This window comes from Lytechinus variegatus, chromosome 1 (assembly GCF_018143015.1).
Source record: "Lytechinus variegatus isolate NC3 chromosome 1, Lvar_3.0, whole genome shotgun sequence".
NCBI lineage: Eukaryota > Metazoa > Echinodermata > Echinoidea > Temnopleuroida > Toxopneustidae > Lytechinus > Lytechinus variegatus.
In genome coordinates, this window is record NC_054740.1 from 91,044,626 (window position 1) to 91,188,804 (window position 144,179).

Below are 144,179 nucleotides of genomic sequence, written 5' to 3' on the forward strand. Positions count from 1 at the left end.
TAAGAAAAAAGTGTGAATAGTCTTTACAAGGTTTCTATTATAATGAGTAATTAACTGAAAATACATTCCTTCTAGAAAACTGCATTTATGTTTACAGTTTTTTTCAGAAGTCAACCAATAAGTGAAAATTTACCAAACCTTAGGAAATTGTAAATTGATTAAATAGGCCTACTGTATCTAGAAAGGGATAGGAATGGTCACTATTCTGAAGGTTAATTTTACAAAGGATCGCTAGTTCGCTACCATAGAAATGATACGTATACTAAATGTAATTCATATTTCTGCAAAGTGCCTGGACGTACATTAATAACTTCACTACCTACGTACAATTTCAATGACAAAAAAATGTTCTGTATGTCTAATGAAAATATGTATTAGCTAGGATGCTAATTGCATGTATGACATACCCATATACATGTATTTCATTGGAGGTACAAACTGTATTTGCCTCATCTAGCAACAAAGGAATTATTCTAGGTTGAATTGGTTTTTGAAATCCAGAGAAACATCCAAGTAAGCTCCTTGCATTTATGTGTTGAAGATGAATATGAATTCATTATCACCAGAAGATGGTCTTCTCTAACCTATTACATCCATGTTGTTTGTGTATTGACTTATTTCATAAACCGGTTGACAACATATAAAGCCTTCAGGCATAAGCAATTTAGGATTCAATACTATGCTTGCCACGAACAAGAAGGAAACAAAGCCAACATGGAGAGCACCAGCTTACCATATTTTGTTATTTAATCTCAAGTCAACCATTGCAGTTATAGCAAAGACTCATCTGCTATTATCAGGCATTAGTCTTGGCTAACATACAAAAAAATATATTATTATTCACCACCACCATTACCGTATATACCATTAAATATGCACTCAGGTAGTTTCTTTTCATTCACTTTAGCTATTCCTAGTAATTGATTAATTTTGATTAAAAAAATTTTGATTAAAAATAAATGGCGCCCTCTATTTGTGAAGCAAGAGAGCAGAAGGCACAGTCATTTGACTCTGTGAGATTGCTTGCTTGCGACTTTAGAGTGGGACCAGAAATTCAGAGAACCATATAGTTGTGTAAAGAGAGTTTCATGATGCTAAACATGGCTCGTTCAGTCGGACCTCAATCCAGCTCAGTAAAATATTGTATGTACAGTGTCAATGGGATGTGAGGGAATAGGATGCCGAAGGAAAAACCATTTATGCTTTGGACTAATCTAAATCTCAACAAAATAGTTCAAAATTACAATCTCCCAAGATTTCTCTAGCTATGGGTAAATCTTTTTGTTAGAAAATTGCTGGATATGATAAGTAGGGTAAGTTATTTGATCATGTCAGGGCAACAAAAATTTGTTGAGCTTTTTCGTTCATTTTTATCAAGCTTAATTTTGTCCAAAAATCAAGAAAATTATAAGTGTAGGACAATAAGTGGGAAATGTCTTTTTGTATTCATCTGATGATATTTCAGGTGACTATTTTTCTGCTTTCATGATAAGAGTTTTCATGCAATGATTATGCCGATGGAATTACTTATGGTAAATGAAGATGTCAACAGCGAAATAGCTCAAACCTGCAAGAAACTACATAACGAAACTACCAAATGGTTGTTCATTAAAGCTTCATTACTGTATATATATGTCACTTAATGTTGTAAGATGGATGTTTTATAATGATATTTTTATTGGAAGTTTTTGTGAATGTTATGACTTCCTCATGATTGCAATATCATGCTGAAAATATATGTATATTTTGTGTTGTATAAGAAGTTATGATCTGTTTTTTAATGTATATCAATATATCAAATATATGATCAAATAGGCTGGAATAGTGGGGAATGAGGCAGAGACTTGTCATTATATGTTTATAGCAGTGTAATTAATTTCTATTGTAAGAACACAATGTAGCCTCTGGAATCTGTAGCCAGTGAGTTCTTTTAAACTGGCTTTTGATTATAATCATCCAGTATAAATCATATGTAATGATATTGCAACACAAAGTTTGCACTTTATAACTGGATTTCTTATAACTTGCACCTTTCTGAGTATAGAATGATATAAGATATCTACACATTAGTCTGATGTTGTAAACCTTTGTTCAAATAAAATAAAATTTGAAAGTAATTTTCACTCTAACAAACATTATTGGTAACTGGGATTGATTAATAATCTTAACATTTAGAGTAAGGTTATGAATTGGTTTGATTTAAGAACTTGTTACCAGGGACTCTTCTTAACTGTCTCTGTTGATCAGGAACACCATTTGTAGAAATAGAAGATGAATGTCCTCCAGTGAGAATTAAAAAAACTTCCACTTCACCATGAAAGTCCTTTTTTAGCTGTCAACAGATGAAAATGAACAAGCTCTCTGGTGTATGATAATAGGCTGTGTATGTAAATGCATTCATATAGAAGCATATTTAGATATTCAAACAAAAATGTTTTTAATCATCCTAATTATTAGATTTGATATGTGCCTGGATGATCACATTAAAACTGTATCACTCTCCAATGGGACAATTATTATGCAATCAATTCAAAACCCAAATCTACTCTGCATCTATTGTACAATGCTAACACTATACACTACTTTGTAATCAAAAGTGCTGGTTTTCTAAAATTGCAGAAATTATATATCATTTGTGTAAGAATGTTGGAAAGAAAAAGCAATTTCTTAAACAACCAAATCATTATTGTTTATTTCATTATTTTTTCTTCTGTGTGAGATCAGAAAATTTAGTGTAAGAAAAGAGAAATTATTGGAAAGGAGTAGAAAGGGAAAAAGAGAAAAGTTAAAGGTAGAAAGAGAGAGAAGCAGAGGAAAGAGAGAGAGAGGGGGCAGAGAGGAAAGGGGGATGGAAAGAAGAGACTGGGCATAGTGGGGATGGAGATAAAGGTTGATAATATATTTCGGGAAATAAAACATGAGTTGTGCAAAGAAATTAAGAAATTGAATGAGTTGAAAGTTTAAATAGAAATGTAAAAGAGAACTACTACTGTGGAGCGTTGTGGCCCAGTGGATTAGTCTTCGGACTTTGAAACAGAGGGTCGTGGGTTCGAATCCCAGCCATGGCGTAATTTCCTTCAGCAAGAAACTTATCCACATTGTGCTGCACTTGATCCAGGTGAGGTGAATGGGTACCCAGTAGGAAGAAATTCCTCAAATTCTTGAGCGCCCGATCAAGGTAGCCGTGCTAAAGCCGGGGTAATAATAGCAGGGCCCACAGGAATTTCGGAACTGAAGTGGCTACCCTGGGTAAATATGCCGCTATTATTATTATTATATTATCAGTAATCATGGTAAAATAAGATGAGGGTTGAAATTAATATTCATTCCCCTAATGATCTGAACGGGGGGGGGGGGGGGGGGCATTTTATGAAAGTTATCAGCACTGATGATTTCAGTGGATCCATTCACCTGATTGGCTTAGAGGCACCTGCCTTTGATTGTTACTATTGTAATTGTCAGAGGAAGACAACTTGTCAGTGCTGACAACTTTTATGAAACAGTCCCCAGGTGCCTGTTTCAAAAAGATCTACTGGTGTAACTTAACTTTTGCTTGGGTTTTTATTTTATACTGGAAAAAAGTATACTGTAAATGCATATATTAACTATAACCATGTTATAATATGGGATTTTGTTGAGAAAATGAATCCTTGTGAATACTTGTTTAAATCTTTCAGCTCTTTCCATTCATTCCTTTTGCTTTTCTATTCTATTATTATTTTTTTGTCACACTCTTCTTCTTTCAGAGTAATTAAGTGCTACCTATTCAAGATTGCAGATGATAAAGATAAACGCACTGGTTGAGTGTGTATGTGTGGAACTTTTCACATACTGTTATTTCATAATAAAACCTATCAATAATGTTGTTGCAGTGAAGGTAGGTGCATATACATTTGCTTTGCTTTTATTTGTTTCAATAGCTTGTTTACGTAGTCCGCCACCACAAGCACTGAGCGCGTGCCGCGAGTATTACGTCATAATTACTTTATTAGATCGGTGAGGAATTAAGCTTGACTAGCACGTGTTTATTGTTTACATTTTCACAATGCGCTAGTTTCGGGTCACGCCGGTCGTCGGTCACTCACACCGGCACCACATCAAATTGCTTAGATATCCAGATCGAATTCCCCGAAAGGGAGTTGAATTCTGGCCATGGCATTGCTGGATTCTAAATTCCAGCCTTGGCTAAATGTTAGGGAACAACTCGAGCACATTTTAAGAACTACAGATCCAGAAGAACACTGCGTTATGGTTCCCTATGGACTCCAGGTAAGTTTAGTACCGTACTGCTACGCAAATCGTGCGTAATGCCTGCCCGAGCTGGTCCGGTGGTGATCATTGAGTTTCTGTAGCGATGATAATTGTGTTGTTGGGAGAATCGAAAGGATTTCATGAAAGTCAAGGGAAGGGGATTGGAAGGTTGAGAGTAACTTTACAACCCAATGTCATAATCGATTTTGAGAGTATGGATACACACTGTAGATCTAGTGTTAGAACATGGAGAACAAAGCTGAAGGCATCACATAGTCACTCATTCAATGAACAAGGTTATGATATAACATAGTCATATCATACTAGTCATAGTTCAGTTCATGACATTTTAAAATGGATCGTGTCCAGACACCCCCCATACTTTGATACTAGATCAAGTAGAAGTACTATACTATAGTATTAGGAACCAGACTATACACTGCATTTTTACAATTTTTATATATATATTTTTATTATTACCATTTACCTGGTAACTCCATTTATATCATGCATATGATGTATAGATTATTATAGACAGCTGGCAGCCGTCTGTTTAGAGGAGTTTTTTAACCTTTTTTTTTTTAAATTTCTCCTCGTACACAGACGGCTCGCTAACGTGCAGCCACCATTAGGGGACTTGCAATGCAAAATCCCCCCGTCGGGGCTCTTCAATTTTTGTCTCTAATGAATAAAAATTTTGACAAATTACATGCCTAAAATGCAAATCAATATTCCCTCTTGACCTTAATTGCCAAAAAAATGGAGAAAAATCAAGTTAAAAAGGAACAAAAACAGTGACTTATCTCGGCTGTCTCGCAAATTCACTTCGCTGTTTTATCCGATGGCCATTGAGTCCCCTGTATAGATTGCGCTAGAACTTCGGTCTCTGTATTTGGTGAGTGAAGCCAACGGAGTTCAGCTGAACAACCAACATAACAGAGACCGAAGCTTTTGGTCTAAGATTATTACATAAGCCTAAGGTTCAGTTCTGGATGTAGCATCTTCTGTTCCTCTGTCCAGCTCCTGGTGACGTCAGAAGAATTGGCGCGGTCCTGGGGAGGAAATTTATAATCAAATTTAAATTCTGCATTACGCCACCAAAAATCAGTCCTTTTTTCTTCATTACGGCGTTGTGGCGTGTGCCTTAGTAATCCAGCTACATCATGTATGTGAGGAAGTTACAAATTGATGCAGAGGTTCGAGATTCGAGCCTTGGTCACGTCTTTCAGATGGTGATGTAAAGGTTGGTCCCAGACGTAAATAATTAATCTGATTGATACACGTCTGACAAAACTCAAAATACACGCACATTAGGGCCTAGCCCTTTTTTGTAAGTAGGCCTACATTTTTCAAGGTACACAATTTTAAAGTAATTGGCCAGCATTCTGAATGAAATTTTAACTCTTGGTAATGGTAAGACATTTGACTAGATGTGTACTCAGTTGTTACATTTCCGAACAAGACTGCAATTCCAGGAATTTTTTTGCAATATTTCATTAATCAATTGGAACTTCCAATTGATTAATGAAATATTGATATTTGGAAGTAATTATTTGTAAATAATTATCTGTAATTATCTGTAAATCCAGAGCAAAAGATTATGTTTTTATCTGCTTAAGTGTCTAGACATCTGACCCCCATCCTGAATAAAATAATAGATACAAGGGGTTTAATTGAAACTTTTAATAGTAGACAGCTGAAATCCAACTAGAGGATTTAAACATATATTTGTTCACTTTTTTGGAGGTTTCTCCTCCAACACAACTAGTCATCTCACAGTTTGAGGGATTGATGCCCCATACGATAGATTATATACTGTTTCTCTTAAAAAAAAACAGAGTTTAGTTTAAATACCGGGGTTGAATAACATTGATTCTTATTTTGTTATGGGATGTTGTTCATTACTAGATTCTGGTTATTTTCAAAACTTTACTCATTTATAAATCTATCTTTCCATGAAAAATGTATTAAAAGCAAAAATGCATAATTGATGTGTGTGTGTGGGGGGGGGGAGGAATTGGTCCCCTGTAGAGAGTGCTAAAACAGAATGGTATAAAGGAAGATGTAGTGAAGCAAGATAGTCCAGTAGAAGAAATGATGAAACAGAGAGACTGAAGTTTTGGTCTAGTAGTTAAGCTAATAAAGATATTCTGCTCTGATGCAAACAATGTTTTTTTTACCATTCATGCATGTAGGCCTAACAGGTAGAACTTGTAGCAGTATGGCTACTGTCCCCAAATTTAAATCTGGGAGGTGCAGGGGATACCTCTTTTAGATCCTAGTTATGAAAGTGTAATCTTGAACGCTGTATGTAATAGTTTATTGAATTTGAAATAAAAATTTATTTATTTATACAGGGCTCCACACTAACCCATTTTTTCTACTGGTCCACCCTATTCATGTCGGACCAGTAGATACCCAGTTTTTCAAATTTTTACTGGTCCGAACCTAAAATCTACTGGTCCCAAAAAATGAAGAAAACATTAAGAAAAGGCGCAAGTTTATTTGTCTAGCCTTTCGTAACCCCCCCCCCCCCATGAAATGAAGGAATGAAGGACAAAAAGAAAGCAAGACAGAAACGAAGAAGGAAAGAAAGAAAGGAAGGAAGGAAGGAAAGAAGGAAAGAAAGAATAAGAGAAAGGAAGAAAGGAAAGGGAAGAAAAGAAAGAAAGAAAGAAAGAATAAAAAAGGAAGGAATGAAGGAAGTTAAAAAAAGAAAAGGTAAAGAAAGGATAGATGTGAAGGAAGGAAAGAAAGAAAAAACTAAAGAAGGAAAGGAATGAAGGAATAAAGAAGGAACAAAAATAAGAAAGAAAGAAAGAAAGGAAGGAAGGAAGGAAGGAAGGAAGGAAGGAAGGAAGGAAGGAAGGAAGGAAGGAAAGAAGGAAAGAAAGAAAGAAAGAAAGAAAGAAAGAAAGAAAGAAAGAAGAAATGAAGCAAGCAATACAGAAAGAAAGAACAAATCCAGAAAGAAGTAAAGGAAAGAAAGAAGCAATAAAAAAAGAAAAGGTTAAAGGAGAGATGGAAAGGACAAAAGAAAGAAAGAGAGGAAGGAAGGATTGAAAGAAGGAAGAAAGGAATTAAGGAAGAAATAAAGGAAAGGTAAAATGATCAATAGAAGGAAAGAAATAAATAAATAAGGGAAGGAAGGAAATACGCAAGCAATAGAATTAAAGAAAGAAAAATATCAAAAAGAAAGAAAGAAAGGAAGAAGGAAGGAACGAAGAAAGGAAGGAAGGAAGAAAGAAAGAAAGGAATGAAGGAATAAAGAAGGAATGAAAATAAGAAAGAAAGGAAGGAAGAAAGGAAGAAGGAAGGAACGAAGGAACAAAGAAAGGAAGGAAGGAAGGAACGAAGAAAGGAAGAACTAAAGAAGGAAAGGAATGAAGGAATAAACTTTGATAAAGAAGGAATGAAAATAAGAAAGAAAGAAAGAAAGAAGGAAGGAAGGAAAGAAAGTGAAAGAAAGAACCGAAGAAGGAAAGGAATGAAGGAATAAAGAAGGAATGAAAATAAGAAAGAAAGGAAAGAAAGAAAGAAAGGAATGTAGGAAGGAAGGAGGAAGGAACGAAGAAAGGAAGGAAGAAGGAAGGAACGAAGAAAGGAAGAAAGAAAGAAAGAAAGAAAGAGAGAAAAAAAAAGAAATAGAGAAAAATATTAAGGATAGAAAGAATGAAAGAACGAATTAAAGAAAAAAAGGGAAAATAAAAAAGAAAGACAGTAACAAAACAAATTAGGGAAGAAACAAAGAAAGATTGAAAAGAAAGAAGGAAAGGAAGATAGGAAGAAAACAGAGGAAGAAAGCTAAAACTATTATCACAAAATAATTTATCAATTTCTTTTTGGCTCAATTAAAATAGCTACGAAAGAAAGTCAGAAAATAAATTTTTCAACACACACATAAATGCATATGTGGGGCTAACTTGTATTCAGACGATATCACCCGAAACCCGATCTGTTTGAACCAAACAAAAGTGAAAATTTATCCTTTTACTGCTTACAAATGACAGAGTTACTCCAATTTTTAAGGAAATATGGACATTATAAGAGCCTTTCATGAGTATGAACCGCGAATTTTGACAGTTCTGTGAGAGATTTCTGCCAGAGTTTAGCCGAGCTTCGTTCGCGCAGCCAGTAAAGAATTTACCACGTGAGTTGTGTGGCTGGCTAGCTACATATGTACATTGTATCTGCTCTAGTAGCAATTACGTGTGATTCATTCTGTGTGTATTCTGTGTGTGAATGACAGAATTTATCGGGGGGAATGGTTTTGCAGTGAATTTGACCATTTCTGGAAAAGTTATTGGCCCAACAATGGTTTTTATTACTGGTCATGTCGGACCCTTAAAATCTTGCTATTTTTGGAAAAATTACTGGCCCGACAATGATATTTTTACTGGTCATGTCGGACCAGTAAATCTTCCTATTTCTGAAAATCTACCGGCCCGACAGCGATTTTTACCGGTCTGGGACCGCCGCTAGTGTCGAGCCCTGATTTTGGTCAATTGAACATTAGTACTATAGCTGTTTAGATCCCAAGATTTTTTCTATTTTATAGCTGGCCCAAACCTTTCATCATCGTCATGTGATCAGATGTATGACGTTCTATCATTGCACCAATGGTAACATATATGTAACTCAAGTAGACACTGGTGTCATCAATGAAGTCTACTTTTGGTGTGTCAGCACTTTGCCTGATGAGGAGGTCAAATGTCAAAGGTAATTTTTTTAATGTGTTGCTTTTTAATTGTCTCTGAAAAAAATGAGATGGTACTAATAGTTTGCTAAAATCATTTTTTGATATGAATACAGAATTTACAAAAGTTTGTGATCATGGTTAAAGAATAAATTGAATGTTATTAATTGTTAACTGAGAGTTTAAAAAAAAGGTTTAAGTGATTGGAATTATGAAATTTTATTGACCATTTTTTTGAAAAAATGAGAAAGGAACAAATGATCAATAATGATCTTAAATAAAAAATTGTTGATTTTTTTTAGAAATATAGTCAGTTTAAATTAGTTCAGGATTCAAAGTTCATGGTTGACAATAGCCTAGTTGACAAGATTGTTTTAAATCACTGGCAATATTATTAATTATTTGCTTTAAGAATATATCATATATGCTTCATAAAATGCCAAAATAAATTTACTCATCCGTCTGTTGAGATCCATACATTGAATTAAATACGTTCTTCAAGTAAGTGACTGGGCTGTTTATTGAATGTCTTTAATCACTAGCCATTGATGTTTATGTGTAGATGCAAATGTATCTCTACATTTTTATTTTCTTTCTTCAATTGCCTTAGAATCAAGATAAACACTCTCATGTCCAGGATTATATTTGTACCACAACATAGGGTGAGTTGCAATGATGGTATGGTACTTGAGTTTGTCACTTTTACTTTCACCGCCATATTTATGCTTGTTGTAAGAAGCAAACTAAAAAGTATGAATCTATAATATTTGTCTTCAATTCTAATTTTTACAAAGATTTGTTCAGGTATCTACAATATTTTATGGAAGTGATTTAAATAATGTATTAATTGATTCCTGAAACTATTGCTAAAAAACAGCTGTTCTTTATTCCTATGATACTAAATATTATCAAATAAAGAATGAATGTAAATGGATCACATATGTACATTGATAATAACTTTTTTTATTTCTTCAGGTATTTGTTGGTTATTCCCCTGATGTGACTCTGCATGTATTTAGTGATCTCAATAATAATTGCATGGAACTCACTCAATCACACTGCTCAGAAACTATACTATGGTAAGTATCTTTCAAGATTCAAGATTAAAGATTTCAATCTGTTTAAGACACAAATAATTTATCAAAATTGAGATGTGATTTCAACAAATAAAATAAGATATTGGTATAGAAAATTCAGATTATGATCAATATGAAGATTGGTCGATTTGTAAAAATAATATACATTTGAATGACCTTTGGTTGAATGGTGAAGAAGAAAAAAGTTTAATTTTTATTGGTTTGCATTTGTCTAATTCTCTTCAATTTCCAGTATGGTATATAATGAAGACATGGATGAACTTGTGACTGGTGGCCGAGGATTTTTACAAGCTTGGAAGATGACCCATGTGGAGGTTAGTCTATGATCTTCTGGGATAACTTTTTGATAACTGTGATTCACACCTCAAAATCTTTTAGTATAACAATCTTTCGGCGTGGATCTGCATGATATACTAAACAGGACCTGATAACTTTTAGGCTAAAGTATCTAAAATTGATTTGAGTACTTTATTAGTGATGTCTTTTGGACATCATTTGCAAACTATTATCTACTTTTAAAAGTTCATCAACTAAAGCAGGTATCAAAGGTTGGCTCCTGGTTGTTTATATATAGGTACAGAAAGGTATCACTGAATAACAAAAAAGAGACTATTTGGAAAGATTTGACAAAAACAAAAGAGATTATCATGGTTACTTTCAAATTGATTGTTCTTTGCATGCAGATCCGTGACCCTCTTGTTCGAGGTCGGCCAATCGAAAGCGAGATTACAGAAGATGACTGGGTTAGAGATGTTCGGGTTGATCGCAAACGTCATCAATTATTTGCTCTTTGTGATGAGGGTATTCACATCATCAATTACATCACAAACAAAGAGGTTTACTGCATCAAGAATTGGCATGCATCTGCTCTTACTTGGTAAATGCACATGGTTTACTTGTCATAGTAGAATTATGTGAAGAAGGAAACTAATAATTTGAACTGGTTATATCACTATGATGCCTTCTTGGTACAATAATGCAGTATTCAAAGCTCTAGTGCCTTTGTCACATCAAATGTCATCATATGTCTCTAAACAGTACAGCATTTACAATTGTTATGAGGAGAAATAACTGCTGTTAAAAATATTCAAAGAAAACCCGGGAGGGATTTGAACCCATGACCCCTGTGTTACTAAACCAATGTTTTAAACCACTTGACCACCAGAGCGCTCTTGTGATCTTGATTCAACATCATCCCATGAATTGAATGAGCGAAAAATATCTTAATGCTTTCTTTAATCCAACATGTTAATCAATATGACATGGAAATTTGATGACCTTGTGTATTAAAATGATGTCATTTTTATTTGGCAGATGCATGTTTTCTGTCCATCCTATTTTTGTGATGATAGAGGTCATGAATATTTACCTTAAAATACACCTTTTTAAAAAAAAATATTAGAATGAAATATGCAATGTAGTTTCAATCTGGCAGTGGAGGAGGCATGACATTGGACTGTTTGGAGTCGAGGATCCATCTTGTTTGGCTCTTTCACTTTTATATCATTTTAAGTGTGGGCCTACATGTATGACAGTTAAAGACCGTTACACGTTCTTTCAAATTTGATACAACTTCTAAAGAGAAGGGATTCAATAAAATTCTAAAGAATGTTTCATATGAATTCATAGAATCCTCACAAAAGTAGAAATGTTAAGTTTTATAAAGGTTAATGTAGGATTACCTTCAGCATCTTTTTCTTTTACGTTAATGAAAACAAATTAGAATCTTGATATAATACCTCACATTTACTTTATGGGTTTCATAATATTAGAAGGCCACAAAGACAAGTTATGTGTTTTATAATTCATAAACCAGGTTTTCTCCAATCATTTAAAAGAGAGAGATATATTACTTTGCTCTGGCAGTGGAGAAGGCATAACTTTTGAGTGTTTGTGCAGTCAAGAATCAATCTAGTTCAGCTCTTTCACTTTTATATCAGTTTAAGAGTGGGCCTACATGTACGATTGTTACATGTTCTTCTTTCAAATTTGATACAACTTCTAAAGAGAAAGGATTCAGTAAGATTCCGTAGAATGCTTCATATGAATTCATAGAATCCTCACAAAAGTAGAAATGTTTTACAAAGGTTAATGTAGGATTACCTTCAGCATCTTTTTCTTTCGCTTTAATGAAAACAAAGTAGAATCTTGATATAGTCCTTCACATTTACTTTATGGGTATCATGCTGTTCCTAGAAGGCCACAAAGAAAAGTTATGTGTTTTATAATTCATAAACCAGGTTTTCTCCAATCATTTAAAAGAGAGAGATGTATTGCTTTGCTCTGATGTCATTTGAACAACTGTGTTAACGTTAGTATTAACATTTCACAATTCCTGGTACAGCAATAACTCTGAATATATTGTCAAAGTAGCAGACATCAATTATTGTTAGGACAGTAGATATATGTTATATTACATCAGGGTGCTGTCTTACACCCACATTAACTACTATTGAAGCTTATAGGTACAGTGTTTCAACAAATAAATGCTAAGACCTCAATACTGTATGCAAATACAGTGAAAACTGAGAAACTATCTGCATATATTTGAAAACTTACTCTAAATGATTTCATTTGCATGAAAATCCCCATGTTCTATCACTTCCCCATATTTCTTCAAAGGAATTCTATACAGGGTACTTAAAGTAAAATCCTTTAATTCTGAAAGGAAACCGGATATCTTTTAAGAACACATATTTTCTTTGTCTTTTAGTTTTGTTTTCTACCGCAAGCTTGAGTACTGCATCACAGCATCTATGGATGGGGCAATTAAGGTCTGGAACGCTGTGGTGTTTAAGGAAGTCCATCAATTCATCGGCCACTATACTAGTGTTACTGGTTAGTTAATTTCATATGATTGAAAGTATTTCCTTTAATATTTACTAGACTTTTTTGTGATAGGCAGAAGTAGACCTTCTTGCATTTAAACTTTACCATGTAGATGATGTCAGTAGTGATAATAGTAATAATGAATGTAACTTGCATCTCATTTGACTTAAGAGAGTCTTGATGCACTTAAAGATATGTGACCAGCCACCCCCAAACCAACATTAAGTTGCCAGGGAAGGTTCTCTGTAAATAGCCAAAGTGATAATTTTGTCTTCAAATAGCAAAAATGAGAAAATAAGCTAATCTGAAAGAGCAATTCTTCTTTGTACTGTAAATTTGAAGTTATAAAGTTAAAAAGGAAACATGCACAAGTTTCTTTGACACCATTTTTTGGGACTGCTATCTCATCTCTGTACAGTTTTATGTAGGTTATCAGCACTAATGTTCTATAACAGTTGCTGTATTAGCAAATACCAGTGCATCTAACTGATTATCAAACCCAAAAATTTCACTGATATTATCATAGCTGAATACCAAATATCTATAGCCCTTGCATCATTTATGTGAAACTTGGAAAAGCAAAATGAAATATTATCTGGAAATATATCATTTAGTGTCGGATTTATCAAACATGAATATCATTGTATCATACTGGTATTTTCCTGTGGAAAAAAATTATGGTGATACAATATACACAACTTATATTTTTTGTATTGATTTTTTTGGGGTCATGCAGGTCTTGTTATTCATCCTGCGGATCCTCTCCTTATATCAAGTTCTAAAGATGGAACATTACGGATCTGGAGGCTGGATACCTTTGAATTGGTTAGTACTCATTGACTGTTCAGTTGCCAATTGTGTGTTGCACGCTGTTAAGTATATATACTATTTATTAGAATGAGGAGAAAGAAAAAAAAGAAAAATGAATGAAAATATCAACTAAACTTGTATGTAATTTGTTAAATAAAAATGACAACAATAACAGTAATGGCAAGTCAATATTCAACACACTGCAGTTTTGAAAAGGTATTTCATGAAATAAGACCCTAAAACACAAAAAGGCATTCAGATGTTTTGATGATTTTGTGATTATGAATAACCGATCAATTAACAATTTTGTTTTTATACAGGTCTGATAAAAATACTTTTTTATATGGATAGCACTGTTGTAACTTATCTTTCGGAATAAAAGGATATTATTTAAAAAAAATTATAATTGATGCTGTTCTTTGATTATTTTCATTCACAGACTCATAGGTTAAATGTAGGGGAGAAAGTATTAGGAATGAAACTGGCAAACTCCAATCAACTTTACTATTACACATTACATGATATTAAAGTGTGGAATTTCAATTTGGTGAGTACTGTATTTACATGCACAGAATCGTAAAAACAATGACCCGTGTTCTGAACTCAGGTTTAAAGTTGTCGTTTAACTGTTAAAAGTCAGTTGGGGCACAATCCCTAACAATTTATTAACTCATTTGACACCCAAATGATGAATTAAGTATTTTGAATTATTTTTTTTCATTATGAAAGCAAAATATTAAAAATAAGAAATATACAAGAGAAACAGAATTTTTGAATTTTTGGCTCCCCATAATTTTATCACAGAGTTAGATCCTGGTCTAAGTTAAACCTGACTTCAGAATACGGGCCTATAAGTTTGAAAGATTATGTAATGGCACTTTCATTCCATTTTAACTGTCAAGCTTCATTTGTAATGTTTTGTAAAAGTTCAATTTCTCATTATGAAATCCATGGATTACTTGGTTTTGATAATGGATGTGGTTATACTTTTCTTCCATAGTTTCATCATCTATTCACACCAGTAAGGTCTTGTGTTCACAAGCTAGCTAGGATTACCAGTCCTTCTTCACCATCTAGAATACTATGTGCAGCTGAGGTGAGTCCAGGGTCAAAGGTCATCCTCAATTATTAGACTTTCATGAAATCAGTAAACATTGATATGAAATTATTCATTTTTTTAAACAAAAAAGTTCATTTATGATTGTTACAGTTTAATTGATGAATAATTGAAGTTTACATGTTCTCATTCAATTGGAGTTTTTAGATAATAATAATTATACTTGCTTATACAGTGCGTCCCACAAAAAACGAAACCGAGATTTCGGCACATCAAAAAATTGATGATTTATCATAACTTAATCACAAATACAATAGACAAATGACCTACCATTTTAAAGCTTAGAATCTCCTCTTTCATCTAAAATTACTTACATTATTTCTCATTTACGCATGAGTGAGCAAAAACAATTTGAAAAGGATATTCCCAAAAGTCACTTGGCGGGCCGTATCTGGGTTTTAAAAAGAAAACCACATTGTTAAAAAGTTCAATATCTGCTCTTTAATTTGATACCTCAATTACAGAAAATGGTCAAGGAATAACAAAGTTCTGGTTGTTTGAAATAAGGCTTGAATTTCAATAATTTCATAAAATGAAGAGGTTTTACAGGCTAGCGTTCAAACTCACTCGACACTCCGTTTTGTTCACGATCAGCCATGCATTAACTCTTTTGTTACCGTGCGATATCTTCTGTGGGAAACTTGTGAAAACACGTTTATTTAATGAAATTATGGAAATACAAGCATTGTTTCGAGGGATCATAACTTTTTTACTTCTTGACCATTTTTTGTGATTAAGGTATCAAATAAAAGAGCAGATATTGAACTTTTTAGTCATGTGACTTTCTTTTTGAAATTTAGATACACCCCGCCAAATAAATTTTTGGCATTCTTTCTTTGAATTGTTTTTGCTCACTCATGCGTGAATGAGGAATAATCTACGTAGTACCAGGTGAAAGAGGAGATTCTAAGCTTTACGTTGGTAGGTCATTTGTCTATTTTATTTATGATTAAGTTATGATAAATCATCACTAAATCTCGGTTTCGTTTTTTCTGGGACGCACTGTATAGCGCTTAATACTTACTTTGTCAGAAGTCTCTAAGCGCTCTACAGTATATGCAGCATAATCACCCTGGCTTTAGCAGTGCAGCTGTTACGCGCGCTGCGTTTCAAGGAATAAATTCCTGCCAGGTACCCATTTACCTCACCTGGGTCGAGTGCAGCACATTGTGGATCAATTTCTTGCTGAAGAAAATTACGCCATGGTTGGGATTCGAACCCTCGACCAGATATACATGTATGATCCCTTTTATTACTGATTAGTTCAGGGATGAACATTCTACTTTTAGAATTTAATTTAATTATATTTTTATATACTATATTGATATTGACTTCTTAGTCTTTACCTTAGCAGAAATTTCATAGTGGATTTCATTTTTCAAAGTTTATAAGCCCTCTCCCCATAACATTGAATTTGATCTCTGTATTGGTCATTGCTTTCATAAATATGATATAACCCCAAACTGGAATATATACCGATTGGTATCCTTATACATGTTTTTTTTTTATAATTCATTTAAATAGGATGGTGGTGTGCGATTGATATCGGCTGTATCAGGGACAGAGCTTACCATCATATATCCTATGCCATCTTACCAGGTGGGTTGGTTAAAAACATTCATGGACTACATCCAGGACTAAGCCTGAGTCATATCGATTATTTTGAAAACCGGTGTTCGACAGCTCTAATTCGATCGAACATCGATGCATCGAATATTGAAGGCGGGGAAAATTTAGTCTTTTGTTTTTGCGTCGATGCGATGCGCTTTGCATATGCACTACGCACTGACGGTATGCGCTGGCGTTGGCCGGGTGAGCGTTGCACAAGCAGATGACAGAGCAAAGTTCGTTTGTATTTTCCATGATCACAAAACACACAAAAAAGGCCGGGGACCAAAGCAGAATTCTTCCCAAAATATCTTCAACAATGATATTTGCAGATGACAACATATAAGTTCAAAATGAAACAATAATAAAGACATGAATCACGCAGAGTCGATCCGAATGATTTTCGGTCGACTAGCATTCGCAGTCCATTCACCAGCCCCGTCCGCAGCTCCGTACACTCACTCTCCCGAAACGACAGGCGTGCTTGGCGTCAGCGCCAGCAAACAAGTGCAATCAACGGAGAGCGCTGTACGTAACTTGCCTGAGATTGTGTAGTTGGATCCAAAATGAGCTCCAAATAAATTTATGGGAATAAATACGTAATTTTCTCTGGATGGTCATTTGAATTGCTATTCAATGCTGATATAACGATTGTGAGGAAAGATTGTGGAATATGAGTTATGACGATGTTCGAGAATTAATCCTGATGACAATCCAGTTTTTTTAGACGCAATTATGAGCATGCGATCAAAATAAATACGAATGTTTCGAATCGAGCCCTAAATTCATCTAAATTATTACGATTTAACAAGATTTTATGGTCATACTAAGAATATTGACGATGTCAGCAAAGTATGTTATGTTCATATGGAAGAAATAATACTGGGATTATTTCTATTGTTATTCCATCTCTGGACGTCTCCTCCAAGCTCCGAGAAAATAAGCACAATGCGCATGCGTGTTTGATGACGTATGACATATTTTCCCATTCATGAAATCAGAGCCCAAAAATGGGCACAAACTAGCTTCAAATTGATGGGAAAAAATATCAAACGCAATTTTCTCTGTTTTGTCATGTTAAATGTTATTATATGGTGATATTACGAACTTGAACAGAGTTTTTGCATGTAGACAATGTTCGAGAATCAATCCTGACGTGATGATTATTTTTTTTAGACAAGTGCACTAGCTCGACTCAAGTCAAGTCGATCGTCATGAGATGTCCGCCATTGAAAATTGAAACGAAATACAAACGTTTCACATCAAGCTCTAAATTCATATTAATGATTAAATGCAAATTATTGTTAAATATTACGATTAAATAATGTTCTATGGTCATGATTTTAATATTGTTCATGAAAGCAAGATTTATTTTACGTTGATCGCGTCAATTTCCGGCCATTTTCTGGTTTGATTAAAGAACAGTACTGCGCATGCACGATCGATGGCCATGACTTCCATTCATGAATTCATCGTGCATAAATTATCTCGGCACGAGCAGACGAGTAAGACTCGAACTATGATCGAAATAAACTTCAAATTAATGGTGAATAGCATCATAATTACTCATTCGGTTTCATTTTGGGGGCAATAGAAATCAAGTAAGTAGTAGTAAAGTTGGACATTACTGATATTTTGATGATTGATTGTGTAAACCAAACGAATCGGCCGGCCGACGTATTTTTTTTTTTTTTTCGATGCACCGATTTTGCAAAATCTGCACCGGTGTTCGATGACATCGATCGAACACCGATTTTAAAATCGATTCGACTCAGGCTTATCCAGGACATGAAATATTTTCATCATGAGGAAGATAATGGATACTGTATTATTAAACTTGTCAGAAGATATTAAACATTCTCTTTAAAACATTAAACAGTTATATAGTCACCGTCAGAGAAAGGGGGGGGGCAGGGGCCCGGGATGTAAAGCTTATTGATTAACGGTGGGGCTGATATATAGCGATTGATGCTACACAACAATCAAGTCTGTCTAAAGATCAATCGTAATTCTGAGCTTTATGTTTCAGGGCCTTTTCGCAATCATATCAGTGATATTTACAGAGAATGAAATTGGTAATTGCTGAGCATAAAACAGTTCCCTGACAGGCCTAACTGTAACTCATATTCATCTCTAGCTGATATGTTTTCAGACTTGCCAAGTAAAAGTTGTTGATGAAGTCCCTTATAGCTTCATTCAAAACACCTGCAGCTAGTATGAAGTTGCAAGTTAATGATGTTAACATAAACCAGAATTTTTAAATGCTGTTTTTTTTTCATCCTAGCCAGGAAGATGCTGATCTGAAAAAAACTTCAAATCAAAGTTTATTAATATAGACAAGCAATGACATCCAGTGAAGGGTCTTTTATGATATTTTCTTTGTAATATTTTTTTCTGTAGGTGCTGACTGATATCGTCTATGACCCCAAGAATTCTCTGATCTTCACTGTTCTTGAGATGGGTGATGTGTTAATCTTTGATAGTTCTACCAATCCATGTCAGGCTAAAGAACTTCTGGTACCCATGATGCCTGAGGAATCGGTTATAAGTCTAGCCTTAGTCAAATTGGTAAGATAATCCCGGAGGTGTGTCATGATCTTCCTTGTGAGTCATTGAATGGTTAACTGAAGTACACAGAAGTCCAGGTAATGACGGTGACGGTGACGACTTTGATGATGATGAGGATGATAATGATGATGATGATGATGATGGTTATGATAGTGATGATGGTGATGGTGATAATGGTGATGGTGATGTTAAGGATGATCATAATGATGATCTCCAACACAACATCAATGCCAAGAAATTTATTACAATTTTATTTTGACAGAAACATCTTATAGTGAGCAGAAAAGGTTTTCTCAGGGTTAAATAAGGTAATTTATCAATATTGTTCATTGTAGTTTCGTTTCCTCTCTTGTTTTGAAAACTGTGTGTGTGTTCCTTCCCAGGATTGTGCTAATGGCTGTGAGGAAACTCCTACTAGTGATTACCTCATCTTTGCTGGTCTAGCTAGCGGTCAGATCTCACTGATAGAATGTCAATCTCACTCTATGAAGTACCCACTGAAAGCTCATGGAGGAGGTGTCCTAGCACTAGAATGTTCCCACGGAGTCTATGGACCAGAGGTGGATAACTATATTGCCAGTGCAGACAGGCTTATTTCTTGTGGTTCAGACAAGGTGAGATGAATGATGATTTGCCCACCAAGCACTAGATTTTTCTTAAATATGATTCTACACGTAAATATATAATGTAGAAGACTATCTAATACCAATTTAGAGTGAAGGATTTATATGCTGATTGTGGTTGTGCAATTTTGATGTAATCTTTATTAAATAGTGCAAAATAAATTAATTTTAATTGAAATTAAATGTGAGGCACAGTTGTTTCTGTATTCTCAAAAGATCCTCTGCTTTGTATGACTGCAATGACTCATGGCTGAACATCAGGTGACTGATCAGGTGACAGAGAGAAATAATAGCAGTGTATGCCTCAAATGTTCAAATTATTAATGCATCATTTTATAATCAATATCATAATTTTTTTTTAAGTCTTAAATGTTAATGTTTATAAACTTGCTGATCATTCAACAATAGAACTCTAGTGGTATCTTGACTCACACAAGATAACACCACAAAAACTGTATAGTAATCTTGGTTAATTATCTATTTCTACAGACCTATACATATAAGACAAGACTCCAGTTTTAACCAAATATGAAAGAACATGATGTAAAATAAGTTTGCAGCACAACACAGTCTGTGAGGGAGAAAATTCAACTAAGTTGTCTTATCATTGAGGGTTGGGGGGGGGCAGTGAATCAGGTTGACAGAATGACATTTAGTATGTTGGATATGTTAATGTCAACACTGTAGATGTAAAACATCTTTTACTGCAATATCAACCCACCTCTCACAAGCTTCTAATCCGTCTATTATTCATCCTTTTCTATGATCATTTTATTCTTTCATCTATTGATCTTTATTTTTCAGCTTGTCAAGATCTGGGAGATAGGAATAGGTAACACTCTTCAAGCTATCAAGCTCTCTTGTCTTAAAGTGGTATGTTTTATTTACACAGTCTGTTTTATTTAACCTTGTGTACTTCTAGCACTTGATTGCATTTCCTATTGTTCTTCTTGCATTCCACATGTTCCTGCAATGCATAACCTGTGCTAATGTTAACAAATTTCCCAATATCACTCTTTCTTATAATCCAATTCTGTATTATAAACCATACATCACACATGCAAACTCTTTTCTCATTAGTGTTGATAAAGACTAACACCTTGAGCAAGTATCATGAGATAAAATAATCACAACATATCAATATTTCATTTAATGATTTATTTGTCAGCAACTTTTCATCTGAAATGATTTTGGCTTTATAATAACCTTTTCAGATGTACTATGTAATCATGCTACACCAGTTTGCTGAAAGTCATATTTTTTTCTTTTGTGAAACTTTCAATTTTTTGCTTTGTTGGTGTCATACTGCTTGTACTTTAAAATACTTCATTTCACTTGAATAACCAAGGTTTCATGCATGAAATTTTCATTGATGAAATTGTTGCTTATTATATTAAATTTCCTTGACACTTTTTGGGGCTGTCCATTCAGGAATGTTTGACATGGTAATTTATATTGATTGAAATGGTAGGCCTACTGTCACTGGTAATTATATCATACATTTGAGATTGATCTTTTGATCTCAAATATGGAAAATGAATGTCATAATTATAGAAGTGTCTTACTCACTGTTTCAATATTTAGAATAACAAATACACCTGTCATAGATATCTTTATTCATAAAATAGGTTTATTCACAAAAGAGGTATATTCACTACTCCTTGATTCAAAATCATAAATATGGCAAATTATTAATACCATTATTCAATAAAAGGAATATACAGTACTACTGCATGCACGATTGTTCCTGATACTTTGGAGAATACTTTGGACCTATATATGTATTCTTGGTTATGTTGTCTCTGAATTTCCAGTCTAGATCAATGGGATCAATTGCATGTCTTGTATGATGGGACTCACTTATTAAATCTCTATCACTGCCCTATATAACTTCATGCATTTCTCTCTACATTCCCTTGAGTTTATATTTATCAATACATTATCATCTTTCTTGCACCTCAACACGTCTCTATCTCTATCCTTACATCTCTCCTTTCATTTCTCCCCTTCTACCTCGCATTTGTCTCTTTATGTGATCTTTCATATTCTGTTCGTCATCTTTTACGCTAATCTATTTTATTTTTTCATCGCTTTAACATTATTTTCCATATTTTCTGTTCTTTTCCTTGAATCCTACGCACGTTTCTTCTCATTTCTAGATAGCATGCACCACTTGTCCTTCCCATTTATCAATGCTAGGCAATATATTGTGCACTGTCTTACCAACATAGTGAGTAGCGTAGAGATAAACTTTAATTTTGTACTTACCACACTCATTGCAATCTGGAATTAATAAATATTTACTAACACATCATTTAAAGGAATCTTGAGAACACTTAATGATAAGGATGTAGTTTTGTTGTATTTGTAGGTGAATAAAGTGCCAGTGAATATGCTCAATTATTATACAACATTCATATAAAAAAAATTGTGAAATGACATTAATCCCATTTTAATCGGTTAGTAGCATTGTAGACCTAATTTCCTATTTATATTTCTATTAATCATTTCATTGATACAGAGCATTTGTGTGTAAATCATGCCTAAATCACCAGTATTATAGAGACCTTATATTTGCATTATTTTTCTTTTTTTTTTCATTGAAATACCGTTCTTTGAAAATTATTTAAAGAATGTTATCATGAGATAATGAACATTAAAAGAATTTCCAATAGGAATTACAATAATACATAATTTCCATACCATAATCTGGAAACATTTTTTATTTTGTTTTCACAATTTCAAAGTACTTCTCAAATTTTTAATTTATATGCTTGCAGAGTAGGATGGTTTGCATGATTGAATGCTATTTTTACTCATGCTTTGTTTATGTTTTAATTCAATGCAGTGTGGTGAATATGTATGAATTATCATGTGACAACGATGGTGAAAGCTTTTCATCACTGAACCTACCAACATCACAGCTACCCCAGTACATCTCTGCAAATAAGATTCCTGGGATCAAACCGCTTAAACATCTTAAAGATCATGATCACACTAAACAGGTAAAGGACTAGGATAAGAAATCAGTTGAAGGAGGAGAATAAGAATGCTAACGATTAAGAATTAAACAATGTCTGGATATTGCCTTAAACAATAGACCTAATAGGGGATATTGCAATATCAGATGCTGACATAACAAATGATGTTATTGTAATGGTGTTTGTGATGATGATGGTGGTGGGTATGTTGATGTTGATGATGATGATGATGGTGATGATGATGGTGATGATGATGATGGTGATGATGATGATGATGATGATGATGGTGATGATGATGATGAAGATGATGATGGTGGTGGTGGTGGTGGGTATGTTGATGTTGATGATGATGGTGATGGGGATGTTGATGATGATATTGATGATGATGATGATGATGATTGTGATGATGGAAATGAGATTTGCAATTTGCAAATGAATAAAGTGATAATTTATTATTTTAGTTAATACATACTGTACAATCAATTGTAATAATTTATATTATACTGTACATGTGTACAAGTTATTTTTATTTTTCTTGACAGATTACTGCATTGTGCAGTTGTCCATCTTTAGGTTTGTTTGCTACAACCAGCGATGATGGGGCTCTCAAGGTAAATTCATAAAAGACCGAGTATGCGTGTGTCTGTGTATAATTGATGGATTTTTTTCACCAGGGGGGTGTTCCACAAAGTGTTAAGTATGACTAAGAGTCGCACATAAAATTTCAATTATGTGTGTTATGAAAATCATGATCTTATCGGTCAGATTATAAGAAGAGAACGCGCACTACCGCATATTGATCAATAAGATTGCGCATTGCATATCATGTATGCGTCGGCAATTTAGTGTGTCTCTAAGTCTTACTTAAATCTTTGTGAAACATCACCCAGTATAAAATACACAAATACAAGTAAATTTCTAACAGGGTCCTTTCCTTACTAACTAGAGAGAGAGAGAGGGAGAGGTGGGGGGATGAGAAAGGGAAAAGATAGATACATGATAGAAATATCGAGATAGTAAAGCAAGAGTTGAGATGAGATAGGGAGAACAGTGGCTGCAAAGGAAAGGTAATATGGGATGAAACAAGGAAAAAAATTGGTATTTTATAGGAGGTTGAAAAACAATAGAGGAGAAACTTGAACCTGATGAACAACTGTATTTTAAATGTTGATATTATATGTATGCAGAAATTAACTACCCAATTACTGATTTAAGTGATGCAGTGTTCAGAATTCTTTTTTTTTTCATTCCTAAATTGTGGTGTTACCTTTCCATGACAGATTTGGGATGTAACCAATACCTTGGTGCGTGAATTGTGGTTTGATGATACACTGCGCAGTGTTTGCTTTGCTAATGCTAGGGGAGATCTTTTGGTAGGGTTTCAAAATCACATAAGGTAAGTCTGACATAGCATCTTAATGCAGTCCATTACATTCATGATTCCTCAATACAATTTTTAATAGCAAGAAACTTGATTGATTTTGCATAAATTTTATGTCTATATCCAGTTTTGCGAAATAAAATATCACCCTGTTTTGAATACATCCAGTTATTGTAGAACTTTTTAGCCTGGTTATAAATCAGACAGTTTATTTGCTGTCCTTGAATTAATTCTACTTCAAATTTTTCATGCATGCAGCATGGCATCAAAAAATTAAAATAATAGATGAAAGATTCTTTCTGTGACAGAAAATAATGTCTTGTCCAGTAGAACAGTAACATTTTCATTCAATAAATCCTTGAGCCCTGAACCTTGAAGGAGTAATCCCTTAAGCAGCTCTTCCAAGCTAAACTGGGATGGGATGTGCTGTGACAGAAGGTGGAGGTGCAGACAATAAATAAGAACAATAATTGCAATGATTAGTCTCATTCATGAGATGTTCAGTCTATAAGTTGAAATTTGATTAAAACTTATAAAGAATTATAAAGTAAGTGTCATCCTTTCAAAATATGAAAATTTTGTCTTACAAGGATTGAAATTCCTATTAATAGAGACTAATTAGTATAATGTGAGATGTTATTAGAAGTGTGTTTCAGACTGTTAATCAAGAAAATAATTATAATAGTAATTATTACAGGGGAGGCAAATGATGAACTGGCAGGAATGTATTCTTAGAAAATAGTGCATAACAGCTGCTCTGCTAAAGCCAGGGTTATTATACTGTATTAATGTAGAGTGCTTATAGATTTACATGTATAAGTACATTTATATGTGAAGACTATAATAAGCAAATATAATCATTAGTAAACTTGATAAGAATCTCTTACCACTATAAACCAATCATTTAAATCAAAGTTTTCCAAGGAATAGTCTAAATAACCCCGGATATGGACATTTGATGATATGTAAATAACCAACCAGTCGGTGATAATGCAAATACCATCAACGAGATAAGCTACAGAATTCATCCTACAAATTGTGTTTGATCTGTCATGAAGAATTCCCCTGAAAGACCCTGTCCTGTGTAGATCCTTGTAGAATTCAAAGTAAACGTGTATATAATTACATTAATGAGGATTGTAAACTTCCATAAATGGGTCCATAGTTTAGGCAGCTATCTCATTCAAAGCTTCATAGACTGTTTTAGCCACTAGGTTCTAAGAAGAACAGTTGCACAGTTCATTCATTCTCGGGACTGATTGTTGGACATTTTGCTCATTCTTGACTGATCGCTAAAGTTTTATTTTATTGTGTGATCATAGAGAAAAGAAGTAAAGGTGATTAAGAACAAAGGAGGAATCTCTCAAGACAAGAATGAATTTATCCAGATTCAGATATGTGGAGGGGTAGTAAGAATAACAGCAAATTTTAGTAATATATTTTTTTTAGGTGGGGGTGGGGCTTGATTTTTTATTCAGGGTATATGTGTAGAGAGACATAAACAGTATCGTATCAATGAATGCTAACAATATGAATCTCGTTATCATCCAGTGTTAGAGGACTTGGACTTGTCGAGTCCATCAACACTGACTAGTGGCCTATGGGGGCAGATGGTTGTTATAAAGAAGAAGGCAACCAACAATGCCCCATGTGCCACTTCAGCTGGGCTCCGTTACACAAAGGTTTGTACTGAATTGCAAATATGAAAGAACTGCACTGATTGGTTCCTGGTCAGTATTTTAAATCAAATGCGCATGTAAGGTTGATATTGATTGGTCAGTTCATTTAGCGATTGATCGCTAATCTTTGTGTTATGGAGCCCAGATGTGTAAATAAAAATGCAAATGTAAAATAGAAAGCTATATTGAACAAGCAAAGTCAGTGAAGCCATCATTGAAATGGGACACAATGTTGGAACTTGGCATTGCTTTCCATTTCTATTTCTGGTGTTAGTATCGCTTTGCTTTTTAAGCAGCTTATTCATCCCTTATAAACTCTATTTTGTTTTCTTTTTTTTCAGTCATGTAAGTATATCTTCATACCTTCCTTTATCTTTCATGGAGCTGCTGGTTGAGAGAGAGTTTGAAGATGAAAGAGTAGAAGAACCTTTCCAGTTTAATCCTGATCTTCCTCTATGGTGAGAGTTACAATCATTATATGTTACCATAAGCAAACCATTCACAAACATCTCAAAATTTGATGAAAATATACTAAGCTGTAAGAATTTGACTGCTCTGTCATGAATCACTCAATTTAAAACACAAAAAGGAATAATTAGGAATGGTAAGTAATTGAGTTTGATTGTGAGCCTGCAAATACATGTAAATCATATTAAAAGTGATTAGTGAGACATATTTTGAGAAATCATTCACTGATTCTTAACTATTAATCTTTAGGAAAGGGACATGGTAAAATCACACTCACCATGTACTCAAAGCAGAATGCACTGTTAAGAATCAAAGTGGTCCCTCTCATGATGATACAACATCAGACGATCCTCACCTCAGTCTAAGTTTTCAAAGGATGATTTTAGCTGTAAAAAGTTCACTTGAATTGTATTATAAATTAGCTATTGTAAGATCCAAATCTCTCATGTCCAAATTTTAAACAAAGCTTTCTACCATCTCAGAATGCAACATCTACTGTCAACATTCCTTTCATTTTATTTTGATCAGGTTCAACTTGAAAACTATTCCAACTTTTCCCACTGACCTTTTGATGAGGCAACATGTTAGGAAGAAGCTACCTCAGCTGAGAAAACAAATCTTAGGGGAGGCTGCATCCCAGATAGAGGAGAAGAGGAAGGCTAAGGAGGATTCCCAAAGTAGTATTGAGATACTAGTAGATGCAGAAAGTATTTTCAAAGTTATAGAAGAGAGTGCCATCCAGCTGGCAGAGAAAAGGGGTGGGTATTTGAAAACAAACATGTCATAAAAACTTTATCTTATAAATGAACATGAATCCTAGTTCAGAATTCTTTCCAGTTCATGGAAGCAGTATTGAAAAAAGGTCTGTAACAAAATTTGCAAAATATGTCAGTTTTCTAGTAGTGTGAGTTTTTGTAGTTACCGGTATTCCCTATCTTTGTGATTTATGATGATAATGTTAACACTCAACAATGTGTACATTTACATTTGTAAATTAATTTTGCAGATTTATTTTTTTTATGTTTCTTAATCATCTCCTTTCATTGTATATATCAAGTGTCAGTAGAAAGGAAAAAGACGGAGCCTACCGAACCAAAGAAAATCAAGTCAAGACAGATTGATGGATCATTAAGTTGCCATGGCAACGGTGACCAGGCTCCTCCCATATCAATATCAGGTTAGTTTTTGTATGATGAAAGATACCATGGAAATGATGAAAGATGGTGGATGAGATAAAAAAAAGATAAAAAACAAAGTAATAGCAATGTGTGTTTATCATTTTTGTGCATCTACTTCATTATATATCAAACAAACCTGACAGACAATAAAAAATTTCAATATGTACTGAAAAAGAATTTAACTAAAATAAGTAGGGGTATGAAGGAAAGAAACCTTTCTTCTAATCAATAGTAGATCAATATCATGGTGGGGTTTAATACAATGCAAGGTTTTATATATCAGATGTAGGGATCATATATGACCTTCACTTATTTTCATTCAAGTTTATTCAAGAAAATAAAACTACCCATAGACATAATTTGAAAGCAGTTACAATCGAGAGAAAATCTTGTGCTAGAAAAGAATCACAGAAAAATAGAAAGTGTATTTATTTGTTAACGCTTCTTGCTTGAGGATTTGAATACTTATGATGAGAATGCAAAATTATTATATTTGAAAATTTTCTCATTTCATTTCATAGTTATCACTCTTGATGTTTCCTCTATTGAACATGTGCAGATGAATCCAGCAAGATTGGTAAATCTTTGAAGCAGGCCAAGACGGATGTCCCACAACAGACAATCAAAGATGACAAAATAAAGGCAAAAGAATCGAAGGTGGATCATGATGTTGCCATGGAGATAAGTGAAGAAAAGGACATGGAGGAAGGAGAAAAGACTGAAGAGATATCATCAAAGGAAGAACCAACAGATGAAATGGTTGATGAGATGATGGAAGGGTTGGTGGAAGAACCTAAGATCAAGCTACCCATTGCTCCTGATGGTATGTATTAGTTAGAATATTTCACTGCCTATTGTTATAAGCTACCAAAATCCTTACATCTGGGTAAGGTTAGCGATTAATCATAAGCTTTATTTTCATGATGGATTGTACAGTACATTGTAGTGTATACAATCAGTCGTAGGAAAATCGATCATTGCTAAGCTTTGTGTTACTGGCCCCTGATTGGCTCACCGCAAATTAGTGAAAATTACTGACAATATGCTTCATGAAATACACCTATGATTTTTTTGTTTTGATAAAGTTCTTTTACATTTCGAGGTAGAAGCTTTGAATCATCTGTATAAAGTCCTGTAAATGTTACTATCATTGTAATTATTATTAGTGTCATTATCTTAACAATAGTAACAGTTTGTATTGGTACATGTATAGTGCCTTTTCCACAAGGTACATTTTCACAAGATGTAATTGTTGTGATTGTGTACAAATGCATTGGATTGGTTTGTCCTGATGACTTTTTCTGTGAAATACAGTATCATATTATGATATTCATAAAATGTATAAAAATATGATTCTTTCTCCAATTTTACATAAATATTTCTATTTGTTCATATCATTAATGTTCTTATTTCCTGTAAAGGTTACATACCAAACTCTGTTATTAGGCAGATAGTGCAGCCTCCTCCACCCCCTCCCCCTCTATCCCCATCAAAGGAATGGAAGATCAAAGATGTAAGTAGCAATTCTTCATCTATTCCATAACTTGTACTTTTTTGTTATTCAGTTACTTATTTCACCTGTTTGATGTCTCAAAATAACTTATAATCTTTCCTTTTAGATCACTGATGCTACACTCTTTTTTTGGTATTTTACTCATTCATTTTATTTGAATTTTTTAAAGAAATTTCCTTTTAAAATCCATTTGAAATCACTGAAAGTATACTGTTTTTGTCTCACCTGCATAGCAGAGTGAGACTATAGGCGCCGCTTTTCCGACGGTGGCGGCGTCAACATCAAATCTTAACCTAAGGTTAAGTTTTTGAAATGACATCATAACTTAGAAAGTATATGGACCTAGTTCATGAAACTTGGCCATAAGGTTAATCAAGTATTACTGAACATCCTATTAGAGTTTCATGTCACATGACCAAGGTCAAAGGTCATTTAGGGTCAATGAACTTAGACCATGTTGGGGAATCAACATCAAAATCTGAACCTGAGGTTAAGTTTTTGAAATGTCATCATAACTTAGAAAATATATGGACCTAGTTCATTAAACTTGGACATAAGGTTTATCAAGTATCACCAAACATCCTGCATGAGTTTCACGTCACATGACCAAGGTCAAAGGTCATTTAGGGTCAATGAACTTTGGCCGATTTGGGGGTATCTGTTGAATTACAATCAAAACTTTAAAAGTTTTTGGATCTGATTCATGAAACTTGGACATAATAGTAATCAAGTATCACTGAACATCCTGTGCGCATTTTAGGTCACATGACCAAGGTCAAAGGTCAATGAACTTTGGCCATAATAGGGTATCTGTTGAATTACCATCATAACTTTGCAAGTTTATTGATCTGACTTTTGAAACTTGGACAGGTATCACTGAATATCCTGTAATCAGGTATCACTGAATATTCTGCAAGTTTCAGGTCACATGATCAAGGTCAAAGGTCATGTGAGGTCAATGAACTTTGGCCACATTGGGGGTGTTTGTTGAATTATCATCCTATCTCTGTAAAGTGTATTGGTCTAGTTCATAAAACGTGGAAATAAGAGTAACCAAGTATCACTGAACATCTTGTGCGAGTTATAGTAGTTTTCTAAGTCAGCACTGCTGCTATGTTGAATCGCGTGATGCAGGTGAGACGGCCAGAGGCATTCCACTTGTTTAAATTATATTTCTTAGTTGAATTATCATATTTTATGGGCCAAATAAATGACATCATGAACAGTGATACAACCACGTGGCCTTAAAGATATCTGCTTGTCAAGTTGCTGTCTGTTTTCAAGCCTAAATTAAGATTTTTATGTGGCAAATTTTTTTTTAGCAATGTTCCTGTTCTTAATATTCATTGATATATCTTTTTATATCTTATTTTTAACCAGTATACAAATACATATCCGATGGCATTGCGAAGGATTGCACGCATGCAGTACCTTTGGGCTTTTCAACTGTTTCAAAGTTAACAAGTGTGTGTGTGTGTTCATTCTAATGCCATAGTAAACTAATTTGTATTAGACATTTTATAAGATTTTTTTGTTAACACGTACATATGTTGGTATCAATAATGCATAAAGCATTTTATTTATTTGATGCAAGAGTGATGTAAGTAAAAATGCCATGGTCAAGGGCCATGCCGGTAATTGAACCCTGGACTTCATGCAGACTTTGTGTAATCGGGCGCCCTAGACCACTTGGCCATGGCACCTCACCTATCACTAAGATAGTGTGGTCAATCCTTGTTATAAACAATCCTCATCTCAAAACTATGATTGGTTAATGGAACTTTTCATTGTGACCAGTCAAATTTTCTTTTAAGGTAAAATAGATTACTGGTTACAGGATCAAGTTCAGTCATTTGATTAAGATTGTATATCACCATTTTATGATTTGTATAATTGTTGTAATGTTATTCCTTTTGTGTTGATAATGTAGGTCCCTGAAGGCCGTGTACACTTTGTTGAAGGTGATCAGTCTGATGTAGAATATGTAAGTTTTCTGGGGGGTTTTAAAAATCTATTACATTGCAGTTACAAGAAACTTAGAAAACTCTGTTTGCAGTCTTTAATTTAAGACTGTGAACATAGAAAAATGATATGAGGCGATATATTAGTTTATATAGACTACTGTTTCAGCTAATAGGCAACTCCATAAAATATTCAACTTTTTTCTAAGTCCAACTTCTAATTTTCCTCCATTCCTAATTCACCTCATCAGCTGCTCATAAGGCAACTCCATAAAATATTCAACTTTTTTCTAAGTCCAACTTCTAATTTTCCTCCATTCTTAATTCACCTCATCAACTGCTGCTCAAGCCATTAAAATTTAAGAACAATGAAACCTCAATATGAACTAGGTAAACAGAGATATATCATTCAGGAAGGCCCCACATATGGGGGGGGGGGCTCAGGCATAAATATTCTGACGACTTGCCATTATATACAACCATCTTTTGAAGATTCAGCATACAAATGCATGCATGCTGTGCCTACTAATAAATACAAATCATGTAGTAATAACTTCTCAGCTGGTCATTCATGAAAAAATTGCATATTTGTTGGGATTATTTGATGTTGCAGGAGGACCATGAACCTTTTACATGGGCTTCTTCAGAGGAGAGCAGTAGACATGAGGTTACCCCGGTGACTTCTCCTAGCCCTCCTACTGAGCAAGCCCTCTATCAACCATTCAAACCAAGAATACGTACGGATGCTGAGACAGAAGAAGCCACAGGGGCTAGCAAAGATAAAAGGAGGCTGAGCCTAAGTAAGTCTTGGGTTTCCGGAAACAAAATACTTGATCGCTAGAGGGTATTCATTTGTCTCGCAATCTACTATGGTCAACAAGGAAATTCATGATCACTCTCGCAAAAAGTGTTCACTGGCTTTCTAGGAAATTCGTGATCACTCTCGCAAATAGTGTTCACTAGCTTACAAGTTCACGAGCTTTCGATTGCCGCTGCAACTCTTTATCAAGTGACACAGATTGTCCGATATCGTACTGTATTTATACTAACCTCCAAGACCGTACGCACAAACGCGAGAACAATAGGTGGGCACTGATCCGTTGTGTGATTGGTCAGGAGTTATGCAAATAAGCCGGGGGTATATGCAAATACGCCGTGGGTCGGCAATATGCAAATGAGACCAAAATTGGCGGGCTCGCTAGTTTCCCGTGGGCGGGGGTTGACTGGCTGAGCGGTCCCTCGATCGGGGCCGGGAACGATCGGGTCGGCGTGCACTGCCAGGTAAGGGGGTATTGTGCTGTCGGATGGTTCGCATCCAGAAATCGGGGATGTCGATCCCGCTGTCTCTGTTGAAATTGTTAGGACAAAGACGTATACTAATAGCCTCCTTAATCCTGCGTGTATACCAATGTCTTTCTTTGGCAATTCAATGTACACCCTCCCCAATCTGGGTGGTGTTGCTTCTCCCAAGCATGTTCTGCCACCGCGGATGTGTCGGTTCGCTGTAACCGAACATCGCGCTTGTGTTCAGAAATGCGTTCAACTATCGGTCGGGCTGTCTCTCCGATGTAAGACCCGTCACATCCCTGGCAAGGAATGTTGTATACTACGCCATCACGTCTGTGATCAGGGATAGGGTCTTTGGGGCGTACAAGCTGTTTGCGTAAGGTGGTGTCCGAGCGGAAAACCGTTCGGATACCGTGACCTTCTAATCGGCGTTTAAGTTGTTGTGAAAGGCCATCTATGTATGGCAAGACTGTACAAGTCTTGAAAACCTTCTGATCCCTTGGTGGTTGTTTTTTCTTGAAAGTATTCTTGATAAAACAGCGTGGGTAGCCGTTACTGTATAAGGCGCCACGTATGTGGGCTCTTTCTTTCGGGAGTTCAGGCGGGTGAGTTATAATACGTGCTGCTCTGTCGAACAGACATTTAATAAGACCCTTCTTGACCGATTTGTCGTGATGAGAATCGTATGGTATGTATTGGTCTGTATGAGTGGGCTTGCAGTAGACAGAGGTGGAAAGTTTCCCGCCCTCGTGTCTTTGGACTAGCGTGTCAAGGAATGCTAATTTCCCTCCTTGTTCAGTCTCCAGAGTGAACTGGATGGACGGTTGCTGGCTGTTCATGTATGCGAGTAGGCTGTCTGCTTCGGAATTATTTACAATTATGAAAGTGTCATCGACGTATCTCTTCCACACCCGCGGGCGGCATGTGGAAGGACACTTGGGCAAAGCGTTCTGTTCAAATCCTTCCATATATAGGTTAGCCACAACCGCTGAGACTGGGCTACCCATTGCTGCTCCTTCTGTTTGCTCATAGAAAGAGCCTCTGTACAGAAAATATGTGGATCTGAGGACGAACTCGAGGAGTTCGACTATTTGTTCAGGCATAAGTGTGGTACGTTCTGATAATGTGGGGTCGAAATGCATACGTTGCAGGGCCGTACTGCATGCGCCCTCTATCGGTATTAGTGAAGAGGGAGACTACATCAAAAGAGATCATGGATTCTTGTTCATTAATTGTCTGCTCCGATGTGAATTCAGCGAATTCACTGGAGTTGGTAACCGTGTGTTCTGAGCAGTTAGTGAGAGGGGACAGGATGTCCGCCAGGTACTTTGATAGGTTATAGGCAAAAGAACCTATGCATGAAACTATTGGTCTGAGAGGTATCCCGGGTTTGTGTATTTTGGGCAACCCGTATATTCTAGGTGGCTGTTTCTGTGTGGGCTTTATCTTTTTGTATGTAGCCTCATCTAGAACTTTGTCTTTCTTTAGTGCCAGTAACCTACTGGTCAGTTTGCGACACATTTGATCTGTGGGGTCTTTCTTTAGCATTTTATACGGACCAGAGCTCAGAAGCTCGGTCATTTTGTCTTCGTAGGAGGTACTATCTAGAATGATTGTGGCACTACCCTTATCCGCAGGAAGGATTGTGATGCTATCATCATTCTTGAGTGTCTTAAGAGCATCACGCATCTCTCTTGTATTCGGTTTTGGAAGACGTGCTCTCTGTAGAATAGAATCTACATCTTTACGTGCGGCATCGGCCGAAACTGGGTCAATAAACTTGACCGCGGTTTCGACCTTAGCTACTATCTCGGTAATGGGCAATTTTTGGGGTGACACGGCAAAGGCGAGGCCTTTCTTAAGCAATTGCTCCTCGGTGGAGGTGATCTGTCTCGAGGATAGGTTAACAACCCATTTATCCTCATTCGCTAATGAGGCGGTGACCTTCTTCGATTTGGGTTGTATCAACTTTTCAAATTTAGCCTGTTGCCTTTTCTTGTATTTAGCGAAAACATTTGCGTAGATATTTTCATTAACCTTCAGAATGTCTGTACTATGTTGGGCTTGCATAGTTTCTTTGATATCGGCTTTCAAAGTTTCGTATTCCGTCTTTGCCGAATCAATCGTGCATCTAGTAAGAAAGATGAAAGATGCGTTCTTTCAGAAAACGGAGGGCGGCCGTTTCTGCTATCTTTCTTGCTCCTTTGGTGTTCATAGGAGGTTTGACCCGCAGGTCTTTGGGAACCACTGACGCTTTAATGCAACGCACAAGAAAGGTCGAGTGGTTGGAAAATCGAGCAATCTTTTTACTACATCGTTCGTATCTTCGAGTCAACTTTAGGGCGGGGCGCCTATATTTCCTAGAAAGCCAGTGAACACTTTTTGCGAGAGTGATCACGAATTTCCTTGTTGACCATAGTAGATTGCGAGACAAATGAATACCCTCTAGCGATTATTTCAATCCGCAATAATGAACCTAGTTAGTAAAATACTTGATGATTGAAAGCATTTTGAAGCCTGCTGTAGTAAAATGTAGTAAAGTTGTAGTGAATGTGATAAATGAGGATCAAACGCATTGATTTTTATGCCAATCAGAAGAATTCTTTGATGATGTAGTACGGGGTTCTCTTATAATTTTACATTTCCAGTGCTCTTAATACAGAGACAGCCCAGCAGACATGTTTTTAGATTGAGAACTTACTGGCCAACTCCCAGTTTTTAATGAGTTAAAACCTTGTTGCATTCTTGGAAACATTCCATGCAAATTATTTAAGGCATATCAATATTCATATAAATGCAAATCAATAGAACAAAGTATAACTGAATATTCAAATATACAAACAAAAGGTATTCAAACTATATGCAAATTATCTTAAAAGCTTGAGTGCATCAACTTAACATTACAATCAGAAGGAGAGAGGTGGAAGGAGAGGGAGAGTGAGAGAGAGAGGGGAGTGAAGAAAGCTGTATGAAGGATGGTGGAGTGAATAAATACAAAAGAACCTTGTGTGAGGAGTGTACAGCAGATGGTGTATAGGAGTGTACTGTACATAAAGAATAGAAAGTTAGGATGAAAAGGGTGAATATAAATGAGGGGTGTTCTATTAGAAAAAGGGGATGATTCATGAATAAGAGTGGAAAGAAATAAAAGTACAAAATCAATCCCTACAATGATAATTATTTGATTTTAACAAAGTTGAATTCAAATGCATGTTTGTGCTACTGGTTTGTGTCCTGCATCCTGTAGGAATATCAAATTCTGATAGAGTTTTGACGACCCTGTGAACAATTCTGTCATTCCCTCTGTCATGATTTGCATCACAAGTGAAACTGTGGTCTAAGTCTTAGAGTAACAATAGTTATCTCATCAGATCATGATCTTGGCAGTGGTATTGATTGTAGACAAAAAGCCAGTTGTGGCATTTGTATTGGATTGTAGGACTGTAGAAATAAGGCATAACATACATGTATATAGAGAATTATTTATTAATAATTATCTTCAGTTGGATCAAGTTATACATTTTTGGTGTGTTCTCATCTTGCTGACACCCCTCATTGATAGTTAGATTTTTCTAAAACTGCCAGAGAACAGTGGAATGCGACTTGGGGCCCCATAACACAAAGGATAGCGATTAATCATACGCTTGATTTCTACGATTGATTGTACGTTGTAGTCAATGCAATCAATCGTATAAAAATGTTCTACGATCATTGCTAAGCTTTGTGTTAGCGGCCCCTGGTGTTATTTCACACAGTGTTTCTATTAAAGTTGCTTCATCATGAAATATTTCTTTCTCATCAGAATTCTCTTCAAACTTCATGTTATGTAATCTGTGAGAAGTGTTTCTTATGAATCTGTAAATGCTTGCTTTTAGTTTATCTGAGCTGCTGCACACCACTTTGATTTGGATTTGTTTTGTAGCAACTGCTAGCTGTGGCAATTGTTGCAATCGCACTGTTTATATAAAGATGTATATGTGTATGTCATTGCACTTGCTTTAAATCTGATTTTAGATTAAAAGAGTTTATTTTTCCCCTAAGGAGAAGGCCTAAACAAGAGACACACCATCTATTGCATATTTTACTTTTTATTATCATTATCATTCTTTAAATATTTTCATTATTTTTTCAGAGGTGGTCGGGAAGCTGGTCTTGAGCCACCCTGGGTTTAGTGAAGATAGAGGAAAAACAGTAAGTTAATATGACTATGATTTAAATTGATTTATTCAGTGTAGAAGCTTCTGAGACATTTGCTCCAGCAACAATTGTTTTGATGGAAAAATCTGCATGTTAAGCCAAGCATAAAACCTAACCTCTAAAACTAAATAAACCCTAATCCTTACTTGTACATTATTCTAAACCAAGAACTCTATTACAGTTATAATTTTAACCCTGTGCCTTCTGAGATATTAAGACAGGAGCAATTGTTGCAGGAACAAATGTCATGTCGCCTTGTAGAAACGTTCATCTAGAATCCAAGTTATAATTCATTTTTAAGTTGCACTTCCTATGTCCACCCTGTCATCTCTGTATCTCTTCTTTTGTAGCTTACAGATAGTCACAAATTGAATAATTGATGATTTAATACTATGATAAAATAAGGCCTTTGATTATCTGCATTAAGGCCATAGGTTGTCTGAAACCTATCTCTTTGGATGTAATATAAATGAATGCAAATATGAATATCACTTTGATAAGCATTGATAAGTTGTGTGTTTGCAATATGATCTAAAAGTAAATGAAATTTGGAAGACCCTTATTGATTTTTGAGGATTGTTATTTCATTGCAAGGTGTCGGCCAAGAAGACCAAGCGGATAGGAAGAGGTATCAACAAGGAAGCAGGATCTCTCAAAAAATATAAAAGGGTAAATGATTCTAAAATAGTTTATATCAACTTATGGAACTTCTTTCATATACTTTATGAAGATTAGTCACAGAACTATTAGCCAAATGAAATTGAAGAAGAATTTGAATTTGTATCATGTTTGATAATGTGGTAGAAATGATGTCGACGATAGATCAGCAAAGAATAAACAAATGAGCTAATTATTTGGAATTGTCAGACATTTTTCATGAATTATGTTGTGAGAAGGATCTGCGGTACCAAAAGATTCATCATTCTTTTCATAGACTATAGGATTTCACAAATTTTCTGTTTACAAGGGTCCCACAGTCATGGAAAATCCTGGAAAAAATTTTGGTCATGGAAAGTTAGCGAAATTTGGAAAATTTGTGAAAAGTCATGGTATTGCATTTACCTCTCGCCTATGCCAGCTTTCCAGTTTGTCGTGTCCCGCAGCTTTCATACTCTGTGATCATACCCTGATATAATTGGTGTTCATGATTTCCATTTTTCGTGACATCCCAAATTCTACATAACTCGCGGGAAGTCATGGAATTCTGTTTTCAAATTTCTGTGGGAACTCTTGTTTATTTTGTTGCAAGAATTAACTCATGGAGATAATAATCAGTGTGATACCAGTTATGTCTTTCAACCAAATATTGTGAGTCTATAGTTTGTTTTCATTTGATTGTAGAATAGGTCTATTAAAGGGGAAATTCACCCTGAAGAAAAGTTTTTGTAAAAATACCAGAAAAAATTATTGAAAATATTGGTGAAGGTTTGAGGAAAATCCATTAAAGATTAAGGTTATTGGAATTTGAAGTTTTGGATTCGTGACATCATAAATGAGCAGCTGCCCCATGTTATTTGATAAAAAATGTATAAATTTCAATATTTTAATGGTTCGTGGTGCATTTTTTTTTTTCTTGTAAGGAACGGGTGTAAAATGATTTGTGTATTGATATACTGAATGTATAGTAAAAGCCATTTTCAATTTCTTGAGAAAAGGACATTTCATTGATTTTTTACCATGCAATTTGTAGGAAAGCTGCTGGCATATGAAGTCAAAAATCAAATAATTGAAATTCTAATAACTTTTTTGCTGATATGGTTTACGGTACACAATGTGGAGTGTTATAGAAACAGTGGATAGAAGAAGAGAAGAAATGGATAGGCGAGAGAGTGAAAATTTGAGAGTAATCTTTCTTGAATGTAGTCCTGAAAAGGACTGTAAACCAGAAAAGATTGATGAGTTGAAAACAGCTTGAGTAGTAGGATGGATGAGGAGATGCTGGCTTGAGTCGGCGAGTAGAGATGATGAGTAGAAGCTACTCATCTTCTATCCACTGTTTCTATATCACTCCACATGGTGTACCATAAACCACATCAGTGATTGTACATGCCACCATACAAACCTTCAAACAACAATAACTTTTTGTTCTTTGATGGATTATTCTCAAATCTTCGGCAATATTTTTCATTATTTTTCTGCTATTTTTACAATAAACTTTTTGTCTGGGTGAACTTCCCCTTTAGTTGCAGTTCTTATCAATTCTTGTGTACATGCATATTATATATTAACAAATGAAAGTAATTATACATAAAACAATATTGATTCATCAATATAATTAAGTAATATAGAAACAATATGGGCATATATATATAAGTGATGAAAATCGGATCGCAGTGAAGTAATTGTGAACATAGCAACATTGATGGCTTTCTTGAATAGTAAATATATATCACCTGTAATATTAATACTAGAGAATAAAATGTGTGTATTATTTTAAAGATTAGAAAAAAATCATAAATGTCTTAACCTGATTTATTTTTGTGGCAGCGTGGTACATTGGCAGGTATCAGTCAAGATGAAGAAGAGTTTGAGGAAGCGGAGGAGGATGAATGTGAGAAAGATCCGGTAGATTTACTCCTTCAGAAGATCAATGATTACTACTGGTATCCTAAGGGACTCAAGATGGACGTATACACCACGGTCAAAACACTCTGTGAGTTATACAGCATAAAAATGATCTTGTGTTTGTGAGTATGCAACAATGCATGTATGTAATCATCGTACAATGAGATAGGTAGAATTAGTTATTAGGATCATAAGTGGTTCAGGGGGTGTTTGTATGGGTGCAATGGAACCCTCCTGTGAACCCCTAGCTTTGTTGCTCACTCATAGGATACGTTCATATCTTGCCATGCCATGTAAACAAAGAAAGTAGAATTTGCCTTGGTAAACATGGTCAAACTTCTTTAAGGCTAATTCCATTCCATTCATCAACACTTCATCTAACAAGTCCAATAACAGTTTGGTCCAATGATCACTTTGTCTAATCACCATTTCATCTCATAACCAGTTGGTCTAATATCCATTTTATTTTCATTCATTTTGCCCAATCAACACTTAGTCCAAATAGACCAAATGGTATATGGACTAAATGGCTATTGGACCAACTGGTTATTGGATGAAATGGTGGGTGGACCTGTAGATTATGCCAAAGTGATATCTCTTATCATTGTTTTATAATTGTGTACATATCTCATTGACATTTGACCCCTGTGATTAAACACAAGGTTTCTTAACGTGATAATATCAGACTGGGTTTTTTTCAACGTCTTAACAAAAAGATTAAGATAAAGCACATTTTCTACACATATGGTATGTGGTATGCATGTTTGAGCATGGACCTACTAGGTATGTGGCATATATGCATTTGATACCAAGCCAGTAGATTAAGATGTTAAGAATATAATCATAGGTTCTGTTATGTAGGTGATAAGTCTATCACTATCAGTTTTACCTTTTGATCAAATGTTGTCATAGAAAGATAATAGTTCGGGAGAACTCGTTTGGTTGATAGCACAGCAGTTTTAGTAATGAGGTATAAACTTATAATTTTTTCTGCTTAACTCTGGCATAGTTATCATCATTGTGTAGGGAGAATAATGACCATTTATAAAATATTCCTTTCAGCATCATGGCTTTTCTTCTTACAGCTTTGATATAGGTAACTACAACTGTGATGTTGTTTAGTTTCTCTGATACAATATTTGAAATAAAATTGTCGTCACAGTTCAGTTCAATTGTCCTTGTGTATGTTATGGAGAGAACTCCAGTGGTTATATTCATTTATGATAATGGCAACAATAATAATAAGCAAATTGATATTGCCATCTACCTGGAAGTGATCTATTCTGAATTAATAGCTATTAGCCTGGCTTTAGCTTGAGTTGATCAGTTCCTTCTGCTTTTGTGAGTTTTGTCATATGAATCATCACCTTGTGATTGTTATCATTTTTCTTTGTTTTTTAGTAACCCTGTTGGAAGAATCATCCAGTGACCACTACCAGACTATATGTGATTTACTTCTTGAGCTGAATGGGTAAGCTTAAGTATGCCTCATAAAGTTTGACGTAGTTGGTTTAAGATTCAGAATAATCAAACTACAGTGAAACCCAACAATAATGACGACCCAAGGGATACAAGAAAAAGTACTTCCTGCGTTATGATCATTTTGTGGGTAGAATAATCGTTTTTTATTCTGGTGGGGGTTCATTAATGATATATATTTTTTTAGCATTACCAAAGGAATACAAAAAAAAAGTCATTGTGTTCAGGTTATGGTATTACAGTACCATCCCACAACATACATGATATGACTGGATTTGTGATGATAATGCAGGACTCTTTTTCTCTGTGAAAACTAATGTACATGTAGCCTAGAGCAGTCTATTTGAAATTTTGTATTGCCGATGATTATAAATCATATTCTTCCTTTATGTACTAGACACAAAATAAATGGTGTGAACTGCAAAATTATGATTGGAAGGTGAAATTCATGAAGAATAATGAGCCTGATAGACTAGTTAGAATAAATGATGGTGGGCAAGGTGAGCTGGTAAATTGCTAATTCGTCTGTTGCTAACTCGTCCACCCACCACATGGTCTACCTTCAATTAGTCTAATGCCATTCCGTCCATCAACATTTCGTCTAACAGCCATTTGGTCCATTAAGTATTTGGTCCAAACATCACTTCTTCTATATTACCATTTCGTGTCATAACCAGTTGGTCTAATATCTATTTCATTTTCATTTTGCACAATTAACATTTAGTCCCATTAGACCAAATGGTATATAGACTAAATGGCTATTGGACCAACTAGTTATCAGACTGAATTTCATTAACTAAATAAATGTAGACAATGTGGTGAGTGGACAAACTGATGGTAGACCAAATAATAAAAGACGAATTGGAAATAAACCGGTGAACTGACATGGTAACTCTTCACCCAAGTGTTCACAAAGCCATGTTTTACTTTTTGATTGATTTCAACTGTGGATTTTTTATGACTTAAATTCCCTGCTGCATCTAGTCTTGTGAACTTTGGAGGACCATTGTTGGATTCTCTTGTGAGGAGATACGTACGAGACCTGAAAAGCTCCAACAATGATAGACGTAGGAGTGCCATCCATACTCTGAGAGGCCTTGGAGATAAAAGACCAGCAGTTATACTTGGTATCCTCAATGCTATGGCTGATAATGAGGTCAGAGATCACCCTTATACTTTTAGAAGTATTTGTTAATATTGAAGTTTGAATGTTTATGATGAATTCTGTGTAGGTTCAGGGTGTGAAAGCTTTTTTTCGGGGGGGGGGGGGGGGCTAGTCAACAATTAATTTGGGTATTTGTTTTCACATAGATAAAAAGGAGAAAAGTTTGAATCATTGCAAAATTTTAAACCCTGTAGTGTAGTGTAGAGTGAAATATTTATATAATATTAGATAGCCAAGACAGATAGCCAAGCGCGATTGGTCAATTGCGCGTCATGTGATATGATCGAAATCCATGTATTTTCCCAGCCGGTCCACCTTCGATGAATATATTGACTAACCGGTCCATGAATATATTTTTTACGTGTATGGCGCCCTCTTGTGGATTAGATGTTACCATGCATTATCGGCCTGCCTTGGACGTGGACTGGGCTCGAACTTAGATTTAGATCTAGGGGTAGGCCTAAACAAAGTTGATTTGAATAGAAAAGGGTCATTCACTGCGTTAGACTAACGTTACTTAGATATATATAGATCAAGATCTAATGTTAGATCTATACCAGTTCAATCAATCACTTTGAATATCATAAACATGCTGCACGCATCGTTAGGCCTAACTTTATCTTCATCATTAGAGGCTATCTAATATAACAGATATTGACTGATGGGATGTGTAAAAACACATTCTTTGGACCACCTAAAGGATTAATATTTTCCCTCAGCGCTGCGCACTTTGGGAAAATATAACCCCTCGGGAAAATACAAATCCGGCGGTCCAAAGAATGTTTATATTACACACCCCATTAGTCAATATCTGTATAATATTGACTGGCCTTGAGGGAGATACCAAATATATTTCCCAAACTAGTCTCATATTGCCCCGAGTCGAAGACGAGGGCAATATGGGTCTAGTGAGGGAAATATTTTTTGGATCTCCCGAAAGTAACGCCAGTCAATATTATTATTATTACCTGTTCAACTCTTCCTAGTACATTAAATTAACATATTGATAGATTATATAACTAAATTGTTGGACTTACCTTGGTCAAGCCTCTAGTGTCAATTCTTGTCATGACTGCAATGTATTTCCTTTTTATGATCTCCACAAATAGTGTTGAAAATGTTTCCACAAAGGCTGGTAAATATGCACCTACATGTACATGTATGTCTATTTACAAGCTTGCAACAACAAACTGTTAATAGCAATGGCAAGCTGAAAGAAGAGCTAGTCAATATTTTTATCATCATCCAAATCAGATATCTAGAGCAAAAATCATGATAATGGGGATTTTTCTTTTAAAAATAGAGTTCTATTGTGTCAGGTTAATATCGGTCTAGGCTCTGCACTTTACCATTATGACGTACTTACAAGCGCTCGGATCCAGCGGTGTCTTTATTATGACGTATATTGTTGGTGCGCGGATCCTTATGAAGCGTATCTCTTTATACGCATCCACTAATGCGCTGGGGATTGATGAGCTCGGAACCTCGGAATACTGATATTATGGACCGCTAATTATTGTACGTAGGTGCAATAGGAAAATTACTCTTTTCGGGGAGGAGGGGTGTACGAATATTATGGTCACTCGTCATTCAGCTGATCGATGACCGAGCCATTGTGACGTAGTTTATGTTGAGTTAATCAGTTAGACAGACAAAATACGCGTTTATATCATGTCTCCAAAATGCCTCATTCAGGTAATAATATTTCTTATTTAGGAGACAGTATCATTTATTTGCTATTAATATTTTAATCGCTATTATCAGCTTCAAATGATCAGTTGATTCAGTGGTTCAAATTTCAGTTTTAAATTTACGTGAATTATTTTGATTTCTTACACTCAGAGTTCCATACAGAAAGAAGCAGCAGAGGCTCTAGCTAATCTAGCTGGGATCTCAAGTAAGAATGCGATGGAGGATTATCTGGCAAATATAGGTATCATGCAACTGCAAACAATGGTATGTAACATCAAATATTCAGATCAATTTTAAAATATATTCAGCTTTTGTTTCTTTTACTGTGAACATACTGCGTTTTTATGCCGCCATATTCTTCCTTTTCCGTTACCCATCTTTTTTTGTTGGATTTCTTCTGTTAAATCACTTTCTTGTTTATCTTTTGTTCATCATTACTTTTACATAGACATTCATATACACATTTTTGTTTACTTCGTTCCTTTTTTAAAGGTAGATTCTTTCTTCCGCTCTACTCGATTACATCGTTGCCACTCTGTTATGTCTTGTGAATACCTCACCTGAGAAGATTGCCTTTCACTGGTTTCTACTTCCTTCACATTTCACTTTGTATTCATTCAGACCATGAACACAATTGTATACATATTCCTTTGTTTTTTAGTCATTAACTAGTTGTATTTCATTGTTCTGAATTCTCTGTATGATGTGGAATGAAATACGATGAAATAATTGTTTGTATCGCAGGATCCATTAGATGACCTTGCTAGGCGATTCCGACGCGAGGCCAGACAAGGAGAGACCAGACTACATACCGCTGCTACACATCTCCTAGAACGCAGACAGTCTTCACAATCTCACTTTCCTTCATCTTATAGTCCAGAGAGGGTTGAGGATTGGCTACGGACCTACCTTGGCGACAAAGATCTTTATCAGTACAAGGTAAACCCTTCAAAGTAAACTCAACTTTAGGATGTTCATAATTTAAAACAAATCAAAGTCAATAATGACCTTTCTTGTATATTTGTCTCATGATAGGGGAGAAGTAATGTATAGTTCAACCATGTACAGATTTAATGCCAATTTTTCATGAAAATTCCAGAGGGAAAAAAATTATAAGCAAGGTTTGGCAGGGTGTATTATATTTAATTCAAACAATTTTAACATTTTATACAAAAACTCTTGATATTGATTAGTCCCTTTTCTGCTCTAAACAACTCTTGAAAGTAGCAGTTCACTCCTGTTCTGTAGAATTAACAAAAATGAAATTGTAGTACTCATCCTCCTTCTTTGATTTAATTTCTTTTGCTATTCTTCTTTCAAGTCAAAGCTATTCTAATATAACACTCTAGTTTTTCTTAATATTTAGAAGCATTTAAAGGGAAATTTCATTGTCTCTCAATTTTTGTGTTTATTGAATTCACCTTGTCATCAGGCTGGATTCAGGGAGAAATTGCTGAAATGCTGAGATTAGTAATGTATTGGAAGAATTTCAAAAGTAAAAGTAATTTGTAATTTTCAAAATCTATTTATCTCTATGTATTTTAGATGTATGCATGTATTTTTTTTCTATAAGCAGGACTGTAATTAAGATAATACTGTTGGCAATTTGACAAATAAAAGCTGGTTAAAAACAGAGACTTAAAGAATCCATTGTCAGGAATGATTTGTAGATTTAGAGACCATGTTAAAAGGTTGTATAATCCTGCAACTATTTTGTGTTTTGGAAATGTGCATATCTGAACAGGATTTTCCCCTCTATTTTTCTTTTTGAAGTTGAGATTGTTGAGTAAGATTCTCTCTCTATATATAATTCTATGTATTGTGTGATATTTTTCGTTTGTCTTTCTTTTTATCCCAGCCAAAAGGTTTAAAGATTCAAGCACCTATCCACAAGAAAAAGCGCAGAATGTCACTCACACACAGAGTGCACAGGCCCACAGCAACTGGGGAGATAATAGCCTTGGCAGAAGAAGAATTAAGTGATGAAGCTTTGAGTGGTTACGAAAGTGAAGAAGGAGATGAGGAGGAGGATGAGGAGAAAGATGAAGAAAAAGATGAAAGTATAGAAGATGAATGGGAGGAGAAGCTTGTAGAGATGGAGAGCTTTGCAAGACATCCTGAAGAAGAGCTTCTATCAAAACCTGTGAAACTGAACAAACACCAAGCCATGATGAAAGCTAAAGAGATGGCTGCTGAGAGGGAGAAAGCAATCATGGAGAAAAAAGCTAAAGAAAAGATGAGGAAACATATGGAGGAGTATGAAGAAGCCATGAAGAAGAAACGCCAAAAGCTAAAGCATCTACTACCTTATCATGCGCAGTACTACAAATATTACTCTAAACCACAGAATGTGGGTGGGAATGTGTACCAGGGAGCAAGACGAGATATCAAAGCAGTACTGAAGTCTCAATCTTCTGTTCAGAGGACTGAAACAACCACAAGCATTGTGGCAGAAAGATCCAGCCATGATTCACGAATATCTGTAGGGGTACAAGAGGAGGCGTCATATCAATCTGTGGTATCTGAAACAGAACAAACCTCTTTTCAAACAAACCTTCGACAAATGGTGCATCTTCCAATAGAGGAAGAAGAAGAGGAGGTCACCACTCCAGAACAATCTCTCAGATCTCAATCTCTCAGAAAGCCAGTCATTCAGCCAATTTCAAGAGAAAAGAGCAAGAAAGAAATTGAGAAAAGGAGCTTTGGGAAAGGGATTCATTTTTACAAGGACAGGAGGCGATTGGAGGATGATGAGATGATCGCCAAGGGTTGGGGTACGCCATTTCGACCCAGGTTCAACACCCCTGTGGAACCCACAGGAGACTCTGGTCTTGGAGAAAGCTTGTTGACTGGTACAGGGACAGGTACTAGTGATACATTCAGTGAATCTGTAATTGGTACAAAAACTGGTGGCAGCGGTGGGATTCAATCAAGACAAGATGAGAGTAGCAGACCAAAGTCAAACCTCACCATGGCTAATGTTAGAAGACATGAACTCCTTAGTGCACACAAAGATGACAGAGACTCACAGATTGTGGTAAGTCTCACTCTCAAGTTAATGATTAGTGTGATTTTCAAATTTTGAAGTATAGAAGAGTTTTCATTTTGTTACATTATTCTATCAGATTATCAGTCTTCTCAGTGTGATTATACCTATTACTCAAGTTGTTTATTTAGAAGATCATGATCATGGCTCAAATGTTAAAGTAGCATGAAGGCCCTTGCCTTGTTATGCCCGGTTGACACTTGCACGCATTGTGGTGCCCACATTGCCCCGCAATGATGCGTGCCAGTGCAGGACACTTTATGGCACGACTTGGCTATATCAGTTCTCGCAATGTCCTGACACGTTCACGACATGTTTGCGCATTGTTTGCACATAGTTCGCGCATAGTTCATGCAGTGTTCGCATATTTCACGCACTGTCCCGACGTTCTTTCAGCAAATATTCTCGACACCCTATTCTATGACGTATCTTGTGCAAATTTTATTATTCAACGTTCTTGTGTTGACACCCTGTACGTTCGTTGATAAGGACGACTCACACTGATCACGTGGTCCGCACTCACAATTTTGCGCATATCATTCGTGAACTATGCGTGAAGTATGCTTGACCTATGCGCAAAGTATGCGCGACCCTGTCGTTAACTAGTCATGAACTGCGTTCCACTACCCTGGGGGTGTGCCTACTATTATTTGCGCCACAAAGTTTCTATTTCGATGCCACGCAGTGGCACGACTAGGTCGCGCATAGGTTGCGCATAGTTCATGAATTTGTAATGCGTGCCACAATTTTCATCATGTTGAAAATTTTGGCATGCATTTCACGAACCGGCACGCACTGCCACGCACCTATCTGCAAGCTGGCACGCATAGCTCGCTCATTGGTCTGCATGAGTGCGTGCCCATGTGCAAACTATGTGGGAACCACAATGCATGCAAGTGTCAACCGGGCATTAGACTTTGTTCTTTCATATTTTGTATACATCATTGCATCATTAAACATGTTAACTGCATCCTAATCTGTGTCAATGTTAAACTAAAGTCAACCTGTACTTGCTCAGATATTAGTGCTTTGTTTCCTCTTATCTTCAGCCAAAAGAAAATTGGCGGGACTTCTTTCACCTTCCGATGATCAAAGACAAGCGAAGGCACCATGACTTACTTCAAGAGCTCCAAAGGGGCAATAGAAGAGTTTATGAGAAAATACCTAAGAAACCAACAAAGATCAAGTATGTTCCTTCAGGAGTCCCTCTAACTCCAGGCATTAGTAACCAAAGGGTACTGCATGACATCACAGTGGGGTCAAAGGGCAAAGGTCAAGGCATTGGAGGACGAGGAGATATCCTTGAGGGTCCATCCTTGGGGTGAGTAATGTTGTGATTGTACATTATTATTGGTTTTTCAAAGAAGTTATATAGAGTCAGTTCTGTTTTGATGTTTGGATGATTCTGGATGAGAATATAGAATTCCATTTCACACAATTGATTCAGTCTGTTTGAAACCCTAGAAAATAATTCAACAACATCTGTTGTCTGTCAGATCTAACATCTTACTTTGGTTTTGATTTGCTGAGATGCACAGATGTCTGACTGTCACTATGTTAAATTTTTAGTACCATTTACTTTGTCAAATAAATGCCACAATGTCCTTTAATGAAACACTTGCCAGATTAAAAGACCTAAGATTCTAATTAAATAATCACAATTATTACAGGAGATTCTATTAAAGATAAATGAAGTAATTAGAAGAATATATAATTCACACCGTACATATATCTAATATGTTTTGCTTTTGCCCTTCCAAAACATTTTGATTTTCACGACCTTAGAAAGCGAGGCATCACAGGGTATGGCGCGCTGCAGATGACCTGGTCTAATATGGTTCCACAATACTCTGCCCAACAAAGACAAGAAGGTCATTGTGTTACCATGGGAACCAGGAAACATGACTTGTCTCTCGGTGCATCTGAGAGGAAGAGAGAGGAATGGAAGAAATATGATGTTGACACGAAGATATGGCTTAGAACACAAATGCTATATCCATCTCTTTTTGCTCTGCAGGAGATAGATTTCATCAAGAGAAGGTGAGGAATATTCCATGGCAATGTGGCAGTGGAACATTTTCTTATTTCAGGACAGTGATTGGTTGAAAGTAAAGACATGAAAAGTTCTTTTTGATTAATACTTGTTCATGTAAATATAAATGATACTGATTATACATGCATTATGCAAGTGCTCAAGGTACTAACTTATTAAGAGCAAATACATGTATTGTATTACTTTTTATCAGTACAAGCAATATCAATCATACATTTTTTTAATATTGGCTAAAAACAATTCATATTTTTTAAAAGCAATTTCCAGTCCGAGATGCTGCATTACACATGTATTGCATAACTTCAGAGCCACAAACCTAGATGTCATGATCTTAATCTCAAAAGATGAGCAAGATTCTTTGCAAGAAATTCATGAAATATCCTGCATACCCCTTCATGAGTTGTAGAGAGATTGCACAAAAATATCTTGGGGACCCTGGCCACTTGGGGGTTTAGCTTGTCTCAGATCTTTTTGTCATAAACTATTCGTACTGATCTTTACTTTGCTATGCCCCTTGTTATATCTCAAGGCTTAATCCACTTTTGAGATGACCTCTGGTTGTATATTCAATTTCTGCAAAAAATAAATTGTAGATTAGACAGTTTCTATCCCTAATAGTTCAGATTTATACACATTTAAAAAAGTTATAAATGACCAAAATATTTGTAAATCAAGTTTTACATGAAGTGGGGTAATGTATGAAAACTCCTTTCCTCAATGTCTATGAGACGGAATAATGTAAGGTCAGAAGTCTGTTTTACTCAATCTTATTTTTTGTAGGCTCAGTGAACCTCATCCTAACAAGAAGGGGAATCTATTTCAATGGGAAACACCTTTGCCTATGGTGTCTTTCGAACCAACAGAAAAGGAAACTGAGAAGCCAAAGAGACCATGTCGCCTTTGTGATCAGGTAATACAAGAATACCTTTATTACCTTTGCATTTTATATTTTTAGGGACTGATTGGAGAGAATTTAGACAGAAAGATGGGGTCAAATTAAAAGCACTATGAGAACTGGGAGTAAAAATAATGCATTTAAATAAAAAAAATTGTGTCACACATCTATATACATGTGGAATTCTATTTTTCTGATACTGAATGAAAATATTTTTTCTCTTCTTTATAAAATTAATTTTTTCATGTGACATACATGCATATACCTTTGGAAATCATGATTTTGTTACAATTACACACTTTGGAGAATTGATTCTTGGGCTAATTCCGATCTGTGTAATATCTACCTTGTCTCATTCCTGTTAGTATCATACCTTACTCTTCAATACAATTTTTTCTACAAGTTATTGTTACCAGTTCTAAGAACAATTAACATATTTTTAAATTTCCAGATTATACAAAATTTTGTCATTACATGCAATTAAATTCAGCCCAAATTATGTGAGGATATGTTGAAATGGCAATTAGATCTATAAGCTGTGGCAAATATAGCCAGGTGAACACAATACTATTTCCGGGGAGCGTTTCATGAAGGGACTTTGTCAGACAAGTTCTGTTTTATCCGACAATTACCATAGTAACAGTACCTCTCAGCAAATCAGAATCAAGGAAAGATGTCAGATCTGACAACTTGTCAGACAAAAATGTTGATTAAATGCTCCCCAGGTCCCATATTGTTTTAAACAATACTTAGCCTCTCAAAACTATTGGCCCGAATTCACAAAGGTGGTTTTAAAATCATCGTTTATGCAGATTTCCTGTATGAATCACAATACTGCGTATATGTTCAATGCTGATGTGCGCTTTTTGTCACACTGCGCCAAATTAACGCCTGTTGCCATGGTTAAGTATGCTATTTTATTCATGAGTCCACTGTTTGAAGAGTAGACTCTTAATTTATGAATTGACTCATCATTAGTCCACTGTTTTGAATTAATGCAAATAGTGGACTCATGAATGAAATAGCGTACTTAACCATGGCAACAGGCGTCAATTTGGTGCACTGTGATGTAAGTGCGCATTAGCAGAGGAAATTTTTTAATATATGCGGTAAATAAGTGTAATTTATACAGGAAATCTGCATAAAATATGAGTTCAACCGATGGTTTTAAAAACCACCTTTTTTTAATTAAGGTATTGTGTCTCATCCAGCTCGATCTGTGTCTGCCTATAAGCACAGCCATTGCGATGCTAGATGATCTTGGTTGTTGACTAAATGGTTAAATACAAAGTATCTATAAACCTTTTATCATTGTCAATTATTCATGGTATAGGAGGACCGTCATAAATTTGGTCCTAGCCTTCCATCAATCATCCAATCAGAGAACGGGGAAGACGTTCCTATCGTCCCTCGGAACTCTATAGCATCAACCTGTGACCCATGGACTCTACCAAGGATTAAAATTCACAAGAAACATGCAATGGATGGTGTGATGACTGGACAACAAACCCTCAAAGAAATATCTACAGAGTCTTAGCAGACATACCTTGACATGGCTTCCTAAAACCTGGATGCTTCAATGTTTCATCCTGTATTCGTGAACTAAGCCCTGATTAGGATTATGAAGATATAGTCAAGGCAATAGACTTGCAGCTGATCATAGAATAATGCTGACAGCTATTTCAGCTGGACATTTATTCCTAAGAATTCATTTATGTGTCTGAATAACAACAGGTATATCATTATGTACTGTTACCTAAATTAATTATTGATGATTGAAGATTATTGGAGGGGTGATCTTTTGATTCCAACTGAACCAATCATATTTCAGAAAGTATTCACATGATTGCAACTTGTTAATTCACAACTTCAAAGTTCCCTGATTTGATTGATTGATTGCCAATTATGAAATTCAAATTTCTAGAATGATATAAACATCTAATAAAAAAATGGAAATAAAATGGAGAGTGTAGTATGCAGTAGCAACAAAAATTACACATTGATATACATGTATCATGAAAGTGTGAAAGTCTCAATTTCTTTGTGTTCCAAGCCGCTGCCATTCTACAGGATCTTTAAGGTGCCATCAAAATGACAAGTTGGCGAAAAATGTCATCATGCCCTGTCGGCCTTAAAAGATGAATGTCAACTTAGTATATATATATTTCTGAATGAAAGTGAAAGTCTGGTGAAACTTGCATGGGTCTTGACAGTGAAATAGGGATTTTAACTCAACATTGCCATTCCTTGAGGCCTAACAGGCTAAAAATAACTTGATTACCTCATTTTTAACGTGTGAACTTCAAAAGTCCAAAGAAAAAATTAGCCCATGAACCTACATTATTTTTCATTTTTTTAATGTAGGTACCAAAGTTTGATGATGATTGCATGGATTTCATTTCAACTGTGGAACATCAACATGGCAAAACAAAATATTTCCCCATCTTGATGCCACTTTAAATCTTCCATTCATGAAATAAATTTAATTGGTGCTTGGTCATGAATATGATAGACATCCTAAATTATACATTATATTAGTGCAATCAAGTGCTACTGTTTAGTTAATTTGGCTCATGTTTGTTATATACCGGTGTTAATATATTGTGGATTTGCTGGAACTCAACTTTACAATAGAGTATGAAAGTGTGATGTCATCATATTTTTATTTCTATTTTTATGCATTTATGCTTTTTTACGACTGTATTTTAGTAGCACTGTGTGAAATACATATTTTGGTAGTGCATTATGAAACCTCTCACCAAATATGATTGAATAGGTTCTCTGTGGCCAATGGTAAGGACACATGAATATCTTATCTCTATTGAAATCAGTGTAAATAGGTTTATTCTCTGGGACCATTAACCAAACCCCATCAACTTTGCATGGGCTGGGATATTTTTCATCATGCTCCATCAAGACATGTTATCCTAATACATTAAAATGTGATGCTGCTACTCTTGTATTCGAGTGACAAATTGCAAAGGGGGAAAAACTTAGTTTTATAGTACAGTTACGGGATATTCATTTGGTTTCACAATATGGTACATTTACCTTCAGTGCTTGTTCAAAATATCAATAAAAGAGCTTAAAAATGGCAATGATATTAACTTTTGTTAAGTGTATTTCGATATTCTAAAAGCACCTTTATCCCCCAGCCCCCTTGTTTTGTTAATCTACCCCTGATTAAATCAGTCCTTCCCCCTCCTGTCTTTTTTGTCTGACCTCTCCCGAATCTTCCATCTTCACTCTTCCTATCTCATCCTTTCTGTCTCACTCTTGTTGTATACATGTTATTCCACTGCTCCCTCCTTCTTTCATATCTTCTCTCCCCCCCCCCCTCTTCATTTATCTCTGACTTATGAAATTTTGGCTGAAAACCAATAATTTTGATATGTGGGACAGTCTATTAATATCACTTGGAAAAATTCGAACATTTTATGGAATTCTGTTTTTCTCATTTTGAGATCATTACAACTGGCCTTTATCTTTAATCTGATAGCAATTCTGTGAAAAGCTGCCCTACCCTCATTCCAATCAAATGAATCACTTTATAGCTATTGTAAATTAGTGTGAACAGCATACAAAAATGAACAAATACATGTATATAGAAGGCAAGGCACCATTAATTTTAATCAAGTTCAAGACACATGATCATAAAGTTTTGAAAGCAAGAATAGAAATTACATAAATCATACTACATGTTCTTATAATATGATTCATAGACATACATAATATCTTTACTTCAATACACTCTATTGAAGTAAAGATCTATAACTAAACTTATGAAAATTGCATATTTTAATGGCTGAAGAACAAAAGGTGGATGGCTTGATTTGCAGACCTGGTTTAAGTCATATGGGTGAAAGTTTCCATAGGAATTTAAAAAAACCAGCAGAGGTTAGCCAAGCTTGGCTCAATGTGGGGCAACAGTGTCAGGTCAGGGAAAGTGAGATGATGACTTCCAATTTACCATAATTTTTAGTTTCCAGTGGCATGACATATTGTAATGCCACTGGAAACTAACTTTATGGCAAAGTTATTATCTCACCTTCCCTGGTCTAACACTGTTGGCCGAGACTGAGCTATGCTTGGCCAAAGAATTTATGTCTGGTATAAAGAGTTTGCTTATTCCCAAAGAAGTCTCTATTACAGGTACATGACAATTGTGGAATCATCACAATTCATTCCTTTTTTTTTTACACTGTAGCTTGATTCCAAAATCCCATTTTTCATAGATTCATATATCTCCTTTCTCTTTTTTTGTGGTAATATGAGCCCTTATTATGAATTATGAAAAGAGTACTGAAAAACAGAAACATGATAAAATGGCATGAAAAACTTTCCACCTTTGGTATGCATAGGATAGAATAAAATCCTGAATATCAGAGTAGTACTATGTATATAAAATAATTAAAATAATTTGCTTCACAAATTCTCAAACTATTGGTCCATAAATCACTCTCCAAACAAGTAACAATATCAACCCAAAGAAGATTACATATATAGTCAAGAGTCTAGAGAACCTTGGCTGAAATGTATTCAACAGATATACAATGCATATATGTATGTATTCTTTATTATTATTTTACATTGATGATAGATTAATAAAGTGGATGTCACACTTTGATGATGTAGCCAGTGTATACAACACTCTAAGCAGGGACGTGTCCCTGCTTAGAGTGTGCCCAGCCGTTTTCTTTTTTGATCCCATACCGTACCAAGTATTCCATTCTTGATAATAACAACACTATCAACTATCAATTCAAACACTACATGAAGAATCATTTGGGTCGTTAATAACAGGCAATTCTTGATATAAAAAAGGGATTAAGGAAATGGCTTGTCATGGCCTATGTATGTTGGCATATACTAGCTAGTCCAGTATGACACCCTAATTTTTCTTAATAAACTGATTGTCATGCTATGATTTCCTTCTTGCTATATCTACTTTGAATATAATACCCTGGACACACACACACCCTCTACATCATAAATATATATATACCCAGGGGGTATGGGGGGAGGGCACTTCCATTGACAAGTGGATATCATGCGTGTCAAAAGAGATGCGTAAAAAGGATCTCTTTTTGAAGAGTAATAAGGGTGTCAAAAACACCAAAATACTGAAAAAAGGTATTTTGCAAGGAAAGCTGTGTTTACGGTCCAATTTGAGAGGGTATAAAAAGACTAACATGCTTTGTAAAGAATGTACTTTTTGCCCCAACACTATGTTTAGTGTCCGATTTGCATTGAGGGAGGTGTAGGGGGTGGGGCGTTACCAAACCCAAGGTAAAGTAGACGTATGTGATCATGTCCATGACAACAATTAAAATCTTGCTGTATTTGTTTAGGGGGTCAAATTAAGGAAATACTTGTCAAGGGTATATTTTTAGAACATTGCAAATACTTGTTTAGGGTGCTTTCCGACACCCCATGGACGCGCATGGTATCCAATCATCAATGGAAGTGTCCCCCCCCCCCCCTCTCTACCGGGGTTGAATATGATACTATTACATTAGGCACTTTCCTGTACTAAACAAGTAAGAACTTGTAGGATTGGTCTCTTCTTGTTTGAATATTTAAAAGCTTATCATTTTTTTACAAGAACGTAGAAATGTATTATAATCATATATTCATAATATAAAGTAACAGGTCTTTGGCAAAATCATACATACCGGTACAAGCATGTTTTTTGTGTGATAATCAAGACGTTTATTTGTACTCTCATAGCCTCGATTTCTTTTCTGCCATCAATACTGGAGCCCCCTTTAATTAAATTTATTATCAATAACAATGCTGCAAAGTTATGTGCTCTTTTAATAACTAATCAAGTTCCACCATTTGGGTGGCCTGGTGGCCTATAAATGATAGCACGTAACAAGCTAAATGAATCAGGGTTATCAGATGACCATTTTTTTGGTTAAAACCCACTGTGATATTCGTCAAGTGTGTCATTCCACAAGTTTACACCAAGTAGACCATGTTTTATACTGCCTGTACTTGATCTGCCCATGAACAGTGTGAGGGGGGTTGGGGATGTATCCATCTGAAACTCAAATTAATGTGGTTGTATCACACATGCAGTGAAACATATATGTGTTATTGAATTGAATTAATAAGAAACTATTAGTGTTAAAAGAAGGCTGAAATGAGCCTCTGACTTCATATGAGGATAACTACGGCTCCCAATTTCATGACCAAACCTAGAATGATCAGACGCCTTAAGAGTGTTCATGTTTGGCTTGGTCAAACCATGCCATTAAATGACAGACATCCAAAAGATGGAGGTAGTAAGCATAAAGTTCATAAACTGAGCTTGGTGATAGCACAACAACTTAATATAAGATTAACTCGTAATGTAAAAATATTCAAGGCAGTAATTTTTTATTTTTATTCATTTACCCAACAATCACTTTGATCAGAGTGACTTATCCTCTGTACATTTGTAATTCTTCTTTTTTTAATAAAAAGAACCTTACCCTGCCTATGCATAAGTTTTGATATACTGATAGACAATGCATTGATACATTGACTTTTTTGGAATGTTTCTTGGCAAAATATACATGTAAAACTAATAAAAGCACTAGAAACTTATTAATTCAACAAATGAAATATAATAACCAAAGATCACAAATTACTTATACATCAATATTTCATCACAATGGAATTTCTAATATGAGCAGTACTATCACACATGGAATTTACAAGTATTCTTACTTGTTACTGTAAACATTGAAAAATCGTGATTTTATATGAAAGTGGCATATTGCATAAATGAAATTTACAGTTTTGAAGAAAATCTTTCAAGACATACAAGACTGATAATTTACAACATTTAGAACATTAGATAAAAATAAAAAAAATTATACATGATGATACCATTTATGTCATCATCATCATAAAAATTTTATTCATTATACATGATTTTCTTTTCAAGTTTAAAATTTGTGAATTCACGGATCTATTTGAATTCATCAAACCCCATTGGTTCATTCTATAAAGGCACAGCTATTTATTTGTTTGGTAAGCTCAATGAAAGAATGAAATTATTTATTATTTGAATATTGCATTTCTTTGAGCTTTCCTTCGGTTGTTTTCCTTTTACTAATTTTGAATGCTTTCTTTGTTAATATTTAATACCTTCTTGGTTCATCTTCGAAGCTATGTTCTTTCCTATGACTAGCCCTGCGAGCATTGATGGTTGACAGTCTTTCATAGGCTTCCTGTATCTCCATAAAACGAATTGAAGCTTCTTCCTTCTTCTCACCTTTGTGTTTGTCAGGATGCCATTTACGCACTAGTTTACGATATCGCTGAGTGATCTCTTCTTGGGTTGCTCCTTCCTCTAACTCTAAGGTCTGAAAATATTTGAATTCAAAGTCAACTAAACGTTTATGCTGATCTTCAATCAATATGACATGCATGCATCTAATAAGTTCTCTTCAAGACAGGAAATTCATGCGAGTATACTTCCACAATTTTATAGCTTTTTCATTCAGTTATTACATATTACATGTAGGTCACAATGCAAAAATTAACAATCTGTCGTGTTTCAGATTTTTTCACGTAATTCACATGAATGGAACCACCGCAAAACATTTAGCTTTATACAGTGTACCATAAACTTTTAGCAAAACCACTGGACCTGGATATGATGATCATTTCAAAATGTGGATTTAGAAGTACACTATCTACACACAATTTATTTTATGATTGTTTGAAAATGGTGATACAACCAACAATCCTGCATGCATACTATTGTTAAAATCAGTTCTATCCTTTTTTATTTCTAATTGGGGAACCAAAACTTCCTGTACTTAAACATCAACAAATAATATATTTAGAAGATACATACCTGAAAATGAATGTGGTATATAATGTAACTCGCTAAGCAATTGAAATTGCATTCAAAATATTAGGTTAATGTAGCGTACATGTAAGTACATGTGTACTTATTTTTAGCTCAGTAAGCATAATGTGCATATTTCTATATCAGGAGAGCATTTCATGAAAATGTTTTTTTTTTAATCCTACAGTCCTGTTTTATCAGACAATTGTCATAGTAATGGTGCTTCTCAGCCAAACAGAAGCAAGGAAAGATGTCAGATCTGACAACTTGTCAAATGAAAATATTGATGAAAACACTCCCCAGCTCTACTGTCAGGGTTAGAAATGCCTATGAATTTAGTTCTGAAGATCTTGATCATATAATTGGTAGTAAAGATATACTGCAAGCAACATGCTCTTACTCCAACTTAAAATCCTCTACATTATTATCAATTCTGATTTTAAAAGCCCAAGGAGCTTACCTTATGAGCCGCAGCTTCTCCTTCTGGATCCAAGGCTTCAACAAACTCATTATAAGCCTCCTTCCAACCTCGCTCCTGAATCAACTTCCAGATTTGTCCAATCACCTCCTTGAAGTCCTTCCAGGCAGGTGACTCAAAGAAATGTGTGAGGGCATCCTTCACATAGATGGTCTCTCCTTCGGCAGTGGTCACAGACATGTTGTAATATATAGCACAGCCCCAAGCAGTACACACTAAAGCTCCTATAAATGGTATATCAAAAATAGCGATGGGTTATTCTTGTAAAATTGATATTTACAATACAAAAATCATTTACTCCAACAACATATTTTGCTAAGTATTCTTATTGTTAGACTAATATCAACAACATGAATCATTTCAACAAATGAAACAACTTTAACTCAAAGGAAAAATGATCTACAGATCACGGCACTCATAATTCAAGGATCACCACGTAAATCAATCAAATCAGTCTGTTTTAAAATGATCCCCTTATGTTCAATTTCACATTTGACAGTGGATAGCATAAAGATTCACACATCGTCAAATTGACCTTCTGATCTGGATTGAAAATCACAGAAAGAGTGAAAACTACAAATGAATTTGGTGATCAACTTACCAGCTAATCCTAAGATAACTATCCTTTCACATATGCCTTCTGTTTTCCATCTTTCTGGTGTCCGCCTATAGGCAACACTCTTCCTGAAGTAAACAGCACTGCATATTGATAGATACACTATATTATTGGGGTCAGCATACAGAAGAATACCTGGTATATATGCTCCAATAAGAGCATTTTTCAACGACCCTTCCTCTCTGCCAATGTTTCCAACTAAATGCACTCCTAGGGCTACGGCAAATGGGGCAAGAAGAGGTCGCAGGATGGGGAAAACATCTGCGACATCGTTAGGTACTGCAGAGGTTGCAAGCAATCCAAAGAATGCGCTGACAAAGAGTTGACCCGCAAATCTGGATATACTAAAAGATGGATACCTGCCCCTTCTTAAGAGCTCTGTGTAGTATTCAACGTAAGATGGTTCATCGTTTGCTGTATCAACATAACGCCCGATACAGAAGAGATCTCGGAGCCATCCAAGTCCAAAGAATCCACCTAATGTGCACCACCAAACAAATGCATGTCTGTCCCTTCCAAGGTAGAAATGATGAAGTCCAAACCAACCACCTACTAACCATAAGAAGTAGGCAATACTTCTCTTCTTTGCCATGGTCTCTGTTCTATTGGCAAATGTTGCTCTTAGAGTAGCACTTCATCCCCTTGAAGAAAATGAGCTCTTGGTGCCAGATACCTGTATTTCCAAATAAATAAAAAAAAATCCATTGCATTGGGCTCAACTACAGAATACTCCAATCACTAACCAGTTCTCAATAATAAGAAATGAAAAATTACAATGAAATTTTGTTTTCAAATATTATCCTCCATGTACATCCATACATGCATTTCAATTTCATAATCACTCTAATTTTCATTTGTTGACATCCCTTTATATTAATTAGGTTAAAGTCAGATTGGATTTGGCAATTGGAAGTATCAAAAGATTGGCGCTAATGGCATTTAGTTTTAATGCAGTTTTGCACTAGCTGACTTTAAGCACATTTCCCTACCAGTATTCAAATTGTTCGTAAATATCTATCAATCACATTTCAAGGTTGACAATCTGCCCATGGTTGTTCTGGATTTCACGATCAGGAACGGCTTTATTTGGGCTCCGATCTTGAAGTCATCGTTCAAATTCTCAGACATGATAATTATTGATATTGATAGATCTAGATCAGACTGAAAAATCTGCTGTTTCCCATGAGTTTTTAAACAATTCCTGATGTTTATAATCATCCTGCTAGGGGATGACGAGGAGCAAAAAAAGTCTCAGCAGAGCATATCCCTGACAGAAATAGATCGACTTGTTTTCTAGATCTACATTATGGGAGCCAGATGGCTAGATTAGACCTCTTGTTCACTGCATGCTGCAACCACCCTGCCTGTGGGGAATGTATGTTCATGCAGTACACAGCATACACTCAAAAAGTTCACTATCACTAATGTCCTTACAGTTGCAATTTACTTTTCATTAAACTAGATCATTTTTGTATTCATTCACCAGATTGCTCAAAAACTTGAATTTTGGGCATATTGTGTACGCCTTTTAGTGGTGGAAAGTAAAATTGCAAGAAAATTGTCATTTTCCACCCCTATGTTTAATTTAGAAAAAATACTTTAAAAACTTCAAGTTAGACTTACATGTAAGTTCTACTTAACACTTTGTACACTGAATTAATTTTTTTTGGGGGGGGATAATAATGACAATTGTTTCCATGATATTTTCTTTAATTCAGGATTTCCATATTGCACCCACTCACACTGGTGAGAGGTAAGTATTAGTATACTAACCTCGCACCAAGAACTGCATTTGGCAGTGGATTTCTAACTAGTGAGTCGCGCTTGCTACAACACCCCTTCTGGCATCCACAACACACAACTTTTATGGCTTGATTTTTTTATGTGCGCGGTGGCATGTAATGAACCCTTGAGTGTATTGCACCATTATTTACCACTCACACTAGTGGGAGGTTAGTATTAGTATACAGTAAAACATAAAAATGAACCATTTTTACATATTTCATTGTTGAATCAAAATAATGACAAATTACAGTTTTTCTGTTTTGAATCTCGAAAATAGAGTCAATATTTTTTGTTTGCTTTTTCTGTTTTGAAATCAGAAAAACAAATTATCTAACAGTACCTTGATTCGTTAGGCCCTAAGACTAAGTAACGTTAGTAGGCCTTACACTTTTATTAATAGTAGGCTAATAACGGTAGGTCCGTCCTAAGATTAGGTACGTTAAATCTCTGTGCGCTTGCTATTGTGAAACTCCCAAAAGCGCATTTTTGTTTTGTACCAGGGCTGATGTTGTGACGGGAGGGCTAACCTTACAAAAACTTTCGCTGTTCTTGTATTTGAATGTCAATATGAACACAAAAGGTATCGGCTAAGACTTCAGACTACCAACTACTGTGCGCAAAAAAATTACCGGAAGTTGTTCTACACGAGCCAGTAAAACACTGGAAATTTTAATCATTGGAATCGTGATTATATTTCATGAAAGTGATAAATTTATTTCAATGATATGAAAATTGATTTTGATTAATACTTTACACATTGGAAAATTTTGATGTATCGTTGAAAAATACTTTTTTTAATCTTCGCCATGTTAGTACTAGTGATATGCAACTGTTTTTTCTCATCAAAATATAATGGCATGCTATCATATTTTGATGAAGAAAATATTTCCTATATACTATTATTAATGAAATTTAGCATCAAAATCTTGTCACTTTATTGGTCAGAAGTGATGAGATTTTGATGCTGAATTTCATTAATAAAATATAGATCTAGATCTATACCAAGTGGTTGTGTGTACGGACAGGTTGGGTATCCGGAAACATGACTTTACTCTCAATTTTGAAAAGTTTAGAAGCAAATGTCTTTGGTTTTTTAAACACAGAATGTAAGAAAATTTTATAGAGAACAAATATTGATGGTGATAAGCACTACTCAACCCATTATAACCTTGTTCATTGAATGAGTGACTCAACCTATATTTTGGCTTATTCTTGAGATAAAAATGCAAGGCTTCATTTTTTATAGGTGCCCGGACACCACCCATGGTTTCAAATCATCTTGTGTGTGAAGGATTCATATGCACCTGGTACACGCAAAACTTTCACACCTTTTTAGCTCAAATAACTATGACTTTACATCATAGCTACGGATTCTAATTGTGCTGTGACACTTACCAAACCATATGGATCGTTTGTTGACTTCTCTTTGCTGTTTTTTTAATAAAATAAAAGCATTTTTTCGTGATCTTCACGTAGATGCCTCTGGATCAACGTGGATATCAATTTTTGCCTAAAGAGGGAGCGCGATATTATTCACAATTCACTTTCAAACTTGGTTCTTAAGTGCCTACCGTTTGTTTACGGTATACCGTACCTTTGTTTACAGTTTTGCAAGCTAGCTGCATTCTAGGCGATCAGCATTATTTTCTTGCTCGTTCAATCCACTTTCATCATCATCTTGTCAAAAGATGGCGTACTTTACCAATAAGTATATACATGAGATGCAACCTGTTGATTTTTGGTACAATTTCCTATTATGCGCTGACGACTTGAATCGAGAATGTTCGATAGGAAAAATTGCTTTTCGATTGTTGTTTGCGTACTTTCCACCGCAGTATCAAGGATAACTAAGGACGGATTGAACGGTTGACATTTGGAGGTAAGCGATAAAAACAGTTTTATAAATATTTCCTCTTTAGAATGGAGTTAAAATAGGAATGTTCAAATGCAAGAGTCATAGTGGAGAAATATTGAAAGGACTTTGGCATGTTTCATTCCCTCACATTCGTGTGATGAATGAAAATGTCAAAGTCCACTATGAAATCACATGCGTTGTGCGAGGTTAGTATTACTAACCTCGCATGTTGTGTGAATGCCCGGACACCCAACCCCCCATCCTACAGTGTAGGCCTACCATGGTTTTTTTTAGTTATTCTACAAATAATGGCAATACTGTCACAAACACAACATTTAATGTCCTACAATTTCCGTTACCAAAAGCATTGTTTTGCGATTTTTCAAATGCTGTAATTTCTTCAATAACCATCAGATTTGAATAATTAAAAGACTACTGCACTTGTCTTTCCTAGACATTTCAGTTGATACCAAATTTGTCAAGATTTAATCAGATGAAAGTTACAATTTTCATTTCACATAGGATCTAGATTCTACCTAAAGCTAGAGTTAAACTTAGTCTCACCATATCACTGGGAAAATAATGGCGTTGTTTGGTCACACAAGGCTGGCAGGGATGTGCTCTGTATAGGCAAGCTCAATTCCAATTTTCTAGCTTTTGAAACTTCTATAAACATTACTTGAATTCAATAGCGTTCTTAGAGTTGCAAGTCGACTCTACAATACATAAATCGAAGCGCATGGGACCGAAGTATCTTTCTGAGTAATACAAGTACACATGTCAGCTGTGCATTGGTGCGGGGTCAAAGGTTCAGCAGAAGACAATGGACGGGGGAGGGGCCAACTGGATATCGGCGCTGAATTAATGGGGGTATCTCTGTGTGGGGGCTCCTTTAACTTCTCGGTTACTTTAGATTCAGAATCAGATTTATTTCCAACAGAAATGACATAAATATTGAAACAAATAATTTTCATACATTGTAACAAATATTTGCGATACAAATCATTGTCATTATAATAATATTCAAAAACATCAATGATAGTAAAGATACTATACAAAATATTTTGTAGACAAATTATAATATATAAGTTAAATAGAAAAAAAGGTATCTGTGGAAATGGGAGATTCACTCAAAAGCATAGCTTTTATAATGTGAACCTCCCTCAAGGAAGAGAAAAGAGAAGAGAGAGAGGGAGAGAGAGAGAGAAAGAAAGAAATTAAGAAAGAAAGAAAGAAAGAAAGAAAGAAAGAGGGGGAGACGCGGGTTACTATTTGCCTACGGAGACTAATAGATTAAAAAGAACAAGATAACCCACAAAGCAAGACAAAACTAATAAGTAGTAAAATACCACGAAGAAAAAAAAAACAGGACGACAAAGGAGCCTTCAATTAGTTGCTAGGCTACAAATATTTTTGACGGAATTCCTGAATTATTATGTTTATTGTTGTTAAACAAAACCATATCCTTTAAAAAAAAGTGGTAGAAACAGACTGGAAAAGGGGAAAATTTCATGTATATGACTTTGTCTTTTGAATTAATTTACTCTCCGCAACAAAGCACATATGGGGTGAACCGTTGACTTACCACCCGTAATCATTTATAGGCCTATGTTATTTATCCCGGTTTATAATGTAAACTAAGAGGAGCCAGAAGAAAGCAATGAGAATTGAAATTCGAAATAGAGTATAAAAGGGACATTTAGAACAACCAAGAATCTTCAACATGGCTCATATCAGGAAAATCTTTGAAGAAAAAAATAATGTCAGCTCGAGCTTCGGGGACTTCAACATTGATCTAGTACTTACAAAAACATTCCTTTAAAAATACAGCTAACAAACATGTACTTAAAACTTCAGTCTTATACCCCGGCATATAGATGTGGGGCTTTCGCTTTGGGGACACGGACAAAATTCACGACTTAGAAAGATAAGAAAGGAAAAGAAAAGAAAAAGGGTGAAATGTCAAAATCTATCACAATATTCTATTTTGCCATTTTTACATTAAAAAGGTCAAAACTTTAATTGGCTCATTCTCCTCACCCTCTCGTTGCGTTTTTCCTTTACGCCATGTCTGGCCCCATCATTTTTAGACTCGCCAAGCCACTGTCCCATCCCCCACCCACCCACAAGAAAACTTCAAAGAGAACAAAATTTGTGTGTGACACTCATCCCCCCAACCACGAACACAGATCGACATCCATTTCTTAAATATATTATACTTGAAGCCAATTATCTAAAAACTCTGAGAGGAAAAAAGAAACATGGTCATAATACCACTTTATTTACATCAGGCAGTACTGCCTTCATGATCAAGACTTTCAAGATCATTTTGGATCCCTGGTTATCAACATAATTATTCTTGTCAAATGTTTCATCAAAAAATGATGTTCGAACTTATATTATTGGGAATGATAACACGTACCACCTCCACCTGAAATATTAGGAGGACCTAATATATGATATCCCCATCCCTACCCCCCCCCCCGAGATAGACACTCATGATTAGAGATATTATTTTCTGATTGGTTTTCATCATCAGTCTCAGACTAAATACGATATGATCTCCATTGAATATGACTTTGAGCATTCGGTCGATTATAAGAAAAGCTCTTCCTCGTTCTTGTGTTATCCCAAATAAAGATTGTTACTATGTCTGGATATATTTGAAACTTCACCAATTCAGCAACAACAAACAAATGTGCATGGGTTTCGATTATGAAATTTTCGGAAATGATAAATCAGAATGAGTGTACCGATGTTTATAATAACGATAAACATGTAGACTTTTCTTACAATGACTTTATACAATCGTATGTGCGCTTGGACACTAGGTACCTCACTTTTATCCATTTCCATGGTTATTTTAAACCTATGAATTATAATCGAACTATCAAATCCGACCAATGATTTGTCATCGGAGGTAAAGTTTTACATGTACATGTATACTTTACCCCTTCCACAGCGACTTTTTTTCCTCCCGCTATTTCTACCCCTCACCTCCCATCTCCCTCATTCGCTAACGTGCTTTGTGACATCCTTATATATTTACTGGAGATTAACACACCTTTCAACTATACTGTATTGAAAAAGGAAAGAAGAGAAAGGAGAAACAAACTCTACTACTACTTCTACTACTATACTACTACTACTACTACTACTACTAGGCCTACTACTACTACTACTACTACTACTATACTACTACTTCTACTACTATTATTAAACATAGTTGCAGCATCAACAGTGTATAGTGTTAGCAACAGTAGTATATACTTTATTGGAATTCTTGTTTGCCAGCACTATTCTGCCACACTGAGGAGAAGGGATTTTATACATGTATAGTGACATGAAATATTTTTTTCTTCCAAGTCTTTCCCTCATCATAATTATGTTATTTTCTGGTTTTCCTCCTCTTATTTTTCTTCTTCTTTTTTTCTCCTCTCTTTTCCCTCTCAGTGTTTTCTTTTTACCCCCTTTTCCCCCTTTTTTTTACTCCGCCAATAACCAATAGGGGGCGGCCTGGATCCACCTATGTCTCTACGCCTCTTTTGTTTGTTTGCTTCTGTATTTAGAATATGCCCTGTCACGGATGAATTGTCTATTATATTCAGAAAGCTGACTCATTATTATGGATTAGTAATTCATGTCTTCGACCATCATTTTAATGCTCATTTCCCGAAACCACGTCGTATAACCATGGACCTATCACAAAAAGGTCCATGGTATAACTTCCCGATATCCGACCACTCAACATACCATTTCCTTTTTAAGTTCATGCCGTCATTTGCGATCATTTCTTTTAAGCCTTAGAAATGTAAAGAATCGATCAAAGACGATGGAATTATAAAAAAAAAATGACAGACGTTCATGGACTGGCCTTTTATTAACCTTGTTTTGGAGCATTTGCATTATTCATGAATAATGAAAAACATATAATCATATATTTATAAATAATGGAATGTCGAACTATTATTATTTACAAATAATGAATTATGACTTGGAATAATAATAATTAGAAATGTTATTTTATATAATAGTAGTTATTTACAAATAAAATATAAATAATATATAAATAATTGTTATTATTTAATAAATGATGTAAATGATGATTGTATAACAAATAATTGTTCTATATAATATTGTTACGAACGGCGCCTCAAACATTTGACATTACCATACCTTTGAAAAGCTTTAATTGTGAAATTTGGATGCAATTATTTACGATTGGCACTGTCTTGACCTATTGAAAGACAATATTGTTTGGAAGCTAATTCACTGTGAAGTCATAATGCGATGTGAATGTTGGGAAATGTAGAGAGATTACCTGATGGGCATATTTTATGATACCATGTCAATCTTATCATCAGAATATTGCATTTTGGGGAGGGATTCCAGAACAGTTGGAGCTCATAACTCAAGCCGAGATACTCTTCAAGGTGGGTGTGGTATACTGCTTTAAAATGGGTTCTTTCTGGCGAGAAGCGTTCGATATCCATGTTTGTTGACTCATATTATAAGGGGAATATTTTTTTCAAACAAAGAACGTCTCTGGCAGTCTCGCCTGCATTGCGCAATTCCATATAGCAGCAGTGCTGACTTTGAAAACAGCTATTAAATAGGGCCTAGTTATTCAGAAAAGAAAGCACTTATATGATAATAGAATACTTTGTCCATTGACCCAAAATTACCCTTGACCATGATCATGTGACCTAAGACATGTGTAAAACAATCATTCATACTTGATTGCCCTTATATGCTTTATGAACTACATGTGCATCCATACACTTTCTAAGTTATGATGCAAATTCAACAAATACCCCCAACACGGCAAAAGTTCATTCACCCTAAATGACCTTCAATTTCAGCACAAGATATTTAGGGATACGTGGATACTCTTATGTCCCGAGTTTCATGAACTAGATCTATAAACTTGTTATGATGCAAATTCAACAAATACCCCAACACGGCAAAAGTTCATTCACCCTAAATGACCTTCAATTTCAGCACAAGATATTTAGGGATACATGGATACTCTTATGTCCCGAGTTTCATGAACTAGATCTATAAACTTTAAAGTTATGATGACAATTCCACAAATACCCCCAACATTATCAAAGTTCGTTGACCCTAAATTACCTTTGACAAGATATTCAGGGATACATGGTTAATTTCATGTCCCGAATTTCATGAACCAGGTCCATATACTTTAGAAGTTATGACGACATTTCAAAAACTTAACTTTGGTTAAGATTTCGATATTTATCCCCCCAACATGGTATAAGTTCATTGAGCTAAATGACCTTTGACCTTGATCATGTGACCTGAAACTCAGGCAGGATGTTTACTTGATTAATCTTAATTTATGTCCAAGATTCATAAACTAGGTTCATATACTTTCTAAGTTATGATGACATTTCAAAAATTTAACCTTGGTTAAGATTTCAATGTTGACGACGCCGCCGCCGACGTCGCCGCCGGAAAAGCGGCGCCTATTGTCTCGCTCTGCTATGCAGGCGAGACAAAAACCTCTATAAACATACCCTTTTTTAACGTTTAAAGAGAAACAGAGAAATATCGAATTAACTTGAATACGTTAGAGATGCATTCTGTCACGCGATGCATTGCAACACTCCTCGTCTCCCTCAAATCTCCGATCAGACTTGAAAGTAACGTTTGACCTGGAATTGCAAATTTTTGTTATAGATATTTTTTTTTAAAAGGTAAGTGACTATAGAGAAGACTTTTCCCCTGCAAAATTGATTTTTTTCTGCTTACAGGTACTCTTCATACTTTGAAAGATTCCAGTGAGAGAGGGAAGTGGTTATATAATAGACAGAAACAGATATCACAAACGGCACAGAGGGGGGGGTCTATAGGCTTGTTATAATGCGCACAATCAAAAGGGCTGAAATAGATCAACAGAACTATTCTGATCAACTTCCCGCTTTGATGACATCGTTTACTGGTTATATCGTCATCAAAAGACCGGAACATAACCAGTTTATCTCTGGCAATAAGCACAAAACAGCAGGAACATAGATCTCTATATACCATGTATGCCGACAATGAAGTTATAGTGTTTTGTATCTCTGTCATATTGCATATATTCATTAAGCGATAATTTTCTTCGCCTCCAGACGACTTTGGAAGAGTTAACACGAGATATATGGATGATAGTCCATTGGCAGAGTTGTCTTTGGTATACAAATGGATATACTGTGGAAACTTAATCTGAAATAAAGAAGAGAAAAACCTTACAATAAACTTCATTTGAGAACAATAATTTTGGTGCAAACTCGTGAATGTTTACAACAAACTTCCAATTATGAAATCATTTTGTTTATTGTTTGTGATGATTTTTGAAACGAATTTATGGCTTTCTTCGGACGGATACTTTATTTCAGGTTGTAAGTATAAATGAACCTTTTCATTTTCTCAATTTCGGGGGGGGGGGGGGCTCTGCACCGAGTCGAGGCAAATGCACAATGAAGTTCCTTGTTGTCTCTCTTATTACGTAACTCATTTACTCTGATGTATTTCCTTGTAAAGCAGAGTGAATAAAACATACTGATACGAGATAGAAATAAGGAAGAAAAACCGTGGCCATTTAATAGTCAAACATAAATTGGTAATATTGCGAAGAGGTTTATTTTTTTCACACCCTTTTGTGTGTATTCTTAGTTTTTATGAATGACCTATATAAACCTTTTTAGTTCTGTGATATGCATACATGTAGAAGAAAATTGAAAATGTTTCAGATACACAGAATTATAACATCAATTTGCTGAATAAAGCTTGTGACACTTTTAGGAAATTTACCCTTAAAATAAAAGAAGTTCCTGCAGCAGACTCTCGGGAACACCTGTAATCTTACCAAATTGCGTAATCTTACAGAAAATTGGTAGGCTATTTGGTGTATTTAATCTTACAAATTTCCATAAATAAAACGCCCTTTCCCCCTTTTTAAACAGACATGTTCTGTTAAATTGCAGACAAGGTCCTGTTCTATGAATTTACAGAATGATTCTGTTATTGCTTTCTGCAAAATCTTTTTTTTTCCTGTAAATTCACGGTTTTTTAACAGTGTACGTGCATGGAAAGATTGCAATGTGATGATCATGAATACGAAACTATCAGTAAAAACAAACTCTAAAAATAAATCATTCAAGTTGAGTCGATCAGTATAACGTATAGTCATATATTTTACTACATGTATATTGACCCACAATGTGCTGCACCGAACCCAGGTGAGGTGAATATGTACAGGGTTGATAATTCATCAAAGAGGTTTGTGCACCAGAATAGGGAGTCGGTGTAATATCATCTCGAGCACCTATAACAAGGTGGATGTGCGCGCGCTATTCTCGTCAGGATCGAAAGATTGTATTCTAGTATAAACATGACTAGAATTAATATACACTGCAAAAACTAAGGTATTGATTTAACACCAGCCCATACTCTATATATGTCCACAACAGAGAAGTCTTAAACAACATCAGCTTCGTTCAGACACCAGATAGGTGTTTATACAACACCAATTAGTATTAAAACAGCATCGGTTTGATTCCAAACTGGTGTTGTTTCAATACTTTTCTGGTGTGGACATAATATATATAGATTCCGGGTCGGTGTGTAATCAACACCGGAGTTTTTGCAGTGCAGTGAAACATACTGAAATAACAGTTGAACCCAGCTGGCCCTTAGTGTTCAATCCGATGTTCGATCTGACCATGGAGCTGTATAGCTTTATGATCTGACACTCTTCCACATACATTTTGACAAATCCCTATAGGGTCATCACTCATCACTTTGCCACATTCCCTTTTTTTGGGGGGGGAGGGGGTGGGGAGGATAGGTGGGTAGTTTTTTGTTATTATTATGGTTGTTATTTTGTCTTTTTTGTGTAACTAACTTGCGTTTATGTGATTTGCAATCACCTAACAATCATTTGTAAATTTTGTGATTTATTTCAATTTGTTATAATAAAAACAGAAAAAAGAAAATATGTAGGGTCATCACAAAACTTATTTGCCCACACTTCCCGGAGATGACATTTTGTGGTTTCCGCACCTGTATTACGCAGTGTCCCAGTGTGGCCCTCCTTCAATATGACCTCCAGCGTATACAGGTTGTGTTATGGACTTAACTATTACATAGCTGTGCTAATTGTATACACTGTAAAAAAAATATTGCAAATATTGATTGAGTAAATTTTTCACCACCACGAGGTTAGGCAGTATTTTTATCCAATGCGGGAAGCATGTTGTCCAGTAAGGTTGGAAAATATGCAGCAATAAAATTTTCATCACACTGGATAATTAAAAATGCCAAATGTCCGACCCAATGTTGGTTGGACACATAATTACCTTCATGGAGCACCCAATATTTTTAGAGTGTACCTAGCTAAACGTTTGTGTGATGTTAAGGTCATTTATCTATTTCCTTCTACCATCAGTTAACCTTGTGAATGGGAGCTCTACTCACGAAGGACATATTGAAGTCCAGGTCAAAGAAGAAATTGATGACGAAGATGACGAGATCAAATATGGAGTCTTATCGGACATTGGCTGGACAATTGACACGGCAGACCGGGTTTGTCAGAATGTAGGCTTTCCCAATGCTATTTTTGCCCCTGGTCATTCGAGATTTGGCAAAGGGCAACACTCGAAAGTTTTCGAAATTGGAGATCCCCCAAACAGAGGTAATTATGCTAATTTATTTGATAAAACACTTATTCTGAGCAAATGACTCCTATGTGACCTAAAACGGCCGTCCTATATTGTTGAACAGATGGGGGGGGGGAGACTCTTCATCCATTCATCCACCTAAATGGTAAATAATATTGAAATCAATTACATTGGCCGACATGGTTCACAAATTTAGACTCAAGCCATTACACAATGACTTCAATTGGGCTATTGTGTATAAGGACATAATCTTCATTGGGCCCCCATTGACCGATTCCCACCAGATTTGGGCCGTGAGTGTATTGTTCCACCGAAATGTGGTATAAAGAAATGCGGATATGCCAAAAATTAAAAATCATATGACGTCATACTTCGGTACTCTATTTACATTTGGAAAAAAACAACAACTCACTTCCACGTTTTATTGTGATTGTTTTGCGCAGTTACACTGGTTTGTGTATATGAGGGAGACAGTGATGTGGACAGCGGAGAATCTGTAGCTGACTGCAGCCAGTTGAACATACAGACCGCAGGTGTTACATGTAATAGTAAGTATGAAAAGTAAGATGATGGTATATATCGATATAACCCCTTCTCCTAGAGTGTACATCCTCGTTTCCTGAAAAATAACGCTTACTTTTCCTCGATTGTTTCACCCCTCGTATATTCATTCATGATTCGGAAACATGTTTTATGCACGAAGGTTAAGTAATCAATCAGATTAGGCAAGCAAGATGACAATGTTTTGTTGGAAATTATGGTTAAAAGTGCCACCCAGATGTTCACTCATCTCATCATGTCTACATCTCTTAGGGAAATGGATAAGATGTCAAGATCTCGGATCTCGTCATTTCTACATCTTGAAGCCATCTGATCATCTCTCCCACAAGATGTAGACATGACGAGATCCGAGATCTTGTCATCTGACTATCTCTCCCACGGGATGTAGACATGACGAGATCCGAGATTTTGCCATCTTATCCTTTTCCCAATGTAGACATGACGTGATGATTATAAAATGAACATTTGGGTGGCACTTTTAAGCTTCCATACTTAAGAGACGAAGTAAACGATCATGACTACAAAACGGTTGGAACTACGGGGTTGGAACAGGCAACAAATGCGACAACAAAGGTGAAATAAGCATTATACTTGTACATTGCCGCACTCGCTCATATACCTATTAAGCATTTTTTTTATTCAGTAAGTGATATAGATAAGCCAATATAAAGCATTTACTTTATCTAACGTAATTTGATGACGAAATGTTATAACGGCTTTGAAATTAGAGTAATCAAATTCTGTAACGTTTTATCACATATTTGGAAACAATGATGATCAGATTATCAATCTTTACCTTTGGTCAGGCATAAACATTAAGCTATATACACGATGGTTATTTTGAAAAATCTTTTTGTGAGTGTGATTGATATTAAAAACTGTGCTCGAAAAATCTAAATCGACAAACTTTCGACATGAAGTATTCATAGCAGTAAATCACTCTGTCTAAATTCATAGTACTTCTGAATAAGTTATATTAGGTCTGTGTTATTATTTCTATGATATTTTTCTGTTTCCATTTGGAACAAATGATTTTCATTCTCAGGGACAGTGTTAAACTATTTACACTCTGAAAAATTAACCCAATATTTGGGGAAATTTGAACATGCATTTTGTTATACCAAATATTTTGTAAATTCTACGCAATGTTGGGTTGAAATTTACCCTTCAAGCATTCACTCTGCCCAATATTGGGGGAAAATTACCCAGCAAACATGAATGTTCCCTTTCTTCCCAAAATTGGGTAAAATCTTTGTTTTTAGAGCGCATACTTTTTGAAATTCGGCGACTTTTTAATTTTTATATCTTACATTCAGAACCCAAATGTTTTCGAATTCCCGGTCGCGAACGAGGTCAAGTCACAATAATAGAAGAAAATGAAATAAGAACCAACGAAGATTGTCTGCTGCTATGTCAGGGAGGAGGAACTCTCTTTGCTGCACAGAGAGACGAAATGTGTTTCTGCTTCAATGACTCTTCTGTTTTAGATGATGCAGATGATGGTTGCAACAGGCCGTGCACTGATAATGATAAACAGCTATGTGGTGGGGGACGAGATGTCTTTACAGTTTTTAATGGTAAGAACCACGTTATGTATCTGTCATGTACCATGATTTAATTTATATTTTATTATTGATTTCAATTTTATGTTTCGTTTATAGAATTTATACAAACATGTTTATCGAACTTGTTTCTTCATCGTTGGTATACATTCATAATGTATGGCAGGACCTGGTGGGTGTTCCATAAAGCTGTTCGTAAGTTAAGAGCGACTTTAAGAATGACTGGTGATCCTTTCTTGTGGAAAATGGTATATTCATTGGCGATGGTTAAGCGCGTAAGAAAGGTTCACCAGTCGTTCATAAAGTCGCTCTTAACTTACGAACATCTTTATGAAACAGCACCCAGGTTTTACAAAACTAACTTGCCCCTATTCTTAAAATAAATTGCAATGAATCTCTGAAAAATGATAAAACGTGCATTCTTTCGAATGATCATTACAATATCACAATTATTTATATAGTGGAATTTCTAAAGATCGAGCGCATTGAACCCCTGTCACAAACAATTAGTTAGTAGCCATCACGTGTGTTTCATTACAGAACATAACAATTTGGTAAAGTATAAGGTCAATGCGTTTATTCATTTATTTAAAAAGTGTTTTATAATTTGTTATATTCATTTCCTCAGTATCAGCAGGATTCTGCCCCGAGATCTCTGGCGTCAATCTGAACGTGTATGGAAGGTACCGATTTGGTGACATAGTGAGGGCGAATTGTAGTGGTGGCAAACAGCTGATGGGCGATGCTGTCTTGCAATGTGTGGGCGGTCCTGATGTATTTCAATGGAATGGTACCATTCCGACATGTGTAGGTATGAAGCAAATTCATCCTTTTCTTTTAAAAATTTTCAATTAACGAAATTTTCATGCATGAGGTTTATCTTAAAATCTTGAATGTGGCGCATGAACGAAACTCATGTCTTTGTCTTTTTTTTGCTTAAGCCTTAGGCTTACGATGTGCCTGTTTTCAACGAATAGTTTTGAAAATAAACTGGAAGAAATATAATATATGTTTCATGATACATGACTAGTTCAGACAAGGATCACGATCATACAGATTTTTTTTTTAAAGAAGAAGAGCAAAGTAATAAGGCGTAGAGTATATGAAATTTTCTTTTAGAGTCGGGATATATAACAAAAGGGTAATTTAAATGTCTAAGTAGAATGAAAATCGGCGAGTATGTGGGGTTAAATTCAATTAGATGAATATTTAAAAGGAACAGATATATCGTTTTCATTCACGCATGATCAGGGGTGGATCTAAGAAAAAAATGCAAAAAACATCACCACAAGCAGGAAGCATTTTTTGTTGTTGTTATATATAAAAAAAACCCATAACAAGGAATCCTCAATACAGGGGCACGTGCCCCTTTCCCTCCGATCTGCCCCTGGGCATATAAAAAAATATATATACATTTTATCTATCATCAGATGGTACCACAATAGGACCAATAGTTACCTTTTCTCCAATAACTCGGCCTTTAGGGATGAGTACAACACTCCAACCAACAGGTACAAGAGGTGAAAAAGTGACAGGTAAAACAATGTATGATTACAAATCAAAATAGGATGACGTAGTTTATTAGGGTGACGGTGAATATAAATAATCACCTAAATCAAATGAATATGAACATAAACCTTTATCTTTTGATCGAGAAATGGATTCCCAAGGCTTGAATATGCCCTTCTGATTGGCATCACTGCCACTCTCATTGGTATTTATGCTCTGAAAACGCCCAACAGAAAAAAATCTTTGCCATAAAAATGTCAAAATGTAAGGCCTGCGTTTCTTCTCGCGAATAATAATTCTTTAACTACTCTTCCCTTTTTCATTAATACCAGCATTTATGTCAACATCCTTTGTGCTTTTATAACTATTGTCAACTTATCTGGTAACTTTGTTAACACGATCTAAATATCGACACGTGCGGCCGATAAAAACCCTCTTCCCAAAATCGACTTTAGTTTGTTTTGTTATAAAAATTATAAATAGAACTCTTCTTTTCCATTCTATAGATATTTCACCAACCATGTCAACGGTAAGCGGTATGGGGATGGGAGCTAGATCGGACTCCAAATCTTTAGCTGGTAAGAGAATGATTGTGTAATATTTGATCTACACCATATACTGTCACGTACTGTCACGTATGGGAGGGGATGATAATGTGGAATCTCTAAGGAAACCCAAATTGATTACTTATTTATTTTTGATACGTCAAAGCAATCGAAGGATGATTGCCCAAATGTTTGAAAAGAAGTTGAACGATGAGGTGATACTATGTCGGACTGCTGATTATGGCTGGTTTGCTAACATAATTATTGATGGAAAACTGATCTTTGAATATAATTATTGAAGGCATTAATCATGTTATTTATATTAGAGTAAAATATGACACCGTAATGGAAACTTTTTGGTATAATCACATTACCCTGCCAGTCAATGAGCCAACCGTCAATTAATCAGTATGGAAAATTTGGTTCTAGGATATCAAAACAAAATATCAATATAATAACTTATTAGATTGATAAAGAAACGATCATGTTCAAAAGAGTGTTGCCTTTAATGTGAAGTATGGTCATGTAATATGAAAAACACGAACAAAATGAAAATATTAAAAAGTAATAAACATATCTTGAAAGGTTAAGGCGTATCAAATAACTTGTTTCTTTTCCCTTGTTAATTCTAGTTCCAATAACTGTGTCTGTTATCAGTGTGGTGATTATAGCAGTTCTTGCTACATCCATATTCTTCTACTTCAACAGAATGAGGAAGAAAGAGTAAGTATTGTAACACCCCGTCCCCAAAGAAAAAAACGTGTACAATTCCTGGAAATATCATAATGAATTCGCTTACATTGCCTGCTGAATAATGTTTAAACAAATTTCAAATGCTTGTATTCATTTTCCATTCAGGTCTACATCATTTTATTCATGTCTTTTATCCCTGAAAAGTAATTTCAGTAAGACCATCATCTAAAAACAAGAATAATTTGTCCCTATCTAATTTTAAATTTCTGTAGATCTGATATGAAACCAGAACCGACGCGTCGAGAATCGGAGTTCAACAACAAGAGTTATAGTATGCACAAAATTCCCAACAACGATGGGCCAAGTTACTATGAAGTTAAACCAAATACACTTGCACCATACACAATAGGTACTGATGGTCTCATAAACAATGTTCTATACAAGCCAGCCGATGATGTCCGAAGAGATACGAATGAACATGAACCTGATAAGGGCTCTTCGCAAAATCCATCTCAGTACGGACTGATTGACAATATTTTGTACAAACCAGCCGATAATATCCGAAGAGACCCGAATCTACAAAAACATAATCAGATTTCACCAAATGACACACCTCACTATGGACTCATAGACAATGTTCTTTACAAACCAGTAGAAAACGCGGGAAACACACAAGTTCATAACTTTCGTCAATCTCCGAACGGCAACGATCTTCCACCGAATGATTCCGAGTATGCTTACCCAGAAGGAGAAACATCTCGAGGCTTTCATCAAGAAGGAGAAATGATTGATAACATACTCTACAAACCAGCTGATAACCAAACGAGACAACCTGATTTTGCTTCAAGAAAATACTATGAAATCAAACCAGGATTTACTCCTGACGGTTACGAAGGAGCTGATCCTCTATTTTCAGGGAACATTGTCACGGACGGACCAAGGTATCATGACATCGAACCCCAGTCAGAACCCACTCCGTCACGTACCAAATTCACTGGATACGACTCTGTACACGGCATCGACGACGATGCTTCAGAGATTACGACCTCAGATCGTAGTGGCCAGCGACTTGTAGTTCGCTCAGATGACCTATCATCAGCGAGTCATGAATACGTCGATAACGATGGGGACTTCGCATCAAAGAATCCTTCTACAGATGGTGCTACTTCTCCCTTTGAGAAGAACAAACCCTTTCCTAGCTATGCCACTGTACAGAAGAAGTCATAAACCATCTCAAAGTCTGCGCTAGTGGACTAGAAGCCTTGCAAAGTAATGCTTTACTCTTCGTTAAATAATGTACGTTTCACAATATGATAATGTTAATACTATTAACAATGATAATATTGAATTTATTAAATTCATAAAGACAATAAGCTAATCACTCCTTTTGCTGCTTCTTCTCATTGTTTTCTCAACTATTACGTCACTCAATCCATGGTATTATTCAAAGACAATACGACTTTTCATGTTAACTACAAGATAAAGACTAACCTTTGGGAATTTGAAATTTCAACTATTGTTTTCGTCTACATACACAATATGCTATGTGTGATATATCTTGAAAGATACTCGGAGGAAACAAAGCATTGAATATTATCAATCAAGTAAATGTTTTGCCCTGCATGCTAAACGATTTGCCAACTTGGGATTTAGGTAGATTTAAGTCGTTTCTTGTTTAAAATTCATAGATTTTTTTATTCATTAGCTATTTATTTAGAGTTTTTTCTATTGTGTCAACTTTCATTTAAATCATATTTTATAATCAAATTTTATATTCGCCTGTCATCCAAATAACAATCATCGGATATATTTTTATTACAAAGGTTTGCTTATGTGTCAGTGGTGAATATAGACTGCAAACTTGTTCCAGAGAAAGTTGATATTGTAAGGACCGGTTATTGGAATAACTTGTATGTGATAAGCAAACATAAATGAAATATATATCAAAAGACATAGGCCTATAGCTAATATTGACCAAATTGTAGAGTGGTCGGAAAATGCATATTAAGGTGTTGAAATCCCTCTAAAGAAAATATGTGCTATGTATTCATAACACTACAAAGAACGTCTGTGTAAAATTATTGTCAAACTGTTTGTTGCTTAAAGGCAAGCAAAGGTCATATAACAAAAATTTAAAGAAACTTTTAGTCCCCATCATGGAGAAGGGTGGGGGCGGGAGCTTTCATTTGCAACTGCGGCCAACCAGTTCCGGCAATTTCAGAAACTACATAATAAAATTTGCATCCATAACTAACCCGATATATTTGGAAAGCTACCTTTTTACAGTTTTACGATGATAATATTCACAGAGTATTACAAAAATACGTCGACGACCCCCATGTGATGTTTCACGAAGAGCGACCTTGGGGTTTTCACTTCATTCGTAAAAGATCCTAGAAAATCGTCAAAACGTGTTCATAAAAATGCGGACATCCCGAATATAATCATACCGCGTCGTAATATTTTCATATCAGGTGTAGATCAAGAAAATAATTAAAGTCGGTATTCCTTAAATCAGTTTTTATCCACCCTTCAATGCCAATTTCAGAAAGGGGGCGGGGGTAGGGGTGAAAAGATTACCCCTTTATTCCCATCACCTTGGTCAAGTCCGAGTAAGAAATTTTTAGATCGTTTGCTACACTATAATTCCGTTGATGCACATTTCGAAATTGTTCTGTCGTTCTTGTCGCGAATGTAGTAAAAACAATAAAACCTGCCTTCAAAAAATTATTTTGGCGTTTATTGAGAAATTAAAGTTTTAAATAATAGAAATGTATATTTTGCCTTATTTATTTATTCCTGTTATTTATTATGATCTTCTCAGTTGTCTTCAATTTTGTGTTCCTTAACTATAATATTCCAAATAAATGCTTAATATTGTTTTTTGAACTTCTATTTCATGTCATACATGCAGATGAAAAAAAGTTTTTGTAGGATAGAGAACAAAGTTTAATAATGAAAAGCGAGGGAGAAGAAGAGAATTCATATAAAGAGAGGGAGAGAGAAAGGGCCAAAAGAGAGAAAAGCTTAAGAACGAAAAGCACTTTTTAAAAGAGAGGGGATAAAGAGTGAAGAGAGAGAGGGGGGGGGGTAGATGTAGGTATCAGTTGATATTATGAATAATGTAGGATTTGTATAGCGCACGTATCCACCTTGTTAGGTGCTCAAAGCGCTCCTATATTACCCCGGCGGTGCTCACAGCTTCTTGCGGAATGACTTCCAACCGGTGCCCATTTACCTCCCCTGGGTTGAGTGCAGCACAAGTGGGTAAATCTTTTGCTGAAGGAAAACGCCATGGCTTGGAATCGAACCAACATTCCTTCTCCTCCTCCTCTTCTTCTTCTTATTCTCCTTCTTCTCCTCCTCCTCTTCCTCCTTTTCCTTCTCCTTCATTTTGTTTTATTTTTCCCCTTTTTCCCCATCGCAGACGCTTCACCCTCTATCGCCCCCTGGATCCGCCTCTGCAGAGGAGAAAGAAAAAAAAGATAAGCGCATTATCTCGTTGGTTTTCCTTGAATGAAATCTTCTTTGAATTTTGGACAATCCGCATTAGTCAATGATCAAAAGTGCTGTATATTCATACAAGGAAATGTTCGTATTGATTCACTACACAGAAACAATTCGTCATAAATTGACGTGTTTCTGAAGCACATGCATATATCTCGTCGGTTTTAGTGAGCAGAGAATGCATTAGTGGGCGAAATTATTACTGAGTAACATTAATTAGAAGCCTACTTGTTCGGAAATTATAACCATGAAGTCATCATATTGCGTGTCGATGATGTTTCTGTTATCAAGTTATTTTGCCCGGTCAGATTGCTATATCCTTTCATCATGTAAGTATCAATTACGATCATTATTTCTTAAAATCAGTTTTGATATGAGGTGAAGTCTTAGAGAATCATGGAATGCATTTCTACAACTCAAAATATTCAAGCGTTGAAAAGAAAAAAAATCAATTATTTAATTTGATGTCTTTTAAACAATGTGTCGACCATGGGTTGAAGGGGGCGATCTCTAACTATTGGGAATATTGGGGAGCATACAAATCGATTTCCCCTCCCAATAATGAAGAAAGCATAATATGTAATGCAAATACATGTTTAAAAGAGCATGGGAAAGCTTTATAAAACCATTACACTTGGCATATGAAAATGCATAATTATAAACATACTAAAGTTCACAATTTTGGTGTACGCGCGAAAAATTCTGTATTACAATTTTGCGTGCCGAAGATTTTGGACATTTCAATTTTGCAAGAAATCTAAATTTTTGGTCTCAACCCTTTAATCCTTTTCTCAATCATCTTAACTTTGACACAATGTCATAATGAATTAAATATGTTAAATTTGTTAAATTAATCAGCTGGTATAACAATTCAAGAATATTTTTCCCACAGCGCATTCACTAATACTCATTAACAGAATTATATACTTAGATCCTAAATATAGAGAAAGCTTTAGCCTACATTGTCTCTGCATTTCCTTGTCCGATAGTGAGAGGAAATGACCTCCTTGATAACATGATTAATCCTACTATGATCAGTAGAAGTTACAAAACAAAATATTCTGATTCAAATAGAGGATATTATTGCATAGGTATATATTGAACAACATTTCACTCCAAAGTAATTAAATATCTAGCCATTATTAATCAGCGGATCATTCCCTTGATCATAATTATTATCAAACATTATCGATAACGAAAAAAAAAAATTCACAGTACCTTACCCATGGTTTTACGTTGTTTAAAACATGGACCTAGAGTATAGTAGGGTCATGTTTAAATCAAACAGAAATATGAAATGTCCGTTGTGATTGTCACTTCGAAACTTTGATTTGGAGCTCCTTTCTGATACAAAATTGCATTTTAAGAACCCTTTTCGATTATTTTTGTCACTACGTAGTTCACTTGGTCAACAGTGGTTCGCCAAACGAAGGTCGTGTGGAGGTGACAGTAATAGACGAAGATGGTGACGAAGAGTTAAGAGGTGTTGTAGTATCTAATGACAGGTGGACAATCGATGAAGCTAACTGGGTTTGTGAAGAGCTTGGATATCGCCATGCAGTATTTCTACCTGATGATAGCAGATTTGAGAGAGGCCTACAATCAAATATATTCAGCATTGACAACAGGACGTTAGGTAACATCATGTAGATGATTTAACACATCTAAATAGTATTTTCCTGATAAAATAGAGAGAGAATGTTCTTCTCCTGCGGGACCGGGGTATGAATCAGATAGATAATGTCTACCACATTTACTCTTACCATGCTTACAAGGGAGATGACCCGCATTATGACTGAAATGTATATATTAAGTAGTATACGTAATTATGGTCCAGGACCAACCTCTCTCGGGCGTACCACTTTTCCATCTTTCTGGATAAGATCCCTATACCGGGAAGGGAGGGGGTCGGGGTACGTTGCCCAACTGGTCACCATTATAATGTCTATTGATATCCATGAATTTCAAGGCTTAATCAGAATTTAAGGTCTGTAAGGAATTTTACCCGTAATCAGTAAAATGACTTACTTTAGAATTATCTAAGGTCAGAAGATTACATTAAAACTGAGTCAAGAAATTAGAAAAATATATATATAAATATATTTGAAAAGACAATATTGATTGGCTCTATTTTCGTGGAACGTCAAAATTGATCTTGAAAGAACCAAAGAAAGGAGCCTGGACAATTGTACTATTGTGGTCATAATGATGTTCACTACAAGGTAAGTAAGTTCACAACCTCACAATGTCCCAAAAGGAGTCAGATTGATAATTATGTTTAGGTCGTGTAAGCCCCATGCAACAAATCACCTATTATTGTCTTGTTCTTTTCATCCAAATAGCACATTACAAAACTATTGCAAGTTAATAGGTACATAAAACATCCATCATCATGAAAACTTGATTTGCATATCAATTATTATCTCATTCATCGAGACATTCATTTTACAAATTTATTTTTCAATGTTTGTTGTTTTTTTAGTAGTTCCTGATTGTGATTCAGATGGCTTGGGCAACTGTAGCGAAATTGAAGCAGCTGGCGTTGTGTGCCAAAGTAGGTATAATTTCAAAGTTTGAAATTTAGCATTAATTATTGTGATTCCATTCTCATGGATGGTCATGCATTAAGACAACGGCAACTGGTAACTGACTTATTCCAGAAATATGAATTAAAGATTATTATTGACATGAAATTGGCAATTTCATTTCTCAAGAGATTCAAAATTTGGAAGAAAAGGAGTGGGGAACGCAGTAGCACTCGTCCTCTTGTCAAGATTTGACCAATACGTTGATGTTGTGGAGCGTTGTGGCCCAGTGGATTAGTCTTCGGACTTTGAAATAGAGGGTCGTGGGTTCGAATCCCAGCCATGGCGTAATTTCCTTCAGCAAGAAATTCGTCCACGTTGTGCTGCACTCGACCCAGGTGAGGTAAGTGGGTACCTGGCAGGAATTTATTCCTTGAAATGCCACCGCGCTGTAAAAGGCTGCGGGGCTAAAGCCAGGGTAATAATATCCAATGGAGCGCATAGGAACGCATTTGGCAGTGATATGCGCTATATAAGCATGTTGGTATTATTATTATTATGTGTTTTAATATATCGCACGCAACTGGGAATTTAAGTGTGCCTCTAAGTCATGCTTAACTCTTTAATATACCGCACGTAACAGGGAATTTAAGCGTGATTCTAAGTAATACTTAACTCTTTAATATACCGCACGTAACTAGACATTTAAGTGCAACTCTAAGTCATACTTAACTCTTTGTGAAACACCCCCTGGTACTTGTTTCATAAAGCTGTTTGTAAGTTACGAGCGACTGGTGATCCCTTATTTCTAAATAAACACGACTGCAATAAGTTGGTGTGCATAATTTACCTCAAGTTGCTCGTAACTTAATACTGATAATAATAATACCGACATGATTATATAGCACATATCACTGCCAAGTGCGTCCCTATGTGCTTAATTTAATATTATTACCATGGCTTTGGCCCCACAGCCTTTTACAGCGCGGTGGCATTTTAAGGAATAAATTCCTGTCAGATACCCATTTACCTCACCTGGGTCGAGTGCATCACAATGTGGATAGATTTCTTGCAGAAGGAAATTAGGCCATGGCTGGGATTCGAACCCACGACCCTCTGTTTCAAAGTGCGAAGACTAATCCACTGGACCACAATGTTACTTATTACGAACAGCTTAATGAACTTTGTTTATGAAGCACCCACCAACAATGACAGTTTTGTTCTCATATTACCATATCTTCGGATTTCGAATTTAAATAACGATGCCGTTTTCCATCTCATCTTCTGCAGAACCTGGATATTTAGGTTGCTTCCTGATTCGCTCTTCTGCATTGCCAAACATCAATATATCAGAGACAAGTCAAGTATTAACCAATGAACAATGTCTTGATATATGTATGGATCTATCGGCCCCATTCGCTGCTCAAAGGGGTGATACCTGCTACTGCTTGAACAACTTCTCGATTTCATCCAAAGAGCGTGTCTGTAACACAAGATGCATCGGGAATCCAGAACAGTTTTGCGGAAGACAACAGAGGGATTCATATATTGTATTCAATGGTAAGCATGTACATATTAGATTTATTTGTATGAAGGAAAAATGGAAAATTGCTTTTAACCCATAAATTGAATAAATTTCGAAAGTGCTTGGAATGGTTGATGCGATTTTTTTACATTCATCTGGAAAGAAATGAAATGTAAATCCGTAACATAACCAGCCAATGTTCCCCTAGATTCCTTGCGTCAATTAGAACGTCGTTAAGGAAGGTACTGTTTCTGTGACTTAGTGAGGGCGAATTGTATCGTTAGAAGACAATTAAGATGTATTAACAATTTTGACGTATTCTCATTCTGATAAATAGAGAAACTGTCTCGATTCGGCAACAGAGGATTCATTATCAGATTTACAGACAGATCGTCAATGGTAATACCGTCGCTGATGATACTGCTTCCTACTAAGATTTTCTATTTTATACTTTTTCTCCAGTATCTGTAGGATTCTGCCCCGAGATCTCTGGCGCCAATCTAAACGTGTATGGAAGGTACCGATTTGGTGACATAGTGAGGGCGAATTGTAGTGGTGGCAAACAGCTGATGGGCGATGATGCCTTGCAATGTGTTGGAGGACCTGATATATTTCAATGGAATGGTACCATTCCGACATGTGTAGGTATGAAACCATCTTCTTTTCCCGAAATCCTGAGTCATGGGATTTGTGTGTTTTTCGTCCAAATAAGCATTATTCTCGAAACATAACTTTGTAGAAAAGGAAGTATCGTATTGGGTAAACAGTTGAAACTTGTCTCAGGTTGAAACCTTTTGACGTTCTCAAACCCATTTTTGTCCCCCTGGCAAACATTATGCTGGGGGTACTGGTAAATTTGACAAGCAAAAAAAAGTTTTTCACTACAAAACGGTGGCCATTTTCAATCCAATTTGACGCACCTATCAGAATTGCAGGGGATGCTTCATCTGGAAAATAAAACACAAGCGGCACCCCCTGGGAAAATCTTGGGTGCGCTTCAGCACCCCGTTTTCCAGGGCCATAGATATTACTCTAATTATTCTAACGTGATAAAGATGTCCGAATGTTTCGATGAAAAATATCAGGGAAATGTATTAAGTTAAGATATTGATTTATGTATCCATATCTAATACTGTGCATTATGTAAACATTGCATACAGATATGATTACGATTCAACCAAGAATGACAAGTGACCCTTCAACAGATCAGACAAGAAGGACATTGACACCTCACCTTCATACAGGTAAATCGATAATACAAACATTCTGTAGAAAAAATAAAAATCATCATGAACTGCTTTTTCCATTTATCCTTCATTAATGATAAATCTGTTTTGATAGAGTAGACTTCAAACCTAAAGTCATTGCTCACATTTTACGCCTGATTATTCGAAAGCCATTTTATTTTTCTTCTTTTTTTTTTGGGGGGGGGAGATAGGTATGGAGCCTTACAAAATGATATGAATCGTCATAGCTATCATTTATCAGCATCTTGCTCTAATCATATCTTAAAAGTGGTCTTGATAATTGGTAGATTACGTTTCTATTACTACATTACTTCGATTTTACTATTTTTCATAATATTTATCTACTTTATATTTCAGATACCACGAGCTTGAATACTGTTACGTTTACCATGGTCATTGACTCTGGCTCATCATCTATGATTGGTAAGACTCAAAAGTATTCATTGCCTTTGTATAAGAGTTCAATAGATTTTCTTTATCTTTGTTTAATAATCATAACGAATATTAAAACTGTTATAGTATCACGGAATGTTTCTTTCTATCATTTGGAGGCCCTTCACAGAGTTGGATTGTAACGCGACAGAAAATGATTAGATGATATGTAAATCAGGTTTCCTTGAACGCATTTGATTCCGAATCACCAGGCTGAAAATAATATGATTTGAGCAGATAAAAAAAACTCAGACACACAAAATACTGAAAATTTGATCAAAATAGGACAAGGAATAACAAAGTTGTGCCATTTTAAAGATCTGCATTATTCCGGTGAAGCAGTTCAAGGCATGTCTTCATGAATATGAGTGATGGATATCATCGACTGACTTACCAAGTTGTGCGTATCACTGTTTTGTGAAAAATAAGCGAAACTTTAAAATTTCATCACATTTTTATTCTACATCTGATCTTGATGAAATTTTAAGCACTTTACTAGTTTGATCTTTCTCTATTTATTCAAATAGCATTTCCTGGGGTGGACTAGACCTTTAATGACCCTTTCTCTTGACCAGCGGGTCCCAGGAACTTCTTCCAAGTGCATCCATTAAGAGATGATAATACATTGGTCAATATATTCTATATATTCTTAAATATCTAGAAAACATTCGAATTAACCAACAATCTGGATCATTAGACAATTATCATTCCATCTTATTTCCCCCTATAATCCTATATGTCAGTTCTGGTAGTAGCACCCGCGGTGACCGTTGTAAGCATTGTGGTCCTGCTGGCAGCCTGTTTAACAATATACTTCATCAACAAGAGAAGAAAGCAGTAAGTGTCTACACCTATATTCAATTTTGACGGAGAATATTATGCAATTCAAACAAATATATATTCATTTAGTAATAACAATATTCATATTGGTGATCACTGTGCAAAGGCCCAGCTTTCGATGTCCGTGGAGGATCAGAATTGTTATATTGTACTTCAACATTGATTATAGTAATTCAGTGGCGTTATGGACCAAAGAAATTGAGAGGGTCAGGCATGGATATAGAAAGGCAATAAACAAAAAAACTGCGAGCAAGCGTAACAAGGTAGCAAAAATTTGATATTTGTTAATACCAATTAAAAAAAAGATTTTGATATTATGTTCAGGAAAAAGTAAATTTGATCCCTATTTCATTCTATTTTACTTTTCTTTACCTTTTCACTAAGCTTTATTTCATTTTTTTTTTTGGAGGGAGGGGTAGGGTGCATGGTCCCAACCCCCATATGTACGCCAGTATAGAAGTTGACACAAATCATCAACTGCAGTCTTCATTAATGTTTGAATAAGTCACTAAGGGATACTCTTTCTTTTCTGTTTTTATTCAGATCTGCAATAAAGAAAGATGACACAATAAGCTATAAAGCCAAATCAGATGTCTTGGTTCATAATACGAAGAGCGCTCCAATCAACGAAGATCCAAGTTACTACGAAGTTGTAGAGAATGCTGCTCCTAAAAGCAGTGATCTCAATGATGGTGTTACGGTTTTGTACGAATCGGCCGATGATGTCCGAACGGAGCCACATCAATACGAGCTCGAATCGCCGATTGATACCCCTCATCACGGACTCATAGACAATGTCCTTTATAAGCCATCATGGAGAGAAGGAGACTCAAGTATGAACAACTATGAGGTCTTCGAAATGGAATCACATTCCAAAGATGGAACATCACACGATCAACATGCATCCCCTAAATCCCAACAGATGAAGATTGATCTAACATCGAATAAACACGAGAATTACTTCTCAACCGATAACAAGCTTTGCGATGAACCAGAACGTTCAAATAGAACTGATAATGGTCTTTATAACCGTACAGATAAATTGAACTTACAAACAGATTCTATATCTCCAAACTATTATGAAATAAAATCAGATCCCATCGGTAGACATTACTCAGAAGTAAGCAGTCCTCTTGCGGACACTTGCCCGACATATCACGATATCCAGCCTCAACCTGCCAGTTCATCCCTGATCGAAACTCCTGGTGACCCCAGTCATGATGTCAGTAAGGAAGATACAATTTCTTCAATACCCGAGTATGCAACAGTCAACAAAACTGCTAGATCGGAAAAACCATCTGACAAAAGTTCAGAAGCTAATGAGCAAAATTGTACATGGTCACGCAACGATTCAGAAATAGTGGGATAGATTTAGGTATTCTCTTTCGGGATAAGTAAGAACTACCACGTTCTTGCCAACGGATAATTATTTGGTCAGTTTTAACATTTCTTTGGAGGTCATATTGGTATACATAGGCGGATCCAGCTTTTGGCGAAAGGGGGGGGCGCACTGCCGAGCGGCGCACATATTTTTGCACTTCACCGGCGCCATAAAAGAAAATGTTGAAAAAGAAAAAGGGGTAATGCCTGACCCTGTCAAAACACGCACACACACACACATGCATATATATATATATATGACTCATATCATATAGATATATATGACTCATGAGATAGAGACACATATTTCACCGACAAATTAATGCGAGCGCGAAGCGCGAGCTGAAATTTTTAAAGTATACTGACCTGAAAACAGGAAAAAGGTGCCTGTTTAGGACTGTTTGTAGTAACTCATGAGGAGGATACATATCTCACTACACAGATAATGCGAGTGCCGAGGGCGAGCTGAAATTTACTTATATTCTGACCAGAAAGCTTGATATTCTAAGCATTCTTGGTACCAATGATTAAGATGGGTATCTAAAAAAAATGCGAGCGCGAAGCGCGAGCTTAAAATTGTGATTTTTCGATCTGTAAACATTACAGTTTAATGTACGTTTTAATAAAGAACAAGATTATATCCAACAAAAGATTATTGCAAATCGAAGCGGGAGTTCTTTTGAGGTTCAGAACTAAAAACGGGACATTCTATTCACCTATTTAATCATGAAAAGTATGGAGTTTTGCTACAGAAGTGATGCGAGCGCGAAGCGCGAGCTGAAAATTTTTATGTTCCAATCTGAAAAGCGGATAATTTGAGCACGATTTTTAATAAAGAACAAGTTGTGTAGCTCAATCTCGTTTGCTGATTTCTGTGTAACATTACCATCTTATTGTTTTTGCACATGCGGAATTATTGGGGGAGGGCAAAACGATCATTCTTGACCGCGGCGCCGATCTAGATTTGGTTAGCAATAGGCCCTTCTTCATTATTCTACCGGCGCTTATTTATTGAAATCAGGGGACGCTGATCATTCTTGACCGGCGCCGATTTAAATTTAGGCGGCGCCGGTTAAGACAAAGGCAGCGCCGATTTGTCTTGACCGGCGCCGATTTAAACAAGTAGTACTGATTATTTTTACCGACGTTACGTAAGATTCAGGCAGCGGCAATCCATAATCGACTGGCGCCGATCTAGAACCAGGAGGCCTCGATTATTCTTGACTGGCGCTGATTTTTAACCAGGTGGTGCTGATTATTCTTGACCAGCCCCGATTTAGATATAGGTGGCGCTGATTATCCTTGATCGGCGCCGGTTAAGAACTCAGGCAGCGCCGAGTTTTCTTTACCGGCGCCGATTTATAACCAGATGACGCCGATTGTTCTTGTCCAGCGTCGATTTAGATTTAGGTGGCGCTAATTATCCTTGATCGGCCCCGGTAAAGACTCTGGCAGTGCCGATTTTTCTTGACTGGCGCCGATTTATAACTAAATAGCGCTGATTAGTCTTGTCCGGCGCCGATTTAGATTAAGGTGGCGCTGATTATTCTTGATTGGCGCCAGTTATATGCAGGCAGCGCACTGCTACCGGCGAAGTTGTTGGGTAAAGGGTAGTTAAAAGAAAAAATATGGAAGATGATGTGATTACGCTTTGCTGGGGATAGTCTTTCCTTTACTGTTGCTAATGTTATATCAGTGTATAATTTTTTTTTAAGCAGCGCCTTTTCCCTTTCTTTCCTTTATTTTTAATTTTTCAAGCGGCGCCTTTTCTTTCTTTTACTTTTTTTATTTTTTTATTTTGAGCGGCGCCGAAGGCGCCGCTCAAATATTAGGGGGGGGGCGCGCGCACCCTGCGCACCCCCCTGGATCCGCCGATGGTATAGTTGCTAGCCTGGACCTAGCATATATCATGTTTGCCGGAACAATGCACCTTAACATGAATCCATTGAAAATTCCACATCATCTGCTTCATCGGAATCAAGTTTGAAAGTTTTATCCCGAATCCAAATTTCATTATTTCTAAAACAAAGCTAAGAACTGGTATATAGACTTAATGCAGTTTGACATCATTTGACACCATCAGTTCGTAATTTCTGAATATTTTGTGTAATCACCTATTTCGTTCTATTATTCCAGATGTGTAAAAAATGTTTATTATAATGTTAAACTGTATCATTTATTGTCAAAATCTACTTATTTTATCCACACATCCTATGAAAACGTGTCTTTATTACGAATCCATGACAATATAAACAAAAACATATTGTCATAATAAATATGATTATGATTATGGGTCATGTGTTATGATAATGGCTTTGTCAACGAGATCTTCAATCTTTAGAGCGAGTTGAATACAACATTAACGCAAATGGTATATACGTGGATAAAATGAAAAGTATACTTTGTAAAGGCGGTAAAAACAATTCACACCCATACAAATCTAACATGGTAGACCGGGGATGGTCACAGAGATGCTACAGTTAAGAAGACAGAAACAGCCGTAGGGGAAATGTGACTGCGCCATTAGTTTGACATGGATTCCAAGAAAAACAAGAAAATAAAAAGAAAAACGTGGACTGAAGAAAAAAAGAGGAGGAAGGAAGAGAAAGAAGACAATTTGTCGATTTCGTATGACATGAATTTTATATTGTAAACTTTCAACGTGGTACTGCCATCTACAGTTGTTTCCAAGATAACTGTTCGGATTGGGCCAATGATATTCAGATCAGTGGGTTGGTCATATAGAATATGGAATCTTACATGGAAGACAATGTCTTTGTTATCGTTCGATTAATTTTCTATAGAAACGTAAGAAATAAAATAGTTTTGGACGGCATGAATGTTGTAAAAAATGAAACTGGTAGAGAAAGTTACCGAAATATTTTATATATATCTGCCTGTGAGCTGATTGTTATTATCTTTGGTGAAAACTAAATATAGTATTTTCCAGGAAAAGAGAAACCAGGATTCCCATGGTTTTTATTTCTTTAAAGAAAAATAACTTATGATATTTCATTTACATCATCATACAGTTAAATTATTCCTCTATATTTTGATACCTAAGAAACACTTCACGCATTAATGAACAAGACGAGTTTGAAATTTTAATGTCAAAACCAGGTTGCGCAGAAAAGTTGAACAAGATAGGATCGTGATGCGATGACTGTGCCTATTCGACGATTGGCTCATTAGCATTTCTTTTTGTATTCCTTGTTAAGTTTCTCTCACTGATCCCTGAAATGAGAGTGGATTCAGATTCACACGTGAGTTTCTGCGCAAATAATTTCTGACATGCCTCAATGTTTATAGTTTTTAATCTGCCATGCGCGAACGATTTGCCAAGGTGTTGGTCATATCAAAGATGAGATTCCACTCTTACCATAAAAATATCAAATTTGTAGTAAAAACATTCTAAAATATGTCTCTGAAAACGTGTTTCCTTTTTTGTGGGACGCACTGTACGCACAATAAAACATTTTCAACGATCGGTACGGTTTGCTCGTATGGTATCAAGATGTCGCATGTTTTATGATTAAATTAGTTGATCAAAATAATTCCTCCGTCACTTCATCATACAAAGTACAGAAAGGTTTGATGAAATTACCTTTGCATGTATTCAACCCATGTGTGATGAAAGATCGATTGGATTGAGAGGGAGGTGGTACTTTCTCCTGCTCCAACGTTTACCCCAAGCAGGACGCGAGTCCATGCACCTAAGATGGGCACACTTTATACTTGATTCAAAATATCCCCTCCCCCTCCCCCTGCATGACATGAGTGTAATTGGATGGGGGTCATTGGGTACTGATGGAGAGGGGGCTTAGATTGTCTGGCGTAAAATATAGAAACATTAACTAGCTAAAAAGTAGAAACTTTAACTAGCTAATGTTTTTAATTTAAATAAAGATAAAAGGGAATAATGAATATAAAGCGACATCTCATAATCATAGAGTATTGTAATAAAGGGAACATATCAGAACGGTATCTCAGTATATTGATTGTTGTAGGCCTACTTAATATTGAACATTTTACCTTATAAATTTGAACTTTTTTTCGGCAAGGTTGCTTTCAGCTTAGATGCTTCGAGACGGTGATATGTTATTTTAATAAGAATTTGTCTTGAGAAGTAATAAAATATTTTTATTCACTGAAAGACTTACCCGCATAAACATTGTCATATTTCATTGAATTTTATTTGCTTATAAATAATAATTACCCACATGCAAACATATGCGTTGTACTAAACGGTTCTTAATTGTTTTAACTGCCAATACTCGACATTCTGTACTAATCTTTGGATGACGAGAGACCTGTTAAGCTGGGCTACAATATAGAATAACATTACGTCACTCATTCAGCAGCCTGGATATCAAAAGCCCATATACAAAATCCCCCCGCCCCCCCAAAAAAAGTATTTCACGTATCATTAAAATTGTATTTCATGTGCTCATTGTTGATTTCTGTTTAAATTCATGATGTGAGGTAGATTTATAATGAAAAATCTGGAAAGGAGTTTACTTCCATTAACAGAGAAAATAAAATTTTGACATATAACCTTTGTTAATTGACCGACAAAGCAGGCGTTTTTATGCACTTTTATCGACTTTTCATTAGCTGTCATCAATGAATGCAGGGAACTCAAACACGTTCCATGAATAGCTTTGGTTGACTTCTATTGTCATGATAATAAGGCTGTTAGTCATACAACCAAACCAACAATAGAAATGACAAGCCCTGATGAATACCTTGAATACTATACTGACACGAAAAACAAGCTCAAGTTAGCCTTGGGTGGGTATGTGATGGGAAGAAAACAACAAGACAGATCTCTTCGGTAAAATTATGACAGAGAAAGCGAGGGGAGAGAGAAAGAGAGGAAGAATGGGGGGGGGGGTCACTCATGAAGAGAGAGAGAGAGAGAGAGGGGGGGGGTCATAAAGAGAGAGGAGGGACATACAGACAGACAGACATAAAGAGAGGGAGAGAGAGAGGGGGGGGAGAAGAAAGGAGCGTCACCTTTGACCCATCATGCGCTAGTATAGTTATAGTTCACAAGTTTCTATTCACCTGGGTATACCAGGATCTACTCATATAATATGACGAAAGAAAGGAAAAATTTATTATTTCTTTCAAGAAGAGGGGAGAGGTAAAACGTGTTTCATGTTACTTTGGTTTCCCTCAAATGCTAGCTTAAACTCGAAGGAATGAGAATACCAGTAGGCCTTCTGGCAGTCGGTTATTTGTGCACCATAACGCGCTTTTTTCTTAATATTGTATGGTGGTGAAAAACGTACCTGTAACAACATTTATCTCAGACTTATGCTCCGATTTTAGCTCGATGAACACATCTTCACCCTAGGATTGACCATCTTTCATATAAGCTTAACGGGGAATCACCCTTTCTGTTATCATTCTAAGACCCAGCCATTTGCAATCTACTCTGTTTGTTCCATTCACCGCTGATAATGACGTCGTGAGACTTCTATAGTCTAGTCCAAAGGTGTGCGTCGTTTCAGGACTAACCGAACACACAGCGGTGGCGACAGTTTGAATAAACGTTCTCACGAAATAGAATAAAAGAAACTCACTGAGGGAGATATTAGCGGATAAAGAGGAGACGAGTAGATAATACAACATGAATAATACCATTTTGGATCTCGCCCAATAGACCGTAAATGCGGAACAACCTTTCTGAAAAAAAAGAGAGGGATGTGTTTCTCATGTCGTTGTAAGGGACGCCATTTCGTACAGTTATACGACAAACTATACATGTGGGATATATTGGTATTATTTTAGCGGAGTTGACGCTTTACTTTATTCTCAGAACTGGAATTGTTCAGTATCAGCAATCATCGAAGTTTGAGAATAACTTGTTGAATGCGAAGTAGGGGTGTAGCTGCCAGTGGGGCGTGTACTATACTTTCTGGAGACGATCGATCTAGGGTCTAAGCAAGCCTTCACAGGTATGATTGTTATTTGAAATGTTTAATCAGTAAAAATCTCACTTCTGTAAATCTACAAAAGATGAAACATTTGATATGATGAATGTAAAACAATCATTGCATCAACGCTAAAAGCTGTGCCATGATTCCCCGTGACTAATGGGGATCCAATGGCATAGAGTTATTTGTTGATAATTTGATTGCTCTGTATAGCGTTATCATAATCATATTCTACACAGTGTACTATTGGTCGTAAGATGGTCTAATTTTAAACTCTCAAGCATCATATATAGAAGTGTTCCAATAGCCTGTAAATATATGTTAATACCTTAATACTATATATTACTATTATTGTTATTCTTATTATTATTATCATTATTATTTTTATTATTTATTATTATTATTATTAGTAGTAGTAGTAGCAGTAGTAGTAGTAGTAGTAGTATCATTAGTATTAGTAGTATTAGTAGTAGTAGTAGTAGTAGTAGTATCATTAGTAGTAGTAGTAGTAGTAGTAGTAGTAGTAGTAGTAGTAGTAGTAGTAGTAGTAGTAGTAGTAGTAGTAGTAGTAGTAGTAGTAGTAGTAGTAGTAGTAGTATTAGTATAGTAGTAGTATTAGTAGTAGTATTAGTATTAGTAGTAGTAGTAGTAGTAGTAGTAGTAGTAGTAGTAGTAGTAGTAGTAGTAGTAGTAGTAGTAATAGTAGTAGTAGTAGTAGTAGTACTAGTAGTAGCAGTAGTAGTAGTAGTAGTAGTAGTAGTAGTAGTAGTAGAAGTAGTAGTAGTAGTAGTAGTACTAGTAGTAGTAGTAGTAGTAGTAGTAGTAGTAGTAGTAGTAGTAGTAGTAGTAGTAGTAGTAGTAGTAGTAGTAGTAGTAGTAGTAGTAGTAGTAGTAGTAGTAGTAGTAGTAGTAGTAGTAGTAGTAGTAGTAGTAGTAGTAGTAGTAGTAGTAGTAGTAGTAGTAGTAGTAGTAGTAGTAGTAGTAGTAGTAGTAGTAGTAGTAGTAGTATGCTGATATCCTTACCTAACTGTAAGATGGAACAGGCCTATCGTATTATAATGAACCACACCAATTCTTGCGTACCGGTGGGGAAAAAGGGGTCTCCCAACCCGACCCAAAATACGCAACAATTCATATATATTTTTAATTTAGAAACAAATTGTGAATTACTTTGAATGCAGTCTATGCCAAAATCAAATTGATTATTATAGGCAAATTTGAAAATATCATTTGCTTCACTCGATTGTATTTTTTTAATAGTGCACTTTATCAGAGCCGAATCCGTCAAATTTTGCATCAGTTCACCGCTGCATGCCAATATTTTTTTTCCTTCCGTTTTTCATATCGGATGGGGGCGTAACATTTATTAAACATTCCTGTGACTAAAACCCTTGGGATTCTAACTTATAGTGAAAAATCCCTTGTCTGTTTATAAAAGTACACACAATGACTTTGTAAGAAAAAAAAGGAGAAAGATTTTGATTGTATTCGAATGTATACCGAGAGGAGTTATGTCAATATTAGCTTAGTTTCTTCACGAAAGTCCAAAGCAAAGAGAACATAGGGGACTCTATATGCCTGTAAGAGGAAGCGATTATTTTTCTTCATTCGCTCATTTTCTGTCCATGTAATGTAATGTAGAAAAAAAAATATTGTTACAATCAACTATCTATACACACTGATACTACTATATCTGGTCAAGTCTATGGATTTTTATAACCATTTACCTGCAACTAGTTATTCTTTAATGAAAATTGCATATCAACTTTACTCCCTGTAAAACATGCAGGATAAGTTTCTTAATTTGCATTTACATGTGATACTTATGTGATACCTCTACCGCGATATAAAAATGACAATGTTAAACACAACGTTTGTTGTCACCTACAAAGTATGATATTAATGTGACTATTCGGGTAGACACACTTGTTTATATAAATAAAAAGATAACTACAACAATAGGCAGACATTTTATGTTTTTACATTGGTTTGGTTGAAGTATCTTACTTTGAAAGTTTGAGCAACAAACTTCCTGTGTTGTTTGCTAAAACCCTTCATTAGAACCCTGAAAGCATATGAAAGGGTAATACAGGATACCATCATTTCAAATGAATCCGTTGTAATTTTGATGGCTTCGAGATAATAAAAATGTCTCTTGGAGTTTTGGTGACCCTGCTTAACAATGGATGGAGAAGCTGAAGGTAAATAATCAATGCGTCTTTAAAAACTAGCAATCATTATGGCAGACTCACACAAAAAACGGTCGAATCCTAGTGGTGAGTATGGTCAACCGTCTATTAAACAGTATATGAAAACAAAATCAATAATTCGTTTTCTGACAGTGCTTGCGAGATATAGATTTACTTTTTATTTCGTGTGATTCAGTCCTTAGTTTCATATTCATCTATCATTTTCATCACTTTTTTAAGAGCACATGGGCATTGGAATGAGTGAGATTATAGAGTTGATAAAATAGAAGAATCTAATGGTGGATCTATATAATCATTGACCACCCCCTCCCTCCAAAAGGCAAACATCTGTTATTGTTCGCTTCTCACATGAAAAAAAAGGGAAATTATATGACCCCATTTATACTGATAGCATTTTTTGTCCTTGTAATACTTTCGGAGAAGATATTATTGTGATTTTTTGGCAACGAGAGCCCATTTTTCCATGGGCTACCCCCTAAAAATCCAAGAAGAGTAGAATCATTTTCTGTGCCCACTCCCCCTTTTTTAGGAAATTATCTATCTGCCTCTAAAGGTATATCATGGTGAACCTTAACTGCTCAGAAGTCTGAAACTTAAAAAAACATCATATTCCTACATGTAAGCGAGGGGCAATATCTTACAGTATGTTCCTTACCTAGTGTAAACATTATTTTAATAACATGAATTGAATGTAGTATAGCGATTCGATGAATTCAAAGTACGTTTCATTGACTCGGTTCCGCACTTCCTTATGAAAATTAACCATTTAATTTTACGGACCATTGCACAAACCAAACTCTATATAAAGATGTTTTCTTTAGTTTCAGTTTTATAACACATTCGAGGTTGCAAAGAAGGACGGGCCAAAATAAAAGAGCGATGGTGTAGTTATATTCCTGCCCGGACCTTTGATATGTGAATGATCTACTGGTAAAATAACACTGATTATTGTAATAGGCCTACACAATTGAATCATGATTATTGTATTCCTCTAGCGACATGAGAGGGCTACTTACCAAATTACTTAGCTAGCACTTATATCTCTTTCACAGCTAAAACGCAAATGACGGATAAGGTAGAAAGTCGGATTTCTCCACCTTAAAAAAAGTTTTTCCAGAAGGAATCTTGGTCATTTTAAGGGATGAATTTAACCTTTACGCCCTATATTGCTATTTAAATGCACTATCTGTACAAGTGCCTAGCCATAGACAAATTAACAAGAAATTGCAAGAACTTCAATAGCCTTACAAGATGATGGGGTTGTATGGAGTTTGAGATGTTAATACCTAAAATGTTGTCCTTCAGAGTATTGAATCATGTTGATCTTTATTTTTATATATCTTAGAAATCCCATCCCCGCATTTTTTACGATAACAATCATTGATCGATTATCGGAAAAGGTCTCAACATCACGCGTTCTGATCACATGCCAAACAAACAAATTACACTGTTTAAATGTAAAATATAACTAAAAATGAGTTTTTTCATGTATCATTATTTTAAACTGATTCACGTACAAAGCATATTCACCATGACTCATTGTATTATCCATAATATTTGTTTTTAACATGGCTTTAAAATATCATCAAAAACATGTTTTGAGTCACTTCAAATAGAAAATAAAATCTTTAGATTTAGTTCTGTTCTTGTTTTCAGTCCTGTGTGTGATTCAATTTTTATTTCATTTCATTATTTTCGAGAATGAATCAGCCTCTATATGTGCACGGGATGGTCTTTTGTAAAAGTTTTTCATTCAGATATTGGCGTTTTACTCTTGGTTAGTAAACTGTGACTAAGTACATTGGTTTGTCATTGTTTGTTTGTTTGTATAAAATAAAATAATTCTGCTCGTCAATAACGACGAAACATGTACATTCTTTCCTTCAACTTTTCCAAACCATTTTGCTTTATATCAGTTCCTATAATGATATTTATATAATGATATAATAATATCGCTGCGATTCTGTATTGAGGTAACGGTTGTAGGAATTTTGTGTTCCTTGAAACGTTGAGAGGTCGGAATGGGGACGCATATGAAACGGCTTTCCATTGGAGTATACACGTCCTGCACTCTGGATACGTCAATCATTATCACGACATATAATACATCATCACAAATAACATGTCTATCTAGTTAATAATCCTGACCATAATACATCAACCATAAACTAATGTGGTTTCATCCGTCAAGATCATTTCCTCATGGTTTGAATTCATATTAAATCACAGTTTTATTTTTAGAGTAATATATTATGGGCACATGATATGACGCCTTCAATTATATACTTTTCTATAGGAAGGATTCCAACCAATCGAAGTATACCAATGGGCAAAGAAGGGGCGGGGTGGGGGTGGGCTAGAATGATATAACGTATATGACTGTGAATAAGGGAGGGGCGGGGGGCGTGTGCCTGTACATGACTGTGTTCCTATTTATGGGTGGCGCCATTGTATTTTGATAGGGAGGCAAAAACAGTGTTACACGACCTACACTTCTCTTTCTGATATTCTACTTTTTTTCTTCCTTTTTTCTCCTCTTGTCCCACCCCTGCACCTGTAGCACTGTCCCGTCATTTGATCACCTTCATTATATTCTACTTAATGTTTATTATCTTTATTCATCTAGTTCCCACTGTAATAATTCGCGCCACGACTGAAACGGTGGTCTTACTCGTAAAGTATTCGTAGTGATCGTATCAGATTAGTCGTGGCATCGTACTGATCGTAGAAAAAAATTGAACGGTTAGCAAATTCGCGATCAGCTTCTAAGGAACAATCGTCGTTTGTAACGCGGATCACAAGACAGTGAAAATGAGGATCAATAAACATGTATCTATTAATTCTCCTTTCTTTCTGCCCTTTCCTCTTTCTTCCTTTCCCCTTTCTTTTTCTCCTGCTTCCTATTTTGTTTTTCAATTCTTAGTTTTACGCATATTTTCTTCCATTTCCTTGTTTCATCCTGTGTCTTTCAGGGAGTTGTTAAAACATGAAAGTGGTGTGTTTGTGTTTAATAGTGACTGATACATACTGTGTTATCTCGTGGATTGCATTATATCCTTCTAAAGTATTGTGTATGCAACCTAAATACTGTTCACCTAATATCAAATTAATGCATATTTGAAGAAAATTCATGTATTTTATTCATACATCTTCTACACGTTCGTGGTGTTACAAGGATTAAAACATACGATGACGACTTTTTAGCTTATGAAGTTAGCGATAATATAGAAAACGAAATAAAGTTTCACAACATTGAGTGGGATCTATGAATGTCTCTGAATAACTTAGCGACATCACATGAAGTTAGGAAAAATGAATTACTATAACAGAAAGTTGAATTCGAATTACCCCAAAACATCGTGAAAATAAGTTAAATCCTCATTTTAACCTTTAGCCTATTATAAGAGTCATGGCTGTCATCGAATATATCTTCGGATGATACATCATTTAAATCACTGGCGTACATATTGAAGGGGGGCCTTCCGCCTCAAAATAAAGGGAAAAAATCACAACCAACTTAACGCGATGTGTCATATCTAGCCTCCTTTGACTTTTGGGCTATACGCCACTGATATAAATATAACGGTTTCATCTTGTTTTCGCAAAATCCATTCAAATCTTAAACACTCTGATATGCAAATACATGACTATTCCTCATGGAATTTACATCTTGGGTATAATAGCTCGTTTAAGGATTAATTTGAATAGAGTACACGGTAAGAATGTGAAGCCCGGGGAAATTCCTTTCTGCTTCAATTACATCTTACAATCAAAATCTCCACAGAACAAGATAATCCTATCAAAAAGGGAGACGCTCAAAACCGATGAAAATAGTTGTCTAAAAAGAATATTCAACGAATCCTGCTCGAGTAACCAATTTACAAGAGAATATGCCTAGGTCTATGTTCTGTAACAGTTTAATCAGATTGAAGATATATTTGGGAAATGTGACTGCGTTTAACTCCCAGTTCGAGATCAGATTACACGATTTTTAACAATGTAAGAGGAATTTTCCTGTCATTATCGCGGAAATATGGCACTCGTGCATGCTTCATAACAACTGCACTGCAATTGTTTTTTTTTTCGATATTACGATTATCTTGTAACATTTTGTATTCAGGGTCGACTTTTCTACGGTGCTTTGTTCCCAATTTGCAATTTGTGCACTTTGTTTCATGTCATACTCATTGTTTCTTTTATACATAAAGAGGGACAGAGTGTTGTCAAAGTGTTCAAATGCATTTTTAACAATTTTTCCTTTTCCCTATTTTTTTTCTGAACAGACCCGAATTAGACGCTCCGTTTCAATTTCAGCGTTGATCAACTTTCAACACCTTTATGGAGTTCAGTCATGACGCCCTCTATATGAAACACCTGATCAGGTAATCGTGTGTATTGTTATCCTGCTTCTAGACGATAAGGGGGAGGGGCTAGACCCCAGCCTGTCTTAATTTCCAGGGATACATAATCATGTGTTTGGATGGAACAGTTATTTTAGTAATACGAAAATTAACTAAGCAATTATTAATTTCCTTACCACTGCTAATGCTTGCAATTCACCACTTATTGTAAATTTCATACGTACATGATGCAATAATCACTTTTTATATACATCAAACATAAGTATTCCTTAAAGGACAAGTCCACCCCAACAAAAACTAGATTTGAATAAAACAGAAAAATTCAACAAGCATAATACTGAAAATTCCATCAAAATCGGATGTAAAATGAGAAAGTTATGGCATTTTAAAGTTTCGCTTATTTTCAACAAAATAGTTATATGAACGAGCCAGTTACATCCAAATGAGAGAGTTGATGACATTACTCACTCACTATTTCTTTTGTATTTTATTATATGAAATATGAAATATTTTTATTTCCTCGTCATTGCCATGTGAAATGAAGTTTCATTCCTCCCTGAACACGTGGAATTCCATTATTTTAACATTTTGTGCTTCAGGCAAGGAGGTCCTAATCGTCAAATTCGTAAAAATTGAAATATTGTATAATTCAAACAATAAAAAACAAAAGAAATAGTGAGTGAGTGACATCATCGACTCTCTCATTTGGATGTAACTGGCTCGTTCATATAACTATTTTGTTGAAAATAAGCGAAGTTTTGAAATGTCATAACTTTCTTATTTTACATCCGATTTTGATGAAATTTTCAGCATTGTGCTTGTCTGATTTTTCTCTATTGATTCAAATCAACATTTTTCTGAGGTGGACTTGACCTTTAAATTTAGAACGATGCTACATCATTGAATATGATGATAAGTATAAATAAGCGCAAGTAGACTTGTCTTTGTTAATCAGATTTGACAAGAATGATCAAAACCTCGATCTGTTTCCGGTTCCAGTTTTAAATTGTCTGGTTTGGATTGCGGTTTATTTATCTGAATCCAAGTAAAAGCTGGTCAATTATTTTCCCTCGCTCTCTAGTTGCTTTTTTCCCTGCCTTGTCCCCTCCTCCAACTCCCCACTCTCCCTCTCTCTGTTTACATTTATAACCATCTGTACATCCTTTTCTTCCTGGTCTCATTACCCCCCCCCCCCTCTCTCTCTCTCCCTCCACTCTCCCCCTGTATGTAGGATGTTGAATAATCATCTCATTCACCTTCACTCTTATCATCATATCTTTCAGTTAGAACCCTTTTTTATCGAATTATGAATTATATTTTAGGTCTACAAAATACAAAAAGAAAGAAAATTAAAACGATTGATCTAGATATAAATAAATAGATATGACACGGTCACACAAGTACCATTAAGAACGGCTACGTAAGCCGTATATGTGATTTTTTTTAAACTGAACCAGATTTCTAAGAACTCAAGAATGCTGTTTAAGATCAGTGTTCGCAGTCCGTTCGCAGCCGTTCGTAAGTTCGATTCGCAACTCGGTCGATGGTCTTGTCCAAGATATTTTAAACGTCGTACGAAATCCTTTATTAGTAAGGCTACCTTACAAACGTCATAATGTAAGAACATCGTAAGAACGATGTATGATCGAGGGTCAATTGGGTCAATTAAATTATTACGATGATCGTTAAAAAGCATTTTATTAGTTGTTCATAGAGGGCTCTTACGGAGTTTGTAAGAAGACATTACAAACGGAGATTCGTAAGGCGCTCTTGACGACTCTTGACGTTTGTAAGGTGTTCCCCAGGAACTCGTAAGGCGTAGGTTCACAATTTGAGCAACTGTTGAGTAAAATCTTCTCACGAATAACCAAGAGTACCGTGGGTTGCACGCACGACCAGAAATTGTAAGATGGTCGTAAGTTTGACGAAAGAATATCTCGAGGCATTCTTACGAAAACGTACGAATTCTAAGGCTATTGTATGACCTGACCAAAAAATAATTTCTTTTCGAGAAAATGTCTAAGGTGTTCGTAAGAATTTATGTCCATCTACGAATCTCTATAACTCCAGATTTCGTACGAACAGTGAGATTCGTACGAGCGCATGGTTCATACGAACATTTTTACCGTAGCTTAAAACTTCATCTTATTTTTCTTTTTTTATTTTTATTCAGGGCACCGTAATATTGTGTGATGATTATCACTCATTATCATATCTGTCAACGACTCGGCTGTCATCGATGTCAACTAACCAATCACCAACTCAACCAGCTGTGACGACATCTTCGACGAATATGGATGGATCTTCGGTTAACACAGGTAATAAGGAATTCAATGCAGCGGAGGAGATTATGATTGCCTTACTGTTTGAAATGAAATAATAAATATCGAACCCGAAGTTAGAGTGTGGCCATGATTAAATAAATAGTTTTCTAACAGACGCATATCTATATCTGGTTTGATAAACTGAATCAGTCACAAAAAGTGCGTGTCCATTAAATGTGGCGCGGATTCTTTAGTAATGTCCTTGTCAGACGAAAAACAAGGCGAAACTTGGCACCTTCTACAACCATGGTGACGTAAGTGCCGGGGCACTGGATGTTGGTTAATAAAGAAGTGCGCCATCTAGTGGAATAAAGGGAGTATGTTACTTTTTAAAGAGTTATGTCACATCTATTTTAAAAGATATAAGTTGAATTCAGTTCCAGTCTTTTTTGTCTATTTAAAGTGTTCTATGCGTCAAGAAAACGTACATGTGTTTTTTTTATTCCCCTTTTTTGTCTTCACTTCACTCTAAAAAAAGATTGACTCAATATAGGGTGAAATGGGAACATGCATGTTGGTTGGGTAAAAGATATATATATATATATACCCAATATTTTGTAAATTTTACACAATGTTGCTTTGAGATAGCCCAATACGGGATAAAATGATACCCAGAAGACATGCATGTTCCCTTCCCACCCAGTATTGGGTAAAATTTTACTCACTGTTTTTAGAGTGTTGATAGCAATTTTCCCATGTGTCTTGTGATTTAAAGTGTAAAATGACAATTTCTTAATAGTTTATGATGACTTACAATTTTCCAGAGAAGCAATCATTGCGTGATAATGTCTTAAAAACACATTAAAAGTTATTTTGATTTTCTGAGGAAATAGCCTTTTATAAAAAAAAATCACATTGCATTTTAATGGGGAGCTGCCTGAATGTGGCGTCACAAAATGAAACTTAAAAACTCATCTCATACTCTTGTTATTCCTTTATGAAGTGTCTCCTTACTTTCACACATTTCTCTTATCATTTTGTTGTGTTCGTTTCTGCCCCACTCTCTGTATATGTCTTCTGAATTACGCAAATTCTCGCCCCCCCCCCTTTCTCACTCCGAGATCTTGTTTGCAGTTTGCTTATCAGAGAGAATAGTATACCGCCATCTGTTACGTTGTTATATGATGTCTCCCCTCATTCTCAGTATTCTCACGAAAGATTTATGAGATTTAGTATCAACTTTCTCCTATTAGCAAATAATAAATCAAATGACAAATTATGATTTATACAATCTTTTGTCATTAGTGTAAGATTTTGCCACAAATCTACTAGAATTTATTTTCTGATTGTCGTATTCACACACTACATGATAAACCGAAATTATTTACTAATGCCTATATTTTCCATCAGCTTTTTGTTTGATAGGGTGATTTCGTAGTTACCTGCCTACCCATTCCTTATATCTGAAATCTACTGTAGGAATAATAGACTTTGAAAACAGTATATGTGCCTCACCATAGGGACATTCAGTATCTTTTTAAATTAAAAATGAAACATTTATCGTCCAGAAACCAAGTAGCGTGTCATTTGAAGGAATATCATTTTATCACTTTCAACATTTTTTTTTCTGATAGAACTTATACCACTGTGATAAGGTTTATCATATGATTTTTGTTGTTGAGTGTAATGTGGTTATTATCATTTGTGTATAATTATTCAAACATGTTTGGTTTTGTTTTAGGTGCCATAATTGGAGCTGTTGTAGCAGTTGTTGTAGCCATTGTTGTTGTGGGCCTTGTAGTGTACTTCTGGTGCTATTTCAAAAGAAAGAAGCAAAGGTAAGCATATTAGGTGGTTACGCTTTATTGAGGAAGTTAGCAAGGTGTGTTAGTGTCCACTCGATAAAGTACTGAATATTAAAGCTCAATCTGTCCCACTTCTTTTTTGGGTAGTCATAAACCTGTTATTTTTTTTTAATTTGCATGTTAGAGGTTTTGTGATTCCTGTTTTAATTTGAATCATAGGCGGCAATTTCGTGAGATGTTTGTTCCGTCATGGACCTACTACAGCAGTAGTAGGTCCGTGGTTCCGTCGTCCCTCTCCCATAGATTGCTGTACAAAATTCGAGAATCGAGAGGGGGGACGGGGCACGTCCCGGTCCACCCCCATGGGATTACCGTCAACATGATTGAATGCAATTCAAACCTCAAAGAGAATTCAGCAAGAGTTTGTCAACTTTTCATGATTGGAATGCATGCTTTGGCAGCATTTAACAATTTCTTCTTTTTTTTACTTGCTGTCCGTGTCATTAACTCCTTAAAATATGAAAATGATACATTTTAATCAGATAATTCTATAGCTAAAATACATTGTCTGAAGCAATGATTCTTTCCTACATCGATAGATAACTTATAATTTGCAATGGGCATAATGTTTGTTATGAATATAGATTATTTTCTGAATCAGAAGAGGATCCTTACGCTTCTCTATTTCTCCTTTTCTCAATGTTTTCTCCTTTTTTAATATATATTTTAGTCATAGTTTTCCGGAAAGTCATCCGATTGGAGACCAAGCTCCCACTTTCCGTGTCCTCTCTACGTGGGAAGAAGCGATAACCAACCAAGAAAAACAAAAGGATGCTCCAGAATACACTCCCGTGCAGATGGATTACTCCACACCAGACTTAATAGCTGGGACTAATGATAGTGAAGTCATTCAGAATAATCAATATGAACGATTACGAAATACAAAAATCACGTCAGAAACTTCGAAAATGCCGACGATTGCCGAGGACGTCAATGAACGCCCGCTGTCGGTAGGATTCGATAATCCAGGATTTGATATAGGATTGGACGAAATATTTGAAACACCATTATTTAACGGGCCAATTAAGTTGGGTCGGGAATTGAGTAGAGAAGAGGAGAGTGATAATGAAAGAAACTTAAGTCAATCTCCAACTGATCTTGGACAGAATTTTTCGATAATTGCGACTGATCCTCCGGATGATCCTCCTTACGATCCCCCTGACGAAACAACGATCGAAAGTCATAATAAAGAAGACGATCGTGTATCAACAAAAGAGAGTGAATCATCCGATGATGTGAATGTTGATACTGAAGATGTGTCAGAAAAGACTGAAGAGGTGAATGATACTAATTCGGAGGATATTGATGATAGCCACGATAACCCTGGTTTTGAAATGGAAGAGGATATCAATGCTACCAGTACATCTCCAGAATCACCAACAGAGTTTGATACCGAAAACGATATCGATGCTACCGATATGCCATCAGAATCACCAGCATCGTCATCGGACGTCGATAATCATGATAATTGTACTTGAACATAGGTGCAATAAGATTAGCTGGAGATCAAAGCAATTTAAGAGGATGAGGATGGTGTAAATGCCATGACTGCCATTACGAAATGTGTGGAAAAGTCAACAGTAATGATTAGTTTTCAGAGGCATACGGAATCACTGACAGCAAGTAATAAAAAGCCAGGAAACCTTTCATGAAGCAGTTTGCGAGTGATTTTCATGGACAACTGTTATAAGCCACTGAAATACTGTCATTCGATTGGCTAAGAGCAAATCTATTGGTGAAAACAATTGATAACTATTGCTTCATGACTTTGTATCTGAATTTCTCTTTGATAATACATTGGTTATGTCTTTGGAAATAACGCAATGTCTTTGGTTTCATCAACAGTTCTGTCCGACTATAATTGTCAGATCTAAAAAGTTTCCTCGATTTTGATTTGATAAGAAGCTCTGTTTCTATGGCAACTGTCTGATAAAACAGACTTGATTGGATGAAATGTCCCATATGTCATCCTGGGGGAAACGCTGACATGGCGTCGTCTGTGTGACGTCTGTGCAGGATGAGACCCCTCCCTTAAGCCCCCACCCTTCTCATTTCTTCCTGATAATTATTGATCAGACCCCTCCCTAAAGCCCCCACCCTTCTCATTTCTTCCTGATAATTATTGATCAGACCCCTCCCCAAAGCCCCCACCCTTCTCATTTCTTCCTGATAATTATTGACCAGACCCCTCCCCAAAGCCCCCACCCTTCTCACTTCTTCCTGATAATTTTCCACTGCAATGGCCTACACTTCAATAGTGAGTAGTGAAACGTAAATTCATGATGCATTATTGTTATCAACTGACTGAAAACATTGATGTGAAAATGGTTGGGTCAAATGAGATGAACGAAAAATTGCATTTTTATCGTCCCGTTGAGTGAAATAATTATCATAAAAAATTGCATAATGTTTTATTAAGTCAGTCTATTGAAAAGCAAGGATGTATATAGGGCGACGGGATAAAACAGATCGTCAGGCATTTTGGCTCTTCTGTCTCATGAATCAACCCAGAAGTTAATGAGTTGTGCTCCGATAACCAAATCTCATAAACATCGAATACGAGCAATGTCATCAATGTTTAGATTTCATTCCTAAATAAATCAATAAGTTTCCATTTCAGTTGAGATCTCATTAGACCAGGTGGGTGCTTTATAAAGCTTTTCGTAAGTTAAGAGGGACTTAAAGAACTACTGGTGATCTTTTTTTTGGTAAATGACATTCACCATTAAATGTTCATTGGTGATTATTTAGCATATAAGAAAGATTCACCAGTCGTTCTTAAAGTTGCTGTTAACTTACGAACAGCTTTAAGAAACGGCCCCAGGTTGATAAGTTTTTCATCGATTTATGTGTTTCTAAAAACATCAATTACACATTTTAATGCACTAAAAACACAGTACTATTTTACTACTTCGAAATTGCGTTAAATGGTCATATAATGATATAACAGATATTGAAGCCATAATGTTTTTTTATGCCATCCCGTTGAAATGTGTAATTTATAGAAATAAAATAAGGTATCTTCTGAACAATTAATTAGCCGTACGCGGGGGGGGTAGGGGCTTCCCTGGCATCTAATTTTCTTGTTTAAACTTTTACAAAATTTCCTCCAAAATTATCTCGTTCGCTTCATTTCGTTATTTCATTCATTCTAGAATTTTTGAGGCAGTTTGGGAAACAAAATAGTCCAGGTTACGGCGATGAGAAAGAAATATTACGTTAGGTAATGGCTTTGTATTTATACTGTTTTATTTATGTGAAATTAGGTGTAGGCGAATTGATATACACATTATCATTGAGATGTATAATTTCATTTAATGCATTGTTTTTATGAATAAATTCTATACAGATGATCTATGATTAATAAAGAGGATATAAAAAAGAACTGTTGTTTTATTGTTTCGAATGTCTTCATGACTTACAAATTTGTTATTCTGTGGCAGTACTTGTGCGTGTCTCTGTCTGTATGTCTGTCCGTAAGCCCCCTCTCTTTCTTTCTCTCTCTCTCTTTTGATTATTGTATCCCTCTATCAGCATCACAAAGGCTTTTCTTCCCAATGAACCGTATTCACACTTATTGTAAGGTTGCAAGAATTTATTCATTGACAAAGATCAACAGTAATAGGTTAAACGATAGATGAGTGTGTTTTCTTTCATGGTGGTAATGGTAGTGGTGGTGACGGCAGTGGTTGTAGTGGTGGTGTTGGTGGTAACGGTGGTGGAGGTGGTAGGGGTGGTGGCGTTGGTAGTGGTAGTAGTGGCGGTGTTGGTGGTAACGGTGGTGGAGGTGGTAGGGGTGATGATGGTGGTGGCGATGGTGGTGGCGATGGTAAAGTGGCGGTGATGGCGGTTATGGTATTGGTGGTGGTGGCAATTGTGGTTGGTGGTGGTGGTGTTGGTAGTGGCGGTGATGGTGGTGTTGGTAGTGGCGGTGATGGTGGTGTTGGTAGTGGTGGTGTTGGTAGTGGCGGTGATGGTGGTGTTGGTAGTGGCGGTGATGGTGGTGTTGGTAGTGGCGGTGATGGTGGTGTTGGTAGTGGCGGTGATGGTGGTGTTGGTAGTGGCGGTGATGGTGGTGTTGGTAGTGGCGGTGGTGATCGTGCTGATGCTCATGTCATGGGGTGGCTGATGAGAATAGAGATGTAACGACCGTGTTTTCAAAACAAGACATGTATGACGTTTAAAAAAAACACAATATTTTGTGACATGATAGTAGTTTTAACATCTTAACGTGAAATGAATCATGATGAATGTCTTTCTCTCTCACTTTTATCATGTTAATATATACTTGTCATACAGCCTTGAAAGAGAGGATTGATTTTCTATTTTAGTTTTGATAATCCGAATGTTATGATCCCAGAAAAGGATCACACAAAGTATATACAATGCATTCGAATATCAATTCAATTAAGAATATTCTCGATCTACAACCTATATAACACTGACTGACAAGAAAACATTATTCATGAACAATATTCAGAATATTCAATAAGTAATCATTCCATTTATAAGAGGAAGCAAAGGAAAATCTTTCTATTTACATACTATATTACAAGATGAATAAAACAGAATTAATAATCTTTATTAAATCTACACATTATATCAACTATATATTACACACTACTCTTAAAAGGATAATACAAACACAGATAAGGTGGCGCTAGATAAATATTGTGTGCTTCTACATTATTTCAGCAATGGCAATAATTATTCTTGTACAATATTCAAGACAATACATTAGAATTTGAAAAGTATACTGATTACTAAGATTTTATCTCTTTGAAATATCAATGTCAGCAATTTCAAATAAATGATATAAACAATAATTTCTTCGTTATGAATTTAATCAATGTAATCTACATATATATTATTTTACATTAATATGATTAAATGCCCTCATTAAATTCGTTATTTAACCTTACATTACTAAACTCCGTATTTTTAGAGTCACTTCTATATCATATTTATCCTTTGTAATAATTAAAAAATGGTTCGAATTCTTCTTTCTTATGATCATCTATATTACAATGCAGGGACTCGTCTGATATGAATATGTCCAAAAAATTACTTGAAAGAAATCATTGCACTTTTAACATATGTCTTATCAAACACATTTTGTGTATCCTGGATACAAACACAATTTCAAGTGATCAAATTGGTTTTGTTCCCATATAAAAATGTAACCACTTTTTTAGTTTTGCTACAGTAGAATAGATCGTTAGAGAATGTTAAAATTAAACTCCAAGAGAGTCAGGATTTTTTTTTTTTCATCATGAATTTGATGCAGAGAGTGGATTGGGATGGGGGAGGGGTAACCAGTTAGAAGGCATATAACCCAGTCAAAGATGGGTGCAAACCTTTAACATGCGTGTGAATACAACCGCATAATTTGTGTTTTGCCTCTAGAATGACCATCAAGACAATTAGGTTCTCCTTTTCAAAGATTCGCCTTAGGGTAATGGCAATGTACTTGGCAGAGGAAATCAATTATCAAAGATCAAGAAGTTTGAAGTGGTTGACTCACAGTGAACCAGAGAATAAATGGATAGGAAGTGTGTGAGGGAGAGGGGAGGAGAACGGGGGCGTGGCAGGGGGAGGGGGGCAATGGAGAATGGGGTCAGATCAGGTGGGTTTAAGGCCGAGTGACAATATAGGGCGTTAAAATCCATATAGAATTTGAAATAATTTATATGAAATCTCAATATCCCACCGGCTGATAGGACTGATTATGATTCAGAATGATTTAAGACACTGGATTTTATTTTTAGTGACTGTATGATTACAGGTTGAGAGCGAGAGTTTCTAAAATATTATATGTAAACAAAATAAAAATAAACACTGGGCTGATACCTATCCCCATCTCGATCTGAGAATGAAATTACCCTTTTCTACAATTTCTTTATTGTCCTATGAATATTTCAAACTACGCATTCTCCAAATAAGTTTTGCCTATAAGTTTCGATGTTTAACGCATCGATTGTAATTTCCAAAATTCATTCAGATGAAGTTGTGTTTTAATTGTAATATATAAAATGTAATCAGGGGTAATGGTAGGAACAGAACAGCCACACTCCTAATCATAAATGTGCAATCTTTCTTATCCAATCAACATTTCACGCTACAGGGATACTCTTATAGGGATGCGATAACATGCATACTATGACACTGTCACATAATTATGAGTATGGTCATTTTGCCTCCGAAGAAGATTCTGCTAGGATCGAAAGCTTAGGCCCCTTTTGACTCTCATAATTATGAGTACAATCAAATGCATCAGTGGATTAATGTCTTAATAGGTTCCACCTTCATACCTTAGAATATTACCCAATGTCGTAGCTGAACATATTATCTTTCGTCGTTTTTAGGGTATTGACTAATCACAACACATAATTTCAAATTCACGAGCTTGGTCTATGGAAAGCTTCACTAAGCCCATCACAGACTGGTGGTTTGTAATAGCTTTAGTCTTAGAGTAAACATTTGAACGTATTTGAACATATGAGTTGAAAGATACAATGATCGACTTTAATTTAAACGGTCAAGTTTCTTTTAAATATATAAATCATACGGAAAATAAAAATTATCAAAACCAACTGGTAAATAAACGATCACTGATATAAAAAAAACATTGTAGACAAAGGCGTTGGTCTTCAGTATCTAAATTATGTTTAAGTAAAATTACATTGTAATGACAAAAAAAAAATATTTAACGAAACGGGAGTGTCAGTATACATCTTTTAGATAAAATTATAGTTGATAAAAAGATTATTACTTTGCGCTAAATCATGCATGTTTCAAATTACAGTATTTGAGTGAGCACATGTTTTTAAAAAGATCATTTATTCTGTAAAATGCAACTACTAATCATGAATATAAAATATGTGTGATGCAAATGTAATGTAATAGTAATGTAATGTTTCCTGGCGTTGGAAGAAGTGATGAACTACATGTATATATGGTGTGATGGGGTCGCCCTTCATCTTTGAGAAAAAAAAGGGAGCGTCGTGAACCACGGTGGCATTTGGGAAAACAGGCATAGACTGGTTGGTCTCAGAACTAAATTTGACAAACAAAATAGACGAGAGAAAAAAAGAGATAACAGTATTTGATTTACTTTTGTTTAAAAAAAATAATGATAAAGATAATGCAAGAAGAAAGAATAGAATACGAATGAAATGTGAAAATTGAAGAACAGAAGTATAAACAAGACGTGAGATAAAAGAAGAGTAGAAAATTATTAAATAATAAGAAAATTATTATATAAAATATAATCGTGATTTTTTTTCCGAATTAAAGTAGCAATAGTACATAAATAGACTTCAGTGGTAAAATAGCAAAGTGAATCAATACTTTCTTCAGAATAACATCATAATTTTTTCCTAAATCAATGACATTATCACCATAATATCATTAGTAGTAATTACTATTTACAAGAATATTGCATGATGGGTAAATGACAATTAAACGGTAAATTTTGACATCCTTAAAACATACCAACGTAGCATATTCAATATCATGTAATTAACAAAACATAAAAAAGTTCATTCAAAGAAGCCGCAATTCTGTTCATATTCATATTATAAAGTTAATGAAATAAGTTCTCAAGTTGACAAAGATTCACCCTTGAATATTCACTTTCTAATGAAAGCAGGTTTAAAGGTACATAATTTAAGTACAACCTTATAAATTTAGTAATTTCGCTAATTTGATTTCACCAGTTTTCATTTATACAGCATACACTATTCGGGTTGAAACTCGGAGCTATAGCTATTTATGATCATATCAAAATGTAATCGAGGCTATTTTCTGATTAATCCTGCATGACTTTACTCCTAACATCACTTATCCTATATTAGATTCAACAAATTAACATTCAACCCCTCATCAATTATTGTTAATGTGATTAAAATGTTTTATCAGATTTCCGTCTCCATCATTGTAATTAAACATGACACTCTCAGTTCTAGCCACTGAAATACTGTATAATGAGTTTATCCCCCTGATTAGTATACCATCAATAACCTAATACAGACTGGACCTCTACAAAATCATCAAATTGGCAATGACAAATGGCTTGTCAAAAGGTTCTCCCTTTCCAGCTTCATTAAGGATGTCATATCTACTCTAGATCGCACATGTAATATCATTAAATACGATATCATTATATGAAATAATTACGATCATAATTCATCACTGCCTTTATATCAGAGAGATTGCAATCGTTTTATTAGAGTGGTCAATCACATTACTGGAAATGCATTATCATGATTATTGAAGTAAAATATTTATTTGAACTCGGTTGGTCACAAAGCGGACGTATAACTCTGAAAACGGGAAAGAGGAAGGGGGGACAATGAAAATTGGATCCCATTGTGAAAACTTTCTAAAACAAAAAGAAGAAGGTGGCAGAACGTACTGCTCGTATGAAGTAAAACAATGTTGGCATTTTATATTGCATTGTCGTCTTTGCCTTTGCTTTTTTTTCATGGGAAACCATTTTAAATCAAATTAAAAGTTAAAAAGTTTCTTATTTCTCGGGGGAAAATTAGGTCATCAACATCTTGATCAGATGGGGTTTCATCATGACATTTCAAATAATTAATTATTAATAATTAATATGTCCTCTGCTGTATGTACTGTATATATTTCCTTCTTATTCACAATACAACCCACTTAACAATTTATTGCTTTAAGCGTTCATGATTTTACGTACTAAATTCCTATATAATCTCGACGTGTCTTTTTTTCTGATTGGACACTTACCTCAAGAAAAAGAAAATGCGGGAGATTGAAAGGCTTCATACTTCATTTGTGAAGGTGTCGTCAAAAATAGTGCCTCTGATGAAATTCCTGTTGAAGGAATTTGAAAACAAGTTGAAACAATGAAAGTGAAAATGGACTGTATTTAATGTCCTCAAGCTATGATACAAAAGTGATCTAGTATTCATGAAGAATCATCTGAATGTACATTGAGATAATATCATAAGATCTGTCTATGCTTTAGTCTTTCAACAAAATAAGATCCTTCTTTCGTGAATAAAACATATCATCTGTTCTTCAACATTTCTAGTTAAATATTTACATTAAAATGTACATCATCCTTCTTATCCTCAGATTTATTTTATAAACTAGATTTTACAAATCTCTTCACTGTCCTCATTATTGTAAACCAATAGAGGGAATGAGATGGGGAAATGGAAAATGAGCAAAATAGGGCACAGACTCGAGAGAGAATATGTCAAAACAATTTAATTATATTGAAACATAAAATCATCACTGAAGGGATACTGTATTAAATAAAATATCACAATGCCACTACTACAAATTGAAACATGTGCTTTATCTTATGACAACCAAACAAAATAAAAAAATAATTATTAACAACAAACAAAGGAACGCAATACCATAGCTATGATTGCTTCCATGAAATAAAAGAAAATCAATGAAACTGTCTTTCATTGTAACTAAAGCATATTTTTCTTTATGATGTCACACTCGTCACGTTTTCTTTCTCGCTTTCTACTGTTTAAATCATAAAGAGGGTTTATTTTTCCGGCATAGTTTTATATCAGTGTTGATCGAGATGCAGCTATCACAAAATCGATGTCATGCATATTTCAGTTGAATTGACGGAATATAAAATAAATGGAAACATGACTGCCTGACGGCTGGAATTAATGGAAAATTGGAATGTGAGAGATTTCTTGATGCTCTAAAAGAAATCACGAAATGCTGCCGGAAGAAATGTTACTAAACATTCCAGCGGAACAATGTAAGGTAAAGAGAATAATGCTTTTGACAATAATGGCAATAGTTGATTATATATCCGAAAATAAGAAAGCACCTTTACTTTGATTTCAAGGACAAGGACGCTGACGTAGCCTTGGGGCATACAGTAAAATCATTATCACGAGACTACAGAAATTATAGATGAAGCGTTAAACAAAATTACTAGGAATGTTTAAAAAACAAATGTCAGAGGGAAAAGGAAAGTCATGGCCCCAATAACTAGAAGGCAACGGAGAGCTTTGTCGTAGTTACGACACCCATACTTTCCATTCAGAAATAAAGTGACATAACAAGTCTTACCCCCATCAAGGTGCCATGAGCCTAATTACATGAGGAGGGCTCAAGATATTCGTTCGACCCAACCCATTCGAATTTTTTTCAATTTGATGTTGCTGATTGACAAAATGTATGAATATGATTCAAAATCTAACACTGATTCTAGAAATGGTAACTACTGAACTTCCTTCGCCCGAATTGGGAAGATACATAAGTGACTTGGAACTATTTTTTTGACTGGCGGACTAATTAGGGCTATTTTACTGTTTTAGTCGATGAATTTGATCCATTCATAGTTATCTTCATAAATGGCGATTTATTTTTAAAATGAGCTGGCTACGGTACCCTTTCCTGGTCAGATATGGAATGCCAGATATATATCCTATCCAATGGTAGTAAACAATACATTCCAACCTCTAATTTCACATTTATTTTTTATGAATTTTTCAAAAGTGCCATTTTAACACACAAGTCTATGGGGAATGTTTTACGCGCGTGACACCTCAATATAATCTGGCATCGTTCGTAATTATGAAGCACCAAGATAAGTATCACACTAGGGGAAAATGATCGCTGAAGTTTTTTTCGTTTTTAATTACATTTTTGGTTGCATAATCTATCTCACAAAAATTTCGGTATTAGTACTGGCTATACTTTACCCCCACGCACTTCCAATTTCTTTCCGCAGCCCTTGCATATACACGTTGTTTGACAACTTAAGGCGACCACACACCTTACGATTGGTCTGATGTGACTCAATTTTGGAATAAAACGTATTAGAATTTGATGCTAATATTGAGACTTGGAATATCTTACTGTGTAATGTTCGAAATCATCATATGAATACCTATGTTCAAATCTGTGACTATATGCTATCATCCTTCTTAGAATAAAAGCGAATTTAATATCTAGTCGTAATGACGACATAGCAGTCGTACGATTGGCTACGATTTGAATTTAATTTGGCCTTTACTCCAAAATAAAGGCTTGCAATCTTTTAAAATGGTTACATTAGTATTCTTTCAGTTAATTTTAACCTCAAATAAAATGATTTGTTCCATTCACATTTTCAGAAAATGATCAAAATGCGATTTGTTCCAAAATCGGATCGCGAACAGTCGTAAGGCGTGTGGTGGCCTACAGCATATAATGTACCTGTTTGAGATGATCCAATCTCTTAGCCAATTATCAATGGTATTCTCCGCCGCTTCCACATCGTCAATACCACCATATCTTTTAACCTGTGTGTTCTTCAGTGAGTCGTACAGCCTTGGTGATCTAGATAATTATAAACATCAGAAATATCTTTATCATTTCTAAAGTAATTTTCACCTGAGATATCAGGAAGAATGTGTTATGTAAGTCGTGTTTTTATTCAACAGTTAAATACGTTCTTAAGGTTTATGCATCATTCATTGATGGTAAATGGAATAAATAAATAATAATGTTCAAAATGTGATGATTGTACATTTAATACTTTGAATTTTCGTATTGCTAAAAACTGAGAGGATGTCCCTTATCACATTCAACCTAAGACCTCGGGTTACAGATCACTCAAAGGTGACATGGAAAAGGACGATATCATTTTTGGATTAGTTGGATCGAGCAGAATACGTTTCACGTTTCCCCAAAATATCATAAACTGTACACCATCCTCGTCATGTTCAGTACATAGCGACCAATGTATATAGGCCCCTGTACATGAAATAATTTATGTGAAGCTCTTACCTGGCTGTGTATCGAGCGTTTCTGCCTTTTGCGATTCTCCAGTAATTTGTAGCATCTGAGAATGAAACTAAGGCAATGAGTAGAACAGCTAGAGCCACTGTTGTTGTTTTATGATACATGTTGGCAAGTTAGTTGGAGATAGTCTGTTTTCAGACGATGTGATTTAAACGTCTCAAATGGTCGGAGAGCCCTGTGAATTGAATATAAATACAAAAAAATATAACAACATGGTCAATTAAGGACGTGACAGTTTTCAACATTCAACCATATCGTCTACCATTTCGTACAGTGACTGACATAAGACTTATATCTGCGGAATTTCAAGTTATGCCGAATGTAGATTACATAATTATCTTCTTATTAACATCATATTTTGAGATATCTATAGTTCTTAAAACACATAATAATTATAATTTAATATGCTGCAGAGCAGATTTCCCGCTGCTGTGATTAATCAGGTTTGTGTTTATTTACTTATTTATGTATCTATTCATGTTTTCTATTTAAAAAAAAACAGGGTAGTCCCTTTCAAGTCAGAGGCCTGCTTTACAAGGAGGTCATGCTATTATTCACAATTCAAACATTATAAAATCACAATTAAAATACACAATACAAAAAGACAAAAACAATGGGGTATATGGTAAAACAGAAGAAAAACAAAACAGAAGAAAAATTAATAAGGTTGCTTGGAATTTACAGACGTTTCGTTTAAAGATAGGAAGTGAAGCAGAGCACTTAATGGGTACTGGTAACAAGTTAAATAGTTTTCCTGCTTTATAGAAGAACGACTGTTTTTTTGCACTTCAAAGAAGAAAGTGATTTTCATTGAATTTCAGTACCTTTACAATCATGACAGTGGAAAGAATAACAGAGTTTATCCCAAATAATTACATATGCGAATAAAATCATGGATATAGTCATGATACATCGAGCTTATATACTTTGACACGAAGCTTTTCCATTGGTCAGTATTATACAATCAGTGTTGATAGAAAAAGAGCATCAAACTGAATGATTATTATCTACCTTTCATTCAGAATACATGTTTTGCTAATTGGTATAAGATTATTATTGCGATATGAGTTTACTGCGTAGTGAATTAAGCCTATATAATCCAAAGACTACGCTGCTGAGAATGTTGCATTTTTGTGTAATGCATCTAGCTAGAAATAGGTATTTGGGGACTCGAGGTGGGACTACTATAAGGTTGATTTTTTTTTACGTTTAGCTTCCAAGTAAACCCTTCCTCGTTTGCAGATTCCTGACAGACATCACACATCTTTTATTCACAGGACTTAGCTTTAGGATGAAAAGAGTCTGATACTGCACCCCTTTTCGAATAAAAAAAATAAACCTGATCAAAATAAAGATGTCTGGTGCAGATAGTAACTAATCCCATCATTGACATTTACATCCAAGAACATGGCGCCTTATGAGCTAAATTGGCTTCCCCCTCTGTGACAGAGATATGCCTCTGAAGTGACTGAAGTACTATAGATGTTGTTTCATGAACATGAGAGGTTCTCTAACTTCCCAATTTGGTTTGACATAAGCCTTGCCTCATGAGTTCAAGCTTGAATGATTGGTACGAACATTAATCTGGAGAGTGAATCTAATACCATAGGTTTCCGCCGGATGCGCAATGATACTCATCAGTTAGATGGGAAAGGGGATTTAGCAAATAAACCAGATAATGAGTTTGGGGAACTAGTGGGTCACTTTCATTCATCACATCCGGATTTCAGGAGGAGGTTTATACGTCTTGCTCAAAGAACGTTCATCAGACAACACGCGCACACAATAGATACGCAGTTTAATTGTTCTTTATTCAAAACGCGCTTGAATTATCCAGTTTCATATCAGAATATCAAAAAATGTCTTCTCGCGATTCGCGCTTGTATTATTAATGTAGGAAGATACCCAATTAGTTATCATTTTCGTGGTTAACGAAACATGAATAGTGTGTCCCATTTATAGGTCCGATCTCATTTTTTTCTCCCGCTTCGCGCTCGCATTAAATGTTTAGTTATAAACCTACCCTCTTTATGTTTCCAAAAACTGCTTACAATATCAAATTTTTAGATCAAAGTTTTTAAACTCGCGCTACGCGCTCGCATTATTTGATTATTAAAATATATATCGGTTTTATGGGTAACTGCAAACAGTCCGTAGGTCTTTTATCCAATCATGCCAGAATGTACTAAAAATCTTGCTCGCGATTCGCGCTCGCAGTGATTATTTAGTTACATAGACATCTTGTTCACGATCACAATCAGAATGTTCAAAATATTTTTAGGACAAAATACATGAAGTTTCCTTTAAAAAAATAGCTCGCACTTGTCAACTAGGGCTTATCTATGAGATTATTATTTATTTATGTTTTGTGAGAATAAAGCTAAGATGTGACTTTACTACCCCTTCTATGAAAGAAATAAAAACCAACTTTCAGCGGCCGGTCGGGGAAAATATGGGTAAAAAATACCCCCCCCCCTTATTGGCGAAGGCTGGAGCCGCCCCTGAGTATGAAGAGATAAAGCGATTACATTCCTAGGAAAGGAGTAGCTCACCCACAGCAATCCTAAACCTTGTAATATTTTTTTTCCTGTCGATCACTTACAAAATTATTTTTATGAAAAAATGACATTATAAGCTTCGAAAAGATAGAAGAATTAGTGTTGTTTACCAAACTGTAAATACTACCGCCATTTTCAGTGAATTTATACTGTTTATTAAACAAGAGCACAATATTAATAAATAGGCCATTGAATTTACATGAAGGTCAGATGAATTGCATGATTTTGTCAAATCCCTCAAGGCTTCGAACTAATTCATCTTCATGAAGAATGCAAGAAAACACTTCAGTCACTGACTGACCCATTCGTGAACCGAAGCAAAAGATTGAGTCATACTTTCTTTATACAACATAATTAATATTGACATTTCACTTTGACTTGGATGAAATATCGTTTTAAAATGAGTATGATTTTTTGTTTATGTACAAACTAAATCTCTTTAATATTCTTTGAGATTCTCTTGTGAAAAGATTTGATATGATTGTCAAGTTAAGATCAATATACCTATGATGTCTTTATCTCTTTTGAGAAGAAAGGGGTATGAAAGTGAAAGCCTTTCTTGCTCTATATATAAGCGGTATAAATTAGATCTAGCAAGCAAAATTGGCCATATAAAAAATGTAGGCTAATATAATGCATGTTTCTATCTACCTCTTATAATGTAAAATTGAGTTCTTAATGGCTTATCGGGGGAAAATGCATTCATATCTACTGTAGATAATCGGCTAACGGGGCGAAACACAGCTTATATTTGACTGATCACGTGATTCCCGAAAGGTGAACGTACCAAGAAACGAGAGGTGCTTAAGGATCGATATTGATATCGATATCTATAAAAGAGTCGCATGCCGTCACGAATCCCCTACATGACATTCGACTTGTCATCTCATATTAAGATATATATGATACTATTCGTGCTTCAGACTTGTGACGAATGGATGTTGACAAGTGCACTATAACTATGGACGGTTATCAGGTGCAGGTATTGGCGGTAGAACTTTCTATTTCGATCGATTTTGGTTCTTAAAGGCATGTATTAAAGGTCGGGCCGATCATAGGGTATTATTAAAGGGTTGGTTACTAAAATAATGTGCTACCTCGTTAAATATTTCGTACCATCTTGTAAATCTATTTTATACTTTAAAGTGGACTATACCAGGGGCGGATCCAGGATTTCCCAAAGGGAGGGGAGGTGACATATTTTTTAGGAAAATTTTGACAAGAAAAAAAAAGAAGTTTTAAACAAAATATAAGAATATTTCGTAAACGAATAAATTTTAAAAGCAAAAAAAAAAACAATTACAATAATACAAAAAAAAAATCTTAACTTTCAGGGGGCACACTTCAGATTTAACGGCAGTGGGCCAGTGGGCTATATTAACAGTAACAGCCCTCAGTATTGCATTTTCAACTGATGAGTCTTCCCTAATTAAATAAAAGTGGTGGTGAATGAAATTAAATGAATTAGTAAATTGAATCAATAACTTAAATGACTAGGTAATACAAAATAAAAGAGTTTGGGTTTATTTTCATCAACAAGTGGTCTATTGTCCTCTTTCTCAATTATACTTTTATCTGGTTGAAATTATCACATTTTCTCTGAAGCGAGAAATAAATGTAACCCGAATCCATGATTCGTGTTTGGCCACGGTTTAAATTGTTCTTCTTGTTATTATTCTAAAGGAGTTTCAAATCGTCTTTTTACAACATTGTGTTTCAATGTTGAAGTGAAATATTGGATATTACCTTTAATGTATGGAAGGGAAGGAAACCATGTCGATTAGTTTAGAGGCAAGTTGGGCAACGAAAGAGGAAATCGGTTCCTTTTAATAGCACATGCATCACCTCTAATTGATATAAATAGTTAGAATTTAAGTGAGTGAGCTTCGAGCCAATACTGCTGGCTAAAGGAAGCTTTTATACAGGGAGAAAAACCAGTATCTTCTTCCTATCTCTTATTTCATCGTTTCCGTACATTATCTCCATGGGAAATACTAGGAGTGTTCGGGAAGGTAAAATGCATCTTAGGAGAAACGTGATTTTGAAATCGAAAAGGGGGATTTTAATCTGTGCCTCGTTTCCTTTAGAATCACGAACATGGTAAATTCTGTCATTGTGGTTTATAGATTTTATGTTCTCTTTGTTTTATAGCGTTTTTTCCCTAAAGTTTTTGCTGTACCTTGGGCCCGTTGCATAAAACTTTTTGACCTGAGAAAACTCAGGCTGTTTTTTTACCGGAGTTTTTGCCCTGTGTTAGAGTGAATGGCAGAAATCAGACTAACCTTATTTTTCAGTTTTTACCAGAGTTTTCTCATGCAGGTAAAAACTTTTATGCAACAGGCCTCTGATCTTTTTTAATACTTTTTCAATGAAATGTTCGTTTATTTTTTATGATTTTAGCATCCTTATAGTTACTTTTACTTTGTCAAAGAGTTATTTTTCTTACTTGCTAAAAATAGCCTTGCAGCCTAACAGGTTTTCAATCACCTTATTGAATAAAGAAAGCAACAAAACCATGAAAACGTAACATAATGGAAACATTACTATTATGGTAGTTAATTACCCTAATCTTCTGTTCCTAAATTACCCTAAAGTTCTGTATAAAACGGACCTTTTATAGAATATATTCTAAATCAGACATTTTCAGATAGAAGTAGTAATCAGATTTAATATCATGGGTAAATTGATGATGGGCATTAATAGACGAGTGAGTCCATTATGCTATTGTAAAATGTATTTGAAAATGCTTTTTCATTACAATACTCGACATGTACATTAATGTAATTGGTACAAAGACACCGATTGGAGATAATAGCTTCACCTAAAGACATAACCGTACACATTATACATGTGTAAACAATCAGAGAGAGAGAGAGAGAGTGTGTGTGTGTGTGTGTGAGGGAGAGAGAGAGAGATAGGGGGGGGGGGGGATAAAGAGAGAATTGGAGAAGGGTTAGCTTTACTTCTTTACTTTAATTAAAGACACATTATAATTATTACGTTATGTTGCCGATGAGAATATCCACGAAAAGTAAATATATGGACCGAGTTTATAAAGGTCAGGACATTTTACACGAACGCCCAGAAGGACAAGGCTAAAACATCGTCCATGGCTACGATTCTCATCAACTATACAATGATTAGTGATGGTCGCTTTCGTGGTAAAAAAATAATTAGTTGACTTCAGCCCCACTTTCATAACATCTTTACTTCTCTCCTAAAAACAACTCAAAAGGAATTATGTATATAGCTATGATAATTGTTAAATAAATACATCTAATCACCTTCAAGCGCAATCATCAATGTCACCAAAGGGTAAATTACTTTAGAATGTATTGTTAAAATTTAGACCACAATGTTAATCATAATACAAATGCATTTGACGCCACCTTAAGTGGTCTGCTGTCATGACTACGTTGGTGTTGATTTGTGTTCGCAAAGTGTTCTTGAAAATCAACCTGTCCTTATGCAGCTACCAATCAGTAGTAAGTAGATACTGGTGATTGACAGATAGCTTCGTGGTTGGAGTCACAAACTAGATCGATCTTAATGACTAAGGAGGATAACCAGAGATACTTTCCCATGAACCACCATTACTTCATTCATTGTGATGAACACTAGTGGGGGCGGTTATAACTAAGATCTGCTTCTATACAAAGAATGATATTTTTAAAAGGTCAATGAATGAAGTGTACTTTGGTTTACACCGAATGTGTGCCATATAGTGTAACCTTTCAATTGTGACGTTGCGGTTATTTTAACAAATAAATGCACGCTCTTTACTACATTCTTTATATAGGATGTATTTATTTATTAAAGGATATATTTATTCATTCATTCATTAAAAGTGATGAAAAAATATCTGCAATGGTGAAATGACCTTTCTCAGTTGAAGGCATATCAAACAAAATTCTTCAAACATGTTTAAAAGCATTTTTTGTTTGTTTGCTAAGCGCTCTAACCAGCTAGCCGACAGTGACGTTCTGTCATATTACATGGATTATTAAAAATATATTTTCATCCCTGAAATGTACTTTACCTGTCGGTATTCGTCTGATCGTGAAAGATTGATTGCATCAAAGTAATTCATTCTAATTGCATATCATTTCTCCATGAATTAGTCTATGTATAGTGCATTCACACACAGTTATAAAATTATGCATAATTCATTGGCGGAAACGACCTTTTAAAACCTCGACACACATAGTCATACACCTTCGTGTGTTACTGTGGCTTAATGGTAAGGCCATTATCTATGTATTATTCCTTTATATTTCAGTTTCGTTTCAATGTTTGTTCTTCGTCCTCAATTTTACCTCAAATAGATTTTAAGTTGCAGGGAATAATAGTGAGTCGTTTTATGACGTTTGTTCTGTTTAATGCTTTCTGATATGTAGAGACAGAGTTGTTGGCTTCATGCATGAGCCTTTTATTTTCCCTCTTTCATCCAAATTTATTATGTTTAGTTTTTGTTATAAGACTGGTGCTTATTTTGGATTTGTCACTCTCCTTGGCTGTCAGTCCTTCTTACCTTCGGGCTCCTGTATTATATTATCTAATCTTTACTTTGTCATGAATGTGACGTCGTTTAATCTTCTTGAATATCGTATGGCAGCTCGTATAAGCTGTTAAGCGATATCAATTAGTTCCATCTGGATCCTATTACACACCGTAACAGGTGTATGGCCCCAATGACTCCTTTAAAAGGTCAAAACCACCACAGCAAAATTTGATTTTGATAAATAGAAAAAAAATCAACCATGTATAATGATGAAAATTTCATGAAAATTGGACGTAACAATTAAGAAAATGGCTTATTTTTATTTAAAAAATAGTCGTTAAACGCGGATGATTTAAAAATCAGAGCGCCTATGATGCCACGAAGAAACCTCTTCTTTGAATCGCAATGGGTTACAGGAAATGACAGTTTCACATGTTCAGGGAGGAATAAAACAATGTTTTACATATAGAGAAGATGAAATTAATATATTCCTCATATTTAGTGGATGGCGTCTTTGATTTTCTTATCTGCGTATCAACCAATATAATGTGCATATCGTTTTGCAAAATTAATTGTAATTTCATAATTGTCATGAATTTCTTGGTCTGACATTCTACTTTTGATAAGGTTATCAGTGGATACTTTAGTTGATTTTTTTTCTATTCTTATTCCAGACAACTTATGTTGAGATGTATTTAGTCTCTAAGGTTCATAAATAAACAGACGAGTGAAAATGACGAGGAAGGCCTAGCAATGCCACTTGGAATGACATTAAATAAAATTCATCTTTTCTGAGTACGAAATCACATAGATTAACACATCAATGAACCATCAACATTCACTGTAACTAAAAATGTGAATATTATCACTTTACCTACATTTGCTCAAAACACACGACTAGTCTGCATATATTAGAAATGATATACATTGTATTGCGTCATACAAGGCAAAAGAAAAAGACGATAAAAAGGTAAGAGATGGGGAAATGGAAAGAGAAATTGTAAAAAAAATTATTTTATCATAAACTAATTTATGATAGGAATACTTTCAGCAAATATACAGTATAATTGATGTTTACTTTGCTTTCAGCAAGTGTAACGGACTAGTCCTTTATTATTTCCATATTCCGATGATAGTAGCTCAACAAAATTTATAATGTAACAGGTTTTTACAAATAACGAGAAATCTTTTAAACGCAGAACAAAGAAATATAAGATATTTAAAGTTAAAAAAAAATAAAACAAAGAAGAGCAATGAATCGAAGACAGAAATATCGCTAATAGTCAGGGGCCTTAGGCCCGAAATTTGAAGTTTTGGGGACAGAGTTTACAAAAGCACCAAACTTTCCTTATGTTACTATTAGGTCAATAGCTTTATTTTTTCCCACAGAACATGGTGCTGAAAATTGCATCTTCATGCAAAAATATGCTAATTTATGTAAATTTATTTATGCATGAAAGCCATATGCCAATAGGAATTAATTAATAAAAGTTAATAAAAAGAAACCAAACTTTAGGAAAATGTCTATCAGGTCAATAGCTTTAATTTTTCCCAAAGAACATGGTGCTGAAAATTGCATCTTCATGCAAAAATATGCTAATTTATGTAAATTAGCAGTAATTAATGAAAGCCATATGCCAATAGGAATTAATTAATAAAAGTTAATAAAAAGAAACCAAACTTTAGGAAAATGTCTATCAGGTCAATAGCTTTAATTTTTCCCACAGAACATGGTGCTGAAAATTGCATCTTCATGCAAAAATATGCTAATTTATGTAAATTTATTTATGCATGAAAGCCATATGCCAATAGGAATTAATTAATAAAAGTTAATAAAAAGAAACCATTCTTTAGGAAAATGTCTATCAGGTCAATAGCTTTAATTTTTCCCACAGAACATGGTGCTGAAAATTGCATCTTCATGCAAAAATATGCTAATTTATGTAAATTAGCAGTAATTAATGAAAGCCATATGCCAATAGGAATTAATTAATAAAAGTTAATAAAAAGAAACCAAACTTTAGGAAAATGTCTATCAGGTCAATAGCTTTAATTTTTCCCACAGAACATGGTGCTGAAAATTGCATCTTCATGCAAAAATATGCTAATTTATGTAAATTTATTTATGCATGAAAGCCATATGCCAATAGGAATTAATTAATAAAAGTTAATAAAAAGAAACCAAACTTTAGGGAAATGTCTATCAGGTCAATAGCTTTAATTTTTCCCACAGAACATGGTGCTGAAAATTGCATCTTCATGCAAAAATATGCTAATTTATGTAAATTTATTTATGCATGAAAGCCATATGCCAATAGGAATTAATTAATAAAAGTTAATAAAAAGAAACCAAACTTTAGGAAAATGTCTATCAGGTCAATAGCTTTAATTTTCCCCACAGAACATGGTGCTGAAAATTGCATCTTCATGCAAAAATATGCTAATTTATGTAAATTTATTTATGCATGAAAGCCATATGCCAATAGGAATTAATTAATAAAAGTTAATAAAAAGAAACCAAACTTTAGGAAAATGTCTATCAGGTCAATAGCTTTAATTTTTCCCACAGAACATGGTGCTGAAAATTGCATCTTCATGCAAAAATATGCTAATTTATGTAAATTTATTTATGCATGAAAGCCATATGCCAATAGGAATTAATTAATAAAAGTTAATAAAAAGAAACCAAACTTTAGGAAAATGTCTATCAGGTCAATAGCTTTAATTTTTCCCACAGAACATGGTGCTGAAAATTGCATCTTCATGCAAAAATATGCTAATTTATGTAAATTTATTTATGCATGAAAGCCATATGCCAATAGGAATTAATTAATAAAAGTTAATAAAAAGAAACCAAACTTTAGAAAAATGTCTATCAGGTCAATAGCTTTAATTTTTCCCACAGAACATGGTGCTGAAAATTGCATCTTCATGCAAAAATATGCTAATTTATGTAAATTAGCAGTAATTAATGAAAGCCATATGCCAATAGGAATTAATTAATAAAAGTTAATAAAAAGAAACCAAACTTTAGGAAAATGTCTATCAGGTCAATAGCTTTAATTTTTCCCACAGAACATGGTGCTGAAAATTGCATCTTCATGCAAAAATATGCTAATTTATGTAAATTTATTTATGCATGAAAGCCATATGCCAATAGGAATTAATTAATAAAAGTTAATAAAAAGAAACCAAACTTTAGGAAAATGTCTATCAGGTCAATAGCTTTAATTTTTCCCACAGAACATGGTGCTGAAAATTGCATCTTCATGCAAAAATATGCTAATTTATGTAAATTTATTTATGCATGAAAGCCATATGCCAATAGGAATTAATTAATAAAAGTTAATAAAAAGAAACCAAACTTTAGAAAAATGTCTATCAGGTCAATAGCTTTAATTTTTCCCACAGAACATGGTGCTGAAAATTGCATCTTCATGCAAAAATATGCTAATTTATGTAAATTTATTTATGCATGAAAGCCATATGCCAATAGGAATTAATTAATAAAAGTTAATAAAAAGAAACCAAACTTTAGGAAAATGTCTATCAGGTCAATAGCTTTAATTTTTCCCACAGAACATGGTGCTGAAAATTGCATCTTCATGCAAAAATATGCTAATTTATGTAAATTAGCAGTAATTAATGAAAGCCATATGCCAATAGGAATTAATTAATAAAAGTTAATAAAAAGAAACCAAACTTTAGGAAAATGTCTATCAGGTCAATAGCTTTAATTTTTCCCACAGAACATGGTGCTGAAAATTGCATCTTCATGCAAAAATATGCTAATTTATGTAAATTTATCTATGCATGAAAGCCATATGCCAATAGGAATTAATTAATAAAAGTTAATAAAAAGAAACCAAACTTTAGGAAAATTTCTATCAGGTCAATAGCTTTAATTTTTCCCACAGAACATGGTGCTGAAAATTGCATCTTCATGCAAAAATATGCTAATTTATGAAAATTAGCAGTAATTAATGAAAGCCATATGCCAATAGGAATTAATTAATAAAAGTTAATAAAAAGAAACCAAACTTTAGGAAAATGTCTATCAGGTCAATAGCTTTAATTTTTCCCACAGAACATGGTGCTGAAAATTGCATCTTCATGCAAAAATATGCTAATTTATGTAAATTTATTTATGCATGAAAGCCATATGCCAATAGGAATTAATTAATAAAAGTTAATAAAAAGAAACCAAACTTTAGAAAAATGTCTATCAGGTCAATAGCTTTAATTTTTCCCACAGAACATGGTGCTGAAAATTGCATCTTCATGCAAAAATATGCTAATTTATGTAAATTAGCAGTAATTAATGAAAGCCATATGCCAATAGGAATTAATTAATAAAAGTTAATAAAAAGAAACCAAACTTTAGGAAAATGTCTATCAGGTCAATAGCTTTAATTTTTCCCACAGAACATGGTGCTGAAAATTGCATCTTCATGCAAAAATATGCTAATTTATGTAAATTAGCAGTAATTGATGAAAGCCATATGCCAATAGGAATTAATTAATAAAAGTTAATAAAAAGAAACCAAACTTTAGGAAAATGTCTATCAGGTCAATAGCTTTAATTTTTCCCACAGAACATGGTGCTGAAAATTGCATCTTCATGCAAAAATATGCTAATTTATGTAAATTTATTTATGCATGAAAGCCATATGCCAATAGGAATTAATTAATAAAAGTTAATAAAAAGAAACCAAACTTTAGGAAAATGTCTATCAGGTCAATAGCTTTAATTTTTCCCACAGAACATGGTGCTGAAAATTGCATCTTCATGCAAAAATATGCTAATTTATGTAAATTAGCAGTAATTAATGAAAGCCATATGCCAATAGGAATTAATTAATAAAAGTTAATAAAAAGAAACCAAACTTTAGGAAAATGTCTATCAGGTCAATAGCTTTAATTTTTCCCACAGAACATGGTGCTGAAAATTGCATCTTCATGCAAAAATATGCTAATTTATGTAAATTAGCAGTAATTAATGAAAGCCATATGCCAGGTCAATAGCTTTAATTTTTCCCACAGAACATGGTGTTGAAAATTGCATCTTCATGCAAAAATATGCTAATTTATGTAAATTAGCAGTAATTAATGAAAGCCATATGCCAATAGGAATTAATTAATAAAAGTTAATAAAAAGAAACCAAACTTTAGGAAAATGTCTATCAGGTCAATAGCTTTAATTTTTCCCACAGAACATGGTGCTGAAAATTGCATCTTCATGCAAAAATATGCTAATTTATGTAAATTAGCAGTAATTAATGAAAGCCATATGCCAATAGGAATTAATTAATAAAAGTTAATAAAAAGAAACCAAACTTTAGGAAAATGTCTATCAGGTCAATAGCTTTAATTTTTCCCACAGAACATGGTGCTGAAAATTGCATCTTCATGCAAAAATATGCTAATTTATGTAAATTTATTTATGCATGAAAGCCATATGCCAATAGGAATTAATAAAAGTTAATAAAAAGAAACCAAACTTTAGGAAAATTTCTATAAGGTCAATAGCTTTAATTTTTCCCACAGAACATGGTGCTGAAAATTGCATCTTCATGCAAAAATATGCTAATTTATGTAAATTAGCAGTAATTAATGAAAGCCATATGCCAATAGGAATTAATTAATAAAAGTTAATAAAAAGAAACCAAACTTTAGGAAAATGTCTATCAGGTCAATAGCTTTAATTTTTCCCACAGAACATGGTGCTGAAAATTGCATCTTCATGCAAAAATATGCTAATTTATGTAAATGTATTTATGCATGAAAGCCATATGCCAATAGGAATTAATTAATAAAAGTTAATAAAAAGAAACCAAACTTTAGGAAAATGTCTATCAGGTCAATAGCTTTAATTTTTCCCACAGAACATGGTGCTGAAAATTGCATCTTCATGCAAAAATATGCTAATTTATTTATGCATGAAAGCCATATGCCAATAGGAATTAATTAATAAAAGTTAATAAAAAGAAACCAAACTTTAGGAAAATGTCTATCAGGTCAATAGCTTTAATTTTTCCCACAGAACATGGTGCTGAAAATTGCATCTTCATGCAAAAATATGCTAATTTATGTAAATTTATCTATGCATGAAAGCCATATGCCAATAGGAATTAATTAATAAAAGTTAATAAAAAGAAACCAAACTTTAGGAAAATGTCTATCAGGTCAATAGCTTTAATTTTTCCCACAGAACATGGTGCTGAAAATTGCATCTTCATGCAAAAATATGCTAATTTATTTATGCATGAAAGGGCTACATTCACAGCCCATATGCCAATAGGAATTAATTAATAAAAGTTAATAAAAAGAAACCAAACTTTAGGAAAATGTCTATAAGGTCAATAGCTTTAATTTTTCCCACAGAACATGGTGTTGAAAATTGCATCTTCATGCAAAAATATGCTAATTTATGTTAATTAGCAGTAATTATGCATGAAGCCATAATGCCAATAGGATTTGATTAATAAAAGTAAATAAAGAGATACCAAAATTTAAGAAAGTCTCTTTTAGGTCAATAGCTTTAAATTTCCTTATCAAACATGATATTGAAAATTGTGTCTTCATGCAAAAATATGTTAATTTATGTAAATTGGAAGTTGATTTATGCATGAATAGTAAAAATTAGTAAAAAGGAATAAAAGGAAACCAAACTTAAAGAAATCTCTATCAGATCGATAGCGTTATTTTTTCTTATCAAACGTGCTATTGAAAATCCCGTCTTCATACAAAATATGCTAATTCATGTAAATTAGCAATTATTTTATATGTATAAATTAGTCCCATTCCAATGGGTATAAACAGTGGAAAAGGGGCCAAACTTTTGAAGTACCTTTATTAGCTCAAAAGTTTCAATTTTACCAGCAAAACATGCTATTGAAAATCCTATTTCCATGCAAAAGTGTGTTATATTATGTAAATTAAAAATAATATATGTATGAAGCTGTATTCTAATGATTAAACAAATATTACATAAAGCATAAAGCCGTATGCCAACCCAAACAGTAGCAAAAATCGAGACAGAGCAGGCAAGAATCGAGTCAGAGCAGCCAGAATCGAGTCGAATCAGTAGCCCGAATCCTCTGATTATTGCCAAATGACGATGTGAATAACGACCCTAATCGAACGACTCTGCCCGAATTCGCCAAGTACGCCACCGAATTTCCCGAAAATGCGCCAGATTCTTTCGAAATGGGCTTACCGATTCGGCAGCTATTCGGATGCCATTTTTTCTGATTTCTGGTCAATTCGTCTCGTCTATTTTCTTCTTTGTATTCGAGTAATTATTCGTACGATATGGGGAGGCAAGAGTCGGACCTTTACTCTACGACTGATACGAATAGGTCTTAATCTTCCCAGAGTACCCCCAAATGCCTCCCAAAATCCAACCGAATTCCATCGGAATACATCCCGATGTGGCCCGAATGTAATTTGTCGTAGCCACATTCGGGAGTATTTTGGAGGTATTCGGCTGGTTTTGACCATTTTCATAACGAGCCGAATTCCTCCAAGAATATCTCCTAATCCCTCCTGAACTTTCCTGCATTCGGGGAGAACAGAGTGCTCCAAAGTCCATCCTTATGTGTATTCGGATGGATTTGCTGATTTGGTTCCGGTTTAACCCATGTTTTAAGTAGGCAATCCATTTCTAGATGACAAACCAGAATAGGATGCAACTGTGGTAAACAGTCTCTGCAAACATTCAGATGATAACCAAAGTACAGTCGCAAGAATACATTACGTCAGTCCTGGTTTAAGCTAGGTTTACACCAAAATCTAATTCTCCCGAATAAATTCGGACTGATTCTGCCTGATTCACATGGATTAGGGAAGTTCCCCCAAATAGAGAAGAATGGGTCCTGAATATGTCGCGATTCAGCGTAGAATCGCCAGGAATTGACCAAATCAATTTTGGCCATCCCCCCAAAAAGCAGAATGCCAACACGAATAGTGCAAGACAGTGGTTCGGGACAGTTATGTCCAGAAATAAAACAAATCGTCCGAATCTGTCCAGACTCCAAATGCCTCCCCGAATCCAACCGAATGACACCCGAATACATCTCAAATGTGGCCCGAATGAAATTTGTTTTGGTCACATTCGGGAATATTCTGGAGGGTATTCGGCTGGTTTTGAACATTTCAAAATGAGCTGAATTTCTCAACGAACGTTCCCGAATTTTCTCGCATTTACGAAGGCAAAACAGAATATTTCTGAAACCACCAAAATATGTGTATATGGATGGATTCGCAGCTGATTCGGTTCCGTTCTAACCCTAGCTTTAAGCAAAGGGTTACACCAAAACCAAATTCGGATCAATTCTGCTCAAAATGGCCTGGATTCAATACTTATTCATCTCGGATTCGGGGAGCTCCCGGAATCGATTCGGAAGGATCCGGGACTATTCTGTTCTCCCTCAACATCGGGAACATTCGTGGAGGGATTCAGCTTGTCTTGAAATGTTTAAAACCAGCCGAATATCCTCCAAAATACTCCCGAATGTAGCCATGACACATTTTATTCGAGCCACATTCGGGATGTATTCGGATGGAATTCGGTTGAATTAAATTTGGGGAGGCATTTGGACAATTATTTTAGGAAGTCAGTAGCTCTGATTCGGGAACTATTCCAGACCGAATTGACTCTGATTCGGTCTAAAATTGATTGGGAGAATTTGGTTTTGGTGTTACTTAGTTTTAGAGATAGAGATCAATTCATTAGCCAATAAAGAAAAATCACTGAAATTATTCAGGTCACCATCAAGGGACGACAGAAAAAGAAAAAGGATCAGGTCTCTTTGCTCAAATCTGATGTGTCCTTGTTCTAAAAAAAATGTACATTGTTGTCAGAGGGCAGACTTGGACAGCTTTTTCTGACATGAGAATCATCCATATACCCTCCTATTTCTGACAGGGGAAAACTCTACTTGGGAAAGAAATCTGACCTCTTGATATGCTTTGTAAAGAAAGATGAAATACTGTTTATCTTTTCCATATGATTTCGGGGGTTTTTTTTATTGTGAAAGGGGTATGCACAAGATTTATAATTTGCATAAATTTGCATTTTAAACATGATACCCTCCTCTGGTTGCATGGAAAGTCACCATAATGAATGAATTGTGTTACAGTGTCTCATATGCATGGTGTTGTGCTCGTCCCTCGGTTCAAAACCTCAAAATATGATAGTTGATGAATTTTACACATATTTGCATAAATTTTGCATAAATTTGCATTAATTAACATTGAAAATTGATTCTTATTCTGGAACTGTATAGAATCAATCTAGATTTGATGCCCCATCAAAATAAATCCAAAATACCCCCCCCCAAAAAAAAAGAAATAGGCTTCTATAGAAATGTTTAAGTCTGTACTATACACATACAGTAATTTACGGTGAATAGTGTGATTTTGCATAATTTTGCATAAATTAGCACTATGAAATATGATTCCAGTCATTGATATCGAGGCATCCTATCAAGAATTAATGCTTTTGATACCGGTGACACATATGGAAAAAAAATGTGATTTTGACAATTCTATATGTCGACATATGATAAAATATGTGTTTTTACATATCATTTGCATAAAATTTGCATAAATTAACCTTAAGAATTGATTGATATTCACCAATGTTTTAAAAATCGACCTGCATTTGAATATTTAGCAAAAGAAGACCCAAATACACAAAAATTGGGCATTCAAAAATTATTTTTAGTGAGAAATGGCGAATTATGAGTTTTTTGCATAAAATTTGCATAAATTAGCGTTTAAAAATAGGGTGCCCTTCACCGATTTGGGGGCACCCTATCTAGAATTAATGCTTTTGATACCAGGAACCCACATGCAAAAAATGGCGCTTTTGTAAATCCTGTCCCCAAAATTTTGCTAAGGCCCCTGACTATAAAGAACGGAACTATTCGCATGAAAGTTGTCTAATGTTCAGGATAACTTTAGAGCAACCAATGCGCGAAACCTGAAAGCCTTAATTTTCCCGAAACTGGTACAATCCCTGGTATTTACATTAACTAAGTATTTGCCCTACATCTTCATTGATTTGATCGAGTTTTATTTCTTCTACCTACAAATCTGGTCGTTAAGCTACTGAAATGGGTTATTTACCCTCCGGTAGAATTCTAATCTTTGACATTTTGCCTCTACCTGTTCAGACATTATGTAAACAGGGAATCAATAAAAGCAAGAAGTTGATATCATTCAGACGAGGGGAGTTTCCTTCCATTACCACTTTCTTCTACCAATGACTCTACAAATCAGGAGCTGCGAAAAGGGAGCTCAGGGACTTAGACCCCTGTTACATCTGAGAGATTCCCTACCTCGGGCCGGCCCGGGGCCTGCCTCGGGTCGGAAAGAAATCAGATGTAAACATCCCAAACCTACCTCGGGCCACCTTTTAGCGAACCTACCCGAGACCACATCCAGAGGTAGTCTCGGGTAGGTATCGGGCCGGCCCCGGTCCACCGATTCGTAGATGTAAACACACACAAGCTTTCGAACCTATCTCGGTCCGTTCGCCAGCTGTCAAATTACGTCATATAGTGCGTGCTATCCCCTCCCCAGCCCCGTCGTTCTTCGAATGTTTTTGCGGCATGCGACATGTGAATCGTTGATAAAGTCTTTGATTTGAGTGAAAAGAAGCATTTTAAACGTATCCTTTTCAAGTCGATCATATCTTCAACGACTGCTGGGATCATCAGCATTCTTTCAGAATCTCGGGTAACTTCAATTAGCGCGCGCGAATTATTCGGAGCCTAGATCGAGAGCGCCTTTTAAAGGTGTCAGCAATCGGATGCCGCTCGAAACAGTACAGATAGGGCGATAGGGGAGGGAATGAACACTGTGATGTAAACAGACCACATTTCGGACTCGGTCCGTTCGCGAAGCTAATCCACCAATAATCCAGTCAAGGTTGCAAGTGGACTCGGTCGGGTCTCGGGTAGGAAACTTTCAGATGTAACAGGGGTCTTATATAGCCTACGTTCAGTTAACATGCACACAAATAACATAACCATGGTTTGTCCCGATCCCAATTTGTAAAATTGTTCCGCGATCACTTGAACGCAAAGACAAACTTGCGAGAAATCAAGACTTGAATTCGATCACAACCCTCATATTTCACATTTAAAAAGCGTCTCCAAAATGTATAAAATGTATATTCAAATGAAAGAAATAATAAAAAGCCACAAATTATCCATAAAATATGAATAATATCCTGTTCTTTTTCTTAGATCAATATGTAAATTCTCATTATCGTTGAGAATAACGAGTTTAAAAAAATAGGCCTAGTCAATGGATATCAAACCTACGTGAAAATTTCATCTCACATAAGAGTGATAAAAAGACAGAGAGAGACAGAGAAACATTCATATCTAGATCTTACCACAGATTTAACACTCACTTATTTTGTAAAGCCACTGTTTGCACTTTTACTCTCAAATTCAATTCAATACGATCAGGAAAGAAACATTTCCGTTTCGTTTGTTTTAAAGTAGTTACAGTATGGCTTTTATGGTGAATGCAATTACAATAACTTTGAATTTCTTTCTGTATGAATTTTGTGTAATTTAAAGTGCTTTCCCTTTGAAACTTAACTTTTTATATAGTTTAACAAATTGAATTATGTAAATTTTATTTGAATTCGTGAAATTTTTAGTTAATCTGGTTCAAGTGTCGACTCTTGTTAATGTTAATTATGAAAACAAGTTGTATTTTCGACTTACTATTTATGATATTCTACCGCAGAGAATTATCAAGATTGCATCAGATAATTTTGTAACAAAACTCTTTGCCTTACTTTAATGAAAAAAAGGTATTTACTAAAAATAGAAGTGATTTTGGTTACAATCTTACTTTTCACCATACCTAATTGATTTCCAGGAGATACTGCCTATGGTGTGAAACACACGCAGCAACCCCTGGCAAATAAGGGAGGGTCCCTAGGAAGAATCACTATTTTACTTTACTGAATTTGTAACGATTTCCGCCTTTTATTCCTTTCTTTAAGAGATGTTTCCATTCCTCTTCATTCAAATAAACATTTATTTCATTCCATCTCTATCAAAATATCAATTTTTCACAATAAATTATACAAAATTATTTGTCACAAAGATATAAATAGTCAACATATTATTTGTTACAGAAGAAGCAGTAGTTCCCTGAAACAAAAAAGCTTGTAAGGAGATACGCCTGTAACACAAATACAAATACACAATACGGTAGGAAAAAGGCTAGGAAAGGGCTTAAAGAAAGAGAAGGAAATGGAACGAGAGAGGGAGAAGAGGATGAAGAAAAAGAAGAAAAAAAGAGGAGAGAGGGGAAATGATGATAAGAAAATAAAAAAATTAAGAGAGAAAATTCGTTTAAGAATAGTGTTTCTTAATACTGATCAATGGGCGCAGTATGGTCTAGTGGTTCTAACTCTTGCCTTTCAAACAGAGGGTTGTGGGTTCGAATCATAGCCATGGCGTGTTTTCCTTCAGCAAGAAATTTATCCACACTGTGCTGCACTCGACCCAGGTGAAGTGAATGGGTACCCGGCAGGAATAATTCATTGAATGCTTCAGCGCCTAGACAGCCCAGCTGAAGCCGGGGTAATAATAGCAGGGCCCGCTGGGAGAACAGTTTTCGAAATTGAAGTGGCTACCCTGGGTAAACATACCGTTATTCTTGTTATTATTATCAACCATTGATCATTGACGGTTGGAATATTACGTAAAATAATCATAATTATTAGCCCCTAGCTTAGTGTGAGTGGTCTTAAACCATCAATAAACTTTGTTCTAGTATCACATCTTACTCTACCTATTTGAGCAATATATACACCTGGGGAGTTTCATAAATCTCATAAGTTAGGAGTGACTTCAAGAACTACTGTTGATCCTTTGTTGTGGTACATACTATTCACCATTACAATGTCAATTGGTGATTATTTAGCGCGTAAGAAAGGTTCACCAGTCGTTCTTAAAGTCGCTTTTAATTTATGAATAGCACTATGTACATGAAACGGCCTCGATGTGAATCTGTGTTAGATATGAATGTATTACGCTTTTGCAGGGGATTTTGATTGTATTAATTTCGTAAACCGCATTGCCAATTTTCACTCTAATAAACCCGTAATACTAAAAAAAAATATTCATGTAAATATTTGTCGTTTTCTTCCACGATGGTTAAAAGCCATTATAGGCCTGTCATAACCTTTGTGATTGTTTTAAGTCCTTTTAAAGGGGTGGTTCATTAAAATATATAACTTTTGCTTATCTTTACATACATCACACAACTATGCACAAAGAATATTATCAATATTTATAAAATTTTCGATAGACACGTGTAATATCACAATCGATTAACAGGCTTGATCAGTCCAGGAGATGTATGGTCAAAACGTCAAATGAATCAACATGAAATGTACCTGATATTCTATTACCGTGTTTACACAGTGACAAGGCTCGGGGGTTCGACACGCGAGCCGTGCTCAACACGGCAATTTTATGCTGTGTAAACGCGATCAGTGTGATCCGCGAGCCGTGTCGAACACGGCTTTTTCGATCCGCCAAAATCGTAGGTTTCAACCCGCGAGCCGAGTCAGACTCGGCAATTTTTTCGTGTGTAAACAGAAAGCCGTGTCGAACTCTCTTGACCTAGGTCACTGCGCGCGCTTTCACTTTTGGCATTGTTGTTCGCACGGACAAGATTCGATTCCGGCGGTGAATTTCTCGCATTTGATTTGCGACGTCATAATTCTTCTTCCGTTCGAGATCCGCGAGCCGTGTTGAACTCGCCTTTTTATATGTACGTATAAACGCGATCTCTGATCCCTTCTTCGCAGTGTTCAACCCGGCTCGCGGATTCAACACGCGAGCCGAGTCAATGTGTAAACACGGTAAATATTGACTAGAGTTCAACGATTTGGCCACAATGATGCCGATAATAATAATAACAATAAAGAAAACTTTTCAATTATAGCTTTCTCAGTGAATTCGCTATTCCATAATGTAAATCTGGATTTTTCGCATTTACTATATGGAGAAACTCTCTACCACGCATTAATTCCTTTGGAAATACAAGTCCAATCACAATAGATAGCTGTGAGGCTGTGGTCGAAAGTTCGTGGACTGGGATAGCATCGGAATCTCTTGATTCTAGACAACGACATATTGTTCTTCTGGTGCAAATCTTCGTATGATCTGCTGTCCCTGTCCACCAACATTCGACAAAAGCCTCTCAGCTGTCCATTGTGATTTTATTCACATTTTCAAAGGAATCGATGTGTTGTAGAGTTTATCCGTATAGTAAATACGGAAACTCCATATTGCCCCATTAAGACGGTTGTTTTGAAATATATACATATTGACTGCCAAATGTTATTTTATGCTAAAGAAAGAGGTTCTGCTTATGTACCCCTTCCGCCTCTCTTTCTTTTCCGTTGATTCCTCTCTTTTGTTTTCCCCTCATTTTCTCCATGCGGTCTGATGTTACCAATATGTCGCTGAAACGAGTAAAGATATAACTAAGTCGCCTTTACTCTTTTGAAGCTGTGCTTTTGTATCCTTATTTTGAAATAACTGTAAAAAACCCCGAAAATCAAACATTCAAATAATCTTACCAAACTGTAGCGTATTGTATTTTCTTCTATCGAAACTAAATATTTCCTTAATCGGGTGTCTTTGATCTTCGCAAAATCACAAGAAACGTTTTTGAGGGGTAGGCCTGAAGGTCTGATGGTGCGGAAACTGTGACATCTGTTTCACACTCTTAAACTATTAATGTTGCTTTGACATGTCTCTTTGCTCAGCGTGACGATCTCCATGTTTACAGAAACCCCTCTCATCAGGCAACATAAGCTTGAAATGCATATTTTGTTTGTTTATACAGAATTCCAAATGCTGACGTGAATAAGTAATTGCCTATAACATTCTAGAAGAATGCGAAAGTAAGCGTGGAATGTCTCATAATACACAACACTGATACTGTTGATACACAATGTGGTCTATTACGTAACCGAATTAACCTCTATGTAATCGGACTGAAAATTTCGAGGCGTAAATTGTTGAAAAAAAGGATTGAGAGCAATGATGCAATTGAAGAGCAACAAGAAGTATACAGATAGGGTGGTGATTCACATACGCCGAAAATAAACTGGCGCCGGCGTCGGAGACCTCTCGACTTATGTGTATCACGGGTTATGACTGACACCGGCTCGGACTGAATCCACCCTTGGATGTGGTTGAAGGCGGCGTCACGCCGGCTTCAATCCTGCAATTGGTATGTATCACCCCCAACTGAACTCAGGTCGGCTTGACCACTGAACGATACATAGCTAACAATATTTACATCTTATGGGCCGAATTAAGAATAATGGAAATGTTTATGTGAAAAGTCAGGTGACTCGATTCACGCGAATAAGTGACGTGAGGTCGGCTTATTGTGTAGACACAAGATTCCGAGCCGGCTTCAGTCCACTTTTAGCGTATGCATCACCACCCGAATTTCAAGCGTATAGGCGGCTTCAAAGCAGCCGTCGGGGGTGGCCTCAAACCTGACGCATGTGTATCTGGGGCCTTATGAATCTGAAAGCTAATTTGATCTAAATTTGACAGCTGTTAAGCCGAATGTGAGAAGGGAAAACTTTTATGCCCATGTTTTAATTTCTCAATATTTAGAGCCAAACCAAAAGAACCAGTAAAGTCCAATAGTCCATTCTACCTTAATATTAGTAAGCTAATGTAGGATTTTCATCAGACCAGAAGTTATAAAATACTTGTATAATTTTGTAGCGCGCTGACAAAACAAAATCACATCCTTAGTCTTTCAAGGTTACAAGTTCTCTTTCAAGTGGCAGAAGCCTTCTTTTCCCCTGGCTATTCATACGTTTTCTCAGTGCCATGACTTCCAAGGTCACAAAATCTTGTAACTTACTTATCCTTCATAATCATAATCTTTTTCTTCAGAGATTTAATTTCTGCCTCTTCTGTCAAGGCCTTAGCAATCGAACTCCATCAAAGTACAATGTATTCACCTTTTTTTTACAGAAGGATCACTTGACGATTTGCCTCAATCATCCTTTAAAATTGATATATTAAATCACCCTTTCATTCTACTAAATGAATTGTCTTCGTCATCATTCTTATCATCTCCCCCCCCCTCTCTCTCTCACTCTCACTCACTCACTCAATCTCACTCCCCAGCTCTCTCCATCAGCCTTATCTTCACATATTAACCTTTCTTTCCTGTTTATTGAGCTAAGTGAAAACTGGCTTACAGCTATTCCGCTTCCTTGCATGTTCAATGAACAGAAATTCAATGGAATCATGTTGAAGTTTGGCGCTCATTTTCTTTTGTTACTACGAGGCAATTGACCTCCTCCTCACTTCACACGCAATCGATCTTCCCCGTACCTTTCACCCCTGTCACACTACAGGCAAGAAGGAGCAATGTGGTTAGGATTAAAATGTATTACCTTCTTCTGCATATTCTAAATTCATTTTTAACATTCCAACTAACTTAAAAGATAGATTTAAATGTTCCGGATTCATTGGTGAGTCTTTCCCGAAAGTTTTGATCATATTATCTATAATGTTTTTTGGAAGTGGAAAATATCCAACAGCAGACGAGAATCTTGTGTCTGTGCTCTCAGTGTATTTGTTTAATTGTTTCCCAGTATGTCATGTTTTCTACAGCATGTCAATTTTAATTGCAATCGATGGACAAACAGGGTTTATTTAGAAACATGCACAGACATCTTCAATACACAGCTTTACTATTAGAAAGTCTGTTTGTGTTCAATGAGTTCTTTCCAAATGTCATCCATTAAAAAGAAAAATAGTGATCTTCCTTCTGCCACAGTTCAGGATTATTCCAAGTGATTCCGAATTAATATACCGGGACCGAAGCAAATAGTTCCGTAATTCACGTGGATGCGTAGTTGATTTAAAAGATGTCCAACACTCTTTTTCGGTTGAATTTGCTTTCTTTCTATAGTAAGTTTGGACAGGATCAAGTGCTGTTATAGTGATGAAAATTTATCTTTGATAGCAGATTACACGAGTTACAGAGACAGACTGCCTATAGTGATGGTACTGGAAATATTAAACAGGCGGAAGGATAACATAGTCGACAACCATAATGTCTGAATAAATGTATGAATAAGTGAATAATGAACGAAGTGATGAATCATATGGAAGGGGTTCTGCCCCTTATTCCTGCCTTCCCCAGTTAACAGTGTTTATATATTCGAGTCACAGCAAACGTTATCATTCTTTAGTACAAAAGTGTATCGCACTAGCACTCTCTCGAAAAATAAGCGTTGTCATGTGCACTATATAATTCATAGGCGAATAGGAATGAAGGGAAAAGGGAAAATACATTAAAGGACAAGTCCATCCCAACAAAATGTTGATTTTAAAAAAGGAGAAAAATCCAACAAGCAAAACATTTAAAATTTCATCAAAATCGGATGAAAAATAAGAAAGTTATGACATTTTTCAGTTTTCTTTATTTCACAAAACAGTTACATGCATATCCCGGTCGGTATCCAAATTGGCAGACTGATGACGTCACCCACTCACTATATCTTTTGTTTTTTTATTATAAGAAAAATTCTAACTTTCTCCTCGTCAAGTGAAACAAAGTTTTATTTCTCACTGAAGATGTGGAATTACCATTATTTTAACAGCTTATGGTTAAGTTAAGTTGGTCCTTATTGTCAAATCTTTAAAAATTGAAATAATGTATTATTCAAACAATAAAAAGCAAAAGAAATAGTGAGTGATGGACATCATTGACTTTCTCATTTGCATATCGCTGAGTTTTGCATTGATCTGTTTTGTGAAAAATAAGCGAAACTTGAAAATGTCATTACTTTCTTATCTTACATCCAATTTCGATGAAATTTGCAGCGTTATGTTTGTTTGATTTTTCTCTATCGATTCAAATCAAATATATTCTGGGGTGGACTTTGCCTTTTAATGCGCTCAATAAAAAAATGCGTCCTTCCGTGAAAGATGCCTGAATTTAGTCTTATGTTTTGAAGTTCGTTGTCATTTTCCAAGGAGAATATCCTTGATTTATTTCTATAATGATATTGTTTTCGATGTGGAATGTAGAGCAAAAAATCATTTATGCGATTCAGTGGATGGGATGAGTGTACAGACCATCCTCAGCTTTACTTGGATAAGATAGCTCTTTACATCCCATTGATTTAAGTTTTGTGAAATAGGATTCAGGTTAGTGATGTCGATTCTTGTGATTATACTTTAACGTATAGCTGTCATTTTCTTTTTTACTGTGACAAATTATTTAGGCCAAACCCTTCCTGGTCTGTCAGGATTTCCTTCCAGGGTTCAAACGTATGGAATCTTGCCATGTACGATTAATGAGCTTCACTACTTCAACTATATGCACTCAGTCATCTTCATCATTATTCCTCGCTCAGTATACATGACAGAAATATTAGCTGACAAACTTGATTGTATCACGATGTACAGCGTATTCATTCTATGTTCACAGACGACAAAATGCATTCATAGAATTACAAAAGTTCTGATTCTGTCAAATATCGATAATCATGGCATTGTGGGATGAAAGAAAGGCAACGACCCACCCCAACACCAACGAAAAATTGCTTTGGAAAGAGAATATAAGCCCCTCGTTATAATTCTCTGCAAAATTATTAGATAATTACTTATTAGGGATAGACGAGGCTGAAAATTAAATGATTTAAATAAGAAGAATAAAGTCAAACGTAGAAACAAACATTGAATATTTTATGAAAACCGGATAAACAATATAATGAAGTATTGGTATTTTCAAATTTTGCATTAATTGTCTTTGGGAAAGTGTTTCACTATGGATAGGGTATGCAATGTGCGAGCTGATGACGTAACCTCCTCTTATTTTATTCAATACTTGCATGTGTACTGTTCGTTTAATCGTCAAATCAAAATTTCTAGAACTGAATATATATTACAGTTAATCAAATGATCTGTTCTAAGAATATGCTGATAGGATCATGATGATTGACTTCTTATTTCACGTGCTAGATTATCATTTCTAATTTTGATTTTGCTACTAAGTCCTTTTTTATTAATTTTTGCACAAACACGCTTTTATTGCAAAGGGAAATTGAGAAATAATTATTAGGATTTATATTCGTGACGACACGTATAAATCTTCTTCATGTTATTACGGGTTTGATTTTACTCTTTATTCTTTTATTTCAGGACAGACTCTTGTAAGTCATTGAGCGATGTGTGTGGGTACGAGTGTGTGTCTTTTCTGTATTTATATCTACTTTGTTATGATCTACAAAGTCTAGATTAAGAAGTAAAGCATTCTTTAAGATTCATGTAAACTTCCTCAGTACTGTTTGTACATTCATGTTAGCTGCTTATGAATGAAATTGTGGCAGTATCACTTTCCGAGTAATCTCGTGATAGATCTATCAAGCTTGAGTCAAAGGATGTATAGAGAAGGTCATGGCCCTGGCAAGCGGGGGTGCTGGGGTGCAGGTATTCTGAAAGATGTGCAAAAATTGAAAAATGTAACCAAAATGACCTTAATTTTGTTGTGAAACCCTTTTCTTTTGCTTATCAAATTTACATCAGCATCCCCTGTGAAAAATCGTTCCAACACAGCAAAAACTGTGGTGTTAACCGGTGTACATAGAGGACCACAACAATTATTTTACACCGGTGTTAGTTTTACACCTATAGGTGTTATTACAACACCTATGGTTGTTACATTTACTCTCTTTGGTGTTATGTTCAATCTCTAGGGTGTTATTGTAACACCTCAGGGTTTGGTCCACTATTAACACCAATTGGTGTCAGTTTTAACACCACAGTTTTTACAGTGAAGGGCCCTGGAGCAGGTCTGGTGTAGAGAAAGCGGAAGAGGTGCTTGTTTTTCATTAATCTAGTAGCTTTTGTTTTCGTCATTCTATTGATTTATTATGTTTGTTTTTGTAATTTTACAACGATAATTGCTCATTGGTTGCAATTTTTTCAGGAGATTCGTCTCCATCACGTTTGTTGTCATATTCGTAAATGGGTTTATGACTTGCAGGCACTAGCAAAAGGGTGTTTTTATCAAATCAGAAGCTTGATTTTTTTTAAGTGAGGGTTAATAAATATTACGTTTATCAGTGAAAGTGTATTTTTTTCATGGCACTCGACTCCCACCAAAACTACAGTGTTCAGGCAATGAGTGGATTGCATTGCTGCAATCACACAGGCAAAACTGACCACGGAGTGACTAAAAACTTGAAAGACCCATATCAGACTCGCAAGTGAAATCGACAACTCATTTACTAATCGAAAGCCTATAAACTTAACACAGAAATGCAAGCTTTAAAGCGTTTCCACCGCTTTCCAGCTAAGTATTTTGTTCAGAAATGACTCCAAATATCAGGCTTTGAAAATAGGCTTTCCTGTACGTGATGTTGTGTCCATTGTTTGTACACAGAAATAATTATGTTAACTTTTCTGGATTTCAATTTTTCGGTTCACAGAAAAAATGGCACTATTCAGTGCTAAAACGGATGGAAACCTCTAACTCTTCACTAGTTGTTTTTGTGATTTCTTTGTTTGATTCCTCTTGGGCCTAAATTGCTATGTCAGGAAAAGTTGTGACACATAATTTGAATGCAGATAGAATTAGAAATCTATGCCAAATGAGCAAAAAATGAAATATGGTAAATCGTATTTTAAAAACTTTGTATTTCATCAATTCAAGCTTGCAAGAAAGATATTTAGGACATCTCTTTTTGAAAAAAGTGAAGAAATTTGTAAAAGCACGTATACAAGAAAGCCTATTTTCGAAGCCCGATTGTTAGAGCTATTCTTAAGCAAAGTACTCATCGATAAGCGGTGAAACTACTTAAAAGTAGCAATTCTGTGGTGGCGCCCCACATTCGGAGTCGGTTTCTCTGTTGTGACTGTATAGCACTTTGTTGTCTCCTTCTGACTGGAGTAACCAAACACCCTCCTCAACATTTATTCCAGACTTTCATGTTAAGGGTCTGACATGTCTGAAGATGTAAGTGTCTTAATGACGTAATCAGAGCATATCTTCCCGCATTACAATCCTCCAGAGTTAACTCAGTAGGTGAATACTATCATTGAACGTTTAGTAGGTGGGCGTTTGGGTGGTAACGTTTTGTCAAGGGTCTCTTTGAATCTTAAACCACTGTGGCCGTTTTGAGGAGTATTTTGAATGATCGCTACAATGTGGAATTGAATGAATTGATCTGGAAACATGACGCACTTTCCGTCTAACCAAGGATTGTCTGCTCTCAGGCGTCCGTGTTACAATCCCAAATGTACACTTATAACAGACAAGTCAGAATGTGGATATTATGGCTAATTATAACCAATGCAAACAACCCTTACCGCCTACGATTCATTCATAAAACTAATTCAATTGTACTGTTGCATGACGATAGCTTGCATGGCAACAAGTCTCGGTATACAAAATGGAAATTTATCAACGATCTCAAAATGGCGTCTTCTCGGTTTTGTAATTCTACGTCAACTTTTATGAAAGCAAAAGATGACCCTTCATTTTGACCTCAGAGGTTCATGGCGTTGGTATGGTATAATATAATCAAGGGATTATTAGATAAACCAGTGAAGCATGAAATCATGATCGTATTAACACATTTTTATTAAATCATACCATGGCCAGTAGTGGGTTGGATGTGATATCGATAACGGTCAAGAACGGATTAGAAAGTCCGATTTTCAGTCTCATTCTATAGGTGAAGGCGTTGTGAGTTAATGAAAACTTGTTCACACTCATTTGACGTTTACGTGTAAAAAAATCATGAAGGGGTTCGATAGTTTGTAATTATATAGCTATATATGCAAGGGGCTGGGCAGGGGGCTTCTCCTCATTTTCCAAGCTCCTCACTC

The 144,179-nt window shown here is 35.3% G+C and overlaps 5 protein-coding genes and 1 long non-coding RNA gene across 9 annotated transcripts; 4 read left to right on the plus strand and 2 right to left on the minus strand.

Annotated features, from left to right (window-relative positions):
- The first annotated feature begins 4,096 nt into the window (after window positions 1–4,096).
- Window positions 4,097–51,447, plus strand: LOC121428393. Its single transcript, XM_041624995.1, has 37 exons — window positions 4,097–4,269; window positions 8,810–8,970; window positions 9,558–9,609; window positions 9,923–10,026; window positions 10,277–10,358; window positions 10,728–10,921; window positions 12,758–12,882; window positions 13,610–13,698; window positions 14,123–14,230; window positions 14,684–14,779; window positions 16,325–16,399; window positions 18,809–18,976; window positions 19,360–19,590; window positions 20,404–20,472; window positions 21,759–21,829; window positions 22,448–22,604; window positions 23,123–23,191; window positions 23,861–23,976; window positions 25,982–26,098; window positions 26,637–26,866; window positions 27,166–27,285; window positions 27,846–28,109; window positions 28,708–28,799; window positions 30,730–30,783; window positions 31,374–31,560; window positions 36,180–36,238; window positions 36,839–36,913; window positions 38,732–38,897; window positions 40,211–40,280; window positions 41,273–41,444; window positions 43,296–43,409; window positions 43,890–44,084; window positions 45,004–46,182; window positions 47,241–47,512; window positions 47,977–48,231; window positions 49,025–49,154; window positions 50,473–51,447. The coding sequence occupies exons 1-37, from the start codon at window positions 4,153–4,155 to the stop codon at window positions 50,674–50,676; spliced, it is 6,039 nt and encodes a 2,012-aa protein (XP_041480929.1). The 5' UTR covers window positions 4,097–4,152; the 3' UTR covers window positions 50,677–51,447.
- Window positions 51,448–53,852: 2,405 nt separating this feature from the next.
- LOC121428402 (dnaJ homolog subfamily C member 22-like) lies at window positions 53,853–62,415 on the minus strand. Its single transcript, XM_041625005.1, has 4 exons — window positions 62,287–62,415; window positions 58,068–58,755; window positions 57,449–57,690; window positions 53,853–56,497 (listed from the first exon to the last, which is right to left on the minus strand). Exons 2-4 carry the CDS (start codon window positions 58,672–58,674, stop codon window positions 56,273–56,275), a joined length of 1,074 nt encoding a protein of 357 aa, XP_041480939.1. The 5' UTR covers window positions 58,675–58,755; window positions 62,287–62,415; the 3' UTR covers window positions 53,853–56,272.
- A 5,567-nt stretch (window positions 62,416–67,982) lies between these two features.
- Window positions 67,983–76,654, plus strand: LOC121428412. 2 transcript variants are annotated; one of them, XM_041625014.1, is made up of 9 exons: window positions 67,983–68,126; window positions 70,175–70,420; window positions 70,850–70,954; window positions 72,284–72,544; window positions 73,158–73,340; window positions 73,960–74,064; window positions 74,545–74,616; window positions 75,216–75,306; window positions 75,549–76,654. In XM_041625014.1, the coding sequence occupies exons 1-9, from the start codon at window positions 68,045–68,047 to the stop codon at window positions 76,501–76,503; spliced, it is 2,100 nt and encodes a 699-aa protein (XP_041480948.1). In that variant the 5' UTR covers window positions 67,983–68,044; the 3' UTR covers window positions 76,504–76,654. The 2 variants fall into 2 exon arrangements, with proteins under 2 accessions (XP_041480948.1, XP_041480955.1); XM_041625021.1 differs by lacking the exon at window positions 73,960–74,064.
- Window positions 76,655–78,768: 2,114 nt separating this feature from the next.
- Window positions 78,769–86,817, plus strand: LOC121428426. 3 transcript variants are annotated; one of them, XM_041625034.1, is made up of 9 exons: window positions 78,771–79,112; window positions 80,183–80,419; window positions 81,269–81,337; window positions 82,599–82,868; window positions 83,296–83,478; window positions 83,994–84,077; window positions 84,438–84,503; window positions 85,256–85,349; window positions 85,896–86,817. In XM_041625034.1, exons 1-9 carry the CDS (start codon window positions 79,031–79,033, stop codon window positions 86,719–86,721), a joined length of 1,911 nt encoding a protein of 636 aa, XP_041480968.1. In that variant the 5' UTR covers window positions 78,771–79,030; the 3' UTR covers window positions 86,722–86,817. The 3 variants fall into 3 exon arrangements, with proteins under 3 accessions (XP_041480974.1, XP_041480968.1, XP_041480962.1); XM_041625028.1 differs by having other exon boundaries at window positions 78,772–79,112; window positions 81,266–81,337; XM_041625040.1 differs by lacking the exon at window positions 83,296–83,478 and having other exon boundaries at window positions 78,769–79,112; window positions 81,266–81,337.
- A 5,062-nt stretch (window positions 86,818–91,879) lies between these two features.
- On the plus strand, window positions 91,880–105,849 carry LOC121428442 (acidic repeat-containing protein-like). The gene is made up of 5 exons (XM_041625054.1): window positions 91,880–92,695; window positions 99,168–99,266; window positions 101,419–101,563; window positions 103,251–103,347; window positions 104,045–105,849. Exons 3-5 carry the CDS (start codon window positions 101,485–101,487, stop codon window positions 104,850–104,852), a joined length of 984 nt encoding a protein of 327 aa, XP_041480988.1. The 5' UTR covers window positions 91,880–92,695; window positions 99,168–99,266; window positions 101,419–101,484; the 3' UTR covers window positions 104,853–105,849.
- A 2,467-nt stretch (window positions 105,850–108,316) lies between these two features.
- On the minus strand, window positions 108,317–115,361 carry LOC121428449. Its single transcript, XR_005971793.1, has 4 exons — window positions 115,168–115,361; window positions 114,595–114,717; window positions 112,138–112,224; window positions 108,317–110,430 (listed from the first exon to the last, which is right to left on the minus strand). It is a non-coding gene; the product is annotated as an uncharacterized LOC121428449 (long non-coding RNA).
- Between the last annotated feature and the right edge of the window lie 28,818 nt (window positions 115,362–144,179).

Excerpts from the sequence above, each read along its gene's own strand:
- LOC121428393 (XM_041624995.1), top strand. The coding sequence starts at position 4,153 with ATGGCATTGCTGGATTCTAAATTCCAGCCTTGGCTAAATGTTAGGGAA. Across the intron at positions 36,914-38,731 it reads CTCTCAAAAAATATAAAAGG|CGTGGTACATTGGCAGGTAT; the intron begins GTAAATGATTCT and ends TTTTTGTGGCAG. Across the intron at positions 41,445-43,295 it reads ATGCTATGGCTGATAATGAG|AGTTCCATACAGAAAGAAGC; the intron begins GTCAGAGATCAC and ends TCTTACACTCAG.
- LOC121428402 (XM_041625005.1), bottom strand. The coding sequence starts at position 58,674 with ATGGCAAAGAAGAGAAGTATTGCCTACTTCTTATGGTTAGTAGGTGGT. Across the intron at positions 57,691-58,067 it reads AGTTATCTTAGGATTAGCTG|GAGCTTTAGTGTGTACTGCT; the intron begins GTAAGTTGATCA and ends TACCATTTATAG. Across the intron at positions 56,498-57,448 it reads GAGAAGCTGCGGCTCATAAG|ACCTTAGAGTTAGAGGAAGG; the intron begins GTAAGCTCCTTG and ends AAATATTTTCAG.
- LOC121428412 (XM_041625014.1), top strand. The coding sequence starts at position 68,045 with ATGAAATCATTTTGTTTATTGTTTGTGATGATTTTTGAAACGAATTTA. Across the intron at positions 70,955-72,283 it reads CGCAGGTGTTACATGTAATA|AACCCAAATGTTTTCGAATT; the intron begins GTAAGTATGAAA and ends TCTTACATTCAG. Across the intron at positions 73,341-73,959 it reads TACCATTCCGACATGTGTAG|ATGGTACCACAATAGGACCA; the intron begins GTATGAAGCAAA and ends ATCTATCATCAG.
- LOC121428426 (XM_041625028.1), top strand. The coding sequence starts at position 79,031 with ATGAAGTCATCATATTGCGTGTCGATGATGTTTCTGTTATCAAGTTAT. Across the intron at positions 80,420-81,265 it reads CATTGACAACAGGACGTTAG|TAGTTCCTGATTGTGATTCA; the intron begins GTAACATCATGT and ends TTGTTTTTTTAG. Across the intron at positions 83,479-83,993 it reads TACCATTCCGACATGTGTAG|ATATGATTACGATTCAACCA; the intron begins GTATGAAACCAT and ends CATTGCATACAG.
- LOC121428442 (XM_041625054.1), top strand. The coding sequence starts at position 101,485 with ATGTCAACTAACCAATCACCAACTCAACCAGCTGTGACGACATCTTCG. Across the intron at positions 101,564-103,250 it reads TGGATCTTCGGTTAACACAG|GTGCCATAATTGGAGCTGTT; the intron begins GTAATAAGGAAT and ends GTTTTGTTTTAG. Across the intron at positions 103,348-104,044 it reads TTCAAAAGAAAGAAGCAAAG|TCATAGTTTTCCGGAAAGTC; the intron begins GTAAGCATATTA and ends TATATATTTTAG.